The sequence below is a fragment of the Seriola dumerili genome, unplaced genomic scaffold (genome assembly GCF_002260705.1).
Source record: "Seriola dumerili isolate Sdu_G_001 unplaced genomic scaffold, Sdu_1.0 BDQW01000550.1, whole genome shotgun sequence".
In the NCBI taxonomy this organism is placed as follows: Eukaryota; Metazoa; Chordata; class Actinopteri; order Carangiformes; family Carangidae; genus Seriola; species Seriola dumerili.
In genome coordinates this window covers 614934-736742 of record NW_019174805.1, presented here as the reverse complement: position 1 = coordinate 736742, position 121809 = coordinate 614934, and the positions used below count along the sequence as shown (strand labels likewise).

General features: G+C 42.1%; 3 protein-coding genes across 5 annotated transcripts; 1 reads left to right on the top strand and 2 right to left on the bottom strand.

Annotated features, from left to right (window-relative positions):
* The first annotated feature begins 795 nt into the window (after positions 1 to 795).
* Positions 796 to 7543, top strand: LOC111235987 (hyaluronidase-5-like). 2 transcript variants are annotated; one of them, XM_022764566.1, is made up of 5 exons: positions 796 to 1059; positions 3773 to 3977; positions 4282 to 5220; positions 5468 to 5557; positions 5667 to 7543. In XM_022764566.1, the coding sequence occupies exons 3-5, from the start codon at positions 4294 to 4296 to the stop codon at positions 6084 to 6086; spliced, it is 1437 nt and encodes a 478-aa protein (XP_022620287.1). In that variant the 5' UTR covers positions 796 to 1059; positions 3773 to 3977; positions 4282 to 4293; the 3' UTR covers positions 6087 to 7543. The 2 variants fall into 2 exon arrangements, with proteins under 2 accessions (XP_022620287.1, XP_022620288.1); XM_022764567.1 differs by lacking the exon at positions 3773 to 3977.
* A 22053-nt stretch (positions 7544 to 29596) lies between these two features.
* Positions 29597 to 36222, bottom strand: LOC111236011 (prosaposin receptor GPR37-like). Its single transcript, XM_022764597.1, has 2 exons — positions 34846 to 36222; positions 29597 to 31756 (listed from the first exon to the last, which is right to left on the bottom strand). The coding sequence occupies exons 1-2, from the start codon at positions 35848 to 35850 to the stop codon at positions 30923 to 30925; spliced, it is 1839 nt and encodes a 612-aa protein (XP_022620318.1). The 5' UTR covers positions 35851 to 36222; the 3' UTR covers positions 29597 to 30922.
* Positions 36223 to 38307: 2085 nt separating this feature from the next.
* Positions 38308 to 97796, bottom strand: pot1 (protection of telomeres 1). Of its 2 annotated transcripts, none has more exons than XM_022764594.1 (20): positions 97767 to 97796; positions 84311 to 84444; positions 83599 to 83671; positions 80107 to 80207; positions 76182 to 76289; positions 74092 to 74166; positions 70736 to 70862; positions 68510 to 68640; positions 68034 to 68327; positions 66984 to 67139; positions 45080 to 45264; positions 44655 to 44767; positions 43113 to 43139; positions 41850 to 42006; positions 41159 to 41367; positions 40941 to 41076; positions 39715 to 39797; positions 39113 to 39207; positions 38746 to 38851; positions 38308 to 38628 (listed from the first exon to the last, which is right to left on the bottom strand). In XM_022764594.1, exons 2-20 carry the CDS (start codon positions 84428 to 84430, stop codon positions 38489 to 38491), a joined length of 2436 nt encoding a protein of 811 aa, XP_022620315.1. In that variant the 5' UTR covers positions 84431 to 84444; positions 97767 to 97796; the 3' UTR covers positions 38308 to 38488. The 2 variants fall into 2 exon arrangements, with proteins under 2 accessions (XP_022620315.1, XP_022620316.1); XM_022764595.1 differs by having other exon boundaries at positions 80107 to 80204.
* Between the last annotated feature and the right edge of the window lie 24013 nt (positions 97797 to 121809).

Sequence of the window (121809 nt, the reverse complement as noted above, 5' to 3'; positions counted from 1 at the left end):
AAACAAAAACAGAGCTGTTTTTCTTTTTTCAAAAAACAAGAACATCAAATTTGAAGAAACGGTCCAATTCTGGTGTTTACAAATTCCTTTTTTCTTCAATTTTTCCTTCATGAACTGAAGACTGAAGAAAGGTAGTCAGGTGAAAGGTAAAGGTAAATATTTCAAAATAAAAGCCAAAGAGGATATAATGGCCATTCTATAAAGTGTAAAACACAAGCACAGACAGAAAGATAAAGATGTATTTTTTTGCTTTGCATTAAGACATGAAACATATTTTTTGAATTAATGGCCTAATTAATTAATATGTGGAAATAAACTGTGTGGTCCTTCTCAGATAGTGTTTTCTAAAGTTTCCCACAGAGGCGCCCATGTGAAAAATATGTATTGCATAAATTTGCTACCCAGTTAAACAATCTTTAAAAGAAAAGAAAAATAACTCGCTACAGTGACTCTAGTGATTTTGTGTGAACTGACAGTAAGCCATTCTTCTGGCTGAGTCAGAGTTAAACCTCTTTAGACACTTCCTGATAAAATCCAGTAGAAAAACCAGTTGATATTATTCTGTTTTCCAGCACAGGTTGATAACGTGTGATTCAACCGGCAGATCCAGCTCTTTATATGATTCATCGCTCTGATGATGAAACCAGGTGGATTTCCTTCAGCTCAGTACATTTCCAACCACAGCTGACCAAGTTCAAACTCTCACTCTCACATTCCTCTGCGTGTCCGGACAGAGGCCTCAAATATGAGTGGCAGGGTGTCCACACATTGCCCTCATCCCGGAGCTTCCTCAGATATCTTCTGTCCGAGCAGGATCGAGGGAGTGCGCCCTCAGCCGAGGGAAACATCAGGACATCCCAGAGAAAACCAGAACACCTGAGGGCTGCCAATCTCTGACAAGTTTCCACAGGTGTTCAAGCTCCTGTAGCAGCTTATTTAAAGAGCAGCTGTTTAGACTCCCAGAGGAGAGTGAGGGTAGTGTTTACGACCAACAGGTAGTAATTTCAGGATCTCACTGAGCGAGCAGTTTGGACGGCGGGAAGTTGGACCCCAAAGCAGGTTGGTGCTCGGTTAAAGACGTCTCGTTTAACTGTCTCATGTGGGTCCAAAGGTTTACTGGTGTTTTACAAAAAGTTTAACCGAGGTCGAGTTCAGAAAACACAGAAATCATAAAAGTGTCAGGCTGTACGGTTGCATGTAATCTGCCTGGAGACAAAGATACTGCAGTTACACATCAGATCCTGTGACCTCATAAAGATACTAATGTTAACACTGTGCAGAGTGTAAAACTGTCAGAGCAGACAGTCTGTCTTATACTGTTAGTCCATACTGTTGGTCAGGCAGCAGAGCAGGTGAATGAAGGTGTAATCAATCAATCAATCAATCAATCAATCAATCAATCAATCAATCAATCAATCAATCAATCAGAAAAGACAGTAAAATAATAGGCTGTATAAATGCTCCAAAGTGCAGATGAGACAGTGTTTTCTCCCACACAGATTTAACCGCAGGAGACTGTGAACTATAATTAGAACAAAGTGAATCTGTTGCATCTGTAACGTGTCTGGTGCCAATTTGCTCTTTGTGTTTTCAGCCTCATGGAAACAAGAGAGTCGATATTATCAGACACCGATACCAGAATCACACCACAGCATCTGCACAGATGTTGGCTGATGGGGGAAAGTGAATAACACGCATAAATAAATAAATAAATAAATAAATAAATAAATAAATATCAGCCATGTGTTCTGCTGACCAACTAGCTGCAGCTCAGTCAAGTCACATCACATGTTGAGATATATTTTAAACTTTTAACTTTGAATCTATTTAGTGATTAATTGTCATTGATTCTGAGTGTGGAGCTACATCTGCCTTCCTCTCTCTCTCTCTCTCTCTCTCTCTCTCTGCTGTTCTCAGGTCTGTCTTGTAAAATAAATCTTGACCTCAATAAGATGAACCTGATTAAGAAAAGCTTACATTTAAATGTTAAACCCATTTCATATGCATTTAAAATAAATAGGTAAACAGGTGACGTGAAACAAACAATGAAAATAAAAGCAGTCATGTGGTCATGTTAACATTAGGGGAGATTTAAAAGCAGTTGTAGATGGTCTTCTGCACTTTTTGATATTTTTTATATAAATATTTGGTCATGTAATTAAATGTCAGAGCTGAGATTATGATCTGGCAGCTGTCTGAGCTCGTCTCCAGGCTGTTACAGTAAGTTTAAAGAGTTTATTAGTTTAACTTTATTTGGTGGTAATGTGTTATCTGTTATGTTTTTTTGTTTTTTTTGGCCAGAATACTGTTATTACTCTATTCGCATCATGGTGGAAAATCTTATTGTAAAGGGAAAGATTTATACCATCATACATGTGCTCTCATGAAACCTTGTATTAATCCCTCTGTAGCTGATAAACTGTTCATGACTGTGGTAAAGGAGAAGGAGATTTCCACAACATCATCTCTTCATTTTCAAACAGCAGAAGTTGATATTTTTCCCAGTCTTTAATTAAATGCTGAGTCTGTTGCATTTGCCCGACAGAGAATCTCTGCTGGAGCTGCTGCTTCTCAGGCGGGAATGTAGTTCCCACTGACATTTCACTTTTTGATTATCAGGAAAAATTCAGCAGCTTTGTTTCGTTGCTGGTTCGTTGCTGCCACGAAATGAGAACAACACGGTCACAGTCTGAAGCAGCTGACGTGAAATATTTCATCTGTTATTATGCAACAAAGGAAAATCCAAAACATTACTGAGTCAGCTCTTGGTCCTCAGGATATTAAAAACACATAAATCTTCCTGAAGTCGGGACATTTGGTGCCGTGTCACTGCTGTCGTGAAAATACCTTCCAGCTCCATGTCTTCACTGAAACTAGTACTAGTAACTTTTCTTAAAATAAATACAATAAAATTGTAATAAAAGGTTTACAATTCAGAAATATAAAATTAATGTGATTCAATAATTAAACTGAAAAGATTGTAGAGGTAAATCTGTTTTATACTTTTGTTCTAACCTCAAATTTATTAATAAAAGTGAAGTTAATAATATAATAACTGCCATTAGGCGATACAACACAACAACACCTCCGCTGAAGGAAATGGACTAATCTAAATATTATTGTTCATTTGTTATTAACTGTTTTTATTATAATGGACATATGAATTTCCCCTGGGGAAATTCATGAAACAAAGTAAAACTAGTAAACGATAAACTGAAAAATGAAAATAAAAAATAAAATAAAATAAATTTTAAGTCATGTTCATTTATCAACTGATTGGTATTAAAGGGAAAAAATTTAAGCTTTTTGCTTTAAAAAAAAAAGTATTTAAAGCTGTAGGTCTATTCCTTTTGACTCGACTTTAACCCAACTAATAATATTATTTACTGATGAACTCAGTTTTATTGTTAAATAGTCTGATAAACCTTCACTACATTTTGTATCATTATCGTGATTAAAAAAAACCATCTGCAGTATCTTTAAGTCACAGTTTGATGAGCCATGTGAAATTCAGTTCAGTGGGTAGATGTGTTCGGTCTTTGGTCAAGCTGCTTCTGATGACCGACAAGTCGGTAGAAACACAGGTGTAAACAGTAAAATCATGATTACTGAATCTCATTCAGCTTCACTTTAAAAAACAACAAGGAAAAACACAAAATTTGTTGCCACGACGACGTCAGAATGCAACATTTAAACTCAAAATGTGCTTTCCTGCTGCTTTTTCATCTTTGCTAACGCCTCAAACATCTGCTCTCTCTTCACGTTGAACCAGGTAAGCTGCTCAACAGGTGTCAGGCCATCACCCTCTCTGCACATATACAACCAGCTTCAAATCCTTCACGTCTGTAAAGATTCCAGCTCTGCACAGTTTCACGCTCTTTTTCATTAGCTTCAATGTAGAAACAGGACTGAGAGTCTACGACCACGCTAGCAGCTCTGCGAGGTCGACAATGCTAACATGCTGTGATGCGTAGCAGGTATGACATTTACCATGGTCACCGACCAACCAACACTGTCATCCACAAAGCTACTAGCTAGCATGGCTAAAAATAATGTCCTGTGAGTTTGAAGAAATCGTCAGCACAACATGAGACTGTAATAAGAGCTTTATATGTGTTCAAATTAACTGAACTGAATTGAATTGGTGACAATTAGTTTGTTGTTGTGAGAACTTTGACAAAAGTAGAGAGTAGAGTTTGAGCTACAACTCTGAAAGTAGGAACAGAAGGAACTTATTTGGACCTTAATTTTTCCGATGTTTGCGTTTGCTTTCCCTCACAGATCAGATCCAAAATGAACCGAGTCAAACTGCAGTTCTCCGTCTTCATCACCATGTTGGCCTTGCTGAGCTCCGGCCGGGCCTTACCCAGGACGGACCCTCCCATCCGTCCCGGTCACCCCTTCCTCTTCATGTGGAACGCCCCGACCGAGCTGTGCGACATCCGCTTTGCCATGCCCCTCGACCTCTCCTACTTCCACTTTGTCAGCAGCACGCTGAAAACGGCGACCAACCAGAGCATCTCCATATTCTACACCGACCGCTTCGGCATCTTCCCTTACGTGGACGAAGACACGGGGGAGATGTACGACGAGGGTCTGCCACAGCTGATAGACCTGCAGGAGCACCACGAGCTGGCCGAGGACGACATCGAGTACTATATCCCCGGTGACCAGCCAGGCCTCGCTGTGCTCGACTTTGAGGAGTGGAGGCCGCAGTGGGTCCGAAACTGGGGCAGCAAAGACATCTACCGTCAGATCTCCATCGAAACGGTCAAGAAGAAAAATACGACATTGTCCGACAACGAGGCGGAGGACCGGGCAAAGATTGTGTTTGAACGCGCCGCCATGAGGTACTTCCTCCGCTCCATCCGCATCGGGAAGAGGCTGAGGCCCAACAGACTCTGGGGCTACTACTTGTACCCCGACTGCTACAACTACGACTACAACCAAGACATGGCGGGCTTCACTGGAGAGTGCCCTGCCATCGAGAAGGACAGGAACGACGAGCTGCTGTGGCTCTGGAGAGACTCCACGGCGCTCTTTCCCTCCATCTACCTGGAGCTGACGCTCAGGGACTCCCAGCAGGCCCGGCTGTTCGTTCGCCATCGAATCCAGGAGGCCATTAGGGTGTCATCACTCCCCAACAGCTCCTACTCCATCCCTGTCTACGCTTACATCCGCCCAGTGTATAAGGACAGCATCGACGACTACATGTCAGAGGTCAGAAACGCAGGTTTTTGTCACCTTTAGGGCACAATGTATATGTTAATGTTTAGGTGTTTCTGAAGCAGCATCTTGATTCAAGTCATTTAAAAAACCTCGTTAGAGTTTACAGTTTTCATGTTGGTTATTTATCGTAAGGTTATTTTAGTTTTGATCGTCATTGTTGGGGTTTATCAATGCACATGACTGTGTTGGAGCCCATTTCCTGCTCTTCTCTGATTGGCTGGCTGTCATTTTTTCGCAGTTTGATCTGGTCAACACCATCGGAGAAGCCGCTGCTCTTGGCGCCGCTGGCGTCGTTTCCTGGGGCGACATGAACGTCACAGATACTGAGGTACAAAGTGACGTCACTCTGTAGTTTCTGGGAAGGTTTGAAATGTATTTGTCTGTTTGCAACTTTACTTAAAAACAACAGACTGACTCAACATCCCACAATCCTGTAGGACTCCTGCTTTGACGCTCGACGTCACCTGGAGCAGGTCATGAACCCGTACATCGTGAACGTCTCCACGGCCACGCATCTCTGCAGCCAGGCGCTCTGCCAGGGCCGAGGTCGCTGTGTGAGAAAGCGCTGGGACGATGACGTCTTCCTGCACCTCGACCCGCATCGGTACCGGATCCAGAGGCAGCGGCGCGGTGGCCCGCTCACCGTGAGCGGCGGCCTTTCACAGGACGACATCAACTGGTTCGACCGCAGCTTTGACTGCATGTGCTATAGCGAGGAGCCGTGCAGGTCGCCGCTGACCATCAACGTCATCCAAGAGGCCGTCTTCACCAGGAGGAGTCGAGGTGCTGACAGGCCCCGCCCCCTCCCGCTGGTCATGACACTACTCTGTCTGACGTATGTCTGGATCAATATCTAACCAGCACAAACCTGATACATGTGACGCAGGATGTAAAAGGACAATTACACGGTTATTTCAGCTTCTTTGTGTCTCGTATTTCTGACTGTGTTTTAATTATTTTGAATTCAATATTTTAAATTCAGTTACATTCATGGCTGGATGAACCTGTTAGAGGAGGTCTGTAGTTATTATCATTAAATAGTAACTTATCTCATCGTATGAACCTTGATGTCAGGTGGTTTCACCAGAGAAGGAAGCCTGGTATTAAGTTTTATCATCGTTATAATAACAATAACAACAACAATAATAATATTATTATTATGCCACCAGGAGATTGACATGTTTGGGTCAGATTGAAATGTGTTTTAAGTGATTGGATTAGTTGCCATGAAATTCTGTTCAGACATTCGCGTCGCCCTCAGGAAGAACTGTAATAACTTTTCATCTGGTGCCATCGTCAGGTCTAAATGTTGCTGCGTCAGAATCAAAGCGACTGAACGAATCCAGAAGTTTTAATGTCAGGACATAAAGTAAGGGCTTATTTACTGGATAACAATTTAACAAAATAGTTGAACTTACAGAGTTAAGAAATATGGATGTAGTTAAGGGTTGTATCACGTCTCAGGAAGTGCATGTGGTTACACTAAAATGTCGCCTCTGGATATTTTTCTTCCCTGCCATCAAACAAGTGAGAGATGGCCGAAAGCCAGAGAATAAACATTTGGTTCTAGTTTATTTGAAGCAGTACTGTGATGTCTTTTTGTCCCTGAAGGGAAGAAAAGCCTGGACAAAAAACAAAACAAAACCACCTATAAATCTAAGATGAATTTTACCTTCCATGAGATTCCAATTTGAATTGTTGTTGTAAAGCATAATTAATCTTGCTGCCCGTGAGGGCTGTTGGATTTTATCTTCAGCTCATCTCTCGTTCTAGATTCCTTTACATCACACATTTGGTCGCTAGTGGGCGCACTGAAGGAAGACAGTGTGTGTGTGTGTGTGTGTGTGTGTGTGTGTGTGTGTGTGTACCTGTTCTCCTGCTGCAGTAGGTAGACACCATCAGCACGGTGGAGACGCAGTACACACAGACGACCACTAGATGGCAGAGAGAGAGAGGGACAGTGGTGGAGAGGGAGGAGGACCTGCGGAAGAAACCAGGAATCCAGTGTTTTCATTATGAAATTTCCTCTTTGTGTTATTATTCCTCCACAGGAAACACTGACTACACATACATATATACACACACACACACACACACACACACACACACACACACACACAGGGAACTTGGTATTGTAGATTCTGTCACTTTGGACAATCCCTGACTTGTGTAACTGTTTAGGATGTTTCAGAGAGGATCTGCTGCCATGACTGAGTTTATCATGTTATTCTTTTACATTCCTCGTATTATGAGGAAATATTTATTTTAGAAGGTCAACAGTTCCTGAAAGTTGATTGTCTTTGAGGTAAATGAATAAAACATAACACACTCATGTGATTCATTCTTTTAGTCAAAAGATATTTGGTGTCAGGCTTCATCTGTAAAAGCTATGTGGAGGTTTTAATGTTCAGGCTTCTTCAATGTACAAAAACACACGGACACGCACAACAAAACCCCACGACTCGACAAGTATTTTTCCTGGGAAACAGAAGCTGATTGTGAATGAATTGATTCAACCCTAACTTGGATGAGGAGCGGGATTAGAGAGAATAAATTATCATGTATAATAGGTGGGTGTGTTGGAGGATGTGACACTTGTGGCCAATCACATTTGCAACTTCCATCCCCTTTAAACACACTCGCTCCCTCTCTCTCTCTTCTGATCCCACAGCCCAGACACTCCAACGCTTATCAATGATGTGGTGCTAAACTGTGGTGATGATGTGTTCAGGTGTAATCGGAGACCGGAGGATTGTATCTGACACACACACAAAAAAAAAAAAAAAAATTACAGCTGATATTAAAATCAGAGTTTACCTCAGCTGTGCTGCAGGAGCTCCCACTCACAGTCTGAGTTGCAGTGTGTGTTGTTGTCCTGCAGGGGGAGGCAGAGCTCTGTCAGGTTTGTGATGATGTGTTCAATGAAACAGACAATCTATCTTTGCACTTACACGTCCTCAGGTTTTTTACGTGCAGGTTTGAGATTGATGCTGAAACATGATCAATAACCAAAAACACTGAATAATGATTTTATTTTCTTTCATATTAAAATCATAATTCAAATAATCAACAGAAACCACAGGAACAAAAAACCTGGCCTTTCTTATCTGAGGAGAACTTAAACACAAGTGGAAGACAATAAAAAATAAATAAAAATCATGTGCACATCTGAGAACACAGCAGGGAGTCTGTGGCCAAACAGGTTCACAACAGGTGTGGCAATCACTTATATATTGTCTATTATTGTATATTTATAATCACCATTATACTGCATTAGTTTCATCCAGGTTCACCTAATACATATGAATTAAAACTAAGAATCAAGGACACTTGAATTTCTCAAGCAGATTTACAAAGGTTGATCATACTTATGGACCACTTATACCACTGTATATAAACTAACACGATACTGAGAGGTGTTCCTAATATTTTGTCCATCCCATTTATAGGAATTAGATTGGACAAAATATTAGGAAGTTACAGTTACAATCACAGCCTCTACAATGACCATTAAAATAAAGCAAAACTTCTCAAACAGATTCAGTAAATACTGAACATTATAATCCTCATGAAGGAGGATTTACTGCAGGCCTGTTCCATTATACTGCATTAGTTTCATCCAGGTTCACCTAATACATATATATGAATTAAAACTAAAACTCAAGGACAATAACAAATGTTAAAACAAATCAGCCCTTTATTTGAAGTTTACCCAATATACTGCAACGCTTAATAAAATGGATTCCGTTGAACAGAATGGTGATGGGGTTAATGGGGCAGAAATAAGTGACTGCAGATTGCCTTAAAAAGGTTCACTGTGTAACTGGTGCTAGACGTCCTGAACAGTCCGTCTCATCTTGTAACACCACTTTGTTCCACAAGAGGCGATAGTGAGTCACTGTAGCGCCATAAACTTATCATATAACTTACTAATAGAACTTGAGGTTCAGGAGAAACTGATGACCTGTGATGTGATGGCCTTAGTTTTCTCAACCGATGCCCATCCATCCACTGCACCACAGCACATGATGTAAGCTGCAAGAATAAAAGAAAGCACACATTAATTCTTACATACAGTAACAGCATTGTGACCAATGGAAACTATTTACAACATTTTTACCAGGGAAACAGTCAATACTTTTTCAGCCGTAGCCACTGTCCACTACCTCTCAGCAGCAAACAGCAGACAGACACGGTCCGAGAGCAGCTGCTGAACATAGTGGAGCATTAAGAAGCTAAAGAGACAGATTTCCCTCAGGAGCTGGTGGAGACCAAACACAGAGCTAAAAGAGAGGGAACACTGGACTGAGATCATCATGAGACATCAGGTGACACCAACACCACTCCAACTGCAACAAATGAGATATAATAATTATAAAGAATTTCAATTAAAAGTTATCAATGAAGATAGAAAAAGTTTTCCTCCTGTCTTCTCTTCATCTCTTCCCTCCACAGTCTTTCCACCAACAGTCACACAGTGCGACACACCTGCAATGTGAGTGAGGTCAGTGTCAAACCTTCTGGGTTGGATGCACTTGCTGGAGGAGGCAGACCCCTGCTGGAGGGCCCAGGCTGCTCCTCCAGGACACTGAAGTTAAAGGGCTGTCCTTGTCCCACCTGTACCAATGAGTCTGGCCAGCACCTGAAACACAAACACAAACAGACTGTTTTAAGATTTTCAGCTTCCATTAAAAGATAAATCACAGAACAGATTACTACACACCAACAGCTTTATGACAAACTCTTACCACTGAGTCAATTCAAAGAGCTGGATGTTGGTTCTGAGCCATCAACCTCTGGCTGGCCAGCACTGTCTCTCTAATGGCCACATAATCTTTGAGAATGAATGACCACCGAGTCCTCACGGTCACTCTGGACCACGTGGCCACTGGGTGAAGACGGCAGAGCTGGTTGCAAATGGCCTCCACCAGGCGGCTGAAGACAGCTGAAAGATAAGATCAGAGAGCAGTGTGTGTTAATATAGATCTGATATTCATTAGAGGAAACTGATATTTGAAGTGAATCTCACCTCTAGAGACTCACCTTCCCAGGACAGGAGGCGTTCTTCCCTGTCGCTGCCTTGAACTGTCACCTGGGCTGCCTCTCCTGGTATCTGGGAGGGAAGACAACTTGCTGTTCCTCCTGCTCTGTCTGCCAGGTGTTGCCAGGAGCTTGGAAGTACTTGGCACTGGCTTGAAGAAAAAGGTTTTGGACCAAAAGTGAATTTTATGTTTGAATTAAATGATAATACACAATATACTTGATCACAAGCTATGAGACACACGCATGTACATGGGATGAAGTGGTTAAGGTGGAAACCAGAGGGTTGACTCTGCCCTTTGTCAGCCTACGAGTCTCTGTGTACAGCTGCACACCTGGTGAGTCCCGAAAGCAGCCGAGGTGTCGCCTGTGTCTCCATATGTCCTGGATGCAGAGAGAATCCAGCAAATAGACGTCCAGGGTGACGTATAGATCCTGGATGAGGAGGTCCGTGTCCTCTGCCCTATGTGTCCTCCACCTTGGCAACAGTCAGGCCGAGCATTCTGCACTTCCTCTCCAGCTAGGACCGCTATATCTCAATGAGACGGCAGGCAATCCAGCAGCCGTCCTGGAAAGCCAACACACCAACATTGGTAACCCAAGCAGCTGTTTCAGAAGCAGCACCGGCAAGCTTCTTTGTCACCAAATAAAAAAAGTTAATACTAGCTGCTAATGCTATCTGCTAATGCTAGCAAGCTAGCCCCCACCCCCCTATGTTCTGCTTGTCTGTTTTTTTCCCCAATAACGAATTAAAAAAGTTAATGCTAGCTGCTAATGCTAATGCTAGCAAGCTAGCCCCCCCCATGTTCTGCTTGTCCGTTTTTTTCCCCAATAAAGAATAAAAAAAAAGTTAATGCTAGNTGGCTGTTGGACAGATCAATCAGTTAGACATACAGTGCATTTTTAAAATGTATTATTCTGAAGATTCTTATAAATCATTAAATTCATTCATCAATGAACAATGCCAGCAAGCTACCTGCTAATGGTAGCGTTACTGAAAATGGGGGGCAACGCTATGTACTGTACGTGCAGACATTGTTATTTTTACAAGTATAATTATTATTTTTACTATTTGTCATTATTATTAAATACAATCACAAACAAAATGTCAGGTTATATACACTTTGTCACTTGTCTATCTTTGTGGTTAAACTGTCTTCTGTGTTACCTTCTGTTTGTCATCAATAAAGATATAAAAAATGCTAATGCTAGCTATCACCCCACTTGTTATTTTGCATTGTTATGAAATTATTGAAGTCATTCATCAATGAACAATGCCAGTAAGCCAGCTGCTAATGCTAGAGCTAATGAAAATGGGGGGGTCTATATAATGTACCCGCACACGTACTTTGCCGCATTACCATTTATGTATTGTGTATCATTGTTTGCTTGTCCATGTTTTTTTCACCAATAATGGGGGAAAAAAATGCTAATGCTATCTGCTAATGCTAGCAAGCTAGCGCCCACCCCCTGTGTTCTGCTTGTCCATGTCTTTTTCCCAATAAATAAAAAAAGTGAATACTAGCTGCTAATGCTATCTGCTAATGCTAGCAAGCTAGCCCCCACCCCCCTATGTTCTGCTTGTCTGTTTTTTTCCCCAATAACGAATTAAAAAAGTTAATGCTAGCTGCTAATGCTAATGCTAGCAAGCTAGCCCCCACCCCCTACGTTCTGCTTGTCTGTTTTTTTCCCCAATAACGAATTAAAAAAGTTAGTGCTAGCTGCTAATGCTAATGCTAGCAAGCTAGCCCCCACCCCCTACGTTCTGCTTGTCTGTTTTTTTCCCCAATAACGAATTAAAAAAGTTAGTGCTAGCTGCTAATGCTAATGCTAGCAAGCTAGCCCCCACCCCCTACGTTCTGCTTGTCTGTTTTTTTCCCCAATAACGAATTAAAAAAGTTAGTGCTAGCTGCTAATGCTAATGCTAGCAAGCTAGCCCCCACCCCCTACGTTCTGCTTGTCTGTTTTTTTCCCCAATAACGAATTAAAAAAGTTAATGCTAGCTGCTAATGCTAATGCTATCTGCTAATGCTAGCAAGCTAGCCCCCAGCCCTTTTCCCCAATAAAGAAAAAAAAAATGCTAATGCTAATGCTAGCTGCTAATGCTAATGCTATCTGCTAATGCTAGCAAGCTAGCCCCCAGCCCTTTTCCCCAATAAAGAAAAAAAAAATGCTAATGCTAACGCTAATGCTAACGCTAATGCTAACGAAAACGGCGGCTAGCTCGCGCCCCCCCAGCACAGGCATTGCGCCCAGCAAGCAGAGCTAACGCCGCCCGGCGGCTAGCTCGCGCCCCCCCCAGCACAGCATATGCGCCCAGCAAGCAGAGCTAGCCGCCCGGCGGCTAGCTCGCGCCCCCCCACAGCATGGCAGAAGCATCCGTTCGCCGCCCCAGCAAGCAGAGCTAGCCGCCCGCGGCTCAGCTCCGCGCCCCCCCAGCTACAGGCATTGCGCCAGCAAGCAGAGCTATGCCGCCCGGCGGCTTAGCTCCGCCCCCCCCCAGCACAGGCATTGGCGCCCAGCAAGCAGAGCTAGCCGCCCGCGGCTAGCTCGCGCCCCCCCCCACACAGGCCATTGGCTCGAAATGGACGACTTAGCCCCCGACTTAGCCCCCGATTAGCCCCCGAACTTAGCCCCGACTTCCCCCGAACTTAGCCCCCTAGACTTAGCCGCCGACTTAGCCCCCGACTTAGCCCGCCGACTTAGCCCCGACTTACGATCGCCCGACTTAGCCCCCGACTTAGCCCCCGACTTAGCCCCGACTTAGCCCCGGACTTAGCCCCCGACTTAGCCCCCGACTTAGCCCCCGACTTAGCCCCCGACTTAGCCCCCGGTTCAAATTAGGCTCAAAATCATTTTGAGCTTATAAAGTCATGTTTACAAATAATTCCAATATTTGGAGTTGCAAATCAAACTTTGTAAAACTGGAAAATAAATCTACATGACAAATTCAAGTTTGTGTACATGAAAACAAATTGGGCTTGTGGCAAAGAGACTTCTATTTGTTTAAAGTCTCAATCAAAACTCAACTAATGATCAGTGGTGAGGTTAAACAAAGACACAGGGAAAGAACAAAGGCTTTTGTGGACATCTGTGTGCAGAGATAAAGAGCAGAAAACTAAAACTCAGTGAGCAACATTCCCAGTGTGTGACACTGACAAGTACAAATTTGGATCCTTGTCACTTCAGTGTCACACTGTGGGAACTTGACCAGAGTTTCACAGTTTTATTCTCTGTACCACGACACAGACGTTGACAAAATCCATTTCTTCTTTTACAGGGTCTTTGTTCAACCTCACTGATCATTTGTGGAGTTTTGATTCAGACTAACAAATACAAATCTCTTTCACACAAGTGCAATTGTTTCACATACGCAAACTTGCATTTCTCAAGCAGATTTATTTTACAGGTTTACAAAGTTTGATTTACAACTACAAACACTGGAATTATTTGTGAACATCACTTTACAAGCTCAAAATCATTTTGACCCTAATTTGAGCCTAGGTACATGTATAGTTAAAGCCAACAACAGTTTTGTTTTTAAAAACATCTGCTAACTAATACACATGTCTCAGCATAAAGCACGCTATGTTACACCTTACATTTACATGGTAGTTTACTGTTTGTAGAGCTTTGGTAAGTGAAGTGATAAACAGTTGTTACTGAGTAGTTCCTCATTACTCCATCACTATATCACAATAAGTTCCTTAACAATCAGACACAGCAAGTTTCCAAAAAACTATTTTAATTGTAATATTCAAGCCAAATATTAACCACATCCATGTTTTCTGATGCATTTGATATGACAACAACTTAAATGTAATCTACAGAATATCATTTTAACTCATCTTAAACATTTAACTATGATCTGTGTGGAAATGCAATTACACGAAATACAAACTGCTTTTAACAGACTTACCTTTTCTTGCCTGAGGTGGATGCTGCCATCCCTGTGAAAACACAAGGAGGAAAAATAAGGACATGTTGAGCAGCTCCTCTTTTCACTATGAAATGTTTTTGAGGCAGTCTAAGGGCTTCAGAACATAAAAGATGTATCATCATCCATTTAAACCTCGTTTAGCATATACCGTAATAAAAACAAGACTTTAAGAATAAATGATACATGTGAAGAAGTTGTAGAAGAGATTCCTATATATAAATAAACAAACACATTAGTGGTGAGGCAACAGACACTGGAAGAGGAAGAGCTTCTGTGAACACATACAATTGGTGTGAAAATAGGATCTGAATACTTGTAACCTTCATACACTTGCAGATTTATGAAGGCAAGGGCACATGACACATATGGGCCTTGGCAGGCTATAGCAGCATGAGGAGAGATGATGACATCACAAAGGCAGACTCAGAAAAATAAAGGTTTATTGCCAAGTAGGTTTTCACTTACAAAAATATTTGACTTGGTGTAGTATCTAATTAACATATTCATAGGAAATAAAAGTAAAATACTGCAACAGTCATTAAAAAAAAAACAAAAAAACAATGAAAACGATACCACACAACTATGTACGTGTAAGTGTTTTAGAATGACAAAACTCCTGCTGGGCAAGATGTGCAAAAGGTATTGATTAGGGGATGTGCAGAAGATCACAGTATAGACAATATCTGTCATGTGCAGGGATAATACCTCAAGGTGTTGATGTAATATGGTTGATTGCTGAGGCCAGATGAAGAAGAAAAGGCTGGTGGTAGTCCATCATTGGTGATGATTAGACTGGAATTCTGGTCCTGAGACAGACAAACATATGATAAGACAATTCATTTAGATCATACAAGTTCTATATATTCAAACATGTTAGATCTGTTGTGCAAGTATAATAAATTGTGAGCAGAGATATGAATATGCAAGAAAATAAAGACAGTATGAATATTCCGAGATATACACAATGTGAACACTAGTAACAGTATGAATATTATGAAATGAAGGGTAAAAACCTAGATGTATGATAATTCAATGTACACACACACTATATCACCAACACATAAATACGGATGTACTGTGAAATACATAACCAATATAGTCAGTGGTATATTCATTATTAAGAATCAGCAGTATGAACGTGCACACACTGTGGGTCTGATTTAATCAGTGGTATAGACAAGTCTTACTTTTAAAAGTGAATGATAGCATGTTACTCACCTAGAGTCTCCTCACTGTGTCTGGACTCTGCCGCTGGTGAGACAGGTGGAGGCGGTTTTGCATCTGTACTGGACTCAGGTCCTGATGAAGACAGGTATGCTGAAATCTCCTGAGTAACAGTAATGTAAAGTTACAACATGTTGAACCGATCGACGTGTATTCACTCGGTCTACTGGGTCCATACAATCTCAAGTTACAGTCATCAGTTACAAGATGAGCCTAAAGTTACTGACGTCACTAGCTGTACAACAGCCGAGAGCAACAGACACAATCCTACTAACCGCTAAAATGCCTGTCGACAACGTCAATATCACCACCTGAAATGTTTGTCGGTACGGTTTGTCAGTCGTTGCACTGATTTTACTTTTAGCTTCAGAGCTACCATTGAAGCCACTCACCGGGCTAACAGGGAAGTTGCGAGCTCGGCATCAAACCGCATCTCTTTACTCTCAGGAGCTGTCTCCAGCGGCGGAAAGCCACACCGAGATTTACTCGTGTTGCTTCTTTTATTTGCCGTTAAACGTGGTTTCTTGTCGGGAGCGGTCCTGCGGGATACAGATGAATATCGCCTTTTAGGAGGTTCAGCCATTACTGCGTTTCTGTGATGCTTACTTCAAACTCTGCCGGAAGTTGTTCTTCTTCGTGGGACTGAGGGCAGACTTGACGCTCCGATGACTCACACAGCCTCTAGTGTCACAGTGGTATTACAACACAGGACAGGTCGGGGCTGGCTGGTGCGCATGCGCATTTCAGTAGATGACTGAAATACAACAGATGGAGGTCTTGATCATGACATCGTCACTGTGGCTGCTTCACACACCGTTGATGGTGTTTATTCATTTTTTTTAACATTTGAAACTAATGTTCTGGACACATTTTATATTGCACCTTTACAGCACAACCACCAAAGATGACATTTAAAAGTAAAGCTACATGTTCTTTGTCCACATTGCAAACTAACTTAGTTTTGACACTTAAGTTAAAACAAAGACATTGAGCTTAACTTGACTGATATTGACACATTTGATGCATACAAAACATTTTGATTTGCTTTGACAGTATATAAATCTATGCTTGGAATATAAAATACAAATCATACTTTCCCTTATACTTACATTCAATTTGTGATATACAAACATTTGTATTTTGCCCATTTTGCATTCAGGCCAGTAGATGTTACACTGTTGACATGAAGCATCAAGATATAAACCCTTTGTAGAACCACTTTGCTGAGAAATGAAAACCTCCGACGCTGTGGGACTCACATCCAGTACCAGGCAGTTGATTTCTGCAAGCAAAGAAGATACAACAGCCCGGGAAATTTTACTCACCCAGTATTTCACTTACTGACGTGGACTGCTCACACAACCAGGTTTTAGTGCAGCAATGTGGGGTTCTGGCGTCCATATTTAAAGCACTTATGGTACTCTGTCTACCCAGTCACCTTATGTTGGCAGTCAGTAGGTTACAACGTAGCTAGGGGAAAAGGGAAGCAACATAAAACCAGGTGTTATTGGTAAATGAAATTTATTGCGTAACCAGGAGGGTAAATAAGTAAACATAAATACAAACAAGGCAAGAGGATAACTGAAGTAGGGGAACAGGCGCCAACAAAAAGCCTAACTATGCGATTCTAACCAACCCAAAAACACTAGAATCAGCGCCCCTGTTCCTAATGTGTCCAACAGTCTTTTTCTAAGGGTGTGATGCGCAATCAGAATTTTAAACCTAGCCCAGTCCCCAACAATCAACACCAGCATCTCAAACCAAATCACAAATTACACACAAATGTTCACAAAGGCGGTACAGAGGCGAGCTGCCCATCATGTCAGCCGCCACTAACGATGTGCGGGCCGGGCTCTTAAACTCTCTTCCTCTGAAGCTCAAACGGCAACAGCTGTGGTGAGGGCTGCTGGATCATTGCTGCACCAATAGGAGAAGCCGGCCGTGGAGTGGGAGGCTCCTCCTCTCTGCTCCGACCAATCCCGTCACGGAGTCCGCGCAGCCCGATTAATATACAAACAAAACACACTTTAAAATCCAGGTGACTGCGCTGCGCTTGGTTGAACATATTTTTATATCAGGCATTAAGTGGAACAAGAAAGAGCAGAACTAATGACACAATTTTGGAAGATGTGCCGGTAGAAGGTAACATTAAAAGTAATAGAAAATTCCTGGTAAACTTTTGAATGTTCCTGCTGCTTGGTGCGTGAACTTCACTCCTTCACATTTCAATCTGTACAAAGGACGTTACTTTCAGTTTCATTCATGTAGTAGAGACTCGTCCTGACACTGACATCAGTCACTGCAGGTGACCCTCAAAAAGCCTTTTGAAGCTGTTAGGACGCCAAAATAACCTCACACTGATGGTTTCAAACAACTACAGCAAGTCATGTATATACACACGCACATGCACTTACAGAAGCTGATCTGCAATAAAGCTCTACCATTATATCCCCATATAGACGATCGCTTCTAAGATCGAACTTTTATCCCCTACCTTACCTCCCCGATAGCAAATTTGACTCCGCACTGGATCCGTCCTGGAGGTATCATGGGCTCCGGAACGGATCTAAAAAAACAGGTCCGGATCAGAGTCCACTTGCACGGCGGGACAGCTCCAGAACGGATGAGGATTATGGATCCAGACCACATCCGTATCCGCTCATGAGGCAGCTCATCCGGCCCGGATCCGACTTGTACCCGTCCATGAAGTCGGTTAATTCAGTCCAGACCCGTTCTGGATCCCTTATTCAAAATGACTCATCCGGCTAGAACTAGCTGCAGAAATCTAAAATCCAGCTGACCAACACCTGGATTGCTCTATAAAAGCGTTAATACTGAACCGGTCTGCCTTTATTAATATTAATAAAGCAATTCTACAGTTAAATGCCTTCACGGTGAAGCAGTAGAAGTAGGGAAATTGGGTTTGTATTGTAGTAACTTCTTCGTTATGGGTGTAAGAGTTATCAGAACATTTCAACCTGTCACAGTGAGGAACATAAATGCAGTTTCCTGTAAGTCCCTTACACAGTTATTATTCAAAGCTGGACTCTGCTAGTAACAATGAAATCCTCTATTAAAAAATGACATTACAGACTGTAAATACATGTGGATTATAGGTGTTACTGGCAAAATTAAATGCAACCATTAATTGTATCCAAAAGTTTTATTTAATGAAAATCTTTTGGATTTTAAATGTAAGAACCTGTGTCAAGAACTGCAGGGAGTCTGCATACTAAAACGTTTTCTCAACGTGAAACAGCAGGCTGATCTTCTTGGGTAGGGATGCTGACGGTGCCACGCTTTCTCCAGCTTCCTCTACCTGCTGCCAGGTTGAACCACCGTATAGCGTCCTGCAGGATGTCGTCATCAGTGGCGGCGCGGGAGACGTGACTCTTTCTCACGGCGTCTATAATCAGACAAGCCTTTAAACACAAAGTCTGCTGTCTGACATTTAAACAGGAGAACATTACCTGTGGGTATAACTGTTATTTTCACTGTTACAATTAACAATCAACAGTATATACTGCTGTCCACGGTCTCTCTCTCTCTCTCTCTCTCCTCCCCCATCCCCTCTTTCTCATTTCAAACCCAGCCGGTGGAGGCAGATGTGCGCCCCCGAGTCCAGCTCTGTTGGAGGTTTCTTCCTCACCCTTGTCACCGAGTGCTGCTCTTTGTGGGAACTGATAAAGTAAGGTCTCGACCTGATCCTGTAAAGTCCCGTGAGATAATGTGTATGATGATTTGGTGCTATACAAATGTGTTCACTCTCCTCCAGTTTCAGCAGCTCCTGAAGCTTCATTCACATCTGGAGTCATGACTCTGGGGCTCGACGTCCTCAGACTGTTGGACTCAATCCTCACTCAGCTCGTCCTTAAAAACAACGACAAGTAAACTCACTCCTTCCTGTTTTCTGCTGCGTCGACTCATTTCAAAACCATCATTTTTTTTTTTTACCGTGGCTCCTAACAGCAGAGATGGAGTGATCGTGTCTGTGTGTGTTTTATTTCAGGTCATTTTAAAACACTTATAAAGAACGTCTATATTGAACTGAGGATGAATGCGGGTGTAGAGCAGCCAGTAACTGGAGAGACGGAGGATAAGTGCGTGTTCCTGCAGCGGGATGTGACGCTGTGTTCGTGTGGGCTGCGTAAAACTGAGTGTCACTGATAGTACTGACTGTGTGCCTGTTTGTGTCTTCACACTCGGCTCTCCGTCCTCCAGGCAGCAGCCTTTTCTTCTGTCTTCAATTTCTGCTGTCAGAGACGTTTTCCTCCTCCTGTTTCCCATCACACGGAGCTCTGCACCTACACAGCAGAAGAGACTGTTTTAATTTCATCACATGTGAATTTGTAAAAAAACAAAACAAAAACAAAAGTACAGGAAACAGGAAGTGTTATGGTGAAAGTATTTCAGGTCTACAGTCAGAAAACTAAATCAACTGGTATAGAGAATAATAATTATTTGAAATTAAATATCTGTGTTCAGTTTATAAAAGTTGCTGATTTCTAATAAACTTTATTTATGAAGCAATTTTCATACAAGAGATGAAGCTCAAAGTGCTTTATAATAAAAAAAAAAATGAAATAGAACATTAAAATAAGAGCGAATAGAAAGACAAAGAAATTAGACAATAGAAAGACAGACGATAAATAAAATATGTAAATGAAAATAAAAACAGAAACCAGGAACAAAATCTAAAATATGAGATTGCGAACATGACCTTGCAGGAAATTCAATAATGTTACAATATTAATATAACGATCAATAGTACAACATGATGTCTGCACATTTACTGTCTCTTTAGACACATTTCAAATTTAAAAATAAAAAATAAAAAACCCAAATCATTCTGTCTTGGACTTGCACATAAAAGTACTGTCAACAAACAAACAAACAAACAAACAAACAAACAAACAAACAAACAAACAAACACATGATTAAACTGTTTCTAACAGACAAATATATCATGTGGAGCGAGCCAGTGAAACAAAGTGTCCCTCCTCATCACCTGACGGAGACGTTTCGTCACTGACCTGAAACAGGAGAAAAGAAATGGCGCCACACAGACCGGAAACATCTGCCTGCCTCTGTGTGACGGTGAATAAACAGCACTGAGTAAAATGTCACATGAGTAAATACAGTGTTCATTGTGAAATAAAACTCGTTGTGTGTGTGTGTGTGTGGAAAGAGCAGAGCTCAGTGCTCAAACACACTCATTGTTCAGAGCGAATGAATGAATTCCTGAGCACAGTGAGATTTTATGTGGCGACACATGTTGGACTTCGGTTCACGTCCTCTCATCCATATTCAGGACTCGTCAGCATCAGCTGGTCTCTCAGAGGAATCTGGAGTCAGAGTGACTCTGATGAACGGCCGGACTGTTGTCGTGCGCTCTATGAATATTTCATGTCTGGGATCTCTTCCTGGTTTTCTGCTGTGACCTGCGGCTCGGACAGAGGAGATCCCGCTGGGTTGTGTCACCAGCTACACTCGTTTTCACTGCCTCCAGAGTGTGTGAGCAGCTGTGGCGGCAGAGGTGGAGTGTGAACAGACCGTATATCTGTCATGCACAGACGCCTCTCAGGCTGCACGTGTCTCTGGGAATGAGAAGAAGATTAAAGCAATGGAAGACAGAGGAAGGGAACAAAATAAGTGTCATATTAATATTAATGTTGTCACATCTAAGTCACCACTGGTTGATTTCTGTGTTGTGCTCTCTCATGTAGGAAGTGAAGACGCAGACCTGTAGATGAATCAAACCTTCAGGTTTCTCTGGTATTAATGAAGTATTGACCACTGATCAGCTCTCGAGGCTGCAGGCCATAAACTGATTGACAGATTCATTCTAACTGTGACTATTCAAACATCTCTCTGTGTATGTAACATGTTTATCACACCTACCTTTATAAAGGACTGGCAGTTAAGTTTCATTTATTGTTTGGCCTCCAAACACAATGAAGCCCTGAGAGGCATGTGACATTTTTTGTTTTGTTGCCAGGATTATTATTATGATTATTATTTTTGTTTTTTTTTTTGTTTTTTTCATCTGTGAAAAAAAAAAATCACTTTTTCACAGATGAAAGAAAAACAATCAAAAAAAAAACAAAAAACATAGAATAATGATCCTGTAAGAAAAAACTTAGAACAAACTTAGAAATATGAGCCGGGAAATTAAATTCACTTGTTTTCATGGATGAAAGAAAAACAAATAAACAAACAAACAAAATTTAGAAAAATGATTCTGTCAAAAAAGAAAAAAAAATCAATTGCCTTACAATCTTAGGAAAAAAAAAATCACCTGTTTTCACATGTGAAAGACGAAAAAAAAGTTCACTTGCCTCACAGGACGTCCATATAAACTGTTCTTTGTGGTGGTTATGTTCCAGCTTGTGATTGGATGGTCCTACAGACGTTTCCTAGCAACCAATTTACTCATCACTGACGTCTTTACTGGCAACAACGTTTCTACAACGTTTTAATGTCACATCATGATGAAGTTCTATAACTAGTGATTTAGTAAATCGTCAGTTTGAAACTTTTAGCATTTACTACACTGAGTGATGGATGATGCAACTGAATATTCATATGACCTTCATATTCATTGAAGAGCGGGACGGACATTTAACGGATGCAAACAGCAGATGTTTAAAGTTTTCCAGCAGCAGAACAGCTGATGGTATTTACACCATCTGTACCACCTGGTTTATCTGGACCATCGTTACTGAACAGAGGGATGATCACTGATTAATTAATAGTGCTCGCACTATGACAGAATGAAACTATATTAAAAGGAGGGAATAATAATGAATGGAAATACTGATTCATAAATGATGAAGTTTATAAATGAAGAAATTGAAATGTAACTGCTGTGTAGACTGAAAATAAAAAACACGGTCAGTGAAATCAGAGCAGGTGTGTATCCACCTAGAGGAAAGGTGAGCACATAACTAGAGTTTATGGGCTGCTGGTGACCCCACAGGAAAGGTCGGGGGGGGGGGGGGGGGGGGGGGGGGGGGGGAGGGCTGCTTTGCCTTGAGTAAGAACAAACCCAAACAGCTGATTGCCAAACGACCCACCGCCTCCTCCTGGTGCAGCCTGGTCCGACCCAGCCCAGCTTGGCTCGGCTCGGCCGTGGTCCTGCCTGTATAATCTGCTCTGTCAGATGGAAGCTGTTGTGGTGGTGGGGCGGTGGTGGGGGGGATAAGAGCTTTATTGTCCTGATTCTCCTCCTTTGTTGGGGATTGCAGCAACATTTCTAGGTCACCGGCTGTGACTGAACGCCCCGCTGCCCAGACCGATGCTTCACTAAGGGAATTCACCAACTCCCCCCCCCCCCCACAATTTAGAAATCTGCTCCCAGCAACAACAGCCGGGCTGCGATCTCCCAAACGACTCCAGCTTCTGCAGATACATCATGGAAGCTGACTCACGCTGTTCGTCAAAAGGCTCTTTCACGGTGTTAATTGGACGGACGAGCTCTCAGATCTCCTCCCCCCCCCATTCACTTTTCTCCTCATAATTATCCCCGACCCTTCACCCTGCTCTCTCTCAGAGGGGTTAAACACACATTAATGTTCTCGCCTGACGCTCGGATGCTGCTGACAATCGCCGCCGCCATGTTTGTTTCAGCCAAGAACATTTACATAACAGTCATTAGTCTCTTCGTAGATTAACAAACTTTTTGGGCCTTTTACCTCAAACACGGAGTGAAATATTTGACGTATTGTTCGTCTTCTGATGAGCTCTCATTAACATTTTTAACAGGTTTGATATTTACGATTGGAATTAGCACTTTGAAGATCATGTAGCAGGAGAAATAAGGAATAAAACAGACACATGAAAAGTGAAGATTTACCGTATTAAATGATCCAGCTTCAGAGGTTGTTGTCCTCCGATCCTCCTGTTGTGTTTTTCTTCAGGTTTTCTGTCTTTTCCACACAAACTGCAGCATAAATAAGCAACACAAACACTTTTTCATGAATGTCTGTTTCTGATTTGGACATGAAATATTTTGTTTTCTCGTGAGTTTTCAGATGTTTCAAGCCTTACAAATCCTAACAAGGATACAGCCATGCTAGCGGCTCTGTGACACAGGCACTGCTTCGAGCTAAATGCTAATGTCAACATGCTAACATGCTAACAACGCTGAAGGCACCGGACATCGATGTAACTACAGAAAGACGTTACATCTTGTTGGAAATGAATATCAGGTTGACTAACTGACGTTTAGCTCACTACTAGGACGTCGGTATCATAACGGACCGGGTGACACGTTCATGTCACTGTTATGTTGTTAAGACTGTTAGGTTCGTAGAAACGGCTCCTAATTGCAGATACTGAGTTTTCCGGGTTGTCAGTGAAGGCGTGTTATGTTTAGAGGCTGTGAAGCCTGTCAGTGATCGCAGCTACCTGTGACAGCGATAGGTGTGAGACAACCTCCCTGTGATTGGCTGAGAGTGAGGGGGACAGGTTTTTGTTGTTGTTGTTGTTGTTGTTGTTGTTGCTAGCTAATGGAGCGGGAGCTAGGCTAGCTGTTGAAGTCAGTCGGAAGCATTCAGATTACACTGTGGAACACAACTTCAAAATAAAGGTTCTTACATTCAGTTTTTATGAACTTTTTCACTTTGTCTTCCTCATCTTCTATTTTCAGTCACTGGCGATGCGGTTCACATTAACTGTGACATTAAAAACTTTGGTAAAAGTGGGTCATGTTAGATCAGTATACTCAGCAGTATTTCTCCTCTCCTGTATCTGCTTAATGTATTTTCTCCTTGGTGGTTAGTTTAGTTTCCTGTGATTTTTCAGAGTCTGGGTTGAATATTTCTGCAGCTTTGTGATAAATAAAGACACTGGAGCAAAACAAACACAGAAACACTGTAACATCACATCTCCTGTCGTGTGGCAGGAACTCCATAAACTGCCTCTAGTTTCTCTTCCTGGTCTTTTCTGGATGTGATACTCAGCAGCAGACTGTGAGGAGGTGGCACCTCAGACTGCACAGTTTCACTTTGTTTGTGTTGTGCCAGGACAGATAGGATGTGAAACGTTTTGTGTGTGTGTGTGGGGGGGTCTTTAGAGTGAATCAGCTCACTGTACCTCTCTGACAGCAGCTGCCGCGCTCAACCACCATTAAAAGTCTTCACCCGAGGGTACGACGAGCTGCTGCAGAGACTCAGCTAGTTATCAGCAGAAACACTGTCAGCTGCAGACGAGAGAGAAGAACAGTGAGTCAGAAATGAACAACTGAACGGCACATTCAGAATCCAGGACTTTAAGTCTGCGAAGAGCCGAAAATCAGTCCAACACTTTGGTCCAGAGGAGATGTCTTCACGAGTTCTGTCCAGATTCTTTGAAGACTGGATGAAAACTGTAAAGACACGAACCACATGTTAATATCGTTCCCACCAACCTGCACAGATTATTTAGCCTTTGAAAAGTCAAGAAGGGGCATAAACCTCACGATAAACAACACACTGAACCACTCATTAAGTGTTCTTGTTCTAAAACAAACATGGAGGGAACCAGCAGAGATCCTGGATGGAGCGGTGTGTAGGACTGTATGACCCTCAGAGGGAGTTGGAGGCTAACTTCAGGTAGAATTGTTGATTTACCTGTACATCTCCCTCAGGCGAGTCCCGTCGCAAGTATCAGACATGTTTAAAAGAAAAAAAGTCTTTATTAGAACAACTGGATCTGAAATGTCATCAACTGGTTTGTCCGAGTTTGTCATCATGTAATAAAATCCAATCAGGTGTAGGTACGGCTACTGTTTGGATTCTTTTAATTCCTGTATTGATTCGGCTACTACTTATTGGTAGAGATACTACTCCCATCACAACCATGTCTCCTGTACTAGGAAGTAGGTTATATATAGATAACTATGGTGGACGGACAAAGGGCAGGATTTTTAACACCAGAGACACGGCTGTGGTTTAGCCAACAAAGAGACTTTTGGCTAAATGTCAATCACCTTGTGTCTCGTGCTTTAAGTCACTGTGAACTTCCTGTGTATTCTCCTTAATTTGAATACTTTAATTGAACTAAAATGTTTACTGTGTCTTTTATCTATTTTATTTTATGTGATCAGTGACTAGTAACCGGTTGACAGGTTTACCCTTGTTTGGTGCAAAAGGTCATGTAAGTAAACAATCAACCTTTTCCTCCAACACAACACGTCCTAAAAACAGTTTCAACAAAAACTGGACATTCATGAAGGTAGAAGTTATAACAGGACTGATTTGTCAGGCTGCATTAGTTTTAGCTAGGTGTACCTAATAAACTGGAAAGGGACAATCATCTGGTGTATATTCCAAACTTTGTCTCTTAATGTGACCAATGACAGAAACACACAGCAGACATGGTGACTTGGCAGCAAATTCTGTTGTAATGATGCTCAAAACTTTTTATTTTATGACTGTTTTATGGCTGTTTTGGTGTTTGGATACCTCAGCAGAAAAAAAACTTATCTGAATCTGCACCATCCAGGACAAGTGGTTCGGTTACTCCGGAAACCTGGCTCCTGTCCACCAATCAGGGGCAGCAGTTCCAGCCCTCCCAGGATGTTCGTTTCATCCCAGAAAACAGCCCTGGGAGCAGTTAGGAGAAGGTCAGTGAGCAGCTTGTTCAGCAGCAGAGCCCCAGTGTACCCGTCGCCCCATTGTTTCTGAATGAATGGGGCTGTCTAATTACTGGAGCAGCGACTGGGGCCGCCAGCCTCATTTACAAAAGACTCAAACACGCAAGTTTGGTGCCAGAGAGCAAATCAAAGCCAAGCGAGTGATTAGAGAAGAATGTGGTTTACATACAAAGACTCCTCTCTGGGTGATTCTGTGATGAATACAATTAGGGAAGAATGTTATGTCATTATGCAAGAGAATGAACACTATAAATACAAGTTCATTTTAAAATTATATTGTCTTAAATGACTTGGGAAAAGAAGAGTGAAAGATTTTTAAAAACATCATCTTGTGTCAGTAAAATTAAAATAGAACTTTTATTTTTCAGATGCATCTTTATGAGAATTCATCCAGAGCATGAAGCGCCGACACAGTCTTCGACTTCTCTTGCTGCAGCATGAAGATTAAATGGCTGAATGTCATGCTTACTTTGAATCTATCTTCTCTCTCATCATGTCTTTGCAGATAAACATCAGAGTGGTGCAGTTCATCCTGCATTCAGAAATGTGAAGATATTTCTCTGAGGTTCTTGATGGGAGCCGCACAAAACATTCAGACATCTGTCAGTTCAATGACATTCAGATCAAGAATCCTGGTGTAGCTGGTGGCTGATTGTGAGTCAAGCTAACAGCAGGATTTATACCGCAAAGCTAAAATGCTAGTTACACTAACATGTTAAGTGTAAGAATATCACTGTACCGACTAAACTGAGCTAAACATGAAAGACCAAAGATTACAAATCAAATGTTCGCATGCTAACATTAGTATGATAAGCTAAGAGGCTAGAAATGAAGCGTAAAATGTTGGCAAGCTCATGCTAAAATACAACATGTTACAATGATTAGTGCTAACATGCTAAAATGCAAGACGTTCTGAATCTAACAATGTTGACATGCTAACATTGGAATTATAGCATGCAGCTAACACGCTAATCAGTTCAATGTAAATGTTTGTACCTTAATCATGCTAAAATGTAAATGTTACATCCCGAGAGTAAAAATCATGCTAAAATGCTACAGATGAACATGATGATAAATATTTGTGTGCTAACAAGCCAACAGGCTAAACATTACAAATAGAATAAAATTAATGATTAACACAGTTTAGCTAAAATGCTAAACATTAGCATGTGACCGTGTGCTAACTGTACACGCATACAAATATACATCACAGGCTGAAGAATTATTATAAATAAAGTGTTTACAACATGCGTACATTAGCATACTAGGGTTTCTAATAAGCTATCAGGCTAAACATTACACATCAAATGTTGGCATGTTAGCATGCTTATGCTAAATGATCAGTGTCAAAAAATCTATACATTATCACAAAGAGATTCTAAATTTAACAATGTCAACATGCTAACACATAGGGTAGACAAAGAGGCCTACAAATAAATACTTAACTCGTTCTAAATGATAAGGGCTAACATGCAATTAGTATATTGCTAAATGCTAAATGTTGGCAAATACTGCTGTTAATGCTTTTTAACACAGAAAGATACTATGCTATGTTTTCTCTCTCAGCAGCAGATTCACAAGTCCACACTGGAAGTTCAAACTATTCACAGTGAGAATGTGTAGAGCTAAAATTAACAGCTGCACCTGGAACATGTGTTTACCTGTACAGAAAATACTATGTGGAGAGAAGAACCAGCTCAGGTGTCAGTTCATATACCTGTGAGCACATACACAGTCCGACCTGCTGCAGACTTGTTTGAGTTGTTTACCAAACCAGTAGCAACCAGGACCCTGTTCACAGGCTGCACTGGTTCACACCACAAACCATCAGTGACCACTTCTCTCTGAATAACTGAGCCTCCATGTGTGCTGTCTGTGGTACTGTTCACTCTGTTCAGTGAGGCGGCCAGCTGAGAGGCAGACTCCCTCTGTCGTCATGACGACGGGAGGCGAGGACAATGGCATCCTGTGTGTTCACCCTGGCTGGGCGGCAACGGTGATGACGACACGATGGCGAGAGACAAAACAGCTGAGAGTTGTCCTGAGCGTGACGCAGCAAATAAACTGTCATCAGAGGAGGAGAAGCCATTTTTTTTTTATTCTGGTGTTTCTTTGTGATTTGAGCAAATAAGACTAATTCAAAATAAAAAATAGAATAAATAAATGATGTTCTTGCATTGACTTGTCAGCTGCTTTCTGTCACTGCCGGAGGGAGATTCGGTCGTTTGCTGCACTGACTGTAACATGTTGTGTTGAGTCTGAACTGTACAAACAATGGCAGCTGTGTCTTCTGGATGGACAGCAATAATGACTTTCACTCTGCTTCTTTTCTTCGTCATGTACATTTCTGTTTCTCTTCTACCAGCTGATGATTTTACCAAAATAAACTTTACATTTGTAGCTCCACGACTGGTAAAGCTCTGAGTAGTTCAACCTGTAAGAAACTCTGCAGCATCTATAACACACCAGCAGGATTTTAGCGCCTGATGCTGGACAATAACAGAAGGAGGTGTTTATGGTATTTCAGGTTCTGGAAGTTACAGTTTTATGTGACTCACTTCTATGGCTTTCATTAGCATGAAACTGTCCTGGTGGTTTCATTTTGCTGTACAGACGGCAAAATGAAACTTCTGGCCCAACATCTGTCTGGGTCCTCGGCCCCGAGTCTGGCCCACATACTTCCACATCTGGGCAGATTCCGGCTGTTATCCTCCGGGACTGACCGATAGCTTAAAGATTTTCTGTGTGTACACCAGAATTGGTCCAGATGTTGAAGCAACATCTGCCAGTCGTGTTGTATATTGGCCAGATTTGGGCCGTAGAACTGGGTATATACTGGGCCAGAAGAAAACAAGCATGTGGCCCAAGTGTGGGCAGGATCTACAGCCGGTTAGAGAGCAGCAAAATCAGCCACTTTTCAGCTGCAATTTTTTTTTGATAAAGGTAAAAATGTGTCACACTGTTGTACAGAGACGCCCCGGCCTACAAATCATATTCTCCAGACATAAGGAAACATGTTTGTTTCGTACAAGACCAACAAATATCATTAAAAAATCATTTTAAAATGTTTTCTCGGTGCGAATGAAATGCAAAAACGACAGCCTGAATTATCTTTTTGCAGTGGTTCGTTAACAAGTGAAAGCAGACACAAACTGTGCTCCTTTTAAAACTGCAGAATTTGTTTTATTTGTTTTATTTTACGGATTTTTTGTTGCGACTTTTGTAGTTGTTCAAAATGGGACACAACCGATGTGAACAGTTTTTCCCCCTTGGCTGCTCGTAAACATGCGCTGAATTACACGTCATGAAAGCAGATCTATGGTGGGAGTGTGCGTGTCAAAGATCACCAAACTTTGCGCCTGTGAATTGATTAGTTTTAAGGAATTACGCGTTCATTCTGATTAGTTCTAATTTGGGTTTGTGAAAAAGTGACAGTTTGATTTCTGCCAACATTCAAGTGAGTGTGAGAAACAAATAATAATTCATCTCTTTAAATCCACAACAAGTTAAAAAAAACAAATCTATTTTAAAATATCTTTTAATTAAAGTGATACTTCTCATGTGGCCAAACAAACCTGTCACATTACAGACTGAGGCTTCCTGCTATCCAACAGAGTGAAGAACAAAACACTCACACAGACAGAACATCAGCTAACAACAACACAACACAGCGGCGCCTCAATACATTACTGTCCGTCCCTTTGACTCACTCACACAAAGAAAAGAACCAAGAACAAGAACATTCAAAAGAACAAAGTACAGATGCTGACAGCAGCTGTGGTGGATGAGAACTCTTTATGCCCGTTTTCCCAACTTAAGGTAAAACTTTATTGTCTGACCTCAGACGACGATGCAACTTGGTAAAAGGGGAAAATTAGATTTTTAGATTTGATTGGCACGTAACCAAATAATTAATTCCAGTTAAAGGTCCGCCTTTTATTGCGTGCGGAAAGTAAATAATTTAACATATATGGTAGAGGTGTGAAAAAAAAAGAATCGATTCACTAAAGAGTCGCGATACTATCTCTAAAAATCAACTCATACTTTTCAGTGTTGTAACAGCGCCGGTTTACATTTTCTCCTGACATGAGTTTAGCTCGCTGACCCTGTAGATGGCGCCCGGACACGAGCGACGGAAAACGTAAGGAAGAAGTCATTCAACCCGAACCCATCCTCAGTGTTTGATTTCCAAACGTCAATCAAGCATCGAGTAACAGGCAAGAAAACAATCCACCGTCACGGAGCTCAAGAATCGAATCGAATCGAATCAAATTGAATCGAATCGAATCGAATTGAGAATATATGTGGAATAATGCGCGTGGTCGCCACACTGGGTCACCATCAGTATATTTGATTCGGGATCGGTTTTACGCCAGACGCCCCTCCTGATGCAACCGTCGAATCGAACCGCCAACCACAGGATCAGCAGCCAACCTGCTCTACCCCCCCCCCCAATAACGACTACTAACTATTTACTTCACTTTAAATATAAATTCAACACAACTAACTAAAATAAAATCAATTTTCAACGGAAAAATTTAAAAAAGGGCATAAAAATGATGCTCGTCCACAAACAGTGAGAATGAACAGGATGCAGCTTCAGTGGAAACACGTGTGAGTTAGTGAAAGAACTAAAACGCTGTGAACTAACACCGACTGTGTCAAAGATAAACTCTGTGAACGGCGAGAGGACGGACGGCGGCGTCAGTCTGTCCGTCAGTAAAAACACTTGCTCGACAGTTCGGGTCGATTCCACTCCAAGAGTTTGTGGCCTGATACATCAAACGCGTCCGCCGATCACAGGATCACATCAGAGGAATGACCCGGAGCAAGCTCTCCTTCGACCTTCGACCTCAGCAGTGTGTCCCCACGACAGCGTAGGCGGCGGAGGTGGACGCCTCCCTGCGCATGGTGCTGAACGGTGACAGCTCCAGCTCGGTGGTGGTGCACTCGTTGTCGACGTCGCTGGTGGCGGTGACGGGGGACCGCGGCGGGCCGCACTCTTCGCAGCAGCAGCAGCAGCAGTCCAGGAAGGCTTTGGTAAACGGCTGGCACAGGCAGAACAGCAGCACCGGCGTCACCGCAGACTTACAGAAGAGCAGCAGCTGGCTCACCAGATGCAGGATGTCCAGGGTTCTCGCGGGAACGCCGGCCGCCATGTAGACGCTGACTATGTTGCAGATGTTCTCCGGGATGATGCAGAAGCCGTAGAGGATGGCCAACGCCACCACGGCACAGTTCATCTGGCTCTCCAGCTGGATCTGCTTCTTGCTGCCGCGGACGCAGGCCCGCTCGGCGCGGCGGATCTTGCGTGCGGTGACCAGCGAGCTGCAGATGGTGAAGAGCGTGGGCAGGCAGAAGTAGCAGCCGAAGTACCACCAGAGCCGCGCGCCGTCGTACGTGAGTCCCAGGACGTACAGCGTGTCCGGAAGCTCAGTGGAGATCCGGACCACGCAGCGCTCGCACGGCCTCACGTCGGGCGGGTCGCCGTCCTCGGTGACCAGCTGTCGGATCAGCAGCTCGGGTAGCGCCAGCAGCAGAGCGCCCACCCAGATGACGGCGAGCTTGGCCGAGGTGGACGCCCAGTTCTCGATCATCTCGTAGTACATCTGAACGTTGGTGGCGGCTCGGAAACGATCGATGCACAGAGCGCACAGCGTGAAGGTCGTGACCCCGAGAGACACCACCTAGGGACAGAAGAACACTCTGGTTACACTCCTCAGAAAACAACAACAACTTCTGTACTCAAGAAGAAGAAGAAGAGAAGAAGAAGAGAAACAACAAATCAGTCGACTGCTCGATGAAGAATCTTTTAGTGCGGAAGTGCGTTCACGTCAACGAGCACGGCAACATGCAGTGAACTACAAGGACCCGGATGGTTCCCTCGAAACGGTCAAAAAATTAAGAGTAAACAGCTGGACGCTTCTCACCCTCAACGGCCGCCATTCTGACAACGCAGTGGAAGGGGGGGGGGGACCGCCAACATACTTTTAAACTTGTAAAAGAAATTGGTGACCGAACAATGAGGTCATGTCTGATTTGAGACACAACAATTAATACATGAGAAGAAAACCACGAGATCACAAGGCAGTGTTTCTCAGCAGGAAGCACTTTGTCAGATCAGGTCACACATGCAGCTTTTAGCATCTTCTGACCAACTCTTTCTATTTCAGTACAGACCGCTCCGACCTGCCACTTCTACTTTCTCTCTTTATTCTCAGAACACAGAAACTTTCAAATGTTTTCTGACATCATTAGGTTGATGGGAACACACGCAAACACACACACACACACACACACACACACACACACACACACACACACACACACTTCAGCCTCCTGTTCTGCATCATGTCACAAACCTCATGCACTGAGCCTCAGCAGCTGTAAACACTTCACACTGTGTGAAGGACACAGACAGGAAACAGTCTCAGTGACGCTGCCGAGTTACTGTCATGAAACAGAAATAGAAAAGTCCTGATGTCACGTCTTGTGCAGCTGCTGTAACTCAGTGTAATGTCTCATAGAACATGTTCCTGGGGATTAATTAGTGTCCATGTTCTAATTAGAGAGATAAGTATCTGCTGCAGACCTTCTTGATTAAAGGGACGATGACTCTGAAGTTTTTCCAGCACGTCAATGTTGGTCTGAGCAATTCGTCTGGTTTTATTATTTTATTATTTATGATATTATTATTCAGTCACGATTTTGTTTCCCAACGATGATGAAAACAAGATGATCGAGATAAGACGATTATTGTACCGCGTTCTGTTTCATTCCCCCTCTATAAACCATCCCCGCCATCCACTTCCTGGTTATGTTTTGGCGTACGTTGATATATAGTCTGTAGAGGCCGCGCTCTGTTTGGCCGCCGTCCCACGCTCAGATATCTTTAACTTACATCGGGTTTTTTTATTAAATGTTTTTTATTATATATTTAATTGTATATATTAAGATGATATATTACTTATAATTTTATTTATTTATCTCATTTTTTAAATGTATTTGTCTTATCGTGTTGAAGAATCCTGATGCTCGTGTGAAGGTTTAAACACTTCTTTATTATTTCGTTCTAACTCAGATCAGTACGACAGGATGTTTATTTTACTTTATATTTCTTTACCAGTGTGTGTGTGTGTGTGTGTGTGTGTGTGTGTGTGTGTGTGTGTGTGTCTGTGAGTGTGAGACCGTCCCAGCAGTTTAATCCTCTTGGTGTTTTGTGTGATTACGCTCCATTAGACAGGTGAAGGAGGTGACGGCACTGATCTCAGATCTGCTGCTGTGTCTCTACGTTTCCATTTAACCTTCATTCTTACTGAACTGAGTGTGTGTTTGTTTGTTTGTTTGTGTTTGTGTGTTTGTTTGTTTCTTTGTTTGAAGACACAGTTTGCATGTTTAGCTCACCTGCTGTCCTCTAAATAAAAGTCTCAAGGTTCTGTTAGCTTGTGTTAGCTTAGCATTTAGAAATAACTGTAACTGTAACAAGTGATCACTCTATTTTACCTGTAATTATAACCAAATGAGATGCTTCTTTCTAGTGAAATTAAAATCTGAACCCATAAAATAAAGTTCTAGCCAATAAATGATGTTTATTTATTATCTTAAATAAATGTGCAAATAGGATTAAAATGTTTTTTTTTCCTTATAAATTTGGCTTTAAAGGACAGTCAAGCCTAAAATTAAAATAAATACATAAATAAAAGTGAAATAAAAAGTCAAGAGTGAACGGATGACAGCTGATAAATGTCAGTAAAGTCATGTAGGTCATCGTCTCAAACAAAGAAGCTTAAACTCCTTTTGTTTTCAGCTTCTCCGTCACCAGCTGCTGACATGTTGATGCTCCAGCTGATTCAAAACACACCGAGATTACAACACACACACACACACACACACACACACACACACTACATGGCCAAAAGTATGTGGACACATGGACGCTGCTGTAAAAAACCTCCATTCTTCTGGTTTTCGAGGTTTCTGCCAGATGTTGGTTCAGACCCAGGAGGGACAGTGATGCCGGGTGATGGGTTCTGGCTCACAGTCTGTGATCCAGTTCATCCCAAAGGTGTTGGATGGGGAACGAAAGATGCGTGTGGACAAAGCTCTGATCAAACAGAAAGTCTGAACTGATCCGGATCTAATCCGAGGCCTTCGTCCTGTTTACTCTGATGAGCACAGTCTCTGATCAGAGGGGGGTCTTTGCCTAATCTCAGTCTGAGAGACTCTTCATTAATCCTGATCTTCTCTCTGATTGGACAGTGGGGTGTCATGTGTTCAGCAGGTGTTGTCTTTGTTTTCCTCAGTCTGATGTGACACTGATCAGATTAAACAACCTTCACATTAGGCGAAGTTAAACCTGATGTAAAACCCGGAATGAGGCCTGGAGCCTCGTGCACGCACTTCCACTCTGGTGTGACCTGAGCACCTGACGAGCAGGTGCACCTTGGACATTATTCCTCCATTCTGTAACATAAATTACACCCAGTGACGTTACAACAGTGCAACCGGTTGTAACCTGTTGGAGCACTTCACCTTATGAGAAACAAACTTTACCCCTTTGGTTTGGTCTGTTGCTTTCTGCAGACACACGTTAACGAGGCGTCTGTTCTTCACTGCTCTGTCATTCTTTCATTTAATGATGTTCATTTGATCTTGTTTTGTGCAGAAACTAAATCTATTTTGGGAAGATGGACAAGAGATTTCAGGGTTGAGCTTAAGACATTAACCACATGTCAGGACCCATCAGACCTGCACCTGTGAGACCCCCCCCCCTCACCTCCAGGTACGGGATGATCCTGCACGAGAACTCTCCCAGCAGCCAGTTCTTGGTGAGCTCGTGAAACACCACCAGCGGCAGGCAGAAGAAGACGATGACGAAGTCCCACAGCGCGAGGTTGGCCAGCAGCGAGTTGGAGATGCTCCTCATGTAGTAGTTGTGACACACGATGCACATGACCGACACGTTCCCGATGATCCCCACGGTGAAGATGATGACGGCCGTGATCATCACCGCGTACGCGCCGTAAGACTCCGCGGTGAGCGGGTAGAACGGGTTCTTCACCTGCTTGCGTCTGCTCCGCGTGTTCACCGGCGCGAGCGGCGTGGGGTCGGGGAAGTCCGGCAGAGAGTACTCCTCCTCGTAGTCGCTGGTGTTGAGTCCGAAGGGCGGAGAGGCCTCTTGCTCCTGCGCCATGACCGCGGGCAGAGCCTCCAACGCAGCCGCGGCTCCGTCCTGCAGCGGCTCGCTGTGCTTCATCCTGCCGGGTTTGGCACTCCGCCTCTGCCGCCGGTGCTGTCCGGTCCTCTCAGGTCTGCAGGTGGGTCCATGTCGGGTTTGTTTAAGCACCTTTCCCGGACTGCATCCACCACTCCGCGGCTCACTGACCTTGTCTCCATCCGTGCGTAAAGCTTCTTCAAGTCGGATGCGCCGATCTCCATTTTGCGAGTCACTTTTACGCACAGCGCGCCGGTGTACCTCCGTCCCCAGCGGCTCAGAGGACGACCGGTTTACAGTATCCAGCCACGAGGCCTGAGCACTGGCACCGCGCAACCCCCCATTGTCCTCCCAGCTGACTGTGCGCCATCTCCGGCTCTGCGCATTCTTGTCAGCGGCGGTGGATTCATAATGAGGACTGAAAGTCGTCTTTGTTTTCTGCCAGTGGAGTTGACTCGCCACGGCCTCGCTGCACAGCCACAAACACAGTAACCTCAGGGGCGGATGCGGCATCGTGTGGTTCTGTCTAACCCGTGAGATGAAACCGTGTGATCCAAAATGATCCATCCATCTCTGGGCTCTGATATTCTCTCAAAAAAAGAAGAAGAAAAAAATCAGTTTTCCTTCATTTTCCCGCGCCAGCAGCTTTCACAAAGTCGTAGGTCGTGTAAAACAGGTGGACCTGGCCGGTTCGGGTGCGTCCCGGAGCGACTCCAGTCTGGAGGCATCACCAAAGAGACCCAAACCCAGAGTGGAACCAGGTCCACAAACCAGTTAACCAGCCGTGCAGGTCCTCCGCGGCAGAAGGTGGAGACGGGGGTGGAGTGCTGGAACCCAAACGACGCAGATCCACCTCCGTTAAGGAAAGTTTTTGCACGCCAAGCCGCACTCGAGCGCGCGGAGGGCGGCGTAGTGAGGTGGCGTGAGATACGACCGGAGAAGACGCCGAGCTGCGTCTGAGAGACAGGAGAGGATCCGAGAGGAGGAGGAGGAGGAGGAGGAGGAGGAGGAGGGCGGGAAGAGGAAGGGGCCAGTCATCTGTCAAGCCTGTGCTCTGATCCTGTAATAAACTGTACAAATAACACACTGAACTATAATCTGTGCGAGATTATCCACTTCAACAAAAATATGTATTTTCAGGTTTTATGCGGAAACTTTTCCTCTTGGTATAAGAAGCTTTTCTGGAAGTTTTGATCTCGAGTTTTCAGATATAACTTTCTGTATTTGGCAGAAGAGCTCAGGTTTAAATGATCTGTCAGAAAATGTGAAAAAATAAAAATAAAAATAAAAATTCAGCAAAATAAATTCTCAACCTGCTGCTTTGAAAATCGAGAAGAACTTAATATTAAATTTTTATGTGTATTTATAGTCTAGAAATATTTGGAGGTTTTTATTTCCTTTAGTATAAATAATGTGTGTGTGTGCATTCGTTGTTGTACAACATGAATCTGTTGTTGCACCAAAGCCTCGTTAAACAGCCACAAACTCTTTACTATTATTTCATTAAACTGAATAATCCTGCAGCATCATTCAGTTCATCCAAAACAGAAATACACTAGAAATCTCCCAGTGAAAGTTTGATGCGTCTCTTGTGTTAAAGGGAAGTTCACCTTGTCTGCCATCTAGTATCAAGTCTGGGTATTACAGCAGCGCTGTCCTGCTGCCCTGAACTCATCTGAAGGTGCTGGATTTGTTTCTCACTGACAGGTTTTACCACCTAAAGTGGTTCCAGCTTTTTGGCTGAGATTTTATTTTCGCAAGTTTTCTCTTTTTAAAAACGATTTGGTAACGATGAAAGGGAAAGTTTTTGAATTCGTCTGTGATGTTTGTGTTTGTGTCCAGATACTTGGTCTCTCGGGGTCGGTGGCCTTCAGTAGTTTCAGTCTGAAGTTTGCCTCTCTCCGGTCTCTTCTCGCTCTCTCTGCAGATGTGGCTCCAACATCAGTCCTCTGGAGAGAAACAGGTTGAGGTGACAACAGAGAGAGAGACACCAGGAGTTTTTAGTCAGATAAACACAACATTCATCAGAGTCAGCTGGTCTTCCTCCTCCAGCTTTGAGGGAAGAACATGAAGACATAAGGAAATACAAATAAGTACATTTAAAGGAATAAATACAAAGATTTCTAGTTCCCTTTGCTGCATCTCATTACCTCCACCAAGGAGGTGCACGGGCCGGGGAACAAGCCAGTAGACTTTAGTGCAGATCTGGTTAAAGAGGCGGAGGTAGGAACATCAAACACACGTTTGTCAGTTTCTTGGATCTTCATGTAGAAAATCAGACATATTTATGGTGTTTGTGCAAATTATCTAAATCTGCGTCTCACACAGTGGCAGCAGCAACATTCAGGAACACTTACATCAGTATTTCAGTCAACGTGCCTGATTGTTTGTTTGGCCTTGGAGGAGAGAGCCGTCCCAGCTGTCAGCTGTCAGATGACCAGCAGATGGCGCCGCAGCGTCACAGATCACTTCTGAAAAGTTCTCTGAAGATGAACAGTGACAGAAAATGAATTCACACTTTTACCTTGAAACAAGTTCTACACTGGGTTTACCGTCTTCTTACTGCAGAGGTCTCCTGATCCCGCAGAGCTTCATGTCCCTTGATACATCCATCGTTGTCCATTCATCCGGGGTGTAATAAATCACCTCTAAATATTTTATGATGGAAAAGATTTAAATGCATACATTGAAAGAATGAAATAATAATATTTTTTAAATCTTTTATGGCTGACGTTTGAGTCAGGTTATTCTGGGAGACTATGCCAAGCAACTGTGTTTGTCCTGTAAAGGTTTGAGATGGATCATATTTCATGTCTCAGCTGTTCCTGAAGCAACACGCCGCCACCGACAAAGCCCCATGTGAACACCTGCTAATAGTTAAGGCGCAAATCACAAAAAATAAATGAGTGAATAAAACTATTCTGAGACAAAAAAAAATCCTGATTACAGATAAACTGAGCCGCTGGTTCCCTCTCAGCAGATCAAATACACAAATGTTAACAACCTCATTAAGTCAATATTCAGTCTTTTATTTTGAAAGTCGTAGCCAGATTTTTAAAAGTCTCCATACTCAGCAGTTTTATACATTTCCGAAGCAACATTTTAATGAACATTTATTTTCTTTTACACAATAAATAAAAACCAGATAAAAACCAGAACGCAGGTGAAATAAAAACAAATAGAAACTGTTTTTTTTGGTGGTGGTTCAGGCGGGGCCGGGTTCGGACCGCGTGGAGGAGGGTTTGGTGACGGTGGTGTGGCCGACCTGGTAGCAGGTTTGGTTCTGTCCCGCGTCGTCCTCTGCTCGGTATGACGTCAGACACAAGTCGAGCCACGGACGCTCACCTGAGGACACGCAAACACAAACCCAACGTCACACCTGCACCTTTTCACTTCACACTGAAGTATCAAAGAAAGATAAACTCTTTAATCCAGGTGTGTGTGTGAGGATGACAGGTGTACCCGTGCCGCCCCCCGGAGGACAGAGGGTGTCCATGGTTTGGTGGATGATATTCTGAGCCTCCTGATTGGCTGCTACGTCATCCGCTGACACGTTGAAGAACAGCTCCTGATTAAAAGATACATAAGATAAGAGACAACAAATAAAGCGAGTCTGAGTTTACAGACCAGAAGCGACGTTCACCTCGAACATCACATTATTTTCTTGTTTTTTTTTAACCTTTTGTTTCACCTGCAGTTCTGTGAACAAACTACACTAAAATGCTCTCATCACACATTTCAGTAAAAGTTCAGACACAGCGTTGTTTTTCTCCTTCCTCCTGGATCTGATCCAGAGCGATCGGGACGTTAAACGTGACGTAAAACTCACTGCGTCTCTCCACAGGAAGACGTGCAGCGTGTCGGTGGCGTCGCGCAGCTCGAGCTTCATCAGCAGGACGAACTGCAGCAGCTGAACGCCGAGAGCTGCGGAGCAGAGGAGCAGAGACATTAACACCCCTGTGATTTATTTCAGAGGGAAAAGCTGCGGCTGGAACAGACCTGAGACCAGCCAGGTGACGTTCAAGGAACTTTTACAAGCTGCTGAATCAGGACAAAAAAGGGGGAAAGGACACAAACATAAACTGGGAGAGAGTAATGTTGGCGTCCTGCAGATATGAGCAGAGGTTTAATGTTAGAAAAGCATGGCTGCCTGTTTTTATTATTGATTCATACCACAAAGCTCAGCACAATTTCCCATGAGTCTTCAAATGTTTTGATTCGAGTCCAAAATGTTCAGTTCAAAATGATATAAAACTGAGAAAATCTGCAAATCCTCAAATTAAAATAACTGCAACCAGAGAACAGGCACAAGTTTTGACTTTGACTTCATCTGACAGAAAAAGAAAGTGTTTTCTACAATAACTGAACAGAGAAGGAGCTGAAGTCACAACACTCACATATCACTGTCAGTCTCAGACCGAACCGTCTCACCTTCTGCGATCATCCTCTCATCGATCACCTCGACTCCCTCAGTGCTCGGCTCCCTCACTGCAGCGTCAGAGCAACGTTTACATCTAAAACAAAGACAGGAAGTCATAAAGAGAATCCACAGATCCACATCTCTGGCTCACAGCAGGGCCTTTTAATTTGAAATATAACCAACTGTATCTCGCCATCATCCCCACAGATGGAGCAATGAGACTCCACAGCTCAGTTTATGGCTTCATAAGAAGGAGATCTTCTCTTTGTGATTTCATAAACTTCAGGTCTCCAAGGTCAGGGATGAACTCTAAACCTTTACTTTGAAGCAGAGACGTTACCGCCGACCTCTATAGAGAATCAACAATGAACGTTCAAACTCAAATCTGAACGTTTGTTCTGCACATGATCCTCAGTCGGCTCCAGACCGTCGCTCAGAGAGAGACAGATGAATCAGTTTAAACCAACACATGAGACGTTTAAAACGCCTGGACGCAGATAAATAAATGTACATTCAGGCAGTTCGTATTTTCGTTTTAAACCGAAAAAACGCCATAAAAGTGAACATCAGCTTGATCATGGAGTTCAATATTAACTGATTTAGTAAAAGGTTGAACAAGGGAAAGAATCACAGTCTATTTCCACATATAAATGAATCAGGCTATTAATTCAGGCTACGCAAGTAAATAATATATCACACACTTTTAGATAAAATATTTTCTATATATAATATAGTCTTAATACAAAGCAGAAACAAGATCTTTATCTGTCTGTGCTTGCATGATGTTACTTTATAGAACGGCCATTACATCCTCTTGGCTTTTATTTTGTAATATTGACCTTTACTTCCGTGACCATTATTTTTTTTGTTTGTTTTTGGTTTAAAACGAAACAATCGATCATTTTCTTGGTTTTCACCTGTTTTTTTGTTTTTAATTAAAACGAAAAAACGAACCTGCTACGTAGACGGACTCAGATAACGAAATTAAAAGTGAAAACTGTGAGAGCTGATCTTTCCTCATCCTGACTCAGTCGACTTTGATCTTTCAGTTGCCTGATTCTCTGAGACTCCTTCACGTTAAAGGTCCCAGTGTATCAGCCACAAATCAGCCAATACAAGCCTCAGTATCTGTGTAATCAGCTGATCAGTACATGCACCACAACATTACTCTTTAAATCAATTCAAAGGGATTTTCATCATAAATCTTTGTTGGTTTTGTTAGAAGCTGGTCTCTGACCCGTAGTATCTCCTCCTGCCCCTGAACAGGAAAGGTGCAGACAGGTCGAGCAGAGCCAGGTGACCTCCCGACGGCCTCACGGGGACGATGTTCTGGTAGCCGGCCGTTAGTCGACACGTTTCCTCCAGAGTCGAACCTGCAAAACCCCAGAAGCTCCGTCACCAGGTGTCTGGTTTGAGGATAAAAAAGCCTGATGATCAGCTGATGAAGATTCTCACCCATGAGGAAGAGGAGCTCTTTGGTTTTACCCTCGGCCAGGAGCTCGGAGGACAAGTGGACGGTCAGAGATCGGTCCGCGGATCCCGGGGCGTCTCCGGGGGCGTCAACCTTCCCGGAGAGCAACCACGGCGGAGGACTGCAGGGTCCGGAGTCGCTGTTCGCCTCAGAGAACAGACCTGAGACCAGTTCATCATCTGGAACATCCAGCCTGAGATCAGAGCATCCAGTCAGAGGGAAAACACACATTTTATTATATTTGACAACTCGACAACAATCCTTATCTCTGCTGCTCCCTATACGAGCCGATGTTTACAGATGAGTGTGAAGGGGAGAGAGGAGGAAAAGTAAATAAGCACAAATGTAATAATTCATTTGTCTCCTGTTGTGCCACAGTCGAATCTGTGTTTGTTTACTCTCGAACTGAGCCGGCTGCAGTTTGATGAACATGTTTGTAAATGATTAGTTTCTGTAAACTGCACTCGATAAAACAAAAGCTTTACATTTCTACATCACAAAGACGTTCGGTTGAATCATATTTAACTTCAGGCGTTTAATTCAAAACAAGCGACAGAAGAAAACTAGAAAACACCAGATTGGACATTTCCTCTGTGTGTGTGTGTGTGTGTGTGTGTGTGTGTGTGTGTGTGTGTGTGTGTGTGTGTGTGTGTGTGTGTGTGTGTGTGTGCCTACATGGATGAGCACTTGCTGCAGTAGAGTTTCAGAGCCTGGTGGAGTGCGTGGGGCTCGTAGGATCTCAGCTGGACCCGGACGTGGTGAACTCGACCTGGACCGGACCGCTTCACCTTGGACAGCGTCACCGGCTGCAAGTCGTGACTGCAGCTTCTCTCTGAGAAAAAAAAACACAGGATAAACACAAGCAGAGTGACTTTCATCAACCTCCAAAGCTTTAAAATGCTGTGGAGAACAGTCTGTCGCGTCGCAGCATCTGTTACGCTGCGAATACCGGACACGCCACGACCTGGAGCACTGACCATCATTTAGAAGGAACTTCAGCAGCAGGTTCAACACGCTCAGGAGAACTTTTCCTTGTCTACAAAGCTGGTTATCAACTGGCTCAGTTAACCCCGGATTCACCAATCCGGCTACGAGCGAAAGACTTTTCAATTATAATCAACCTCGTCAGAAACATGAATAATGAGTATTTTGGCTCCTTTGTCTGATGATGAACAAACTGTCATGAACACGTGAAGCAGATGAAAGAGTAAAAGTTAAAGCTGCAGATGAAGAGAGAGGTCAGTCCGACTGAAGTGTTCAAAGAAATATTTCACAGCGTAAAACCATCAAAGGGTTTAGTTTTTATTTCTAGTTCTGGTCACAGAGTCTCCTCCTCTGATCCTCTGAAGTTGCGCCGGAAGTTCAGCGTCAGTTACCATGGCGATTTACCCCGGCAGCAAGTGAACCACCGTCGCAGGACTGGAAAACCCAGAGTTAAACCCCGAAGTTACCTTGATAACCTCAGATCCTGCTTCAGAGTGCAGACCTCTGAACAGTATGAAGGACAGATGTTTACCAGTCCATCAACCTCTGGAAAGATTTAGACTCTGGTCTGCACAATTTACAGCGAACGGCCTAAAATCATAGAACAATACTGGTAGAATTAAACGCCATGTTTGGGTTCCGTATCTACTGTTGCTCTGTTATTGGACGCTCCGTCTTTTACCAAATTCTTTGAATATTTCTGACTTTCTCAGACTTTATCAGACTCCATGACTTTGACCCACTTTGCAGGATTTTCCTAGAAATCCAGAATCACTGAGAAACAAGAGAAAGCACAGAAATAGAAATGGTAGAAGTGCAGTTTACTATCAGTCGATTGATCCACACAGACCGTTGAGTCTTTAAATTTATGTCAAACTGAGGGAAACAGACAATGAGTGACATTTTGTTTGCTGAACGTGACCCGTTGATTGGCTGCAGTGTTGTGTTTCGTACCTGTGCAGCACTTCACGGTTTCAGCACCTGAAAGAGACAAAGAGACAGAGCCGGTAAACAAACTGAGGACCGCTGAGCTGCTGCAGAAAACACAAAGTCATCTGATGCGATCTGAGCGTTTTTATTAGAAAGACTTAAAACAAGCAAACAGACTCTGCTGCTGCTCCAGCTCACATATCCCTCAGCGACTGTGCAGAGTCATCACATTCGCTGTAAACATCCTCCTGCTACTGAGCAGACATAAATCCACAGATTTACAGCTGGTAAAAGATGCTGAAAGTTTGGTTTAACTGAAATAAAATTGATCAGTTCTCTTGTTACAAATGTTTTTTTAAACTGAGGATGTAGGAAAATTCACAGCAGATCAAAATATATAAATACTGTGCGAACAAGAACCTTTCACAGGCGGAGAACAAATACGGAAATAAATTAAGTTTTAAAACTGGACCTGAGATACACAGTATGTTCTGTATAATAATTGTATCAATGAATTCAAGATGATGTTTTCTCCTCGTCTTTCTTCACCTGCTTTAAACTGATTTACTGCCAAACTGTTTGTTAATGTAGTAGTACATTAAAAAAGAAGAAGTTTTGTGCTTTTATTGCAAAGAAACTGTGTCTCAAATGTTCAGTCCACTCAAGAGTTACACAACAGACCTCAGGCCTGCAGGTCTGAACACAGACACAACCCTTTCTAATGTGTCTGTCTGTCCGCAAACTCTTTATCTTATCCCCAGTGAAGCGTGGGCTTTTAGAAGGAACTGCTAGCGGAGGCAGCTCCCTGCAACATCCATCCATCCATCCATCATCCATCCATCCATCATCCATCCATCTTAGTCACACAATGGAAATATTTTTGTTTTCAGCAGCCATGCTAGCAGCTGTGCGAGGCTCTACACACATAGTGGCGTTTTGGGCTAAATGCTAATTGTCAGCACGATAAAATGCTCACAGTGCTAGTGCAACATGCTAATACTAAGCAAGCGGCTAACATGAACAGCATGAAGGGAGAGAAAACATCTGCTGTCACTAGCTTTAGCGCTCAAACCTGAGAGTCTACAGTCATGCTAGCAGCAGGGAGAGATTTCTGCTTCATCAGAGCTGTTTTACAGCAGTATTTTTAGATTTTAGAAGAGAGGAGATTTCATGGATGAGGATTAAATGGTTGGTTTGGCAAATGAGCTTCTGGTTAACTGCCACACACCTGTTAAAGAGCAGCACACGTCTCCCATGCCACAGTGAGTATGTAGGCACAGTGATGCTGTGAGCTAAGTCAGAATGCTAATGTGTTTAGCAGGTATAATGCTTATTTACTCCACCACTTGTTTAACATGTTAGCATGCTAATATTCAATATACATAGCACTATGACAAAGTAGAGCTAGAAGCTGATGAGAGTGTTATTAGTTCTGGACTAAATGGCTGAGCCGCCTCTGGAGTCTCCTTTAATCAGCTGATCAGAGTTGATGCGGGAGCAGCGTCTAGTGGTCGTGAGAGGAACTGCAGCTGCTGATCGGTCAGGACACCAGAGAGTTTAACTTACAGAGCTGTTTCACCTTGGTCGACTCTGGCGGCGTGCTCCAGACCTCCAACAACTCCGAGTCGCTGAAATCGGAGAGTCTGTCCTCGTGATCCTCTGAGAAGGCCTGAAGGGTTCTACAGACACATGAACAGGAAGACGCTTTTACATCACCACCACATACAAACAGAAATACAGTGAATAGTTCCAGTGAGCCGAATCGCATACTGCTATTCTCGTTCATTCAAACATCTACATATAAAAACAGAGAGAGGGACGTGTCGGCGAGGGTTGATCTTAAACCTGGATTAAATCCTGAATTTGATGCTTCACCGCAGTTTTAAATCTTCTTCCAAACTTTTGTTTTCCTCCAAAAGTTCCTCGTTAAAGTTTTCCACAATGTCTTTATTTTTAGCCTCAGTATTTTTGTCCCTCATCTCCTGCTGTACCTCTTCAGCTCCTGCACGTCGGGGCTCGTTTCTGGAAGAACCCGGATCCCCCTGCCGTACGCCGTCCCACCGTGCAGGTGAAAAGCCAGGTGATCCACCTCCTCTGATTGGCTGCTGGTGAGGCCGGGCACCTTACTGGATCCTGGTATCGCTCGCAGGTTGTAGATCCTCAGGAAGGCTCCAGGCTGAAGGAACAATTACAAAAACAAAACACAAAAAACATTAATTAAAGATCAGAAATTATTATTTAAATATTAGAAACAACAACTTTTCATCCCTGTCAGGACAAAGCTCTTGACAATTGTCTCTCAGCTGCCGTCCAAGGTGACAGCAGTCATCAGCAACAATTTGGGGGTTCAGCTTCCCGCTCAGAAATACTGACATGTCCGACATTAATCGCAGGTTGAACCTCTAACCTTGCGATTAATGGAGCACCTGCTCTCCCTCCTGAGCCACAGCCGCCTCCACAATCAGACACAACAGATGAATGTTTCCAGTGAGGAAGCTGCTGCAAAGGAATGGTAAAAATTCACGACACATTAAAAAATAGAAATGTCCAGAATCTGTCCTGCAGAGGCACAGAAGACAAGGTCAAAACAGCAGCAGAAACTTGTGTCATTTGTCTTTAAAACCTTGTTTAAACCTGCAGCAGCAGAACAAGCCATAAAAACAACATCCGACATTTGCCTTAAATGTCTCCTCATTTCTCTGTTTGTGTCCCTCTCATGTAAGTAGCAAGGAAAGGATGCAAGGAAAGGATGCAAGGAAAGGATGTGAGGAGAGAGGAATCGAAGAAAGAAGTTTTATGGAATTGAGACGTCAGATTTTGATGGCGATGGCACAGCTGGATCAGTCGGTCTGCAGATGTTAAGAGCTTGTTATGCCTTGTAGTTTGTATTTGAGAGGACAATCTGATGTACTGTGGAAATAATAATGTTTATATTGTGAAAAGAACCTTCACATCAGTTTGTGTTACTGTTCAGACAAAGCGTTAATTATTTTGTAAATTATATGCATCAGCAAATATTATTGATATTCTACTAAAGGGGTGTGTCAGACTTGCAGAGGATGGTGCCCAGCTTCCACACAGTGATCTGTGCAGGTGTTCCTATTTTTCTGGTCAGTCAGTGTAGACTTCAGCAGGTTTTAATCAATCAGCAGATGGCGATGTTGCACCAGACTTACAGTCAGAGCGGTGACAATGCTTCAGACGCTGCTCAAAGGACTCGGTTTTGGAGGGTTTGTCATTTTTGTTTTTCCTCTCCGTCACGACGAGTCTGCTCCGACACAAATCTGTCCTCACTTTCATCAGCTAACACTTCACTGGTCGAGTGTCAGACGGATTCACTCTGTTCAGAAATTCCACTGAAGCCTTTACACAGGGATGGTTCAGTCGATATGAGGCCTGGACATACACATATATATGACCTTTAATTGTATTATAGCTGGAGAGCAGGAGAACGTCTCAGAGAGTGAATCCTCTATAAGCTGTGGCTTCTTTAAAATCCATTTTCTCCATTTACTGAGTGAAGTTTGAGTCAGTGTCAGGGTGGATTAACAGCTGATCTCCTGAGGCCTCTCCTCCTCTGAAGGTCCACAGGAAGAGTGGAGAGATTAACTGGGAGGACTGGAGAGCTGCCACCACTTCCACAGAAGCATTTCATTATAACTGGATTCATCCTTTTATCTAGAATGATTTCCACACAACTGGAGGTTGCTTTGAAACTGACACATGGGAGAAAGCTCTGGCGTTTTCATTTATGTGAATTCAAGAACTGAAAAAAAAAAAAGAAATTCACTTGGTTTTACTGTCCCTCTGTCGCTGTATCAAGATCTGAGGACGCGAAGAATCAGGTTAAGAAAAAGTGAAAGATTAAACCCACGAAAAGACTTCAAGAAAAGAGAGATGACAGATTATTTACAAAAAGAATGAATTTGTCCTGACACTGTCTCAACTCCCAATGAATGATAATGTTCCTCTGTAACTGTTGGACGTATAAATAAGTAACTGCTAGACGACAGGTTTGACTCATCTACTTAAAAGGTGAGAATATCTAAATGTTGTGTTTATAACTTGTTTCTAACTGCACATTGATTTTTAAAACACTTATTGTGGGTTATTTTGAAAGGAATTGACTAACAACCATTGTCCTTCAGATATAAAGACTTAGTCGTCTTAGTCTCAGTGAGATTGGACTGAACACAAAGTGAATTTTACATGGGCTCAGAAGTCAGACTTTATTCACTCTTGGTGGCGAACCTCTGCATGAGTTGAAAATGTTTAAGCTCAAGAGACGAATCACACTAAAGCCAAAGCATGTTTCAACTAGAATCACCGCCTGATGGTTGTACGCCTTCGCCAACCAGCAGGAAATATGGTCACAGTCTCTCCTTCCTGAGTTACAGCACTGAATAATGACCAGAGGTGTTTTTGCAGAACATTATGATGTCACAGTGACGTTAACCTTTAATCATTTGATACAAAATATCATCACTTAATGTTTATCCTGATACACATTTGGGTTAAACTGAGTCATAATCAGTGTCTGAATTAGTGAGTTATGGCCAAACAACATGTTTTGTGAAGTCACTGTGACCTTGACCATTGACCTTTCACCACCAAAATCTCATCGCTCCATCCTTGAGTCCAAGTGAATGTTTGTGCCAAACTTTAAGAAATTCAAACTCAAGGCGTTACTGAGATATCGCGTTCACGGGAATGTGACGGACGGACGTCAAACATAATGCCTCAGGCCCTGGCTGTCGCCGGCGTGGAGGCATGAAAAGGAGAGAAAATGAAGAAAGATTAAATTCTTGATACATTCAGCCTCAGATTGCCCTCCATCCCTTGGCCAACCATCTTCTACTAGACATGAATCATCTATCATCACTTGGGGGAATGTACCTGCTTTTATTGTTGCAGAACACTGAATCCCGTCAAAGGACCGGAGGATTTTCTAACGCAAAATCTAAAAATAATCTGACTAGTAACCTCATTATATTCTTTTAAATGAAAATCAGCTTCCATTAAGTTGAATTCAATGCATCAAGGCCACAAGAAGAACTCTCCTCTTTTTCTTTGGGTGTATGTTTTCGATTTAGTTCTCTCCATCTTCCGCAGCGCTTCCCAAGTACATAGAAACTCTATATTTGAATATGAATTATAATTAAGATCATATAAATCCCACTGAGGCACGGAGCAAACAATGAGTCCAAACAGACAGTATTTTTGTTTGTAGAATCATAGACTCTGCCCGGGTTTCATTTCGTCTCCGGAGACCTGGATGTTTAGCAGATTGAGACAGAGGAAAACAACGGTAAGTACTCGCGAGTCTAGCTGTGTTTTCTCAGAGCTACGTGAGAGAGTTTAGCCGAGTTTACTACCGTTTGTGTTTGGAAGCAGGTGTAAAGAGAAATTAGAGAGTGACTAATGCTGGAAGATTGGGAGAAAACACCAGAGGACACACGGCAGGGCGAATAAAGGTGGTACCATGTGGCGTTGGCTCTGATCCGGCCCGGTCCAGCTTATTGTCTGTATTCACATATTAAATTCTCCGTAGCAGCTCCGAGAGGCCAGGTGTGTTTATAATGAGCCGACATTCAGCTGAGAGAAGCAGCACTAAGTTTAGACCAGAACATGACTCATCTGACCAGAGGACCAAGGTCACGCTGCGTCCAAAAGAGTCGCCGACTGAGGACGACTTTGCAGATGAAGTAGTCGGAGCTGCAGGTCGTACAACAACTTCTTATAGTGACAAAACTTTTATGTTTTCATTTGAATTTGCTCTTTTGTCTCTTGATTTGCATAAAACTGCTTCAAAGACGATTCAACACAATCTCCCTTTGTTTTTTTAGTAAATGGACATGATATGAGACAAAATGGACTCCCAGGTGTCCCTATAGAGACACTAATCGATTCCCAGGTGTCCATGTAAATGTTTTGGCTTGTGGTCTTCATCAAGTCATGACCCTGATTTTGGGTTGCTTGTTTTGACCTTTTCAAAACTGTTTCCTGCCTCCATTCACCAAGAAAGTTGGCGAAGTTGGTGCCAGCAATCCCTGTTGTGCTTCTGGACAATAACAGACTCTCAGGTGTCAATAACGGACTCCCAGGAGTCCACAGAGAGAGGACAGAAAGAAATTATTTTCCTAGTTTGGTGTGGAAGAACTTGTCTTGCCTGCACAGAGCCCTGACTTCAACTCCATCCAACACCTTTGGGATTTAGTGGAACGCAGACTGTGAGCCAGAGCTTATCACCCAGCATCAGAGTTGGACCTCACTCATGCTCTTTTGGCTTAATGGGGGAAAAATACCTGCAGCCAGAGTCAACACAAGAGTGGAGGCTGTTATTGTTTGCCTGCTTTCAGACCAATGAATCACTGCTCACATCGCACATTTATTCTGTGACTCTGTGATGAATAAGTCTGATGTTTGGTCCTGGGCTCACTGACGACCATTTGTACAGGGTGGAGAAACAATCAACCAATCAGACGTTTGTGTCTTTCAACATAGCTAGTATGTAGAGACACAAGTCATTCTTTTAAAGTTATGTTCCAGCAAAGACATGGCACATTACAGACTCAAGTTGTGACATTTATCTCTGTAGGCTACGAGCTGGGTGTGGCACAAATTGCGACCTTTTTCAGAAAGACAAGAACAATGTGAATCCTCACGTTACACTAGAAAGGTCCAGAAGAACACATCATCTACTCACCCTTTCCTCAGTTGTCAACCGCAGTCTGGTAAAAGTCCAAGCACAACTTTTAAAGCCAATACGCCCATGTTTCAAACTTTTCAGCGCTTGTTCCTCCATTGGTCTCTAAACAGTGTATGCAGAGTTGTTGTTTTACTGTTATCAATCAACTGCCAAATTAGTCCAAAAGATAGCGACGATGACATGAGAAAAAATGAATAGCCTGTTCATTGCAGTGCTGTAAACATACATACACATACAGCCATATTCCTGCTACAAGACAGTTAAAAAAATACTCAAGAATAGTTTCCATAGACATAATGATTTATTTTCGAATCTAAAAAACGGCCCCAAGCAGAATCCCAGCGCCGTTCAGCCATGAATTTAAAAAGAGTTTTGTAGAATCTATATTTCTCAAAGTAAGGTCGAGAAAAATGATTGTTTTGGTATCTCAGGTTTTGTACCAGCAGTGGTATTAATTTAAAACACCAAGCCCGACATCATGAGGTGTTAGCCTGTTGTGTCTCCTCTGAACCATTAGTACGAGTTTCAGTATCAACACCCAGGTCTGGTTGTGATGTGATATACTGGATTTAAATGAGTGTACCTGGACTCCAGCAGGTTAATACTGCTGTCTTGTTTTCTTTCTTTCTTCTTCATATTTTAGTCCATGAGCTACGTATACTTTTCACTGCTGGTGACAATGTTTATAAAGCTCACTCAGTGTGTCCTTAAATGCATCAGCAGGAGGCTAGAAAAGTTGTTATTCAGTCAGTCAGTCAGTCAGTCAGTCAGTCAGTCTTATCTCTGGTTCAGAACGGCAGCGAGAGGACACACCACATCCTCCCCTGTACTGGCCTCCCTTCACTGGTTACCAGTCAAGGGGAGAACTGATTTCAAAGCACTGCATGGACTGGAACCGGATTACATCTCTGAACAGCTCATCCCACCTCCACACCCCTGAGATCTGCTGACCAATCACTGCTCTCCATTCCACGCTCCCAGTTAAAATCCAAAAGGTGATGGAGCATTTTCCGCTGTTGTGGAATAGTTTGCCACTCACCATTACATCTTCCCCTCCATTGATATTTTTAAAACCTGCCTAAAGACTCATCTCTTTTCTTTGGCCTTGTGTCATCATGAAAACACGACTCACCACAATCCACCTTTCTGCTTTTGGATTTTATTGGTTTTCTGTGCAATGTCGTTGTGTTACGACTGTTTATGCTTTTCTTAATTAATTTATGTCTGTGTTTTTATTTGATAGCAATCATCAATCAATTAATCCCATCATTTAATCTCTCTGTAAAGCTCTTTGGTCGACGTTTGTTGCATTTAAATCGGCTCTATGAATAAATTGACTTAACTTAAACACACAGGATGTCACTTCTGCCGCTAGCGGCCTCAATCAAAACAAGAGCAAAAGACGGCGTTTTCATATTTAAAATCAGTGTTTCACCAATGCTATTAACATTTACTCAGCTTTTTTCCTCTGATAACTTCAGATTCAGACGCATGGTGACTAAAATCCGTCATCTGGTTAAAATACAAAACGAACAAGCTGGAAAAAGCGTATCTTTAAAAAATGAAGCTTAAAACTGGATAAAAAGTCAATGCTGACCCTTCGGGCAGACAACCACAACGCCAACACATGCAGAAAAGGGATGTGATGTCATTGAAAAGGCGACCAAATGAAATTCATCATTACCATAATTAAAATCATGCAGAAGTGGAAAGTTACAGACTATAAAACTCACAAAGAATATTTATTTATCATCAATAACTAACTATTAGCACTTGTTTGTCATTTGTAATTGCAGGTGAGTGGAAGCCTGAATTTAGCCTTATTTTACATAAATGCTACAGATTTACAAAACATATAAAAACAGGGACTACACTACAGAATGGTGTTTGTAATATCAAGGGAATCATTTTCTCAATTTCCCGTGTGAGGTTACAACAATTTAAAGTTTTCATTAGACCAAGATTACCTGAGAATATTTCCTTTTCAAGGACATAAAAGCTCAGGAGAAAAGTGGAAATCACCTCATGGATCCATCATTACTACAACAGTTGGCATAGCAACTAACAGTAGGAGAATCGGTGATATTGTTAGCTTTGTGGTTGGCTTTCATTCAGCTTCAACCAAACTTATAGTATAAAAGGCACATTATCATTATCAGCATGTGCACGAGGGGCGTTCAGGGGCTGAAGGACACGCTGGTCCACAACTCAGAGTGCGATCAGCCTCTATGACAGAAAATGGCTCCCTGCAGCTTCCCCTGCAAACACACCATTTTCTTTTTAAAGAGGTTGAGGGAGCAGAGTGGAGCAGCCTGTGGCGGCTTCTGTAAGTACTTGATCTGTATGAAAACTAAACTCTCTACCGTCCACCCACGGCCCGTCAGCCGAGACGACGCTGCCGCTGTCTCGTGGTATTAGTGCTGCTCGGCTGCTCAGTAAAAAGAGATTCCTTAAAATTCTTAAGATTGCTTTGGGCTTCCACGGCTTCTCGTCGAGCCGAGGCTCAATAAAGCAGCCAAAACATTTGTGCCCTCGCTGAGAAGAAGAAACATTCATTTCACACTTGCGTCTTTAAGGAGCAGCAGGAAATGGACTTTAAAAAGCAGACAGACACGGCCCGAGTCGACAGCAGGGCTCTTTATGCTGGAAAATCAACTTGATGGGGAGGAGAGGATGTGCCCGACTGAAATACACTTAATGCCTCGACTGCACTCAGACATTAAATAAAACAATCAAGGACAGGACACAGAGACTGTTTTCATTATTCAATTATCAGTTAATGCTTTTACAATTCACCAATCACTTCTAGAGTCCAAGAGATCCATTCATGTTATCATTATCAACATATTTTTTGAACAATAAGAGACAACAATTGTGAGAAAGGTCATCTAAAAAACAGTGTTTACATTACAGTCTCCCAGGAAACTGGTTAGAAAAGAAGGTGAATCAGGTACCAATGCATCTCTTCTCCTCATCAATGTAGCCTTTGCTGTGTGATGTAGTTTCATGGTTTGTTTTACCTGAAGCTTAATAAACCTAAATGTTATATCAAATAAAAATAAAGATGCTTTATATTTCAAGTGAGGTGGTGCCCCTCCATTTTAATCTGCTGTGTGAAACTCAGATTTACATAGTTTGTCCACCAGTGAGCACTGACAGGTTGATTTTTAACTGTAAAATGTACAATAACAATAAATAAACACTTAAAAATAAAATTTCTTGGCCTCAAAAAATCCAGTATCAGTCAAGCTCTAATCCCTAAATGTACATAATGATGAAATATTCCCCACAGGAGCTGAACTGGATTTCTTAAATGTGTTCTTTTTTTTTTTAATACCACCAAATATAAAACTCTTAAAAATTGTGAGAAATGTTGACAGCTCCTGCAGCTGAACAGCATCAACACAATGACAACCCAAATAACAAATCAAAACCGGCCGCTCCAGCATCAGTGTCAGGACCCTATTTCCAACAAACTCAGGGAGATATCAAAACCCAGCAAATTCCCTGATCACATTACTGCTCCCCAGAAGATGAACTCTTTGTTTTTTAATTCCTCGGTAAGGCCCTAAGAGTAGCCCCTGGTCACAGACTTAAAGACTGGAGAAGCAACAGGGTGAAATCAATGACGACGGCCACGGACAATCAAAAGGTGTCCCAGCAGCACCGTGTGGGGGGTTCGACAGTTTGACTCTCCAGATGTCTCGTCCTCGTTGGTTTAAAAGTTGAGCTTCTTAAATAAATGTTTGATCTTGGAACGTTAAAAGTTCGACTTTGGCACCAACATAAATGAGAAGTCCTAAAAACACTCATAAAAGCTCCAGAAACTAAACTGACCTTTTGATGAGATGAGCTTTGACGACAGCTTCGAGCACATCGTTAGTATGTTGTGTGTTACATCCATCACTTTGATACCGTGGCCGACCGTGACCGCGTATTGATTTTCCAAAGCACAACCAAAGTTTTTGTCAATCGATATGAGTTTTATGAAAAAGTCAGATGGTCATCACTGTTTTCTATAAAAGGCCTTTTATATTTAAGTCGCCTCCATATTTAACATCCTCAGTGAACAGCAGTACAGCACCACATTACAGGCAGGTTTTAAAAGTTCCTCATACCAGCTGGTACTAAACTGGGGATGACTGGTTTCCAGTATCATGGATCCTTGCCACAGCAAATGGAAATTAGAGACACTCACTCCTCTGAGAGACTTTTAAGATGGTTACTCACTGACATTTTCATTAATACTTGTGACAGCAGTAATTGGTGACGGGTGCTTTGCGTGACTGAACTGTCTTGTTACGATGTCGTAGATGTGTAGTTTGTTCTCAGAGCTCTTTGGGAAAAAAAAAAAAAAAGATCTTAATCTCAGAGACTTTCTGATTAAATAAAACCAGAAGACATCACTTCAATACTGAGACAATCTGTTTGCGTAGAGGGATTTACTATGATGTCTGTTTGTTCACCAATACACAATGTCACTTAACCGCTAGTTTATTTACTGTTCAGAGAGGTTCTGTGTTGTGTAGTTTTCTGGCTCCTTCATGAATAATTGAAGGAGGTTGAGGCGATCTGAGAGGACCGCCGTGAAGTCAGATTTCTGCCAGGGAAATCCAGACCCTCTCAACATTGAAAAATCTTCAACAGCTTGCTTTTATTATTCAAAATGGTGATCAGGCTTGAAGCATTTTATTCTACATGAACGTAACATTCGTTCTCCTGCTCCAAAGGTTGACAAAGAGCCAAAAGAACAGACTGACACAGGAAAATGGTGGAAAATAAAAGCTTTTTTAAAACATTTTTTAAACTTTGCTCCTCAGATTAGACATTACACCCACTCACACTCACACAGAGATAAATCTGTCCAAAGCTGTATCATCTAAATAAATGATCTGAACATGAAATGAAGACAGACGAGAGCCGTGTAATGAAGCGTCAGACTGAATGTGGATGTGAACTCTCAGTTGTTCGAGCGACGCTCTGCTGCCTTCTCCAGCGCCAGGAGAAGCAGCGTTTCTGTTGCGGTCTGTGGTTTTTTCGTTGGGGGTGGGGCGATACGAAGTCTCATTTTCTCTCATAGCTGTGCTCACTAAACAGGAAAGAGTGTGGGAGTAAAGAGTGAGCTGCGTTAGAGCGTGACCCCCCCCCCCCCCCCCCAAAAAAAAAAAAACATTCACTGACATGGAAATGTGCACTTGGTCGACCGTGAGTGCTAAAAATGAGATAATGAGCGGAAGCTGTCGGAGCCGAGGAGATCACAAGGACGATGTGAACAAAAACAATCAATGGCTCGAACTTTCTCCACAATGATTCAGGATGTGGCCATTAAATAAAAAACAAAACATCTAGTACTGAACTTAACGGCTGATCCAAACCTTCCATTCTGGACATGGACACGAAGCCCTGACAAGTGGTTGTTCATGTTTATATTATACTGGAGATACACAGTATCCAAAGAAAGATAATGGTTGATATGCACAGTTCAACTTTACTTTTACATTTCACATTTTCTCATTTGGCAGATGGTTTTATCCAAAGCAACTTACGAGTGAGGGACATCACTAAAGCTCCGGTGCTGCAGGAGACCTTGGTGTATGTGCTAAGTGCTACATCTATTCAGTGAGTGCCAGAAGAGATCAGGTGAAGAATTGCACAGAAAGTGCATAGCAAGTGCTCTTTGGGTATGTTACGGTGTTAGAGGAGTTCGGAGAGTAGGTGCGCTCGGGAGAGACGAGTCTTCAGGAGATTCTTGAAGACAGAGAGGGAACGCTCCTCGCTTTACTTTTGTCTGAGCATTAACACTTCAGATATTATTCTCAAACCTTTGGCTGAGGATCTCCACATTTTTATTTCTTATTTGGATGAAAACCAACCTTTGCCTGTTTGACTCTGCAGAATATAGATAAAGTTGGTGTTTTGAAGCAACGCCGCCATCACTGCGGCGGCAGGGTTGACTGCCTTCACACTAACAGTGGAAGCAGAGAGGTTTGGATTAATCACAGCTGACATTTACCCCCCCCCCCCCCCAAGAGATAAGAGTAGCCTGTGTGGCTGTAGAAGCTATCCCATCTCAAAGCACTAAAGTGGGAGACAATAATAAAATCAACGCACCGTTTCCTTCCGACCTCGATGGCGGAGGAATTAAACCTGAATGCATTACAGGCTTGTAACAAGAAGAAATACTTCTGTCCAATAAAAATATGAATCAGCAACAATGAGACTATAAAAAGGACCTAATGGAGATTTAATAAAGACAAATTGGTTTCAGGAAGCAGAGGCTGTGGATTGTGGGTTTTATTTTCCGTTTTATTTACAGAGGGAAGATCTAACCGTCTGTCAAAACCTTGTTAAAGCGTTTGGATTATAACCTTTATTTCAACAGGATCTGCTCGACCATATTTCCACATTTCCACTAAACTGTATGTGTTGTGTCAGAGACCAAACCTCTCAACACTAACTTCACATTTACTGCAGCCTGCGAGTGACTCAGTATGAAGCAGATTCACAGATATTCCTGAACACTGGGGCTGGGAGATAAGACAATCTCGATAATCAAATGTATCTGTTCTGCATTTGGGTCAAACCTCATCTGCACACTCGCTCTATTAGGCTACAGCAATGGGGTTATGTAGCCGACACGTGCGGAGGCAAAAAACAGGAGAATAAAAACAACACGTGTTTGGAAACATAAAATTGAGCGAATCTGAGGAGAGATAGACTTTGGCGAACGCTTATCACAAAACATCCGTGATTTAGAAATGGCTCAGATTTCAGCTGTAACAAACTATTGTTTGGTTTATTTAGGATTCCATCCCAAACTGAATATACCCCCCCCTAAGCTTCAATTAAAAGGAGGCCTGTGGAGTTCACTCATAAACAAACAAGTTTGTGTTTCCTTCCTCATTAAAAGTATTAAATGTACATATCGATAATTATAGTTTTTGCCATATCCCTCTGCCCCACAAGGATTCAGACTACAAGCAGAATCAGAAGGAAAAGGAAGTGTGGCGAGTGGAGAGGCAGGTAAACATCTGGGCCTCAGATTCTGCTGAGACAGATGGGAGGATTGCAAGAGGGAGAGCGGGGAAGATAAATGGAAAAATGAAGAATGGTAGAGTCAGGAAAAACTAAAACTGAGAGATGGACAAGTGGATGGGGAAAGACAGATAGAGTTAGAGAGACACAGTGCGGGGGCGAACACTGGCGAGAGGCTCTGAAGCTGGAAACAGGCGAGAGGAAGAAATGCACGAAAAGTGACGAGTTCATCAAAGTTTAAAGTTTAAGGGCGGATGTTGCTGAATTCAGAATTCATCTTACCAGCAGTGAAGCTAACACTGTTAAGTTGAGGATGGCACTGAAAAGGCTGTCAATGATTCATTGATTATCAATTAATTTCCAGTTCGACGGTCAGAAAATGTACTGTAGATGTCTGTATTATCCAGCCGAGCCTCTAGGTGTCACATCATACTGTTTCATAGATGATGCGTTCGCTGACTCCCCATAAGGGCCACACAGATTATAAAACACACACACACCAAGGAAGAAGTAAGTGGCCGTGTGGTTTTCCGAGCGCACGTTGGCAGTTGTGTTGATGAAAACTGCAGAATAATGTTGTAAAAATTCCATGGAGTTATTGTCTGGTGGTTGTCCTGTTTAACTTGCTTTATCTTGACTGTATTAAGGTTTAAAATTAAATATAACTGAGGGTGTGGTTGCTTTGAGTGACAGGCGGGTGAGCTGGCATGAACAGAAGTCTAGGCTTCACACACGCCCCACTTCTTTGCCCATTTTTGGATTGGCTGGGAGTTACGGGGCGGAGTCAGGCACTGCCAAGATGACAACGGTGGAGCAACTCATTCTGAGCTAAAAAAAAAGAAAAAACTCTCTTCAGAAACCTGTGGGTGACGTCACGGAGGCTACGTACATCTTTATTTACAGTCCACGATTCACGATTAGTACCGACTTAAGTCACAGAGCAGCAAGAAGCTGTTGTCAGGTAAAGAAAATGGGGTTTGTTTACATCATTCGATATCGAGCGCATGTGGCTACAGTAACTAAACTGAGCCAACGGGCAGAGTTTTAATATCTGACTTTTCCGCGGCATGCTGCAGGTTGTAGAAACGCGCTGAGTGACAACTGAAGGAGACCGTCAGATGTTGAAATGTATCAGCACACAAGAAAATGCCCTGCAGGGAGCAGAAGTCACGCACTTCATATGGGGCTTCAGCAAAGGCGAACAGGTTCACACGTGTGAAGTGGGTTCAGCTTTGTCATTAACATTGGGTCTACACAGTCTGCATGCCGAGATAAGGACATTTAGGTTAGGTTTTACTAGAAGATACAGCAGCTTATTTATGTGACTCAAATGAAACCATCGATACAAAAGTATCACGTACAAACAAGGAGATGCACAAATTGTATTCGTATGCATAGAGCCCTCGAGCGCAGTGTGGTATAATCTGCATGCTCTTCCTCTCCTCATACAGGCAGATTTATGTGTTTCTGCAGATGAAGGTAGAGTAGGAATGACAGACTGACAGCTGAATGTGACGTTTTGTTGTTTTGATTAAGTCGGCATAAGGTTTCTTCCTTTCTTAAACAAGTACCATTCAAATAAATGCTTTATCATCCGTGTGTGTGTGTGTGTTTTCACTAAAGGAATCAATGATGTAGGAGGCAACACACACACACACACACACACACACACAGACACACACACACACACACACACACACACACACACACACACCGACTGCCGCCCTTCTCCTTCTCCTCCTCCTCCACCTCGCACTCTTGTTCTCGGCTTCTCCTTTCATCATAATGGGCTCCTTTCTCTCCTAATGGCCTTCTTCTCACAGAAACGCCTCAGTTGATTTCACACAATATCACAGATGATTCAGCAGAGGAGCTCGGTAATTGGGGGAAGTATTCCTATTCAAACACTTCTTTGGTGAAAAGGCTCTCAGTGTGTGTCACACTGTTTGAGTGTGAGGTGAATTGACTGACGCTTGTCAAAAACAACTCCAATCAAAGTGACTTTTTTTTTTACCCACAATGCATCATTCTGGGCTTTTTTTAAGATAAGTGTTTTGAATTGATTCTTTTTCCCCCCATTTAGAGTTCAGTTTAGCACTGAAGTGACCGTGTCAGCCAAATGTGATCATATAGCTCTGACAACAAATCAGAGCCATTGTGAGAAGTTTGTTTCGTAAGGACTTAAAGGTCCCATATTATATAAAATGAGTGAGTCTATATTAATACTGTGAAAGTAGCAAAGCCTCAGTCCACAGAGAAATGCACACAGCCTGTATTCAGAAACTGAGCCGTAAAACCAGCCGTAGGGACTTCCTGTAACATTGTGATGTCACAACAAAGCAGTCACCGCTCTCAGCCATGCCCCAAAGCCCCGCCCTCCTCTCTTCTGATTGGGTACCATGATAATACGTTAATATGCTGAAATCTAATGTGTAACAACATAGCATTTAGCATGTTAGCTCTTTGGATAATAACACACAATACACATAGCATGTAAAAATGCTAATATTTAACAGCCTTCATAACATCGGTGTGTTCATTTTCAGATTCACGAAAACAAAAACTAAAGTCTCTGTAGTTCTATGTGTAACTAATGGATTCATAAAACTGGCATGTTTCAGTGTGAAGCTAAGGTGACACTGCCTTGTACTTCGGGGGAATGAAATACCTGGTAAGGTGACGGATTTCACCGATATGTTTTGGTCTGATACGATGGTTCCCAACCTTTTCTGTTTAGACACCTGAAAATGTTACATTATCCTGCATATCACAAGCAAATAGACTGGGAATCAGGGAAACTGTTTACTGTAGCACTGTAGACCCCAAAACACAAACTCACTCCTCCACAATTATCAGTTTACACAACATGAGCAAAGACATTTTATTTCCAAACTGCTCTGTGTTTAGGAGCAGCAACAGAATCTAAATTTAACCCGATCCTAATTTAATTTTTACACCTCAGCTGTGAGTTCTCACACATCTGACGGTGTCTTCATACAGAAAAAGACAATCTCTCACTAGCACCTCAGTCACATGGTGTTTTTTTTTTAAATCTCCTTTTATCAGGTTCTGTCTCTCTTTTGTTATCAATGTCTCAGTTCACACCAAGCTTATCGGGACGCAGATAAACGACTGTAAATACAGAGGTGTGATCAGTCCAACGAGACCAGATTCTGCCGCCGCAGTGTTTCCCACAGGCTCAGATGCAGTTGAGAGAGGGAGAGTGTGACCCAGGTGCAGTGAAGAAAAACAAAAGCAGAAGACTAAACGAGTCTGGATGAGAAAATGGTTGGGGACACACGGTCAACACAGGTTGTCTGTTCTTCAGCGAAAACTTGAGGTGAGAGTTTAACTGTCAGCCTTAATGTGTGTCAACAGCTGTATGCTAGCTAAGGTTAGCCTCAAGGCGTAGAAGGTTTACTGTTGTTTGGCAACACCGTCAGCTGTGAAAGTAATGATGTAAGGATAGTCATGACTAAATATCAAACCTGTTTGATGTTATTGGGGGCAGCTCTGATGATCCTGCGAGTAGTTCGGTAGATATAAGAGCGGATCTGCGAACGCCTCACACCTCCAGATAATCAGGGCCGAACATGGGTAACAACGAAGGTCCCAGACCAGATTTCTCAGAGGACTGAATTAGGGTTACATCAGCCCAAATTGTATGTATTGATTGTTTCTGATACCGAGCTAAAACAGTCGTCTCGATGGAGATCGTTTTGAAATGAGTGGGTGTACCTTCCCATTGCAGGTACTACACAAGATAACATGGAGACAAGGTAGGTGGATCTCGAATGTAAATAGACTTTACAGATAACTCTCCTCCAGCTCTGAGGCTTCAGGTCAAGCTCATGATATTTTTTCGGTCGGCCTGTAACATTTCACTGAGCAGCATTTAAACCAGTGACCTCCAGATGATCTCATTCAACACTTCAGACTCATTTCCTCGGCTGTTGTTTCAAGTTAAATAACGTGTTGAAGTGTATTTACAACGTTTAGATGTGGTTAAAGGTGGTTTGAGTAATGAACCGGCTCTGTCTGATTGTGAAGAGCTCTTTAACGCCTCCAGGGTCGAGTGCAGACGTGCGTCACGAGGACAGAAGTGGAGAGCTGTTCACGCCGTGAAAATACTATAACAGACCCTACTCCACGTTTAACCGACTCTATAACAACAACTGACAGACGATCGCTTCATACAATGATAATTAACACAATTAATGAGAAGAAATTAACTTCACTTCGGCAAATGATTGGTAAATGAAGCAAATACTAAACAGTCATTTTCTATCACCATTAAAAAGTGTAAATCCACTGATGAATTCTCCACAGGAAGAAGCAGCTCCCACTGTCTGTTCTGAACAACTTCAAAACATTAAACTCAGCTATTAATATAAGAAAAGAAAAACTTACATCTCACCAGCGTTTTTCTCTTTGACTCTTCGGTTTTGCTATTTATGAGACACAAATCATCCACTGTAGCTTTTTACGTTGAAGGTTGTTGTGACCCCTTGTTTTTCTGCGAACCTCTCAGATTTCCTCCTGTGGAGCGCTCGCCTGTTCCATCACTCATCAGAATTTTGTTACCAAATCAACAGCATTGCGTCAGTTCAGCAGACTTAAAAGAACCCTGCTGTGTATTTTCGGGTTCACTGAACTGTGCGTTCCAACGGGACCCTCATATTTGTGGTTATTCAATGAGCAATTGATCAATAAAGTGACTTGTCAAGCAAAACTATCAAGCATTCATTCTCTGCTTCCAGTTTTTCCAATGTGAAGATTTGCAGCTTTTCTCTGTCATATCATTTTAAACTGAATCTTTGGATTTTGAACTGTTGGTCGGACAAAACATGACACCTGAAGGCGTCACCGTGGATACATTGTGACAGGCTTTTTTCTCTATTTTCTGACATTTTAGAGACATAAAATGCAATTAATTAATCAATTCAAGAAAAACAGATTAGTAGAAGGTGAAAATAATCATTAGTTGCAGCCCTAAAATATATTTTACTACTCATTTAGTCCTTAGGTATCAAAATTTGGTATTGAATGACGAGGCATTTTTCAATGCTCGATAGTATCAAACCAATTTGGTTTGTCCATAAAAGTACCGAAGTTCGATACCCAGCTGCTGACTGCAACATACACTGCTACTGAGGCCTTAAGCTCACAGAGTTATGTAGCTCAGAGCATCTGGTAACTCTGCATTGAAAAAGACAAAGAGAAACATTTGAAAACTTGAACAGAAATTCTGCTGAGAGGCTGAGCTGAAGCGAAAAACACCAAATCTCCAGCTCACAAACATCCGTAAACGTCCGGGGCTGTTTTAAACATTCAGTGATGTTAAAATCAAGGTTACAATAAAAGTTCTTTAACAACAGAAAATAAGTCTGGCAGGAGCGTTGTGGCCCTCCAGTCAACACTGGCTTAACAGATGTATCAGAACAAAGTAAAGAAACAACTGAAAGGCACTGAAACTACTCAGAGGTCAATGCAAACTCATTTATCTTTAAACATATTCAGTCCTGTGTGTAAAGTCAAACAGTGGCTGAGGCTGTGTGGGATTAGCTCTGCAGCGGGAGGTCAGGAAATGTGGTTTCCATAGCTGTAATTCAGTCATTTCTCCTGTTACAGCAGAGTTATTTGTGATTATTACAGGATGGACGTCCTTGTAGGGAAAAACTGAAAAGGACAAATGAGCAACCGGTTTCCTGCCAGCTCTCCTCTGTGGGTACAGCTCCACAGGGCCACTCCATACTGATTACCAACACAGAAAAAAGAAAAGGACAAAAGACCCCGAGGTCTAAGACACCAAGGGTAACATTAAAAAAAGGACGTTTTGAGCTGTGAGAATTTTAGAAATAATTTTATTTCATTTGAATGAAGAAAGCTTTTGCACTGGAGGGGACATTTATAAAGACAGTTATTTGACAAACTGATGCTTGTAAGAGACTCATTCAATCATACTGCTCTTTTTCTAGTACTTAGAAAGAAGGAGTTGAGATTGGAAAAAAGTTCAGTATTGGAAACTTTGAAATCATCTAAAAAAAAAAAAAAAAAGAAAAGAAAAAAAAAGGAACCTACTTATGAGACTGACAATAATGTTGGGTTTGCATTGAACCAGGTGGAAGAGATGTTGGTCAAGTGTTGTTGTGGTCTGTTCAAGTAATAACAGGCACTAACAGGAAACAAAAGTTCTTTGTTGGGTTTGAACCCCAAACATCAGCACACTGTGCGTGAGGCGCTCAGCAATCACCAACACTGCTCTAATTGGACTTGGTGGCAATTGAGAGAGGGCGAACGTTTCCAGCTGTTCGAAGAGTTTGCTGAGCTGCAAGTGTTTGTCGTACTGTGAGTTGCTTCGTCCAACCAACAGCCCAAAACCAAAGGAGATTCAGTTTATTCTAAAGCTTGATCCAGCAGAAAACGACTTTTACCATTAACTGACTATCAAAGCTGTTGTTGGTTTAATTTTCTCTCCATTGTTTGATTTATAAAGTGACTATTTTGATTTGTTTTGCTTCTGCTTCCATCTGATCTATTTGCTGTAATTAATGAGTGCTGTGGTGGGTGGATTGCGAGCTACTTATTTGTTATTACTGTTAGTTGTAGTGGCCTCTTAATCAAATGTGCAAGTCTCCAAACAGTGTTTTGCTCAGTGTGTTGGTTTATGGTGATCCACTTTCCCTTTGTGCTACAGTTGTTGGAGATAGAACAAAATAAAATAAAGACTGCTTTTAATCTAACTGTGCATTCCCGTTGTGTAATGGTGTTTGGAACCTGCTTCCTGTGGCTATCCAGCTGTGACTGCTGCACTATTTAGGACTTAGGATTTAGGATTTACATTTACATTCACTCGTTTGATGCTTCTATCCAAAGCGACTTACAAGTGAGGGACAACACAAAAGCTTCAGTGCTGCAGGAGACCTGGTTTGAGTACTAAGCACTACATCTATTCAATAAATGCAAGGAGATCAAGTTAAAGAAGTAAGTGATAGTTAGGCATGTAAGGGTGTTAGAGTTGTTAGGAGTGGAGGTGCTCTTGGAAGAGATGAGTCTTCAAGAGATTCTTGAAGACAGAGAGGGACATTTGCAATGGTTTCACTGTCCGTTAAGGGAGTTCCACCAGAAGGGCGTTGCAGTAGTCGAGAGGAGCTATAACCATGGGCCTGGGCCAAGAGTTGGGTGGGGCACTGAGTCAGGTAAGGCAAGATTTTTCTTATGTTGTATAGAGCAGAGCACAACCGGGAAACAGATGCAACACGGTCAGAGAAGGACAGCTGGTCATCAAATATTGGTGGTTGGGGTAAGAGATGAAGAGGCAATTCTGATATTAATATGGTGATGGAGAGACTGATCGGTGGGGAGGACTATGAGTTCAATTTTAGAGAGGTTTAGTTGAAGGTGGCGTTGCTTCATCCATGTGGAAATGTCAGAGCGACCAGTCGAGATCCCAGAGACCGTGGCGGGAACGACAGGTATAGTTGGGTGTCATCTGCATAGCGGCGATATGATGACGTGGCTTTACGTGTTTTAGCGCATTAAAGACTCAGATCAACAGAATCCCCAAAAAACGTTTTCTCAGTTGCCACTAACGGTATCTGGATATGCAGACAGTTTCACTTTAAACAACAGGGAGCCTTTTCCACATGTGTATCACAGTGCAATTATAACAAACTAATGACAGGAAAGCTGAATAAACACAGACTGGGATGAATTTTCTCTCTGCAGCAAGTTTCAAGTTTCTACAAGCAGATTTTTAACAGAAATGAAGTGACACCAATGATTGCCTGGAGGGAAGGAAATCAATCTAAAAACCGTTGAGATGATGGGAACATGATGCCTAACTTGCAGAAAATGGCCTAAAATATATGAAAACAGGTGGATATGAACATCTGCCTGTGGGGTTCACACTTAAGCAGGTGAAGGAAGAGGGAAAAAAAATGTGAGCTTGAGTTGTAGTTTAAAAAAAGACAGAAAGTTTGACATTCATCTCTCCAAGCCTCAGTGGAAGTTAAATACACCTGTTCAACGTGACTGGACGGTGAGAAGCACCTTTACACTGGGGTTAGTGTGAGTTGTCCTAAAACAATGTATTCAGGGTTTTATATGCTCAACAGAACTGTGTGTGTGTGTGTGTGTGTGTGTGTGTGTGTGTGTGTGTGATTAGTCGTGTAATTCAATGTGACTTTGTGACTGACGCAGTGTAATTTATGTCTCAGAGACGTGAATAAAGATGGATGTGCTTCTTCGCTACAGTCAGTCTGTCTCTCTCTCAAACACACACATGCACGCACGCACGCACGCACACACGCATACACACACACACACACACACTGGGAGGAATCATTTGAAAACGACTTGGGTGGATTTGTCTGGTTTTACATCCAATCTAACAGAAGCTGAGTCAATCTGAATCACAGTGGACGCACACAGTGACTCCTGACCAACACACATATTGTACACACACACACACACACACATTCACACACACACACACACACACAGTTGGTGGTTTATCGAACATGTATCTCGTCTTATTTCGGTCATGCTGTCCATCACTTCTACCAAAAACAATAACACCGAGTATCTGACTCACTGCTTGTGTTTCTTGACCTGTCAGATTTCTTCTTAGCTTGTTGTGTTCAGTACGATTTAATTGGACTCTGGTTCATATCCCCTTTTGGTACGGTTCATCTAGACAGATCTGAACACAGCAGCTGTGCTCGGATGTAAAAAAAAACAAACACACACTTTTGCTAGAATTTGCAAGAATTTCCTTTTGTGTGAAAACAAAACTGAACCAAGGCAACGACTTAATAACTCAACCACTAAGATCAACCAGAGCAAACAACAGATTTGAAAATGCTCTTACAGATGTAGAGTTAATATTACTAATAAAATTGATGGACAAGACGACAAAACGCAGAGTCAGGTGAGGAGTAAGTTGAAGTATCCTTTAAGATTCATCTTGTAAACCACAGCACACGTCTGTTTGTTCTTGTGTCTGGTCACAGCTGGTGTTAAATGACGACAAAATAAAATGTAAAACTCCTAAACTAAAAAGAAGGAACAGGTCTAACAAGTGTCAGAGCTCCACAGCTGGAAGTTAATGAGTCCCTGTCTGCAGCACTGATAGGAACATCTGAGGAGCAAAGAGGATCAAAGCTGCATTCTCACTTCCCAAAGAACGAAGAGGAGGAGGAGGAGGAGGAGGAGGAGGAGGAGGAGGGAGCGAGATGGAGATGGTTTTTAAAAATGCACAGTGATTATTGTGCGGAGTGTGATGTGAGGTGAGCCCGAGGCCCTCCGAGCGGCAGAGAACAAACCGGTTTGTTTTGTAGAACAGAGAGTGAAATAAATGTTTAACGTAAACACGGAGGCGGGAAAGCGACGCCGCGCCGAGACACTGTTCTGTCCTGTCACAACACAGGATTCTCCATGACCACAAAGTCTGACCTTAGGATTTGTAGATTTAAATAAAGTGTACTTGTTTTCTAGGTGCTACAATCTGATGTAGTGTTACTTATAAAATACATTGCCAACACAACTTAAATACAAACATATATTATATTATATTATCCTCTGCTTGTCTTTTAATAAAATACTTTTGTTGGATCATAATGTTTGTGTTTTATTTCTGTTCAAATGCAGCTTTATTATCTGGATATTTAAAACATGTCTGGTGTTTGTTCTATGTGGCCGAACTTCTGGAATATCAACGGCCAAATTTTAATTGAGTTTCTGTTTGTATTATGATTTTATTGGTTTTATTTCATTGCCTTTTATCTCTATATCATGACTGCACCACTGTTTTTTTATATGTTTGTGAAACACTTGGAAAAGTGCTATAGAAATAAAGTTTGTTATTATTATCATTGTTATTATATTGCCCATCAAAACTCTGGGTGCACACACTGTGAACCATGCTGCTAAAGAAGCAGCTCTGGTCTGTGTGTTGATAAAAAGTGTATCATGAGTCTAAGCTTTTTTAAAGTTAATTAAATATATAAATCGGCATAATTAAAAGTCATCTTGCATTAGCTGTTATCATATTACTTTCAAGTTATGACTGAGAATTACAGACGTGATTTTAAGCTGTAGTTCGGTGATAAATCATTTTCTGGATTTCATTGTCGTCAGCGAGCTCTGACCTTCAGCTCCCTGGCGACCTCCACGTGGTTGTCGTAGACGAGGACGTTGGCGATGAGCTTCTCTTTCTCCTTGGAGAAGGATGTCGGTCCCTCCGTGGCGTCTGGCTCGACGATCACGTTCAACAGAGTGCGAGGACACCTGGTCCCGTCCCACACCTGAGAAACACAAAAACGCACGTCCATGATGAGATTTTTCAAACACTGAATTTCTCTGGTCTTGTGTTCCATATGTTCCTAAACCCAAAAACACACGCTGACGAGTGCCAACCAGACGAGTTGCAGGAAACATGGTCACAGTCTCTCCCTCCTTAGTTACAGCATTGAACAACCAGAAGTGTGTTTGCAGAACATTAAGATGTCACAGTGAAGTTCATTGTCATTTCTTCCTCATTTTTATCCTCATTTGAATTAAACTATGTCATAACTAGCGTATGAATTTGTGACTTATGGCTGAAAACCTTCGACCATAGATATAAGCGCAGCTTTAGAAATCAGCGAGAGCAGACTGGCAGCAGACCAGCAGTCTCTGCCAAACCCTGTTCAAATTTATCTCCTCTATCGGCCTCGCTGGCAGGAAACCGGCCCGTCACTTACAGCCTCATTTTCTGTTCGCAAAACCGAGGTGGCAGGTAAAACAGCTTGAGATCAAGAGACAGAGACATGAGACCTCCTCCCACTGAGGCCACCAGACTGCAAAGGAGATTTACCGCGAGACAGATGAAGTCTGAAGGCAGACAGCTCCATGATCCAGAGGGAAAAAACACAATATAACTATTTTACTTTTAAGGCTGAGCAATTAATAAACTTGTCAAATCCCAATCGCAGGAGCTGCAATCTTTTCTTAAAGCTCCATATTTTCTTCTTCTGTGTTGAAGTGTTGATCCATTAGAAGATATATTTGTGGTTTTAAGAACCAAAAACCATCTCAGTGTAGTTTTACATCTCCTCTCTCAGGCTTCTCTCTGCAGCTCTAGTGACAACAGGTCTGTGAGCCAATCAGAAGAGAGGAGGCTCTGAGCCTCTCCTCTGACTTCGCTCCAGGTGTCTTACCCTCAGCAGGGTGCAGGTGGTGTCGATGGGGGCTTTGGCCAGCAGCTGGCAGGTCAGGTCGAAGTAAGCTTTGGGCTGAACGGCGGACAGAGGGATTGTGGGAACCGGGGGGAGGATAGTCTGGCTTGCTGACCACGATCGCAGCTCCTCCACAGTCCGGCGGACCTCCTGGTCAAAGTGGAAGGAGCGGCTGGAGGTCCGCGGCTCCATGGCTCCGCCCACTGCCCCGTCAAACGTCACCACAGAGAAACCGAAGGTGTTGACCAGCGTGATGGAGTCGTTGAAGAACTGAGTCTGAGGAGAGAGAGAGAGAGAGAGAGAGAGAGAGAGAGAGGGGCGTGGGATCATTCATCACTCACCGCTTCAGCTTTAGTTCCTACGTTCACAAAATAAACCACAAAATAAACAGGTCAAAGCTGAATTTGGAAACAGTGGACGTGGTTATTAAAAGAACCAGTCAGTAATCCGGGGCGCACCTTGACTCTGTGCATGCGGACGATGTCTCCGATTTGAAAGATTTTGGGATGGTCCTCCAGCTTCTCACAGAAGATGGTGCAGCCGATCTTCTGGTTGGACTGGTCGGTGATCTTCAGGCTGGAGCAGAAATCTGCGGAGAGAAAAACGTCTCAGCTGCTCATTTTATTCATAGTGATGGAGTAAAACCAAACTTTGGGCCAGGATGAAGAGCAGGTCTGGGGTTATCAATCAGTCATGTGTATTGATTATTGTTTGTAAAAGGTGCAAAAGGTCAGAACATATTGACACTTTAAAGACCTTTTAATCGCACTCAGATGATATTAACGTTAATCAAGTCAAGCATATTTAACAAAGTGCTGTATAATATTCAAGGCAATAAATATAGTGTGTTAATTCAACTCAGTCATTACACGGAGCAGAGCAACGTACAATGAAATTAGCAGCAAAAAGTGCAATTTATAAAGACAGGAACAAAAGTAAGACAAGACATTTAATAGTAACTGAACGTATAATTACGTATAATTTAAATCTGTATCAGTAATCGAGCCCCGATCAGCCCCTAGTCCTCACAAAACACAGAAACAAGCGAGTGTGTTCATGTGAAAATTCTTGTTCTCAACATTAACAAACAAACAAACATTGTTTTACCAGTAAATTATTTGTAATTAGTCACAATCATTTTTTCTAAAATGTTTTTTCTCTCAACGTTATGAGTTTTTATTTTACGACTTGTTTTCAAATCCATTAAATGTGCATGTGAGCCTGTGCATGTTCAGGTGTATCTGACAGGATTTCATCTGTGTGAATGTGTGTGTGTGTGTGTGTGTATGTGTGTGTGTATGTGTGTTTCTCTCATGTCTGATCAGATGGATTTTTCTAATATCTCTGTTTACTTTAAAAGACGCCTGAAGGATCCATAAAGATGATGATGATGAAGTTTGGGCGGTTTCCAGCAGAGACACTTTACTGTTGCTGCTAAACACACACACACACACACACACACACACACACACACACACACACACACACACACACACACACACACACACACGTGTATATATATTTACACACACTCACACTAACACTGCATCATCCCGTCCTGAGTGGCTGTAGGTCGACTGGTGTTTATCGTCTCATCATAACTTCCATCGCTCTTCTTCTGTCATTTTGATATAGTTGTGTGAGCGCTAACAGCTAACAGCTAACAGCTAACCACCTCCTGCTCCTCAGGTGTCACTGCTTCCTCTGCACTCGATGCTGATGTCGTGTGTTAACAGGACAATGAAGTGAATGACTCAACAATGTTCACACCATCAACACATAAACTGAAACTATGTTTCACCATCCTGCTGCTCTCCACAACTTCTGAGTGTTACCACGGTAACCAGAGACGACGAGCCGCTTCACGTCTCTGTCCGTGGTGCTGAAACTGTTGAAACTTTCATTTTAACTCTGTTTGGTTTGAAAACAGTGAAAGAGCTGTTTTACCTTTACATGTCACATACGAAACTATTTTCTATTCTAATATGAAAACAAAAGTCACAACATTGAGAGAAAAACTCCAAATATAAACGTAATAATATATTCTATTAATAAAATATTCATGACATTACAGCTTTATTCTAATCTTCTAATTAGGACTTTTTGGTAAATTTTCCTTAGTTTCATAAAAGATTTCAATTTTGTAGAATTTAATTTCTGTTTTGTAATATTATGACTTAATCTCATTACACATATTTTTGGAAAATTATTAAAATTATTTTCGTAGTGTTGTGATTTTTTTGTCTTTTTCTTTATAAGATGGTAAGTTTATACAAACAGCACGTGTTTTTTAACAAAACTGACTCAGACTCAACATTGTGAGGATATTGTAATCTTTCGTTAATTAAAAACTTTATTGTCAAATAACTTTATTCTTTTTAAGTATGACCTTTTAAACAACAAGTTTACTTTCATCATAATGACATAATAATAACTTCAAAGCGACAAAATGGAACTTTTCTGCATTTAAATGTCTAAAAAAGACTTGACCTATTTTATACATTTTGTCAAGTTGTGTTCTAACATTCTCCCAAATGTTTTGAAACATGGAGAAATCTGTGATTTTAATCAAGGTAGTGGTCAATGCTGCCATACCCCCTTTACGCATGTGTTAGCATTGTTGTTGTAACCGTCAAAATTTTACTTTTTATCCAGTTTTAAGTGACACTGAGACTCAGACTGACCTGTTCCCCGGCTCTTGAACGGCTGCTTGAAGAAGACCACCACTCCGTACACGTTGACCACAGATCCAGCCTTCAGGTCGCCCAGTCGCACGTACGTATATTTTGGAACCTTGGCCTTGGTGGAAACCTGAGTAGAAAACAAGAAGCACGAACATCAACAATGATATCACGCCAATATTAACATGTTAGCATGTATTACAACACATTTATTGTAACGGACGACAGACAGATGCTGCACCGGCTGTATGACGCTGTAACACTGGCATACTGCTGCAATTTAACAACATCCCATAATACTGAGGAGGGGAGGCAACTACTGGAGAGTAGACAGATTTATAGTAACTTGTGTGTAAAACAGTTTCTGCTACATTCATTCAGGTGCGGCTCCAGCACACTCTTACTGCCGGAGCCCAGGTCTGTTCATTTCCTGTGGTAAACTCAGGATAAAGCTAACACATCACTTCCTGCAGGAGTTTCATAATAAAAGTGTTTCAAGAGCATTTTAATAACGCCAACTCGTCATTGAGTAAAGTTTCAATTAAAAATAGATTTTAGCCATTTTTCAGCACTTTGTTGATAATACAGTTAAAGACTTTATTATCTTTATTCATTATCTCTGACAGAGTGTGAAGAAGAAAATCACGTCTGACATGAATCAACTTTTTACTGCAGAAGAAAAACTGCCTGCAATGTGTAGCTATGCAGTTTTGTTTTCCCTTGTGATCAAAGAGAAGAAGATGGAGCCACAGAGTCGAGGTGGTTCAGAAGCGTCGTACGGTCTGGAAACACTTAAAGCTTCAAATATAGAATAACAAAGACACGCGCTCGTCTTTGTGTCGTCCTTCATGAACATACATGTACCTGTGCTGTGGACATACGGAGGGCTCACCCTGCTCAAATCAAAGAACGTAACTACACACAGTTTCATTTACAGAGAGGTCAGGAGTCTCTGCTCAGTGGAGGACTGGTGTCCGACCGCTGGCAACTGAAGCAGGAGGATATAAAGATTTACGAAGGTATTTTCTGAAGAGAAGCGTTAATGTGTTTTTTGTGATCTCAGTGTTGTTGAGGATGAATTTCAGTTTTGGTTCAAAAATGGTTATCTGAAAGTCCCACATGTATGTTGAGTTGACTCTTTAATGAAGGGATTCATGGGGAGAATGGCAGCTAAGACAGAGGACACTTTCTCTATTATTACAGTCAGGGAGATTTAATTTTTTTTTCTTTTTAAGTGATTTTTTTTAACATTTTATGCCTTTATTTGACGGCTCGGGTAGAGAGACAGGGAACTGAGGGACAGAGAGGAGGGGAATGACATGCAGCAAAGACTCCCGCCCGGAGCCGCCCTAAACACTCAGCGATTGATGATTTTGAAATGTTCTCATTTTGAATTTGTGGAATTGTATATTGTGATTTGTCATGTGGCCGTCCTGGTTGTTGTTGCCGTCTTGTGTCACCAACATAAGGTGAAGGACACACAAATAATCCATCTGATCTTAAAACCTCTATCATGAAGGCTACAGAGGAAGAAAGAGTGACTGACAGTGGGCTAACAGCTGTCATGCTAACATGCTAACTGCATGAACAGTGAGCTGAACAGACAGCCGCTGTATCATCGCTGCAGACTGGCATGACGGCAAACTGAGGACAGAACTAACGTTTTAAACAATAATCATTTTTCCGAGACGAACAGATTTTTTTTAAATTTTTTTTTTAAATCTTGGCATTTAACTAAACAAATGTCTTTTCTGATAAATGTTTAAAAGCTGAGTAAACTACTGAACAAAGCAGCTGATTCCCGTCTCTTTTTCTGAACTTCTTCCATCTCCTCGCTCAGATGTGAGTTTCAGAGGAGAACACTGAAGATCTGAAGAACCAGCATATGCTCCTAAAAGAGAAGAAGCCTGTCCAACATTTATTTTTACCAGCATTTCTTCTTAAATCGAGCCTTTAAACTTTGATCACAGGCTTCTGAAAATCGCCAATCTCTTATTTATTCTCATACAGTGTGTGTTATTCTGTCTTGTATGTTAATTTATTCTGTTTGAAAATGTTTATCGCAGCTCCACCTCACTGTCGCGCCGCTTTATTGATCTGTCATTAACTTAATATTTTATTTCCTGACTTCCACGTTTGTTCTCTGGTGTTTCTGCGGGCTGACAGTCAGCACGCTTTTAATCATGAGAGTCTGATGTTATTTTTGCAGTTTTGCTTTATATCCACTGAGGAGGTGAACGGTCTGTTTAATTATATTCATCTGCCCCTTTGCAACATTCAGCGTTAAGAGGATGCTATAGCTTTCTAACTTTAGCATATTCCCATTTAATGTTTTGATCAAAGCTATTTCAGCACCTACTGAGGCGTCCTCAGCTCTCACTGTTTGTCCTGCATTACAGGAAGGAGGGGAGCTAGCTAGCATTAGCTCTCTGTCTCACGGGTCTCCCTGCGGTGACAGCAAAATGACTGGACTCAGTGAAAGACTCAGTAATGCGTGCGTTACCCGTGATTTGAATCACGGCCAGGAAGCAGCAGCAGTGGGGAGAGCTCAAATCACAGATGGTACAAAACAACAGCTCAAACATCAGCCTCCAGCTGGTTAACGGCCTGTGTGGCCGCTCAAAGTGAAGTGATAAAACCATCATCCGGAGGAGAAACTCACTGCTATTCCACAGTTGGACCGGCACTTCAGGTGTAGTGTATTGGCCTCTTAAGGAGTTAATAACTGCTGTGTGTATGGATTATAGAGTGATTACAGTACTTTTTCTCAGCAGCTCTGAATGTTTAAATTCTGCACTTCAGCCAGATGAGTTCAGATTCTGTTTTTGTCAAATGATCTAATTAATAATTTTAATAAAAGTCTTGATTCTATGCACAATTTAAACTGTTTTTTCACTAAAACCACGAGAGATAATTACGACACCGTCTTAGGTCAACTGTCAGGAAAAGAAATCAACAGAATCAAGTGATCAGAAAAAGCTGTAATCTGATGATAAAAAAGTTGTTATTTCATTATTATTCCATCTCATTTTACACTAATGTTTTTAACATGTTTTTATGTTCATTTTATGTCTTTTCGACCTTTGTTCAAAACACTTTGTGCAGCAAAGTGCAATACCAATAAAGTTTTTCATTATTATTGTGTGTGTGTGTGTGTGTGTGTGTGTGTGTGTGTGTGTGAGAGACATGTTATGTTGTGGCAAAAGTCGACCACAGAGACCAAGAGGTCTGCTGAGACCCTGCTCCAGCCGAGGTGACTCGGGGACAGCCGGCCGCTGACATAAAGCGTCCTGACAGATACAAGAGCTCCACAGCACGTCCCAGCAGCCTCTTCAGCTAACCAGGCCTCTGACTCTGACCTCAGCGGAGAGCGTGGTGCTCCTCTTGTTGGCCAACGGGGACCTGGGGTCAGGAGGAGGCGGCGGCCGGGACACCTGAGGGATGAAGACAGAGATGAGACTTAACGTCTAATGTGATGTGTTTTCAGTGAACAGCCACCACAGCAGAGAGACGCCGCAGCGCTGCAGGAGAAGCAGAAAACACAATCACAGCGAGGAGGAAGGAGAGTGGAATAATATCCGTCTCAAACAGAAACAATAAAACTGAGTGAACTCCACCTCAGAATACAATAACAAAACTGCCTGAAATCTGTTAATATACAGTCAATCTATATGAAACCCCCCGTCCGTAGACTGTGAGGGAAAGACACAGCATTCAGGCTCCATTCCTTATCTGTGGTGTCCAGGATGGTTGGTCTGAACTCCACAGCTTTGAATTTTAGGATTTAAATTTGCCTATAGAAGAAACCAGAGTTTCACTTGAATTTTTAGATCATTGAGAGAAATCTGAATATAGTTTAAAAACATTCTGTGTACACTGGGACGCTTTTGAGAATGAACAGATACGTTAGTCTCGGCTGTAAATCTGAGAGATCTCTCTGGACTGCTGGTGCAGTGACGGCTGAGCCTGCAGGTGAGACATGAAGAGGATGTGAAATTCATCAGCAGGTAAACAGAGACACATCTCCAGGTTTTGTTGTTGTTGTTCTGTCTGACAATGACGCAGAGCGAGACATGGCCGACGATGAGTCATGTTCAATTTACACCTCACACAGAAGATCTAACAGACTTACAGCCTGCAGACTGAACTTACACACACGCACACACACACACACACACACATATGGATAACAAAGCCATGATGCATTGGTTCAGAGAGAGAGAGGACAAGCACAGTTCACGACCTCATTGAGGGTCACCACAACTAAAAGCATTCATTATTACCTTATTAAGAATTATATTATCAGGGTATTATTACTAATAATCTACTACTAATCACAGTTAGATCCTCAATCAGAGCCTCAGGTCACAAACAGATTCACCGCTCTTTAAAACAACATCACTCACTTTTATTACCGAAGCAGCATTTTAAAGTTGGAGCTGCTCGAGGTGGAGCTCATTTTAACTTCTTATATACTGTTGTGTAGTTTGATGCTTCACAGTGGGTCACTTTATTTTATCAGTTTAAAATCTTAATCTGAGAATCACCTATCAACTATAAATGTAGAGGAGCAAAGAGACTCTGAAATGTCGGGACATATACTTCACTCAGGTAAAGCAGTAATACCTCACAAAGATCTCTCAAGTGTTTAACCTTGTTAACGTCCATATGGTGTTTGTTATATAATACAAACATATGATGCGTGAAATAATCATCAGCACCGTGACTGAGTGTTTCCACCTTGAACTGCAGTGAACCAACGACAGTCTCATAAAAACAGATTCAGGGTTTCATACGTCACAAACCTCAGGAACCGATCCTGTCAACTACAGAGAGAGAGCGTTTGCTTTCGCACAGCTGCTAACACTGTGTCAGCCACCGTCAGTTACAAGCTAACAAACAACACAAACAAATAAAAGATGCTAACTACGCTAACCGTTCTGATACGTCTTCTAGTTGCTGATTTTGGTCACAACAGACTCCTCAAAAAACTCCTGAGGCTCTCTGTTTCCTCCTCGAACCATCTCCATATTCTGCTCTTTCACCGGTCAGCCTAACGCAAACAGCTCAATGAGGAAGAAAGAGTAGATCAAGCTAGATGAACGTAGCTTCCAGCCCCAGTTTTTCATTTATTTATTTATTTATTTTTCACTTTTTGTGTGTGAAAATCATGTTAAACCATATATTAATCATAGCAGAGTATCTTTACATAGTTTAAAACACGTCTGGAGAGGAACTTTAAGTTGTGCTGTACTTCAGGAGGTGTACGTGAGTTTGATTGGCAGCTGTCACACCAGCTCCAGTGACCCACACTAAACGGGCAGAGTTAGTTTTAAATGATCCAAACAGTGTAGGTGTGGCAAGACATACACAATGAAAGAGCCTATTCATGTATACATACTATACACACTGTAGAGTATATTGTACTTAGACGTATAAGAGTCCTCACATAAAGGCAGGCGTTGTCTCCTGACAGCAGCAGCTTACAGGGGTGCAGCTTGTCCTTGTGAACTGAGCCAGATTTGTCCACAGTGAAGCCAGAGGCCACCACCACATCCTGCAGGAAAACACAAGATAAACAACAACAAGAAGAGAAATCGGGGGATTAAAACTGAGAGAGCAAAGAGAGATAAATACACATCCTTCTTCCCAGAGGGAGGACAGATTGAAGCGGCAGATGTTGCATCGGGGGAGACGTTGAGTAAGACGTCACAACAAGCCACCGATGATAAGCTGGTGTGAAAAGTGGAGATTGTCTTTTGTCTGGCGTGTCAGCTGCCCCCAAGACGGCTTTAAAGCCTCCGCTCAGGGCTGACAAAGGGACAGCAGATAGTCTGAATAATCATGTTACAGAGACACACAGCCTGACAAGACCTCTGTGATCTATGGCTGAGCACGGCGGCTCAGGCTGTGATGACTTCCTGCCTTCACCGAGCTTTACGGGGCTTTGAGACCCGTCAAGACGCTGCTGTAGGGAAACCAGAAAACACAGTGACATGATGCTGACAGGAGGATTATCCCTGATGTGTTCACTGTCCCCGCACAGGTCACAGACAAAACCCACCGCTCTGTAAACAACATCGTAGGTGCTGCTGTGCACAGCTGTGACAGTATCGCAGGGGAGAGAAACTAAACCGTCACAGTGCGCCGGGCCAACAACGATTCAGAGTCACTTTGTGTTAAACAAGTTAACAAAGTGTGAGGCGACAGAGCTCAGGATCATCTGTTCTTTAAAACAGTTGCTTATTTCCACATCCAGCAGTTATGGAGCAACAGTATCATTCATGTCCAACTCATGAATGTAAATCCAATGCCCCCTCTCTTTTAGCTCTGTGTTTGGTCTCCACCACCTCCTGAGGGAAATTTCTGGCTCTTTAGCTGCTAAATGCTCCATTAAGTCACCAGCTGCTCTCTGACTGTGTGTGCCTGCTGTGAGCTGCTGAGCAGGTAAAGAACAGTGGCTTTTAGAGCGTTTCCTCTCAAAACAGCTTCCTGCCGCCGCTGTAATGTAATGTGTGATGAGAGTGAAACGGAACAGTAAATTTACAGACTTGTGCGGTGTGGTTTTCAAACTGTTGCTAGGCTACCAATGAATCACCTGTCCTTAACCTAACCAAGATTCTGTTGTGAAGTAAACTCACAGATCCAATAATAGGGAATTAGGTTTAGGACTGAAATTTTCATTTCATTTAATTTACTATTGTGGTTTGATTTCTATGTAGAGCTGGTTGGTTTTTAAGCTTCTATATCTGTGAATAAAAGACTGTAAAACTGAACAGATTCTTCATGTAGTGTCATGTTGCTCCTCTATCTCCTTGACTAAACCGGGGCTTAAAACAACTTTGTGACATCTGTGAGTTCAAGTTCAAGACCTTAAGCTCATTATGCAAGTGTAATGAAATTACTGTACACATCCGCAATCCATGTGATTTTCTAAAAACGACTAAATAAAGTTTTAAGAAAGAATTTGCAGCGCAAAGGATCTTGTACTTAAGTATGGTTATATAAATGGTATAATATATATATATATAAATAAAATAAGCAGAGCATATGGAGAGTATGGAGGTAATTACTGACTGTAAATACACTGAATTGACTGACCATAAATAGTTTAAAAATGTCCTTTAAAAAGTTTGATCTCAAGAAAATGATTATAACTTTAAAGTGAAAGGTTAATTCTGGTTTACTACATCTTGGTGCTTTTTGTTGTAGTTTTGTCCGTTATTGTCCGACTCAACTTCCAGATAAAGTGGTTTAGATAATCTGCATCAAGCGCCGGCGCAGAGGCTTCCCCCTTTAATTTTTCAGAGGATATTCAATTACTTCAACCCATCAGAGGCTCATCACAGCTCAGTGCACATTTCTTCCAACACACCATCTGTAAATTAATTTATCTTGTCCCACAGATTTTTGTCATATTCATCAACAAATCACATGAATCACTCAGCTTATTACCTTATTCAAATCAGTTTTTATGATCCAGAAAATACAATTTCCACAGACACACCTTGATAATAGCCAAGTCTTTTTTTTTCTTTTATAAAAAAAAATAACCTAACGCAATCTCACCAGCATCTCATGAATGTTTATTATAAAAAAGGCTTTCAATCTGTTTTTCTTCCCCCGGCTCGGGTTCAAAGTACCCAACTTCTCCAAACTCCTCTGTTCAAGGACACTCTCTCTATTCACATTTATTATATCATCAAATAAATCTGGTAAATATAATAAATATAATAAATCATTTAGTGTTCCAAGCAGAGTGACGGGTATTAGGGAAAAGCAAAAACCAGTAAAATCTATTTTCTCATTACTCACTAGGTAGAACTTTTATTTCATATAGTTTGATTACATGTGTTTTAAACTGACACGGCGAGTTCTTCTCTCCTCTGAAGAGAAAATATGAAGAATCCTGGAGCAGTTTCTAAAATAATCATCTGTCCTAAGTCTGCAGGACTCAGCAGATGCATCATAAAAGCTAAATCAGAGAGCAAATGATTATTTTTGGAGCGCTGGATGTTGGTATATTTATGGCAGTTAAGCCTCAACCCAGGATTACCTTTCTCATAATGTAATGCATGGAAAATTTTATATAATGTACATGTCCACAGCACTTATTCCATCAGTACAACTAACTGTCCCTTTTTTTTTTTTTTTTTTTAACAGTTTCACCATTTCTTTTTTCGTTCTCATTCACTGATTTACTCCAGTACTTTGCTGTTTTTTTGTTCACTGCAAAGTTACTGTCTTTGTCTTCTTTTCTAGTTTACATTGCAACGCCAGCAGCTGAACAGTGATGGAAAAAACAGCAAAGTAGAACAGTTGTGACGTTAAAGAAGAGGAACTGCATATGTGCTCTGTGACCCATTATTTCCAATGCTTATGCGGCGCCAGGATGGTTTGTCGGCAGTGTGGCGAGCTTGTGCGAGCGCAGGAGTGACGCTGTGACGAACACTGGCGCGGCCAATAGGAAATGAGGCATTCAGCCAGGCAAGGAAAATAAATGGAAAGTGGACCTGAAACTGGTCGCTGTGGAAACGGAGCTCCTTCCCCAGGCTGCTCTCTGTACCTGAGGGCAGACACAGCCTCTTCTTTGTTGTTCCCTTTGTTCTTGTTATTAGTGGAGCTACTGCTAACACTTTCTTAGCAATGGGAAGATATATCTTTGTTGCTGGCAACAATAGACTGTAAACACAGCGAGAGCTTCCCGCTTCATAGTGACTTTTCCTGCTCGAGGTTCAGAAAACTCCACCTACAGGATCCAGCATTTTGGTCCCCACAAAGCTGTCAGATGTGCAGTGTGCTCCCCGTTTCTCAGACTCCACGCACAAACACACAAATCAAACAAACAAAGGAGTGAGTGATTTTTCTTTAAATTTTCATGGGGCACACAAATGAAGCTGGAGTTGTCTGGGAAGGTGAGCAGTGTGTGAACTTTAGCAGGAAACAAACACACAGCCAGGGTTTGTTAACAATCTGGTGACACAGAGGAGATCAAAGGAAACAGAAAATAACTCAAACTGTAAATTGGATTCAGAAGCCCTCAGAAATGCTCGCACATCATCATAATCATCATCAGCCATCCACACTTTATCACAACAGCATATCTGCACATGATAAATATATATCCATGACATGTGATTAATGTGTCTGGTCTGAAAGTCTCCAGCAGATGCAGTTCAGAAAAAGTCACTGCACTTCTTTAGTTTTTCCAGGACAGTAAAGAAACCCAACAACTTATAATTAGTGCTCATACTGTGGTGTGTATCTATATCGTACTGTTATTTGATGTACACTTGCATCAAGATAAACAAAACACCACAATAACTGCTGCATCTTTTCTGTTACATTTCTCTTTTATGACTGACTGAACCTACCCCTTGATTGACAGCTTCATTGAAGTCCTTGGCCAGTGCTCCTAACAGAACCACGCTGATGGACGTGTTCTGGGATGAGGCGATCGCCTGGGAATCTTCTTCTGAAAACCAGATGGAGGAGATTCAGATCAGGATGACGAGACGTTGAGGTGATTGATCTTTGTCATGTATAACAGATACATATTACGTCACAAAGACAGGGAACTCAGGATTGATTGGTGTTACTGGACATATCTATAGCTGAAATAATGTCTATTAATTGATTGGTCACTATTTTAATAGCTGCCATTTTTTAAGCTAACTGCAAAAGAGAATGTCAGTCCTAGCTTCTTAGTTGTGAGTATTCGCTGATTTTTCTTTGTTCTATGTGATAAGCAACTGAATATTTTTGGGGTTTTTGAATGACTGTCAGGAATAACAAGCTACTTAAAACAAAATTCTAAATTCCCCAACCACTGGCATGCCAGGCACGTTCCCATTACTGCTTACAGCATCCCTTACAGACAGTTACTGTTTAACTGTATTCTTCCACCTCTGCTCCCCAGGGCCTTGTTATATGTACTTGTTTCCTTGTAGGCATTTTATCTTTATGCAGCATTGGTATTTCTGATTATGAATCTTCAGGAAGATTCAATCGAATGATATGTGCCAATATCCAGCCCCAATGATGTTAAACAATAAACAGGTGATGCAGATTAACCCTAACGAAAATGTACATTGTTTGTATGATTTTCTTGTGATTTAAAAAATAAAATAAAATCCTGCACAGTTACAATTTTACGGCAATGTACTATCCAGCACAGCCACCACACAGTACAAGTGTGCAGGATTGAAATGTAGGCTGAACTTTCAAACAGTTCTTAAGTGGAACCAGCCCTATCTCCAGAAGAGGAGCTACTTTATCTCACTTGGCAACCTTGCATCCAAGTGGATCAGCACAATGTGTGGTGTTCCACAAGGAGCAATCCTGGGGCCTCTTTTATTTCTTATTTACACACTTCCAGAGAACAAATTCTACAAATTAAAACAAGCTATAATCTGCTATGACACCTAAATTTAGTTTGTTCTGTCATCACGTCACCACAGTCCTATAAAGTGTCTCTACAATCTCTCTGTCCCATCAGAAGGGAAAGCTTGTATCTTAAGATGAGTCTCTGACTATTCACACATTTCTGATACTGGACTTTGCCAGTTCTGCACAATGATGGACAGAAGCTCCTTATAACGACACTGGACCTGTCAGTTTTTCAAAATAACATCGATGTTGTAATGAATCAGAGCTACCACATAATTCGTTTGTAAAACTGATGTGAATCTGTTTAAGATGAAAATGTCTGACCACAGACAAAACACACTATCTGAGGTATTTTCATCAAGATGAACTAAACTAGGAAACACGACAACAACACGACGAAAGAAACAGAAATACGAGAAACAATAGCGAGACGCTCACAAACCTATCACAAAATCCCACAATGCACCAGCAGGTCAAACACTGTACAAAAACTGACAGACTGGTCTATAACCCAACAATTCAGAAGAGGAGAACCTGTTCATCCTGCAGCTGGGGACACAGACAGGGTGTCAGAGAGTTTAAATGAATAAAAGGAAGGATGTCGACACCACAATAAGAGCCTTGGCTCTCTGTGGCTCTTTAATCAGGCCGCTCGGAGATAAGAAGGCCACAGACATGACAACAATGAGACACAATGGCCTCCATCTGCTTCTACAATCCATACCAGCTAAACAGCTTAACACGCACACACAGTCCTTACAGCTCCACACATGCACAGTCAAACACTCCACACCATAAACTCTGCAGCACTACGCAGCTTTTGAGTATGACTCAGTCTAAGTGTTTCCAGCAGCAGCAGCTGTTCTCAGCCAACAAGCTCTGATAAACCCGCCGTACATAATCAAACCGTTCAAACTCTCATTGTTGATCAAGAACAAAACATCTTTGCAGTTACAGTTCTGACCTTTGAGGGAACAAAAGCTTGGAGAGTCCAAAACAGTATCTATCATATTTAATATATCTCACCATGCAGTTTTTTGTAAGACTCTGCTCTAGCGTGGGTATAAAGCAGAGGATAGGTATAAACAGACCGTCATATACCGTTCATCTATTCACCCATTTTCAGCCACTTAATCCAGGGTTGGGTCACAGTAGTCCAGGTCGTCCAGGTCGTCCAATTCGTCCAGACATGCCTCTTTCCAACAATGTTTTCCAGCTCCTCCTTAGGGATCCCAAGTCATTCCCAGGCCACATGAGATATAAAATTTCTCCAGCGTGTTCTGGGCCTAGCTCAGGGGTCTCCTACCAGTTAGAGGAGCCCAGAAGAACCCCAATGGCAGGCGCCCAGGAGTCATCCAAATCAGATGCCCAAACAACCTCAACTGGCTCCTTTCGAGACTGACTCTGAGCTCCCTCCGGATGATCTCGCTCCTCACCCTACAACTCTCTAAGGCTGAGCCCAGCCACCCTACAAAGGAAACTTATCATATCCATAATCTTATTCTTTCGGTCACTGCCCAGAGCTCATGACCGTAGGTGAGGGTCGGAACATAGATCAACTGGTAAATCAAAAGCTATGCCTTCCACCTTGGACAAAAATAGAGAAATATAATGATTTAAATTTCCAATTAGCCACCAAGCCAAGCTGCTAGCAGCTACTGTGGCGGACTAGCACAAATGGGTACCAGTACCTGCTAACCTAATACTAGTTAGTACAAGTACAGTAGCTTGCCAAATGGCTCGCAAGTAGCCACTACGTCATCAAGCTTCCAGCACCACCCAAAGATGCCCAGTGTGATAGTGGGTAAGAAAGGGTTAATGCTTTTAAATTTAAAGCTCAAGGCAACACTAATCTGGTCTTGAATGGTTGTTGTTCATTCCATGTATTTTCTAATCCAACAATACTGTAATTATTCTTCAGTTTGACCGAGATGTTATTGTTATTGTTATTTTGATTTCTTATTGGACTCAACGTAGTATTCATAGTTTCTATGTGTTTATATTCTTTTCTTTCTTCAAGACACCAAACCCCAAATGGCTCTTGATGAGCAGACCAGTGTTTGCATGGCATCGTAATGTGAGAACAACAACACAAACACAACAAAACTTTGAGTCCTTTGCCTTGACTAAAAATTCACTCAGCTCAAATATTTACTGTGAATCATTACCTCATTTGAGTCAAGGTTACATTGTTTTCAGTGTATCACAACAATGACTAAACTGAACATTGTTCATTATGTGTACACAATATTCAAAAATAAATCAATCTACCACAATAAATTAAGTTTTCCTTTTCTCTTTTAAAAAGATTGAATTTTCAAAACCTCCGACCAAAGTAAACTAAAAGTCAATTTCCTACTGTGACTGAATGGTTTCATTTATAAAGATTGAAAGGTTGTCATTTATAACACAAAGAACCCAGCAGGCAGCTACAAGGACAAACAGACATGCGTTACACACAAATGTCTGCATATTACCTTGGATGACAGTCTTTAAGATGAAGTCATCTGATGCTGACGACACCAGTCGTTCTTTACGAACCACTTTCCCCTGGAAAAATAAAGAACATTAAACTTGGAGACAAACTGAGAAACATTTATCTCCGACTGAAGCTCTACAGAGTTTCACTGAGAGCCTGTCAACTGATCAAAGCCACGTCAGGAAGCTGAGCAGCGTTGATGAGTGCCTCAGGGAAAAATGAGCTGCGAGACAGAAGGTGGATTATTCTGCTGCTTTGGTTTTCATAAACATATTCCTGCAGCGTGCTAATCAAGAACAAGAAAACGGCCTCACACGCAGGAGAAAAAAAAAAGAAACTAGGTGGATGTGAGCACATGGTGGCAGGTGACAGTTGAATGCGGGAATAAAGAATGCAGAGGAAACAGGAAAATACATGGAATTTTGAAATCTACAGAAACAATTTGGTATCCAAAACATCTTTTAACTAATTGTTCTTTAAAGAGGTGATCCTAAAGGTCCACATATACACATCATCTAATTAAACACAGGTGTGACTCCCAGGTCCAGCCCATCCATCATGTCAATATGTACACATCAAATTATTTATAATATTTACATCATGAAATTCAGAGACATTTAAACCCCTGATGAAGATGTCATGTCGAAAGATTTTGTCAACAAGAAATATCCGTTCATCATTGTCTAAAAATGAAAAGAGTGTAAACAAACCTTGACTGTTTTGCCGGAGGAGTCTGTGCTGGTGGTGATGTGTGAGATGGGAATCATGGTCAGGTGTGCTGGTACCTGGGCACCGGGCCCCGCCCCGTCCGACAGCACACAGACAGGCATGACATCAAGGCGACCTGGAGACAAGGATCAAAACATAAGATTAAATTGTGAACCAACAACAGGGGCTAGGATGAAATGTCTGAAACAATGACTTCAGGTTTGTAAAATAACAACGCCACCGCTGAAACATCTGAAAATATTCAGTTCACATTCGTGCGGTTTGGACATGAGTGAACGTCAGTGGTTTCAGGCTTTAATCTGTCTCAGAACACAGGACACAGCTGCTGACAGACACTGATCCAAGCTGTGATCTCTGGTTTAAAGTCCAGTTCAACCGTCCTCCGCCACAGACGATTCATTACCAGGATAAAACCTCTGACAGGAAACACCAGATCCATGTCGACAGCTCAGCAGGAGGGTTAAAGTCTTTGAGGCGTTTCAGAGAGAAACGCAGGAAAGTGTTGGCCGTGTTCCCAGCAGGTAGCACGTTGCTTCCTGTCAGTGCTCGTTAGTTTGATTTCAGGCAGATTTGACTGGCGAGTCCCTCGGTGGTACCTCGTTGACCGAGGACGGCGGAGCGGGAACAGCCTGCGAGGCAGACGAGCTGTTCACTCGACCGTACAGTCAGCTGTTCAGTCAGGCAGAAAACCCAGCCAGGAAAAAAATAAAATCAAATAAACCTCTCTGATTTAGACCAGAGGGGAGGAGCCGAAGGCCTGAATTAGAGAAGGATGAGTGATTCATTCATGAGTTCAGAGCCACTCTGTGTGAAGGTACCACACACAATTTCTGGGTGTGACCTACAGCTGCTACGAGTCACTCCGGCAGTCAGTCCGTCCGTCCCCGAAAAACTTCACCAGCCTCACAGAGCCGCAGGTTTTACAGACTCACCTGCAGCTCAGCAGCCAGGACACGAGAGCTGCAGCTCAGCAGGATTTCTACAGTCTAAATACAGAGTACGAGTTTTTCTGGTGTCACAGATTTATGTAGCTCACAAATAAAAACAGACAAGAACAGCCTCTTCTTTTAGTGGCTGTACACAGGGGTTATAAAAACACAAACAGTTGAATACCAAGAGGTGATATTAAACATCAGATCACAGATCAGATTCATGATGTGTTTGTGTTTGTTCAGATAGTTCCTAATACCGACCTTTTTTTTTTTTAAAATGTCCATTTTAGGCTGCAGTTTATTATCTTAGAGAGATAAATGCACTGTGGCAAAAAATATTTATTCCTGCTTCTGAGAACAGTACGTCACATATAGAAAGAAAAACGACCCAGCTTAAAGAAACAAGCTACAAATACAGAATCACTGCAAGTCGCACAAAACTAAATCGAGTTACAACTTACAATTTACAAATAGCAATTTTTATTTGTGATTATTCTCTCTCAATTTAACTACAGGTCTGCAGTTAGAGATAAATTTATACAGCGCATAATTGTTAATTTGTCTTGTTTCTGTATGAATAGAATCAGATTAGAAATGATGATGATGTGATTTTTGTGAATCTTGTACCAAACAATATGATTTGGAGGCCGGGGCGTCTCTGTCGCACCACAACGCTTCCTGTGCTGACGATGCACAACAATGTGACACATTTTACCTTCATCACAAGCAGTGAAATGAGAGTTGAATTGCAAAAATTACAAATAGATAAATATTTTTCTTGATATTATGAAAAATATCACATATGAATCACACGTAGAAATATAGACAGATGTATAGAAATATCGCAAGCTTTGATATTATTGAATATCAACAAAGCTTAGCAGCAAGGAAGAGTCAACCTTTAACTAAATTTGGCTTATTTTCATCATTGAAATGCATCTTTTCAAATGCTGATTCACAGTTTTCTCTGACTCTGCCTCCCTATTGGCAACTGCCTGGTCACGCAGCATCCTGTGATGGAAACCCACCTGACAGAACCTTATCTATACACGCAGCCAGCTGACCCGCAGCCTGTTTGTTTGTCAGCTTCAGTAAACGAATGGGTCCAGAGTGAACTGTGAGTCAGAGCGGCCCCCACAAACTCCCCAGAGCGGCAACGTATCACAGACCACCAGTCGGCTGGAAACAGTCTGCTGATCCCCGTGGTGGGAGAGCAGCTGATCCCTGCCAAATGTCGGCCAGCCCACCCAGAGCAGACGGCCGCTTCCCTGCTCCGCCGAGTGTCACCGTGGCCCAGCGCTCAGCTGCTCCGGGACGCTCATTAACTCGGAGGGCAACTCAAGTTCATCCCGACGACGTCACTGGTGAGGAGCAGAGAGGCTGAGAGGGGCAGAGGAGAGATCTCCGAATAGCAGCTCATGAGCACAGTGCAGCAGTTATCCTGCAGAGCAGACATGACTGCTGGGGGGGGGGGCACTGAAATATGACTGACCTGTTCCCCTCAGAGGACGGCAGGGGGGCTGGTGACGTATCACACATCATCCCTACCAGCATGATAAGTGTGAGTCACATCTATTAACGGCTTCAAATTCATCCATTCATCATTTATTTTAAAACGCTGCATAAAGCTAAAAATTATCAGTCAAGTAAATGACTCATCAGCTGAAAGAAAATGAATCACAAACATTACTGTATTTTTTTTTTTATTTATTCATATTTTAAGCAAAAATAAATTAAATCTGTGGCTTTCTATCTCAACAAGCTAAAAATAAAGACACACACGTCAAACTCTATCACTGTTTTCTTTGTAAAACGTAACTGCCACAAAGTCGTGTTCACTCTGGGGTCTCCAACAAAAATGAGACAAATTTCATTCCCCGATGTCACAACTTATTAGAAAACCTCGTGTAACTGAGTCACTTAACTGTAACTGAGGTAAAAGTTTGAAATAATCGTGATACTGATTTGAAGTCGTGCAAGATAAACATCCTCTCAGATGCTGCATTTAACTGCTGCAGAAACGGGCACACTAAGAAGTGATGGGAAACCATGTGGAGAACATTTATGTTTGTTTCATGTACTAATCACATGTGTGTCATCGGTCTGCATAACGACAGGAAACCAGAGTTACTGTACAGACAGATTTAAACACCACAGTACGCTGTACGTGACCCCCGCCACCGCCCACTGATAAACAAACTCATATCAAATTGCTGATTTACAATCTTCAGTTTTCTAAAGTACACTCATTAATTACAGACAGAGGTGAACCTCCAACACGCACCGCTCAGTGAAGGTTCATTTTCTACGACATAAAACCTGCAGCTGCCACAGGCGTACGCTCCAGCACTTTCACCTATTGAACAAAATAAATAATAAACTCACACAGCTCAGCAGGTGTTTTTTTATCAGGTCAGGAGCAGCTTGCGAGCGCCGAGCGGAGGCAGCGTGTCGAGGGAGAGCAGCTCTGCAGCGCTCAGAGAACGCCATTTATTAAAAACCATTTAAAACCTACACTTCAGCGCCGAGCCACAAACTCTCTGTGGACGGGGGCAGAAAGAAAAGACAGACGGACTGAACAGAGAGACAGACAGACCCTGGACAGAGACACTCATGTTTAATTTGCCTCACGTCCACACCACACTAAACAAAGTTAAAAAGGTTAATTTTTTTCTTTTACAAAGCCACAATTGTTGTTTCACCCTCCAGCTCCTCGCACTGCACAGCCATTACTTCAAACATGTAGCCTGCTTCCACACCTCCGAATCACTCACTGCACTTTAAACCTGCTCTAATCTAAATCTTCATAGTAACAACAGATGAAATTGCTATGCATAATGTGAAACATGTCGCTTGTAGTAACGAGCCCACAGAGAAATGTCACCAGCTCTGCAGTTCCCCGCAGCTTTCAGCCTCTTTCAGCTCCTGCTTCTGAGGCGTATTTACTGAACGCTTCAGTCGCACCGTTCACAACCTGCCCAGCACCAGGCAGCACACACACACAGTCAGAGACCAGCTGGTGAAGAGAGGGAAACATCCAGTGGCTGAAGAGGCGGAAATTTCTCTCACGACTCCATTGGGATGATGATGTTGCATGTACTGGTGGCGATAGAACAAATACACTTTTATTGTTGTTTATTAATTATTAACTGTTTTTATTATAATAATTATTATCAACAATGATCTTATGGACACATGAATTTCCTCTAGGGGATAAATAAAGTATCTATCTATCTATCTATCTGTATCGCCGCTTGTTCCACAAATGACTGTATCACGAACACCCTGTACAAATTGTCATGTAATTGTTTTAAGCCGTTGGCACAAAATTTGTTTTTCTCTCTCTCTCTCTCTCTCTCTTCCTCTCAGAGACAACACACTCCCCCCACCCATCCAGAAAACTCCCCTGGGTGTGTGTGTGTGTGTGTGTGACTAAAGCCCTGGTCAAAAAAAGCTGCTGAGACCCGTCAACATCTGGCTTTAGTCGGCAAATTTCCCCCTTTTTGCTTACAAATTTAAAACTGTTCCAATAGAAACCTCTAATGCATCTATAGTTAAAAAAAACAAGAAGGTTTTAATGCAAACAAGGACTAGAATCTCTAGATCACACCGGTGTGATCTCATGCATCAGAGGGTTAAATCGCACATTTATGAAGTATTTTAGAGATTTCAAAATACCGACATATATATCGTGTATTGTGATATTTATAGACCGTATCACCCAGTGCTAGGTGCATGTGTATGTGTCAGTTAGATATGGAAGTGGGAAGCCATTTCTAACATGTAAACATCCTGACTGTTTGTTGTGCTGCTACAGCAGGTTTAAATTTCACTTTACTTTTACCTCACTGCTCTCGACACAGACGGATAAATCTGCTGGACTTTGTTCTTAGATGATATTACCTTATTGCAGATATATGCAGAAATTAAACTGAAATACATGTAGACCAGAATGAACAGCAACATGAAGCTAGAGAATATTTATTTGATTTTCATGTCGTTTCATCCGATTCATCATCAGAAGAGGCTTAAAATATTCAGTATTTCAGAACTGGAGGAGGTACAGTGATAAACACTGTGCATGGGAGATATGGTTTTATCCACACGCATCCCCACAAATCATCGGCCTTATCTGCTGACCCGCGGGGCTGAAAACACAGATCTAAAAGGTTTATTTCCATGCAGACTGGAGGAGTTTCCTCTGCTGCGGGAATCACACAAATCCTCCCAGAGGGCAGAGAGAGACGGACTTTCTTTCACCGGCAGCGGCTGATAAAGAAAAAGCTGACACAGGTTCAATAAAACAAACATCACCGCTGTGCACGCACACACACACACACACACACACACACACACACACACACACACACACAGAGGCTGTTCATTACAGCGACACTTTGAACAACACTGATGATTTAACTGCTCTTTAGAGACCGAGAGTAAAAGTGACGCTTGTCCTGAGGGTGACGCGAGATGAAAAGTGATGGAGTCACCAAAGTAATCTGAATACAAGATCAGGGGACTCTTTATGTCCGTAACATTAGTTTCTTAATCATCTTGTTATGGTCCAATATTATAGTCAAATGCATATTTTGACCTAAATCAAAGGGTAAGGGCTTCTTTCTACTGCACTGATGTTCATCACACAGGGGTGAATCCATCACTTAATGCTGGCATTACTTTACATTCAGACCAAAGGCGGCGAGAACGTCAAAGAGACCAGAAGTCGTTCATTTTCCATGTGAGCCTGCGTCTCTTGGCGGCAAACAACGGCGTACCGATATAAAACAGAGGTGAATCACCAAATCCTCAGAGCGGAGAAGCTGGAGCCACAAAATGTTTGGAGCTTTTGCTGAGAAAAATCATACAAACACTTGATCGATTATGAAAATAGTTAATATTAATGCTAATCGACAACTCTGATCAGGCTGACATCATGTAGCCTGACAGCATCTCAAACCACGAGTGACAAAACTGAAGTAGACGAGGGGGGGGGGCAGAGTGGGTTCACCCCAAGACCACATGAAACTCCTCATGACACTGCTCCTGCACAAACTGTCATGTTTCATCAGACTGTTCTCCGACCTGCTGATTTAGGCTTTTTTCCCAGGACATGAAAAAAATAAATAAATAAATAAAAAATACAGTTGAAGTGGAAAAACAAGATTAGGATTTTCTAAATCTGAATTCAAGACAAGATGTTCTCAGACTTCCTGCTGAGCTGCAGAGAAAACACTCTCTGCACAGCACAACAAATAAAAAAAAAAAAACACACTTGATTTTTCAGCCACTTTACATAATGCCCACAATCCTCTCTGTGTCTGATTTAATAGGCAGAGGTGTTTATGAGTATGTACGTGTCTGTCTCTGAGTATATGTAACTTTAAACCAATTTAAAATTGGTGCAGACGGATTTAAATAAATCATTTGTCCAGCTTCAGTCTGGTGTTTGAGCATCTCAGAAAAATGTCCTTCTTCCGCGACATTGCCACATGCTGCTCTTAACGATAACGGCAAAGCAAATGTCCGACCAACAGGATGTGTAGGGCTGCAACAAACTATGGCTTTCATTATTATTCATTATTATTTTCATGATCTATGATTTTGTCTATAAAATGCCAGGGAAAAAAAGTTAAAGATGTCTACTATGATTTCCGAGAGCACTATTTGAATTTCTTGTTTTATTCGACCAACCGTCCAAAACCCCAAAATCTTCAACCAGCAAATGTTTGAAAATTTTGCTTGTAAAATGACAAACAATTAATCTGATCTGATCTACTAATGAATCAACAGACTTGTCGGTGCAACTCTACACTTGACGACGATTGACTGGAAACTTCGTCAATAATTAAACCAGCAGTAGCCGACGCCGTGCGGGAGTTTTTTCACATGGGTTAAGTGTAATAATTTCTTCTGCTGTTACCAGAGGCAGCTCGTCTCAGCTGTACAACCCTGTGGGGAACCCTGTATTGATTCTCCTTTTGCACCACATTAAAAATCTTCAGTGTTTAATTTAGGCAGGACGTGTTGGATTAAGTGACTTTCAATAGTTTCTGGCTAAATTAATAACACACAGCGCTAAGGATTTTATTTTGACAGGGCCAACTGACAGCTTCCTCGTTCCTGATGTGGCATATTTTTGCAGCGGAAGAAGGTTTCGAAGAGTTTAGACCTCAAAAATGTGACCTAACATAGTTAGTAACTGACACAACATGGAGGACTACAGCTTCGTATGTGTTAGGTCACTGCTTCATCCATTTTCTGCCATTTTGAAAACTTTCCTCCAGGACACAGAGGTAAACTACGACCTTGATGTAACTCTCTGTGCCTGTAGAAGCAGAATTTTTTTCTCAAAATTGAAAAACTTGGGATTTGCTGACTTCAGGCCCCACAATGACCGGTTTTATTGTTTTAATGGAGATGGGTAGAAGTTTTAATTAGCCCCTACAGAGGTATAACTTCACTGACAAAATGATTTTTTTTTTCTAAAGTAAAATCCCCATTTTGGCCGACAGCCACCATGAGCCGGGGCTGTCAGATAAAACAACAGAATCAGCAGGCCTGTAATTACCGTTTCAGAGAGGATGACAACTTAATAATATCATTTAAAGGAACAGACGGTTTTTTTTTGTAGAAAAACACACCTTACAGCAATGTAACGTAACAGGAAAGTACTGTTGTGGTATTGCACACTCGCACATGACAGCCCATCATGGTAAGAAAGTAGAGAAAGGCTGACACGCATCACTGGCACTTTTTTTACCACACATCATAATTAATCCTGACGCTCCGTCCACCGTACTTCACTGTTGTGATGATGTTTTCATGTTGGTATGCATCGTCCTTTTTATGCCATTCATAGAGCTGCATGTTCTTTCCAAACAATTCAACCTCCGTTTCATGTTCCAATGAAACATTTCCCCAGTCGTGTTGTGGAGAGACTCGCTTCAGCTTTGTTACGTTCATTCTGCTTTGTGCTCTTGGATTCATCTGAGGCTACGTCCACACTACTACGTTTTCCTTTTTGAAATGCATCTCTTTTCCCACGTTCCCTCCTTTCGTCCACACGACTCTGGAGTTTTCGAGCCCTGAAAACGGAGAGTTTTGGAAACGCTGCTGGACCTTGTTTTAGTTTGAAAACTCCAGGGTAAAGGTCGTAGTCTGGACGGGCAAAAAACTGAGACCTTTGGAAAACGATGACGTAGACACCCACGGTTGCTTCCTGATTGGGTCTTATCAGCCTCAACTACCAGTGGTGAAAGCAACATGGATAACAAATTACAAGCGATACTGACCTTGATGTTTTTGCTAGCAGCTGATTTGCAGGTAAATTCTGCATTTAATCAACTCCTGAGTAGAGAATCCTGCTTCCTGTTTACATCGGCTCGTACTCGTTTTCGGGTGTGACGGTATGGATGGAGATCGTTTCTGATACAGAGCTAAAATGGTCGTGTGGACAGAGACTGTTTTCGTTTTAAAATGCCATTTTAAATTGAGAACGAGAATGAGAATTTTTTTTTTTTTTGACATTTCATAGGAAGGCCTCTCACTAACATAGGATGACATATAAACCAGAATCACCTCCTCGCGGCCGTATCCCTCCGCCACTCAGACTAGTTTCAGGTTACAAGTCTTGAGTTATGGCTAAAAAGTGTTTTGTGAGGTCACCGTGACTTTGACCTTTGACCACCAAAGTCTAATCAGTTCGTCCTTGAGTCCTAATGAATGTTTGTGCCAAATTTGAAGAAGTTCCATCGAGGCGTTACTGAGATATCGTGTCCATGAGAATGGGATGGACGGATGACACGAAAACAACATGGCTCTGGCTCCAGGTATAAAAACAATGGGGAGATATTTAGGCCTGTTTTCAAATAAAGGTTCTCCAAGCAACGTTTTGGGCAAAAAAAAGCTGTTGGGAACATTTTGATATTAAACCCACATGTTTCACGATGCCTCAGTGTAATAATCAAGTGAGACAGCAGAAGAAGATGTGAATTAATCCATCCTGCCAAACCTCAGCCAATCAGGACGAAGTGAGGCGGAGAGGAAAACGAACATGTCAGACAGAGTGACGGCTGCGTTGAGACGCTGCCTCGCGGGTTTGTTTTTTTTTTTTTTTTGTGTGTGTGTGTGTCTGTGTTTGTTTTTCGTCTCTGACAAACAGCGACTGTGCGTCAAAATCACAAACTGTTCTCTGTTCGTTCAGCCGACACCGGAGCGTTTGCCAAGACACGAACCTTATTTGCTCCACATTTGCATCATCTTTGTCTCTTTATCTTTTTGTGAGGATGAGAGAGAGAGAGAGAGAGAGAGAGAGAGAGAGAGAGAGAGAGAAGCTCAACAGAAGCAGAAAACCAACTCCCAGAATAGATCTGGAGGGAGGATTGTCCCAGAGAAAGTGTTTCTCTACTGACTGAGCTGTTGTGTGTCTGAATAGAGACTCAGCACAGGATCACCTGTCACCTGTCCTGTTATTAAAAGGAGCACTGCCCTGTTTTGGATATTCGGCAACCAACCGATCAATCCCATTCTGTGCCGGTCAAGTTCACACTCGTGCCCCACTCGATGGTTCATGTCGCACATACAACAGCACACATACAGCTACACACACACACCTGTCATCTGCATGGACGTTCTTCGCCTTGCAATTTGTAACACCTGTCAGGTAAAGTATGCTGAGGAGGAACAACCACAAAAACAATCAGACCTACAAACTTAAAACACCACCACGCTGAGCATCCAATTTCAAGAAGCTAGCAAAGGCAAAGCGGCTGAAACTAGAGCCACACCGCTCACCTCAAAACAAGGCATTTGAAGATGCCACATTGAGCTTTGGGAAGTTATGAATAAATGAATGAATGATGAATCAATTAATCAAAAAAGTAAGATTAATCGATGATAAAAAAAAGCCCTTATTGCAATATTTCTGACAAATATTGTGATTTAAATGGTGACTGTAAATAAGTTTTCTGCACTTCATTATTGAGGTTGTATGTTTTGAAATTAATAAATTTTGAAAGCAAAAGTGGTGTTATATTCACATTGATTATTTATCTAGATAAAGACTCACAATCTGTTGGGTTTTTTTTGGTTTTTTTGAAAAGCAAAACCACACAGTCCACTCTCAATCTCTTCAAACATAAAAATTAAGGTTGAACCTAACAATTAGTTCCATTATTGATTAATCTGCTAAATATTTTCTCTATGAACAGTGAAGAATGACAGGCCACAGGCCGAGGGGATGTATGAGGAGAGCTTGTTTTAGTCGACCAACTTGCTTGGTCTGAATATAACAGTACAGACACCAGCATGCAGACAGCTTAGTAACTAATCAATAGAAAAGAGTTTCATCATGTATTTTGAATAAGTCTGGAAATTAACATTAACGGGCCACAGCTGAGTAAATTTGCCATCATCAGATGTTTCACAGCTGGCGAAACCAACGGCAACAACAACAATAACAAAGTCGCGGCTCTTGAAATTTCAAAACTGCGCTTTCAGATTTCCATTTCTATTTCTGAATGATTTCTCCTTCAGTGTTATGTACGGGTATCATCACATCAACACAACATTTCAGTTTGTTTGACTGATTCATGTGTAGCACCGACACTGAGCAGTTATCTCAGCCTCCTGCTCTTTCAGCCCGAGTCTGAATTCTCTTTTTTCACTCAAAGCAACAAATTTTTCTGATGAAAAAAGATGAAAAAAGTGGCAGGTGACCTCTGTAATGCAGATGAAAGCCCAGTGTCCTCACCCCTCATACGGACGTCCAGCAGGAGGTCGCCTGAGTCACGCATTGTGTGATCTATCCCACGGCGACCGGCCGCCGCTTCAAAAAAGCAGGAGGGAGCGCTCGTCTTTTAACTCTCACAGGCGGGTGGAGAAAGGATGAGTAAACTCCTCAGTGCTCATGAATATTCGTCTGCAGCTGCACAGAGCAGGAGCAGTGGAGAGGAGGATCCAGTAGCTGAACAATCAGCCGACTGAGACAAAAACTGATTAGTAACATAACGTTACTCTTCACACTATAATTCATTCTGTCATCTCTCTGCCCTCCAGCACAGGGTTTCCTCAGGAAGTAGGTTAGTAAAGGTGCCAAGCGCTGGCTATACGTTTTTTTCCTGACTCTGAAGTGCTGCAGAGTCAATGTACAATGAAAGTGATCGATCAATCACCTGTTAAGCTGAATCACACACATCCTGACATCATTATCAGCACAGTTACTGGATGATAATCTAATCAAACTCTTGGCAGCACTGCTCATCTTGCCCGAAGCTTAATAAACCTAACTTTATATTATTATTTTATGATTTTATGACTCAATAATTCATTTGTCATTCATGTAGTTTATCCAACCAAACAAACTTCAGCAACATCAGACAGATTAAAATAGACAACTGATTTTTTTTAAGGCAGGTAAACACATATAAAGCTCATCTGAGGAAAGTACAGTTCACCTCATCAAAAACTGCATTTATTCTAATAAACGAGTTTCTTTTTCATCTTTTCAGCCCTCATTTCAATCAGTGATGAGTGGAGATGTAAACATCAGCCAGGGCAATAGAGTCAAATGATACAGGTGGGGAAAAAATTTAAGTAAAAATTGAATTATAGAAACAAAAATTATGTTAACCTCTACAATTCTCAGATTTTGACTTTAGTGTCTCCCAAAACACACACATATGACACATATAGACCTCATACACATTTCTGCCAATGGCTGTGTTCATCAAATGAAATGTGAGCCACATGACACCTTTTTCTGGTACCAGACGAACCAAGAAATGCAACCAAGAAAGGCAAAGAAGAAGAAGAACACTGCAAGCAAGTGGATGTAAGAAATTCAGGTTTAAAAATATTCTAAAAAAAAAAAAGAAAAAGGAAGAAGATGCAATTGAAATGTTTGGTAGCCCTGAAGGATACACACACTGAATGTGTGTAACAATCACAGAGCTGTGATTGTTCATGAGAAAACTCCAACAGGAAGCTTTAAACAGGACAATACGAGAGGACAACAGATAATTGTAGTGTGCTCCAGTGCTTTTGTGCACAGATAAGGTTGTCATACTTGTGAGAGACAGATTAAAAGATGGTTAAAATCAAAGCAGCAGAGTTTGAGATTTCCTGACTTTCACTACCAAGTATGTGACCTTACATTTACCCCAATGCAACAGCAATGCAATGTCTTTCATCAGAGCCCCCACCCCACCCCCTGTCTGATATATATGGGATGGAGGGTAGAGAGGGAAAAGATTCCAATATTAACAACTTGTCAGTGTTCACATCACCAACTGGCCTAAAATTCAAGGGTCAGAGGTCACATCAACAACATCACATTACTGCAAACATCAACTTAACAACACCTGATCTGAACCTGAAAAATGAAAAATGACAGTAGCACTATGTAAATCTACCATTACTTTAAATATATTGGGGAACAAAGTGACTCTTTAAACAAGAGTGTACCATCATCAAGTAACTTGGTACTGTACACATGGAGATAGTAAACACAGCTCTACATGTACATAGGTCACCGTTCATGTCATACCGTCTACGGGAAAGTAATAAATAGCTAATGTGAGCAGTGACAACACACACCCCCCTATCTATAGGTTTCTTCTGTACAGGTGCCGATAAGCTTGTTTTTAGCTAATGTTACTTCAACGTCTACAGCAAGTTAACCGTTAGCTAGTTAGCCTGCTAGCCAACTTTAGCAAACACGAACGTAGCAGGGAGAGTAGCTTAGCTATCCTCCGGTTTAACAACAACATACGCATCTTACAGTAGCACCCAGGACAAGAATACACTTTAAACCGATTTTACACAATGCTGAAGTAAGCTAGTGAACAAATAAACATGTGAGAAAGTATAACGAACGAGATAATATTCTGTTCTGCCGTATAGTTGAATGTTACGCCAAACTCCATTCAAATTCCTTCGGTTTGAAGTTGCATTGATTCTACGCAACTACACACAGGAAACAGAAGATATTATGAAAGTTTTTATGAATATATACACTCTCTTGGTAAATTCGGCAAACATACAAAACATAAATCCGCGCGTTATTTGATTAATATTTCAACTTTCCCCCGGACCGCAAGCGGTGGAAACTAGCATGACTTCAGGGGCAAAGAGTACTGCGAGAGCCAAAATACTAACTCATTAAAGACAGTTTTATTCAGCTCAGAGACTCGTTTTGTACTTGACGTAGGCTGAAATTTAGGGTGGATTGTATAGACATGTAAAATGTGTACACGCTTGCTGTAAGTGGTGTATTATTTTATCAGTAAGTAATGAAACACAAAACTTCACATTTTTTACTTTGAGTCTGGCCACTCATTCTCTTGCTAAAATACAACGGGGTTTCGAGTTACGTTGAAATGTCACTAAACAAACTTCTACCAAGTAATGAACAACATTAACCAAAGGACAATCGTGGGATTATGTCACTATGTAGAATTAAACACCACATTAACAGCTGGAAGCAAAAGTAAAAAAAACTTACGGCTCCAGTTTGTTTTTCCCTCGCTTGGTTTCGAATTGACGGGTTGTTGTAATGCGCATGCGCGCAGGGAGCACAGGAAAACACTATTACTACTGCTATTTATATAAACAATAAAGTGACTGAAATTCAAGGGGAATAGATTATTAAAAAAAAATAATAACATTAGAAAAAAACAATATAATCATATAACATATGATAAATAAATAATTAGAATAAAAATGCAGAAAATAGTAGTAAATGACAATAAATAAATATTTTTTTCCTTTAGATCTTCAACTTCAGCTGTTCCTGACTTATAAAATATTTAATAAGCTGCAAAGACTCAACATATTAAGATGGAACAAGAACACATGTTCTTCTTTACTAGAAAAAACAAAGATTAAATTATATATATTTTGAAATAATTTAATCATTTGAATATTTTTCCACCGCTACACTGAAGGCAGCCTGTCCAAAGGTCCACCCCGCACTGTGATACAGCAGTTTTCTGTGTTGGCCATCTGACAGGAGCTGAAGTCTGCCGAGGAGAGAGGGGGGGTGTGATACCAACATCAGGGAGGTTGACCTGCCAGCCTCCAGTCTCCGCCGGAGGTGACAGTGTACGACCGAGGACTTCACACTCAGTGACTCCACCCTGCTATGAATGGTGTGTTTGGGAGTCATTTCTGCAGCGTTTCCTCCTGTCAGGAGTCAGAATAATGTCTGCTGCTGAAGTGCAGACGCCGGCGGCATCAGAAACCCACGCTGGGAGAGTCTTTCTGCTTTTCAACACCACTGAGTCTCTGGTCTGAGATGACATGTGGGCTGCCCGTGTAATGTTTACTCCCTTCATGTGTTAGTGAGCAATCCTGGCTCGGTCATCAGCTCCCATGTCATGCTGTCAACAGGTAAACACTGGCATCAAGAAAACATTACACAGCAACCAGTATTTTATTTATTTTTTTAACCACCTGGTGCACATTGGTGATGTAAACCTACTTCACATATCAGGCTTTTCTCAGTCTGTGTTCTCATCTGTTCTTGTTGTCATCAGTCAGTCCATACAGAAATGTAATATATGACATATGTGTCCCTGTATCCAGAGTGATAATAGTAAAACACTGCCAGGGTTTATTTTTCTGCATTGTGGATACTCTCAAGTACAATTTGCTGATAATACTTTCTTCAACCACAGTCAAATCTGTACATGAACACGCCAAAGTGTTCATGTGTCACTAATTTACCCACAATGCTTTGGGAACTGATTCCTGACTTGTGTGAACTTGAGGCAGACAAGCGTCCCAGCATGCATTTTACACAAACGATGGTGGAGGATATGAGCCTCATTCACGACTGTTATAATCACCATTCTACAGCTGTTACTGTGTCACCAGATTTAGTTTTGATTAACTGTAGATCTCAAACATGTGTTTGCTTTATCAAAACAAAAAATGGAAAATGAGCTCTTCTGTAGCCGATCATCGCCCGTGGTCATCCCATGTCTCTGTAGAGATTTAAACAGAAGATATAATTACGTTTGAGAGATAAACTTTGGTCTCAAAGGTTGAAATCCAATATTTATTGCTGCCAGATTTATTTTTCTAAAGTTATAGTTCATTTTTTATGAGACAGTTTAATGTTGTCCAACAGCCCTGCCTCTGCGGACCTCTGAGTTCTTATATCTCCGGATCTCAGCACAGTTCAATAAACTTTCATAAACTAAATCAAACAAAGGCAGTGTGGTGAATCATGTTAGATTTCATTTTGTTGTTAAACAGAAATTACAGGTGTAACAGTGTACTGAAGTGTTTAAACAAGATCACTGTTCCAGTTGTAACTTCAGTGTCTTTCGTCTGAGTCTGAGTTTGGACTCTGAGGTTCAACTTCCAAAGTCTGAACTCTCAAGTGATGTAACTTGGTGATCGGGGATGGTTGTAACATCCTTGACATTTCTGTCTGTGTCTCGTTGCTCTTTTAAGCCAGTGCGTTCAAAAATTTAATACAAACTAGTTAAACGTGTCTGCTATTAAATGCTGTAGGTGTTACCTCAGCAACACAGACAGAAAATGTCTGGTTTAGTCTCAAACACGAGGAGTGTTAGTTTTTTCCTTCTAAAATCGTCTGTCTGACCAATGTTACAACCATCCCCAGTCCCCCTGCTTGTGTTGTGGTGCGTATGGCTTGTACCACTGATCATATGAAGAGCGCATTAGAGCCTTATGAGAGGTGGGGCTGAGACTTTAAACTGCATCCAGTGTCACTGGAGGGAAGATCAGAGGATCATCAGCGTCGTCAGGAATCATCCTTTGGTGAGGATGAAGATCAAGGGTGAATTTCATGTCAAGTAATTATAGAGATATCTTTCTGCAGATCAATCAGGATCAATCAGCGTCATTAAGCCCGGGGCAGAAACAACAACTTCCCTCTCATCAAACAGCGGCTCCGCTCTGAGCCATCGCCGGCATCATATCCATGTTACATTATCGATGGAAACCTCAGAAGCGCTTACAACCAGATTACTGACTGTTTAATTAAATTGAAAAATGCCAAACACTCACAGTGCCTGTGATAGAGAACATAATTCTGCTGCTGTATTAGCAGGAGGCTCATTACTCAGCACTAATGAGTTTCTCCTGCAGAGGCACATCACAGCAGCCGGCCCGAGCTTCTGTTGCTGCTTTATGTTTCTAATCAACCGTCCTCCTCCGTGAAAAATATCACCAATAAAACACATACATGAAGCTGTCTTCAAGATGGAAAACAACAACTTCCATATTGTTCTGTTTGGCCCTGTCGCTGCCTGGGGGAGGAGAGGGGAGGAGGAGGAGGAGAGGAGGGGAGGGGGTCATTAGCTGCTCCTGATGGTGGATACCGTTCACACTGACCTCAGGATCATGCTGCTGTTGCTGCTGCTTGTAATTAAGAAATGGGAATCTGACCCCAACTGTGTGACCGTCTCTGCACGAGGCGTTGTTGCATCTTCACCGGGTTTCAACACGATATAGTTTTAACAGACGCTCGTGTAACAGATTTCTGCCTCTGAAACGACCTCAGCCTCCAGACTGGTCGAGACTCCTTCACCGCTCTGGAGCTCTAACTTTGGGTGTCCCCCCCCCCCCCCCCCCCCCCCCCCCGTCACTACACTCAGCTCAGAGCGCTCCTTCAATTGTATAATTGATCAAATGTTAAAAATTCTAAGATCAAAAACTCAAAGATCAACACGTTGTATGTAATTTGCTTAATACGTCCACAAATAGAAACATAAAAGCAACAATTTATTGTTGAGATTGGAAACAGCAGCTGACAACAGCTGTGCTATTAGACGCTGTTTGATTGTATCAGATGACAGCCAACATCTGTCTTTCTGATGTGAGGGCCCGAGCCAGCTGGGAAATGTAATGTAATCTCGTCTAATCTAGCCTAGTATAATATGTAGTCCAATCTAATCTCATGTAATCCAGTGTAGTCTATTCTATAGTCTATAGTTTTATCTAATCTAGCCCAATCTGTTCTCTGGTCTAATCTATGGGCTATTTACTAATCTAATCTAATCGAACCTAATGTAATGTAATGTCTAATCTAATCTAATCTAATCTAATCTAATCTGATGAAACCTTTAGTCTAATCTAGTCTATAAACTAATCTGATGTAAATGAATCTAACCTAGTCTGTTCTGTAATTTAATATACTCTATTCTTGTCCATCCAATTTTATTTTCATCCAGTTTTATATAATCAAGTCTTCTCAAGTCAAATCAAATCATTAATTGAATTGAATCTAAAGTAATTTAGTATATTCCCTAATCTAATTTAATATAAACTAATCTGATCTGATCTGATCTGATCTGATTTGATCTAATCTAATCTAATCTAATCTAATCTGATCTGATCTGATCTGATCTGATCTGATCTGATCTGATCTGATCTAATCTAATCTAATCTAATCTAATCTAATCTCAGGAAACTGAATAAAAAATACATCTATGACCAACTCTCATGAATAATCCCATGAAAACGACCAGGAGGTCAGAGGCTGAGTGGGTGTCGATGTCGCCTGGCATCAACACACATGACACAGAAATATGACATCCACCCCGACGCCAACCTCCCATCAGCCTCAGGGGCCAGAGAGATGGGGAAGATGAGGAGGAGGCTGAGGAGGAGGAGGAGGAGGAGGAGGTGGTGATTTACTCGTCATGTCCAGCCCACGGATCAGCTCCATCATCTCTGTGAGTCTGGGGCCCTGAGGACTGTTGGTGTGAACACATTACAGTGTTGCTGCAGACGCACAGAGACATGGAGACCCGTCATCCAGACTGAAACACAACCTGAGTCCTCCGCTCTGTGGTCGCAGCTGTTCATTAAGCTGACGGCAGGAAAACACTCCAGGTTCATCTCAGCTACTTTCTACTAACTGGATTTAGCTTGTATTGAGAACTTGCAGAACATTTAATGTGAGATCAAGATGTTAAAGATCATAATGAAGCAGATGTGATGTGATGTTAAGTATTATTTCATGTTAATAATTGAATTAAGGCTCAGTAGGTGACGATCAGTGTTATTCATGTCCATAGCAGGGACACTGGTTCCCCAGAGGAGAGTCATCTGTTCATAAACTCAGAATATTTTAGTTTTTAACAACTTTATCTTCACTTTTCCGCGTTTTTGTGTCACATCATCAGCTTTCAACTCATTGAGAATATTTACCTGCCACCAGTTGTGTGTGTATCCTGGTTTAAAGCAGTGGTTCTTGACCTTTTTGAGTCGCAACCCCCTCCAGAAACCCCTCCCTCTTGACTTACCTTTGAAACAGTGACCCATGTCACATTGTGGCGCCCTGCCCTGTCGGCTCTGGTGTTTACTCACCTTCACATATCTCTTCTTCGCCTCCAGCAGACATTCTTTGAGAAGCCATCGCTCCATATTCAGCCACTTTGCAGTCGTTAGCGAATGTTTAACACCTGCCTGCTGTGCTGTGCCACGCTCATTCTCACACACTAATTTCACTCATCTGCTCAAACCTGTTAAACATTATAACATCAGTATGGGAGATTTAATGGAAAAATAATTCACAAAAAAGTTAAACAAGATAAAAGATAAAACATTTCTTTATTATTCATTCATTTAGTTATTTTGAAAACCATCCCACAACTCCCCAAAACATCTCACGCCCCCCTGGTTGAGAACCACTATCTTAAATGACCAAACCAATAGAACAATATTACCCAGTTCATATAGGCAATAGGTAGCTTGCCCTTGACATTTCTACTGTCCATATTAGCTATTAGGAGAACATTATCTATGTAATCAATGGATGTGATTGGGGGACAAAATCCACATTTCTCCTTTCTTGCAGAAATATATTTGAAATTGTAAATCTGTAGTTAATGAGGCTTCAGCAGTTTCTGTTTTTCACTTGGGTCTTTGTTTTTCCCTGTGTGAACTGCAGTGGAGGGATATTAACAAAAAGACAGAGAGACTCTGGAAGATATCGACTTGATTTGTCAAACTCAGACTGTTAAAGCCTCGTATTAAGTGCAGATAAACTTTAAGATTTTTCACAATACAATGGCTATGGATTCTGACATCCATCACCGACACTGGAAGTGCATTAGGATCTTTTAATGGCCTGGTTCAGAAACTGTGGCAGGAAGGTTTCCTCAGAGTTTAGTTCTCAGTCACGACTGACATCCATCAGTGAAATGAGTCTGGAAAAGCTGAAGTGGAGGTAATTGATCGCAGAGTTAATACATGAGTTAACAGTGAAATTGCAAATAACATTTTTATGGAGATAATTGCTGCGGGCTGATATTGTGTGAGAGGGAGCGGCTGCAGCGGTGGATCATTTCCTTGATCAACGATGATGTGAAGGAGCACGTTCGGAGCCTGATAACAGCACAACAATGAAAGATGAAGGTCCGGATAATTACAGATACAAGGAGTCGGAGAAGATCTCAAATCTAATCAAACAGACAGAAACTCCAACAGAGGAACCGTCGCTGTGAAACGTGTGATTAAATGAAGGTTCACCGGAGGTCTATGCCAATGAAACCGCAACCATCAATAACCTGCCACAAAATACGTGTACTTTCTTGCTCTGACAAATATGTTAATTTAGGTATTTAACACACTGTCATGGCTGATGGAGGCGGCGCAGGCGAACGCAAAGACGTGCTGAGGCAGTGAAGTTACTGTAATGGATGCAAACAGGCAGGTGGACGAGCAGGTGGGCGGGTCGTAGTAACTAAACACAGGAAGTAGAGTGACAGGGACATTCATGGCTCATTCATCCACTGGAACAGGAAACACCATTGGAAACATTCACGGTTTCCAGAAGCTGAATCCTGCCGACTTTGGTGATCCTTGGTTGTCATGGTTACAATAGTAAACACGCGGACTGTACTGAAAGTGGCGTACCTCCCTTCGTCGCCATGGTTCCTATAATAACGGCCGTGGCTTGGTGAGGTTTAGAAAAAAGATGGTGTATTGGGTTAAAATGAGTACTCCTTCAAAATTAGATGATTGTAGTTGTCATGGTTACAATATAAACCACGGGCTTCACACGGGAATCGAACATCACCCTCCTGTGTCATATTCATCCGTCAACCAATATATATATATATATATATATTGTGAGTAAGACAACTGCTTAAAATCACAAATTTTAATTTGAACCCTGACCCTATGGTCTTTAATTGGACAAAAAATATTTGGCATGTACACGCTACATAGCTGAATTTAATTCAAAGTATGTTGACATGTAATACAATCAACTGGATGTCTTTGATGGAGGGGTATAATATGATAAAGCTGCCTGAGGACTCTGCAGTAATCCTCCACGCTGTCACACGTTGATGGGGTAAATGTCATGGCGCTCCATTGTCTCTACTATCATGAACTGCTTCAGTTATCCTGCTGCTGCTGCTGCTGCAATTAATCCTGAACCCAGATTCAATTTGTGAAGGCCTCAGAGTGAACGCAGTGAGGATTAACAAGCTGCAGGTGGTTCTGTGTAAAGACCGAAGACTGCAAACAAGAAAAGAGAATTTAGAGAATATTGGAACAGAGAGTACAGTTCTGTATTGACCCAAATAAATTAAATACAGACCTACTGGAGGTGGAGAAGAAGAGCTGTTCGTTCCAGTTCCCTTCATGGTCGTGTGTCGTTGACGTTAAAGGTGAGTAACCGTACAATCAGTGGCTGTTTAAAGACTTTGAGTCCAGCAGACCGTCTCTCAGTAATAAAGGTCTACAGCAAAGCGGTGACCGTTATCACTTTCCAGCTGGTCTCCTGTGGCTTCACACAGCGTCGACACTTCGTCCTCGGAGAGTCATTATTCTGAGCGGCGGGCCGGCAGAGGCCCTCAGGATGAAACGAGCGGCGGTCTTTATGAGCTCCTGCTGGACCAGAGGTGCAGCTGTAACAAGATGGATCATTATGGAGCGTGGTGGTTCAGGAGCGTGTGAAGTTTGAGTGGGTGTGTGACAGCGTGTTTGACAGCAGTGGTGTATCGTGTCGAGGCCTCTGGACGGACAGAGGCGGTTAGTTAGATGTCTTTACGTCCCCAGAGTGTCTCGGCCAATCGGATGCTGCAGACGTGAAGAGCTGCTGATAATCGCAACACAGGTTTGGCTCTAACAGGCTGTTACAGGGTTCAAGCTGCTGAATGCTGATGTTTCTCGCAGTTTTTCACTAAATCCTTCAACCTTTATTTATATAAGGTGGATCAAGACAATACAAGCAGAGATATTGCAGTTCTGAGCAGGGTCGGATTATCCTGCTTAAGAGCCACAGGGCAAAAGTGAACTGCGGACTCATATCATCCCACTCTGTATGCATTGGATGAATGGTATCATTTCCATATCCATAAGTTTTTCATGTACTACAATATCTTTCTACACAGAGTGGCAGGGAACCTCTGCGACAGGATCTGAGTGCCAAATGCAAACTACAAACTTCATACCAATTCTAGGCAGGTTAGTGTCTGTTCCAGTGATTCAGTTTGTCACCTCCCTGAAGCTGCTGGACTTGTCAGAGACATATAAACAAGACCAACGGTCTGCAGTCATGCTAGTGGAAACACACCTGTTCACATATTATTCCATGGTTGTTAGCCCTGATGCTAACGCTGTAGTTACACCAGATAAACAGCCTGAATTAGCTGGTTTCATTATGTTACAACCGAGTGAAACCAGACACAAACAAACAGTGTATAGCGATAAGTGATTGTATCAGTGTTAATGTTGGATTTTATTCGGATGTAGCTGCCAGTGGTGCCGCATTTGAAGCTAACAGTTTGTCGACATGTCTGTAGTTCTTTTCTCCGTTTGGGAGATATCCCTGACGTCTCTGACTCAGAGTTACAAGTTAAAGGCTACTTAAAATTCAAACAGTCTGTGACCTGAACACTGGATTCGGCTCGGCAATGCTTTGAGCTCAATTTTAGCATGCTAACATACTAACATTAACATGCTGGTGTTTTGTAGATAACAAATCAAGGGATCACCAAGGTTTTTACATTTCATCCTGAGGACACGTTAATGNGAACCGAGTGAAACCAGACATAAACAAACAGTGTATAGCCATAAGTGATTGTATCAGTGTTAATGTTGGATTTGATTCGGATGTAGCTGCCAGTGGTGCCGCATTTGAAGCTAACAGTTTGTCGACATGTCTGTAGTTCTTTTCTCCGTTTGGGAGATATCCCTGACGTCTCTGACTCAGAGTTACAAGTTAAAGGCTACTTAAAATTCAAACAGTCTGTGACCTGAGCACTGGATTCGGCTTGGCAATGCTTTGAGCTCAACTTTAGCATGCTAACATGCTAACACTAACATGCTGGTGTTTTGTAGATAACAAATCAAGGGATCACCAAGGTTTTTACATTTCATCCTGAGGACACGTTAATGTGTGAACCAAATTTTATGGCAGTCACTTCGATGATTATAGAAACATTTCACTCAAAACCACAAATGTGAACCTCGTGGTGGCGCTAGAGGAAACTGGACTGTCTGCAAAGTGCGGCAGGGATGACGTATTTTTGAAGGCCAGCCCAGAAGTTAGCATCACCCTGGGTCCCTTGAAAATAAGCCGATGGGATTTTAACATTGCCTTTTGGATTACTGCAGAAAATAAACTCTGTGACGAACAAAAGTTTATGACACTGACACATTTTGTTCAGCAGGAGAATCTGCACTGATGAGCACCGCTTTATGACTGTTGAAGTACAATCAGCACAAGTAAAAAGCTAATGTGAGGCTATAAACAAACTCAGCGTCACCACCACTAAAGTTTGGTTTAGCTCTGACCTCTTCTACAAAAGCCTTTCCTCTTATAAAGTTAGTGACAGTCAAACACAATGAGGCTGTAAAGGTGGACCGGTGAGTGGATCGGTTTTCATGTTCAACGTGATGATGTTCAACATCCCAGAGAACCTCTGTAGTCTCATTTAGACACTTGTTAGCAACAGATGTAAAAGTTTAAAGACATATTTTATGTCAGTTAAAGCTTGTGTTTTAACCACAGACTTTAAAGTAAAGGTAGTAGAAAAGTAGAAAAGTAATTTGGGGGTTTTAGGACTCCTTCCTGCAGCTCTCTGTTGGTGAGATATTTCAGTGTGGACATAAATGGTGGACTGAATAATCGGCATTTCCATCCATTGATCAGTGCTGCTAATGTGGCTGATCAAAGTCTGTTCAGCAGAGGTGGAGATTTCCTGATTTTTGGCCCCTAGCTGCAGAAACACTGGATCCTACTGTTCCTGAGGTCAGTCCCGTTCAGCGGTTGTTGTTTTATTCTGAAAAAAGTTGCATGTTACGGCTTAAATCGGTTTTCTGATGATTTCCTACTTTCACAGCAGCAGCAGGTTTTAGTGTCGCTGCTGCTGCTGCTGCTTCTCATAATGACACTGTGGAAACAGACCAGCGTTTGTTTGGGAAGCTCCATCATCTGCACCATTACAGAAGCGGCACTGTTTGTTTTTAGTTGTTTAATTAAACGTGTGTGTGTGTGTGTGTGAGTGAGAGAGAGAGAGAGAGAGAGAGAGAGAGAGAAGGAAGCTCTGATGAGACTTTGATGAGATGCGTTACTTGTCCAAACACTCTCAGGGTTTTCATGTGAGAGATGAAAGCCGTTCACTTCATACAGGGTCTCAATTATCATACTTCAACACTGGAGCTGTGCTAAAGGAGAAAAATGGCTCATTATTGAAATTGTTCTGGTGTAAACATTTGATTAAAGACACTTTGCATTCTGCTCTGCAGCCCAATAACTTACATTTATAAAGTTATTTCACCTAATGAATCCTGCAGGACAGATTTGCACCAGTTAGATTTAAATAATCCCAGAAGCTCGTTTGTCAATGATAACTTTAAATAACTGTGAGAGAAAAAAAAATCCAGGAGAGGTTTCTGGAATTTACCAATTCTTCATCATGAAATATTCTCGCAATTACAGCAGAGCCGCTGCACACAAAGCAAATCAGTTGTGTTTGGCATTTTGCGTAACGACTACAAATGTGCTGAATCCGGAGGGAGACACGCTCTCCTCAGACTCAGACTCAGACTCAGACTCGGAGAGCGTGGAGACGTTTTCACGCTCTGAAGCCCGTGAAGCTCGTGGAGCTCGTGCTGAACTCACACTGTCAGGAAGTTGTAACGTGTTCATCTCTGGAGATGGAGAAACGTCGTGAGACACTTGATGTGGAAGCAGCAGATGAAGCGTCGAAGGTGCAGCCGTCTGGATGTGGAGCAGTGAACGTGATGCAGCTGCTGCTTTGAGAGTTGACGCTGTGAAAGAAGAGAAAGGACAGTGAATGACACACTCAAGATGTCAGCTTAAACACTGAGAAAACACTGGGTGTGCTGCAGGTGTTTGACACGCTCCACATCTCATCTGTGCGTTTTTGCTTTGGGAATCTGAGACACTAAGAAACAAGAAAATAGGGTTTTTGTTTCAGGATATTAAACTATTGAATCTCTCAAGTATCAAGTTGTTCAAAGACACACAAAAAAAGATATCAGAAAATTGTTATTGGTATGTTTCATTATTTTCAGGCATCAATTAAATGAGAAAATAATTGGCATATCAATCAATAATGAAATGAATTGTGAGTTGCAGCCCTGTGTAAATGTCCCCTGATCTTACGCCACTATCGACAGGACGACATCATCTGTCAGTGTCTTTTAAAACTGTTACAAATCACCCTCACAAAAAAAATAAATAAATAAAAAAGTTTTGTGATCTGACGTCTGAGGTCTGGTTTAGTTCCTGACACTCTCGGGTTAAAGTGATGACCATTAGAGGTGTTTGTCACCTACAGGGGAATAAGTGGATTTGGGATATTTCCCGAAATGACTGAAAAGAAAAGAAAAGAAAAATGAAAAGAAAAATGAAAAGAAAAATGAAAAGAAAAGAAAACGTTAGCGAAACAACATTTTTTGCGATTCCCTTCATGAACTCCTGGAGCCCCGACAAAGACCCCTGGGGGTCCCCAGACCTCGGATTTGTATCACAAACACAAGAGTTTCCAAAAACTAATGTCTTTATGTGTTTTCATGTTTTCAGGTTCGTCTGTGAGTTCGTGAAACTTTAAGGGGAATAAAGCTTAAATATTTTGTTCTGTAAAATTTAAAAAAAAATCAGAAGAAGAGAGAAACCTTTCAACCTGGACACCAGCAGCAGCAGCAACTGAATCCGATGATGATTTCTGCAGCTGTTTCCTGTTTCACGTCCTCGCAGCGTGAAATCACGTTGAGTTTTATATCAGCTGTTGTATAAAAGGGACGTCTGCAGAGAGGGATGAGAGAAGTCTGAACTCAGCTGCACAGCAGAGAAAACTCCTCTCTCACCTGCATGTAACCTCCATAATGCAGATGCTCATGTTTGATTTGATGCCTTTTACATGCCTGATTACATTTTACTCTGCTCTTCAGTGCGCGCCGTGCAGGAAACTCATTTTCTTTGCCTCTGCGGTGACCCGGTCTCGTCGCCATTAATATTTCACGTTGCCTAAAAACTTTAAATGGGAGGGAGCTGTGCCAATCTTTAATTCCAACACGGTAAATAATTGATGCTGTTGGAATCTGATGCAGTGCAGAGCTCCACTAGAGGAAATTTACATCCGCTCACCCACTGATCTACATCTCCCATCAGGCCTCAAGAGCGCCAGCCGAAACCCTCCCCGAGCACAGAGCGAGCGACGCGGACGGTATCATGCTAATTCACCGTTCAAGTGCTGCAGTAATGTGTCTGTTGAAGAGTCGATGGAGCTGACAGCTATAAAACACAGCCGCTCACAAGCTCCTACTTTTTTCTTCTCACCAACAAATCGCACGTTCAAACCGAATTCACCCTCATCATAAACGTAGTTTACACGTTTAATGTCACGATGAAGGTTTTCGGCCCCCAACAGACGCAGGAGCAGCCACAACGTTCAGAACGAGACTGTCCTGTAGAAAACGAGCCCATGGGTCGTCTGTGCAGCAGGTCATTATGACATCATAGTTACGTTTTGTTGCTAGGCGACATGTAGTGGTGGTAGTGACGATGACAGGCGCAAAGGGGGAAAGAGTCGGTGACGCAGTGTAAAGAGAGACAAAGTCCACGTCAGGAGGAGGTCGTGGTGGACGGACGGACGAATATGACACAGGAGAGCGGTGTGTTCGATTCCCATCTGAAACTAGCGGTTTGTATTGTAACCATGACAACAAAGAGCGTCTAATGTTGAGGAAGTACTCATTTTAACACAAATCACAAACTTCTTCTAAACCTAACCAAGCCATGATTGTTAGTATAGTAACCACGGCGACAAAGGTATGTTACGCCGCTCTCGGTACACTCCGTCTGTTTATTATTGTAACTATGACAACCGAGGTCCTGTACGCCTGCCACCATGGGTCGTATCAGAGGGCTAAATAAAAAACCACCCTCACATCATGCATCCCTGCAGTCTGAGGGGATTACCCACAGTTCATAGCGTTGTGACATTAAACACGGGGGTTAGCATGGTCACCCTGTTGGATGACAGGTAAGCAGTGATTGACAGGATGTAGCCACACCCTCCGTGTCTCCTCATTGGTAAGACGACGGGAGAAAAGAAGACAGCTATTTGATCCTCCATTTTATTTATTTCTATCGTTCTGAAATAAATCTTAATCCCTGAAAGTTAAATCACCTGCAGCTTTAAACCCAAACACCGATAATAAGAGGGTTTTCAGGGGACTCGTCTCTGGAGTTCTCACCCTGTTTACTCCCAACATTTCTATTTTAAACACAAATAACTGCTCAGCTTAAATTCTCTCCCTCCTCTGTCTATAACCAGTAGAAAACTTCCTGTTTGAACTTCACAGCAGCTGTGAAATCTCCCCACGACTCCTCCACAGTTCAGTCTTTACTGCTGTATGATGCGAGAGGACACGCACGTTATCTTCCTTTCACTATCCACTCATCTCGATACACTGACTGATTGAGTGCAGCAGCTGACTCTGACCTTCACCAAAGAGGCCTCAGGCAGTTTAATGCAATCATACAATAAATACTATCTCTGTAAAGCTCATCACGTTTGGACTCAGTTTGTCACACAGATCGGGAATTACAAGACGATTAACAGGAAACCAGGAACCAGGAGTTTCGCTTCATTTCATCAACCTCTCCTCTGCAAAAGCCCATACCAACACTCCTAACATAACAACCTCACACTGCTTAGCTTCCATTGTGACTGTTAGTGTCTTGACGGAGTCCTCTTTATCCTCTGTAGCCACGGTAACCAAGGTCTTATGGATAAGAATGGAGGCGACTGTCCAAATCCAGTTGCAGTGAAGGATGAGTGAAGCAGGGGAAAAGATGTGACACATGTGACGTTAGTCAGGGGAGAACATGTGATAATGACCAGGTTTAAGTGACCATTAGTCTTCAAACATATACTGAAGATTTACACTTTTAGTTTTTTTTGGGGTAAGGTACAGACGAGTGGAATATATACCCGCCCTGTACGACGTCCTCAGACATTGGCACTGCTCTGATTCACACGCTGACTTTGAACTGCTCATCTCTCTCTCTCTCTCTTATTAAACTGGTTATCACCCAAATCAAGGAAACATTTCATTAAAATCATTTTTACAAATAATACTGCTGCTGCCTAGTTTCAATTCATTTAACAAGGTTATAGTAGAATTAGAGAAAAATACAAGGTTATAAAAGAACAACTGAGCAGAGGTCACTGGTGGAGCTTGGTTTGATGCACTAATACAAATGAATGATGGAGAAGCATGAATCAAGATGGCAGTTTTAATATGATTAATCACGCAGCTCTACATCACAGTTTTCCTTTGATTTGTTTCTTCATATTGAGGCTTTTTGAGATTAATCTTGTTCCATTTATTTTCAAAGAATAAAAGTGCTGCTTGCTCCTCTGAAGCTTCCTGATGGCATCTCTGGAAAACATCTTATTTAACCTCGCTCTCTTCACACATCTGGCTCCCTTTTTATACGTTCTGTTCTCGGGGCATGAAGTGATTCGGGTACCTGCACTCTCATGTTCTCTGCCTGTAAAAATCGTTTGTGAAGCTCCGGAGGTGTTTTAACGTATTACCGGGAAGCTGCTCTCTTTCCTCCGGTGGGGCAGAAAATGTGAAACGCTTCAGGGAGTTTCAACAGGCTCTGAACCGAGACACAAACTCCTAAAGTGCTTTCATCACTCAGGGGACGAACAGGATTTCACAGCTTCCTGCAGTGAATCCTGCCGTCTGGGACTGAAAATGGCTTTTTGCTGTGAAATACCTGTAAGAGGAGCAACGAAGGAGAGTTTAATACTCATGACAATCCGGAACTTAAAACCATATTCTGAGAAAACGGCTATAGGTGTGTTCAGGTAAAGATGGGTAGATGCGTGCAAATGCAAACTGCTCTGGATCTCTACACGCACGTACGATCGACGTCTCCTCCCAAACAGAAATGTAATATATGACGTATATGTCCTTACATCCTGATTACCATGAACTTGTCTCAGTGTGTCGGTGCTGCACATTTCTTCACCTTCCTCTGTGGCGGTTCATTTCAGTTTGGACCCGGGAGCAGACCCAGGACTCGGAGAGGGCTGCGGTGAATTATTCAATGAGATAAAGCTGCAGATGAAGGTTGAAGGGTGAGCTGGGGGCGAGGGCAGAGGCAGAGAGGCCGTCTGGTGAGTGGAGAGACGGCGAGCAGCTGAAGGCTGAGGACTGGTGGCGAGGTCTGGTAAATGAGTTGACAGCACCGGCATGAAAGATTAGTTTGGCGCTGGAGTCTCGAGGCGCCGCAGAGGTTTGGTTCATTTAAAACAGGAGAAATAACTGAATACAAGAGTGACAGAGAGAGAGTCTTCCTCTCAACAGGCTGGAGAATCCAGCGATGAGTGAGGGGAGAGGCGGAGTGTTATAAAGTGAAGGTGACTGTACACAGGTGTGGAGAGAAGCCAGGAGCCAGGGCAGGTAAGCCACGCCCACAACACACACACACAAACTGTGTCCAAATTCAGGAGCTGCATTTAAAGACCGAGTGCGTCACAGCAGCGCGACGAGACTGTCCCGTTGTCCTTCTTTTCCTGGACAACAAAAGATTCAACTGGAGGATCTTTCACGCCCCAACCTATCCCAAGATTCATTGCGTGCGTATATATACACATACATATATATATTTGTTTATTTATATATGTATACCTCAGTGAAATACAAATTCAACAAATGAATCATGCAAAAATATTAATGTTGACCCTCAGTGCTCCCCTTAGTTTCTGGGTGCGAGCACTAAAGGTAACTGGTGACGTACAGAGAAAATACAGCGTAAAACTTCTCCGCTTTCTGATTAGGAACACGATAGTTCAGTGGTTGAAAAAAAAAATGTAGTGCCAAAGGAAAATGCCGGGAAGATAAAGCGCTGAAAATATTCGGATATTGGATTGTTTCGGTGGACGTTTTTTAAAAGTGTGTAAAAGTGTTTTTTTCTGCTGACCCCGCCCCCCCCCTCCTAACTGTCAGCGCGCTGATCCGAATCCACCGCAGGTAACACAGATCACCACATACGTCAAATAACCCCAACTACCCCTGTAACAGAGCACCTGTTCCTCACACACTGAGACCTGGAGTCATCCAGCCAACTACTTTACAACAGTTTGAAGATAATTTAGCCACGACGCTGCAGACTACCAGATGATCCTAAATGTGACCCATCTTCATCCTCTTTCAGATCTGCGTTAAAAACTCTGCTGCTCTCTTGTGCCTCTGATTTTTTTTCCCCCCTAATTGAATTTGGGGAGATATACAATTTATTACTGCTCTGTAATTGCACCATAAAGTCAAGTCAAGTCAGTTTTATTTATACAGCCCAATATTACAAGTCACAAATTTTCCTCAAGGGGTTTTACAATCTGGACTGCAGCGCACAACACCCTCGAGCCCGATGAAGAAAAACTCAACAGAGGAGGGATCGCTGTTCCAGGACACACGGGAAATACAATGAAGCAACATGGTAGTGTAACGGCGTGTGATAGGACCCACGTGCAGCACAACCAGACAGAGGGATAGTTGGAAATGACCTTTATTGAAATACCAGCAGAGAGAACAGACACAGGTGGGTATGAGGAGTCGAACTCGTGGTCGGGGACAGAAGGCTGATGTATTTACCGGGGCAGAGACGAGGCAGGATGGTCGGGGGCAAGCAGAGTCGAGAACAGGAAGTCAGTCCGGGGATAATCGCTGGAAAGTCAAGCATGACGCTGAGAACAATCTGGCAAGGAGCGAGTGAACCGGGGACGTTTATATAATGGTCCGATTGGAGATCGACTGCAGCTGGGGGCAACAGGTGAGGACAGTGAAGCTGATTCGGAGGCTGTGACAGGTAGATTCACAGTATGGACACTCAGGATGACGACATTATAGATATTATAGAGTGACAGTCCCACTGACTGAAACACTGATGTCAAGAAATCACAATCTATCTCACAACCTTGAGGAAATTCCTCCATCTGCCCCTTTAACTGCCCCCCCCCCAACCCCCCCACCCTCATCCCTCCTCCAAGTTTGTTTCTGTACTTTCTGGGTAATCCTGCTGACAAACAAACAAACAAACAGACAAACAGACAAACAGACACGGCTGTTCACCTCGGTGGAGGTAATTATTATTCATTATTTCTGCACATGTATATTCCCACAGTTATTTGCACAGCGATGCTTGATGCATTCACTGTGTACACCTTTTTAAGTTTGCATCCTCTGGATTGAACTGAAGGACACGACTAAGAGCCACACACACACACACACACACACACACACACACACACTGATGCACACATGCGCTGCATGAGTAAACACACACACTGACCCACCCACAGACAATTACAGTATAATTACAGAGCTCATTATTTGTCTCTGCAGGAGGTTCAGATGTTTGTCTGTTAATGGAACATTTTTAGATCTGAAAGAGAGAAAGAGAAGAGAGAGAAGAAACCTGCCGACTGTTCAACTGTACACCAGAAAGTCAAATCCATGAAGTGGAAGGTCAAAGGTCGCACCTGCACGACTGAGGAAAACTTATCTTTTTTATTTTACTTTAACAAAGGTCATGGTTTAAAGGTACACTGTGCAGTTGTTTTCTGAGTGAGTTCACCTTTTTGTTTGTGTTGAAAAACATACATTTAAAACATACGTTTGTCTATTTTTTGTTGTTTGTTTACAAGGAAACGCCACAGGGCACCTTTAAAATCCTCTTTCCGTAAATGAGCTTGTCATTTGTGCACATGAATTTCTATTCAGCAAAAACATAAGCAAATCTTGTGATGGTAGGTTTTATTAGACGGTCAGCAGGGATGTAGAATAAACCAGGTTTTAATTAAACACACAGAATAATTACACTAAAAGGTTGTTTGTGTTACGTGTTGTTATTAGTTTATTTACATTAAGTTCTGTGATTCTTCAGGAGAAATAAACTCCAACTGAAAATCCGTCCGAACTGATTCCCGTGTCGGTCCAGCCGGAGCTGCAGGACTTTCTCTGTCCTCTCACTTCTCTTTGAAACAGAACAATTTCCTTCATGTCAGTTGCAGGCGGTGTAATTATTTTGACACTCCAAATTGAATTTCTAACTTTTTTCTTTTTGTCTGGCTCTGGGTTTTTCTCCGTCAGAAGACTTATTGAAGTGTCACTCTGAGTGGCGGCACTGCCCACTTATTTTTCCATTATTCCAGCTGATAAATATTTTGATGTCTCTGTTTTGTTGCGGTGGTGACGAGTGTCACTTCAAAGTCACAGGAAGAGAAGGAAATGTTCCACACAACCACTTTACACTTTGTTTTATTCACCACACTTCAAATCTGACTCTTAAAGTAATTAAACAGCACAGATGAAGATCAGTGTAAACAGGGTTTAACATGAGGCTTCATTATTAAACGATTTCCTCAAAAGAAATACATCCTTTGGTTTGTTGATTAGCTGGTTGGTTTATTAGTTGGTTGGTTCATCAGTTGGTTGACTGGTTGGATGGTTAGCTAGTTAATGGGATGTTTGGCTCATTGGTTGGTTGGTTGTGCTGGTTAGTTAGAAAGTAGGTTGGTTGACAGGTGGCTGGCTGGTTGGTCAGTGGGTTGTGTTGCTTGTTGGTTGCTGTAGTGTTTCACAGCTGATTACCAGGTTTTGTAGAGCTAACTGTTTCACGTTGCCGTTTACATTGTGGACGATGCGGTAATTAAACAGTATGAACTTCACTCTCTGATTGGCCAATGACGAGCACAACTGGACTGGAGCTGCAATTGAGGAGACTTTTCTTTTGTGTAATTAACATCACAGCTGCAAAGGGCAGCTCGTTTCTCTGTATATAATTGGTCTTTTTTGATTATCAGATACTTTAAAACCACTTGGGTCAGAAGTTTACTGTACCACCTACAAGGAATCTGACAGGATGAGCTTTTCATCATGAAGCCATCAGTGTGTAGGCTTTCATGCAGACATATTTCTGAATGAGCAGCTGGGTGATCTTTATGTGTGATGGCAGCCAGAGGAGCTGTAAACTTTCAAAGCGTAAATCATCATCAGTTTGTTGTGTAATTCCCTCCAGTGAATGTGTAGTGCGGTGATATTTGGTTCTGTTACAGTCAGTGAAGGTTGCCAGGGCGAATAAAACAGAAGAGATGAAAGCTGAGAGCTTGAGGAGGAGGATTTCTTCTGACTTGCTGCGGCATGTGACACAATTGTATTTACAAAGAGGTGCGTTTGATTTTTATGTACCCAGACAAGACATTGGGGTTCAGCCGCTCCGTCTCAGCGTGAAGCGACGTCTGAAGACAACATGTCGAATGACAGCGGGAGACGACAGATGAGTAACAGCTGAGCTGAAGGCTCCCGTGCAGCTCCACGTCTCATCTGCACTGACAGATTCGGGACGACGACATCGCAATCTGCATCAGCAAGACACAACAACAACAACAAGCGCACGTGTCATTTGTGGGATTGAAGAGTTCAGGTTGTGAAAAAGCATGTTGCGTAATCTGAATTTGCCAGGTGTGATACATGTACAGGAAGTCATGCTGGTGACAGTGTAAAGACACCAGTAACTCTAAAGTGGCAACAGCAACAAAGAGACAGAAGGCGACACATTCATGTCATTTTCTAACTTTTCTTGTTCAATATTTGATTGAAAATCAACCTGCAATAATTTTTCAAGAGGAAATGCCAAAACATCTGTCCTTTTCAATTCTGAAAATACACTTAATGATGCAGCTGTTTGTAACTTTCTGAAAAACCCTTATAACTTTTGTTTGGTGCCTTTTAACCAGACCGTTCGGCACTCTGTACCTCAGGGGGCAGAGGTGCTCCTAGAGTCCCGTGGGGCCCTGGGCAAAAGAATTGGAAGGGGGGCCCCGTTTCTCAATTTTAAATCCAAATGTTCAATGTTAGTAGAATTTAGTCGAACATAAATATTAAGAACATGAAAAACATTGTAATTTTCAAAATATATATTATAAAGAACAATAAAAATCCAAATAAATAACTTCAATGTTGTCACATTGTAAATAAGGTCACTGTTCATCAACACATAAAAGCCCCTTTCCTACTGAACGGTGCTGGCAAGTTAGTGATTTTCTTGCTTTAGATTTGGCGACTTTTGAAACCTTTGTCACCTTTTTTTCATAAAAGCAGTTAGCGACATATCTAGAGACTTTCTGGACAGACTTTATGTCCTCTCCTCAGTGAAGAAGCTCTGCTGTGGCTCTGGGGGCGGGACAGACCAATCGACCAATCATCAGATGTGAACGAGCTGTGAATGATTGGCCTTAACGACCAATCCCCAATCACTATTATTTTTATTCTAAATGGGGCTCCTTTAGGAGGTTTCCTACTGAGGCGTCAGCCCCACCCCACCGTAGCCTTTATGGTACAGTTCTTGGTGCTTCACTCTCTGGATTTAAATGTAATATATTTCCCTGAAATACAAAAACTCTGCTGCCTTAAGATAAATTACTTTTAAGCACCTTGTAGTTTTTTTTGTCAGTTTTCCTAAAGCGCCGGTTTCTAGTTGTCGTCGTCTTTCTAAACGCTAAAAACATCTCTGTCCTCAGCTCGCAGCAGCTCTGCATTTGCATTTTCCTCTACTTACTTTCAGAACAAAAAGGCCTGAGATGGAGTATATTTAGCAGCTCAAATCCTGATAGGCCTCTGTACAGAACGATCCATTGAATGTCTGTATTTTTTTTTATTGTGGGGCGGTGTAAAGGCAGGCAGCGAGTCGGTGTCGTCTCACTGGGACTCCCCGACGATCCTCTGCTGGATTTCTGCACAATCACAAAAGCATTTCTTTGTTGAATCTGTTTAGGTGTTACTCATCGCACTTATCTGTCCGCAGCATGTGTTCTTCTCGGCTCCTGCCTCATTCTGAATGCATTACACCAAAAACATTCATCCCCTGTCAAACAGTACACCTGTACGCCCAGATACACTTCACTGATTCTTTTCTATCCCCGCTGTCCTATTTACATTCCCTCCACTGCTCATCTGCTGAGGAGGGAAAACCGGCTGCTAGAAGGCCTACAGCCCAGAATTATTTAAGTCTTTCTGTTGGCAAAAGTCAAAACATGCACACAATCGCTGCAGAGGAATGTCGAAGGAGTAAAACAAGTGGCACATGTCAAACATCCTTATCGCGGTTGTCTCGTCGTCAGGTTGATCCATCACTGAGCATGAAGAGTGTGGAACTTGGAAAGTTTCTCATTACTGTCAATCAGTTCATTTAAATGAACACCTGCTGATGCACATTGACTGAATCACACTTACACTAATAGCTACAACAGTGAGTATGGAAAGAAAAACTTTACATAAAACAGGTATAAAAGGTATAAAGGTATAAAAAAGGTAACTGTCTCGGAACAGTGGCGATTGAGTGGTTGGAATTGAGTGGACTGTCAATCTAAAACTCTGCTTTGCTCTGCCTCTGTCTGTACTCGGGTTTCTGACTGCTTTTCTTCATGTTTCAGGTTGAGTTTGACCTCAGAGGAACAAAATTACCGTCAGCTTATCTGCAGAATCTCAAGAAGACCTGGAGGAAGCCTCGGCTCAACTCCATCAGAGTCTGAATCAATAAGAGCAATGATGGGGAAAAGAAATGGAAGTGTGTGTGTGTCCTTATGTTATGAGGAAGGTTATCTTAATGGGAGACTGTTGGGGAGGTTTGTTGTTGAGGCTGAAGGTGTCACAATTCAGAGTTTGATGTTGACCTCTGTCATGTTTATCATCTACTTCCTCCTCTTTCCCTTCTGTCTGGTTCTATGGAAAAATCTGAAAAACATTCGAGCAAAATTGTTCGATACAAAAATTGTTGGGCCGCCATCTCTTTAAGTTTTGCAGTGTTGGATTAATGGAGAGCTTTTATTCTGCATTTTGTTTTTTCTATTCTAGTTTTTTGGAAGTAGCATTAGCTGTTAAAGCTAGTGTCTGTAAATTTACCATCAGCTCTAAAGATCCGGGGAAATAATGCATACATATGTTTATCCAATCATATATGATAAAAGCTATTTCCCATCCATCATGTAAAACACTTGATGGTTGTAGCAGCTGACAGAGAAAAATCATGGGTTTGTGCTTAGCTGTTAGTTGGCGAAAAAAACGTTCTTTACATTTACAAACAGTGATGTCGAGGTCTATTTCGTCCTGAAGGAGGAGGTCACCAACCGTCCTCCACACCGTCTATCACAGTGATTTCTGAGACTCAATCATATACAACTGTTGTACAATCAAATCAAAAGCCTGAATAATACAATCAAATCCCTGCACCAGCGTTTTCTGTTTCACTCAGAAATGTGTCACAGCTTCAACTTCCTTTTCACTCTGACTTCAAATAGTAAATTCCAAGAAAATTTGTATAATTCTGCTGCACAGACTATTGACTGAAACCAGGCAGCGTTTTCTTTCTTTTCTTTAATATTTATCTAATCTCATAATTTCTTTTCATTAAGGATCCCATCCAGACGTGTTACAACATGTAAAAATAGGAATAATAATTTGTTTCTGATACATTTTTCTACAGTACATATAAATATTTTTCTCTTCAAAAGTTTAACAGCTGGACACCAGATGTTTCCTGCTGCTGTGAGAAGTCCATTCTCGTCATGTGACTACATCACAGTTGTGTTAAGTTGCTGATTGCACCGTGATCAGTTCTGAAACTAGCTGTGATGTCAGAAAAGAGGAAAAGAGTACAAGAGTATAAAAAAAAGAGATTTTTGATTAATTTCATACACAATGTTGTGCTATCGATGTGGCACTATCGGCCTTTTGAATCACTTTTTCAGTCTGTTCCTGTCTTATCTTCAAAATGAGGATTTCTACCCAGCAACAACCTCAACCTATGCAACATTTACATAGGAACCAACTTCCATATTCAAACATCAAAGACAGTTTGATTCCAGTTACTGCAGGTTTGTTTTTAAAGGTGAAGTCAAGGTGAGCTGGTAACTTAACAAACCTTCTTTATTCAGTCATTTGTTACTAATTTCTGCCAATTTGTGCCTCGTCGAGTGAAATCCACTTCACTCCGCCTCATCCTCTCCGCTCAGCCTGTGCAGCGTTTGCAGCAGCGAGCTCCTGATAGATAATGACATCTGCAGACAGATGGCAGGATGGCAAAGAAGAAGAAAAAAGACAAAACCCACAGCTATTAGCGCTGATGTCGTCCTTGGTTTCTATCTCCCACAATCCTCAGAGTGCAATTGTGAATAAACGCCCTAATGAAGAAAAATGAAGCGTTTCCTTCGCAGCCAAACTTAACAGTAAATAATGTGGTGTGTGCATGACAGGACAGTATGTGGATCATTAATTTCAGAGTGTCCAGGATCGGTCATCTGCGCCTGCAGGGGTCCCAGGGGCCCACTGCTAATTATAGACTCTGTCCAGGAGGGAGATCATGTAGAGGAAGCTGCTGGAGAAAGAATGTTTGTGTGTGTGTGTGTGTGTGTGTGTGTGTGTGTGTGTGTGTGCGTGTGTGTGTGCGTGTGTGTTTGTTTGTTGGTCGGATTGTTTCACTATGTGCAGGTGTGTTTGTGTATCATGTGTATATTTTTAGCTAGACTTTACTGCAGTTGTTTTTACAGTAAATCACCTGCTGTGCATCATAAACAACGTAATTACATCACATCACCTTCTTAAGAAAACAAGACAACAGACGCTCGTTAATTGCTAATGTCAGCTTGCTAACAAATTCACAGTGACAATGCTAACATGCTGATGTGTAGCAGGTATGATGTTTATCATAATCACCATCTTAGTTTAGCGTGTTAGCATGCTAATATAGGCTAATTAGCACTAATTACAAAGTGCAGTGAGGCTGATGGGAATGTCATGAGTTTTGCAGGTAATTAGTGACGAACCAAAGTGCTGGACAAATTAATGTCTGACTTATTAATGATGCTGGATGTCAGGGGATCTCCAAAGTGATTACAGCTCATCCTGAGGGGAACATGAAAAGGATATTTGTACCAAATTTCAGTTCATCCATTTTTTTCCATTGTTGTTGAGATATTTCACTTGAAAACCATTAATGTGAACCT

What these genes read in the sequence shown, in the direction of transcription:
- LOC111235987 (XM_022764567.1), top strand. Translation starts at nt 4,294, where the DNA reads ATGAACCGAGTCAAACTGCAGTTCTCCGTCTTCATCACCATGTTGGCC. An exon ending in TCGACGACTACATGTCAGAG is followed by an intron (nt 5,221 to 5,467) that starts GTCAGAAACGCA and finishes ATTTTTTCGCAG; the next exon opens with TTTGATCTGGTCAACACCAT. An exon ending in TGAACGTCACAGATACTGAG is followed by an intron (nt 5,558 to 5,666) that starts GTACAAAGTGAC and finishes ACAATCCTGTAG; the next exon opens with GACTCCTGCTTTGACGCTCG.
- LOC111236011 (XM_022764597.1), bottom strand. Translation starts at nt 35,850, where the DNA reads ATGGATCATTTTGGATCACACGGTTTCATCTCACGGGTTAGACAGAAC. An exon ending in GGATCATCCCGTACCTGGAG is followed by an intron (nt 31,757 to 34,845) that starts GTGAGGGGGGGG and finishes TTCTGTCCCTAG; the next exon opens with GTGGTGTCTCTCGGGGTCAC.
- pot1 (XM_022764594.1), bottom strand. Translation starts at nt 84,430, where the DNA reads ATGCCTGTCTGTGTGCTGTCGGACGGGGCGGGGCCCGGTGCCCAGGTA. An exon ending in GTTCAAGAGCCGGGGAACAG is followed by an intron (nt 68,641 to 70,735) that starts GTCAGTCTGAGT and finishes TTCTCTCCGCAG; the next exon opens with ATTTCTGCTCCAGCCTGAAG. An exon ending in TGAGAGGATGATCGCAGAAG is followed by an intron (nt 39,208 to 39,714) that starts GTGAGACGGTTC and finishes TCTGCTCCGCAG; the next exon opens with CTCTCGGCGTTCAGCTGCTG.